General features: G+C 41.6%; 3 protein-coding genes across 11 annotated transcripts; 2 read left to right on the forward strand and 1 right to left on the reverse strand.

Annotated features, from left to right (window-relative positions):
• Positions 1-10,549: 10,549 nt before the first annotated feature.
• VAMP3 (vesicle associated membrane protein 3) lies at positions 10,550-21,707 on the forward strand. Of its 2 annotated transcripts, XM_064281184.1 has the most exons (6): positions 10,850-12,377; positions 13,306-13,387; positions 14,812-14,970; positions 16,952-17,012; positions 17,909-17,960; positions 18,952-21,707. In XM_064281184.1, exons 3-6 carry the CDS (start codon positions 14,824-14,826, stop codon positions 18,980-18,982), a joined length of 291 nt encoding a protein of 96 aa, XP_064137254.1. In that variant the 5' UTR covers positions 10,850-12,377; positions 13,306-13,387; positions 14,812-14,823; the 3' UTR covers positions 18,983-21,707. The 2 variants fall into 2 exon arrangements, with proteins under 2 accessions (XP_010591443.1, XP_064137254.1); XM_010593141.3 differs by lacking the exons at positions 10,850-12,377; positions 16,952-17,012 and adding an exon at positions 10,550-10,645 and having other exon boundaries at positions 18,952-21,705.
• A 6,401-nt stretch (positions 21,708-28,108) lies between these two features.
• PER3 (period circadian regulator 3) lies at positions 28,109-95,843 on the forward strand. 8 transcript variants are annotated; one of them, XM_064281185.1, is made up of 22 exons: positions 28,109-28,799; positions 29,448-29,593; positions 30,535-30,650; positions 32,129-32,330; positions 40,910-40,961; positions 42,343-42,485; positions 44,384-44,462; positions 46,337-46,443; positions 46,698-46,854; positions 51,153-51,258; positions 52,238-52,366; positions 52,957-53,083; positions 56,328-56,460; positions 56,860-56,984; positions 57,387-57,557; positions 80,541-80,786; positions 81,594-82,288; positions 84,944-85,055; positions 90,174-90,200; positions 91,123-91,306; positions 91,903-92,053; positions 93,476-95,843. In XM_064281185.1, the coding sequence occupies exons 1-22, from the start codon at positions 28,624-28,626 to the stop codon at positions 93,557-93,559; spliced, it is 3,468 nt and encodes a 1,155-aa protein (XP_064137255.1). In that variant the 5' UTR covers positions 28,109-28,623; the 3' UTR covers positions 93,560-95,843. The 8 variants fall into 8 exon arrangements, with proteins under 8 accessions (XP_064137255.1, XP_064137256.1, XP_064137257.1 ...); XM_064281186.1 differs by having other exon boundaries at positions 80,544-80,786; XM_064281187.1 differs by having other exon boundaries at positions 40,913-40,961.
• A 2,481-nt stretch (positions 95,844-98,324) lies between these two features.
• UTS2 (urotensin 2) lies at positions 98,325-104,407 on the reverse strand. The gene is made up of 4 exons (XM_064279924.1): positions 103,985-104,407; positions 100,901-101,108; positions 100,126-100,169; positions 98,325-98,467 (listed from the first exon to the last, which is right to left on the reverse strand). The coding sequence occupies exons 1-4, from the start codon at positions 104,085-104,087 to the stop codon at positions 98,325-98,327; spliced, it is 498 nt and encodes a 165-aa protein (XP_064135994.1). The 5' UTR covers positions 104,088-104,407.
• Positions 104,408-144,179: the final 39,772 nt, after the last annotated feature.

Consider the following 144,179-nt stretch of genomic DNA (forward strand, 5'->3'; position numbering starts at 1 on the left):
ATGCCTGGAAGTGTACTGTTTAATTGACAAGAGTAAACAGTTCCCCAGGTCAATGACTGTGATATCAACGCTCATTTAAATTTGGCATGTATTTTCCAAGTTGCCCCATGAGGAGTAAGAAATGGACGTGGGATGTGTCATCATCGATGTGATTTAAAATCTCCAAAGTAATTTTCTCTCACTTGCCTCTTTTAGGAAATGGATATTTTTGGAACACAGTGGTGTGTGTTAAGTTGCAGACAACAGGCTCTGTGTCATTCTTATTGGGCCTCTCTGTTTTTTTTGTTTTGCAATCCAAATGAGATTTCTGGAAAATGGCAAGATCTCTCTTTGCCTAAATTCCCCACAAGCTATTGCAGCTCTCAGAGCAACAGGTAACTAATCAGAAAGCCTTCTCTGGCTGCCCTGTATATTTCTGACGTCCAGCATTGCGAGAATATGCCTGCTGAAATCCACTGACTCATAACACATTTCTCTGGCTGAGTAGATGTAATGAAGCAGCTTTGCGTTATGCTTTACCCATGGAGCCATTGTTTGCTACAAGTCTCTGAAGCAGGCCTACTTCATTTATTCATTAAGATACCATTGGACGTCTGACAGAAATAAACCCTGTGGGCTTTTGCTGGCTTTCAGTGCTGTTGCTTACTCTCTCACTTCACTACATTAAGATGCAACTCTTTTTTTTTTTTTTTTTGTTGAGACTGCAACAGTATCCCAAGGTGGTGATTACTTTTAGCCTAGAATGCTTGGGGAAATCTGGGGATTGTCTATAATTTTAATAGTTGAATGGTCACAGATCAAAGTCTTATCTTAGCATCCTAATTACCTCAACTCCAAGCTAGTAATATAAGTACTATTTTTATTGCAAGGCCAAATAGTTATGAACTTTAGTCTTTCTTACCCTATTCAGTTGTCTTTTACTCACTGAAGAATAATATTTTCTGGTTACTGATGTGAGGTTCAGAAATGTGGTTCACACAGCTCTCTAGAGTAGCAGCAGCCTAGTACCTATAAAAAAAAAAAAAAAGTACCTATAGAGATGGTAATTTCCATCCTGTGCTAATTGCCTTGATGATCTTATAGAAGACTGCTTTGCCTGTCTTCTGTGTAATGGAATTCAGAAGTAAGTGCAATAATAGTGTTTTGTTTTATAGATAATCTAGGCATTTGTCATGTTATGTCTTTTTTTAGGTTCAGTTCCTTCTTAGCCCTTAATTAGTCTAAGCATTGTTATTCCTTAAGAGGACCAAAAACTCAGTATCCCTTAGCTGAGTTTCTGTAACATAACTCAACAAGGTTTATTAACCTGTGTGTTAAGTTTATAGATATGGTGAACATAGGTACTGGATTTTCAGGTACAATTCTAATGTCAGAAATTCTGGTCTGTATTTAACTAAGTTTGCATACTGACAAATATGCTTACAACACAGGTTATGTCAATGAAACCAGTTTAGTCAATTGATTCTGTTTTTGGTCAGCCAGCTTAATTTTTTTTTTACTCCATTGAATTTTTCATTTGTTTTTCTGTCATGTGAACACAGCATTTGTAAGATATAGCAGTAGTAACAGACGGATAGAAAAACATAAGCTTTTTTTTTTTTTAAAGTTATTTTAAAGAATGACAAGCAGGCATAATTTTTATTACAAATGAAGCGCACATACTCATTGTAGCAAATTTTGTAAATACAAAAAAGCAAGGAGAATCATCCAGAGATAATTAATAACTTAAATTTTTGTCGTGTATTCTTTTTGGTAAAGATGTATTTTTATTCTTTTTGGTAAAGATTTATTTTTAGTTAACATATGCCTTTTTAGTGATTGCTCACATCCTTGACTAACAAGACAGCAAAAAAACTTCTGTAGCTATTTGAGACACTCTGATGTGAAACATCAATTTCTTGGAATTTGTTCAACAAAAATTCCAGTATCAGGTGTTGTTTTTAAATCACTTAAGCAATTTCTGTTTCTGTTTCTGTTTTCTGTTTCTTTGTAGAAACAGAGAATATTAAAATATCATTTTATCCAGTTGACATTTGATTAAAACAGCAATAACAACTTCAGCACCCCGTCTATCTCCTCCTAATAATCTGCCCTCAAGTAACATAAAACTCCATTTATGATTTCAGTAACAGTAAAATTTTCTCAACCTCATGTAAACTTTGAGAGGTAAGTCAATATCAACATGGTTTGCAAATTGGAGAATGAGGCAAAAAATCTTCCATTTCCTTGATTCTTTGACATCTTCTTTTCACATGTTTTAGGTTTCTAAATTTAATTGTGTCTTAAAATTGATAAGTATGTTTTACGTGGAGGTATTTTTTCCTCTAAAATATAGTAATCAAATCAACATAGTGTCTTATAAAGCATAATATCTTAAAATTAAGAAAATAAAATTGTCATCGGTTTTCAAAAACAGAAGCAGTCAGCTCATACTATGGAAATTTTCTAAGTGCATGTTTTCTCTAAAGTGTATTAGAAAAGCCAAGTAAGTAAGAATCTTTTTTTTAATTGTAATCCCGATAGATACGCTTAGAGGCAGTGGAATGACTGGCGAAACTACAGGCTTTGAAGTCAGACAAACCTGGGTTCAAATCCCTGCTTTGCCGTTTACTGTGTAATTTGAGGCAGGTTGCTTCACCTGTATATCTCAGTTTCTGTATTTACAAATGGAGAGAATGGTAACATTGTGAGGACTAAATAAGGTAATAAATATTAGGTGACCTGGTACAGCTATGGAAACATTCAGTATTTTCTTCCATTTTTCTAAGCCCTCCTTTAACTGCTTTCTGTAAAAATGTCTCCTATGCCATTTCAGTCATTTTGACGTCATTTACATGGCTAGTGTATCGTGGTAACTTCGTCATGAAACTAAGAACTAGATTCTCCATTTTAGCTCAGGAATTATGAAAGCCTAGGAAATGCATTTGAAAATTGGAACGTTTCCATTTTCCCAGTGTAGACAACCGTAATCATCTCTTTGTGTGGACATGTGTCTCCCCTTAGTGGCATGTGAGGCCATCACTAATTGTACAGCAGAGTATTTATATGGTCACCTTAACACCTTAGGAAAACCTAGTTCACTTTTAATTCGTTCTCAAAGGAACAGCAAAAGACTACACCATTTGAACTGAAACAAAAATATTTTAAGTTATACCTACCCTGACCAGCTGATTACAGATTCCTTGGTATGAAACTGCAGAAAACATGGCTGGTGTATAATTCACTCCTTTTTAGCTCATCACCATGATGAAGTAGAAAAATTGTGAATATCTTTATGCTATCAGATTTTGAGTTCAGCATTCTTCAAACTGTAGAAATCTCATCAGTGATGGAGTCACTGTTGCATATTTGTGAATGAGTTCTGTACTAGTGCAGAAATAAGATGTCGTACTTGAAGTAGCATGCACATTTTGCGGTGATTCAGCAAACAGGTCTGCACAAGTACAGATATTGCATGTTCAGAGGTAAAGTTGGCATCAGTGCATGCCTTGCATTTTTCCAGCCAGAGGGCTGTTAGTATAGATGCTGCATGTTTAAAAACTGAACACAGAATACAGCATGTTTCAATTTTCAAAACGCCATTTATCAAGTATGCATGTCCAAAATCAGGGACCTATAATGATGCACAGTTCTATACCATAATATGACCCAACTTACCCTAAAGTTTAATGATCCATGGTATATTTAATTATAAGATTAAAAACTAAATAAAACCTACATCCAATTAAGAACATAGCAGTGCCTCCTCAATGTACTCACTAAGAAAAAAGGATGGGACAGTTTTGGAAATATACTGGTTGTCACTGTCATTTGTAAATACATGGCTAGGAGCAAGCAGGGCTTTGGTGTATTGAGTAAATAAATCAGACAAATAAGCAAGTTTTCAAATGTTACAATTCTTTTCAGTATTAAAGACGATAAAGCTTTTCTCCTGAAAAGAGAGCATCTTCTTTTTGAAGAGCTTATATCAACTTTGCAGACTACTCAGAAATGATTCTGCTTGGAGGTGGTAAATACAGTGTTTTCTTACATCACTCTTACAGTGTACATGCGTTCATTGCATCCCAGGATACGTAAAACAGCAGTAACTCATTCCTGGTTTTTCAAGATGTTTTCTTCCTGCCCCAGTATTATCAAGAATCTATTTAGAAAGTAAACAAGCATCTGTTTTTAAAAAAAAAAAAAAAAAAAAACTGTGATTTACTGGTATCATGTAACAGGAGAGACCTTGCTTTTAGAGAATTAGAATGCTGTACTGAGGAGTTACTGACCTCTGTAGAGGCCCAGGTTAGAAAAAGAAATCAGGTGTCCTGAGAAACTCCCACTTCTTATTTGGCAAAAATCATCCTCACATCTGTTTTTGGGAAACAAATGTCGTTATATAGTGTGCAGTACTACAGACTGGAGCTTCTACAGCATGCAGTGACTACAGAAGTTAGGCCCTAAAGTCACACCTGAATGTGATCATTCAGCTACCAAGGCAGGCTCTTCATCAGTAGAGAGAAATATTCTTACAGTTTACAGCCCCTTTCCTGGCACCCCGCCTATGTCAGACAGCCATATTAAAAAACCGAGGTGATAATGTGCTGACATTAACGCCCTGTGTCTCTACAGCAATGTCATTTAAGGCTTTTTTTTTTTTTTTTCCTTTTACTACAGCAAACTTGATAAATAGAACAAAGTACCTAACCAGTATTGTACGCTGTTGCTGCCCATCTGGGAGCACAGGGATGTAACCTGAACATTTTTGAAGTTACAGTGAAATGAGAGAAAATGAGGGATTGTGAAAATCAAAAAGACCCCACCATACATCAGTGAAATCTCAGAGCTGTGCAGATCTATGACCAGGTTCAAGCTATCTAAAAATCTTAAGTCTGTGAAAATAAAGCAATAGTTTGGCCCCTGTTGTTGTCGTTAGGTGCCATCAAGTCAGTTCTGACTCATGGGGACCCCGTGCATGACAGAAGGAAACACTGCCCAGTCCTGTGCCGTCCTGACAATCATTGCTATGTTTGAGCCCATTGTTGCAGCCACTATGCCAGTCCACCTTTTTGAGGGTCTTCCTGTTTTTCGCTGACTCTCTGCATTACCAAGTTCAACCCGTAGGTGTATTAAAAACAAAATGTGTGTGCAGTTTCCCTAGTTTGCATCATATGAGATTGTAGAGCATTATGGTGGCCCACCAGGCTAAAGAGAGTTTTTTAAACAGTTAAATCTTTCTAGGACGAGCATGTTATTTTTACGCTTGATTTAATTTTTGATTTAATACAGGAGTGTAGACTTGGATTTTGCTCTGTTCTTAGAGAACTTGATACAGAGCAGTTTTAATTTTTTTTTTTAATCACTTTCTGAAGGGCCATGTCTTCCTCTTTGAATATTTTTCTCAACAACTTAACAGGAGTTTCTTTTGCCATCCATCCTCAAAAGGGCTTTTGTCTTGGTTTTTCATTTCAGAGGGAATGGTAATACCCCTTTGCTTTATTTGGTCACAGTTTCACTATATAGTTATTGCCTGGTGTTTTGTTTTGTTTCTCTTTCAGAGTGAAAGAATTGAAAAAGGCCAAGGAACTTGAAGACATACAGCAGCATCCCTTAGCAATGTGACATTGCTTTTCAGACTGTTTTCATTTCTGTTTTTAGCAGAGACATGCAACAACACACACACATACACACACACACACAATCCCTCTGCAGTTTTGGGCAGATCAGCTGCAGGATTTTAACAGTAATGTTTTGGTCATTGCATTTGCACTTTCATGGACAACTTTTAATTTGATCAGCAAGACATCTTGGAACTCAATCTTCTGTTGGATCATGGGAAAACAAGACACCAGGAGGAATGTGAAAGAGGCTTCCTTTTCTTAGGAGGAAGCCGTTTTCCTTCTCATATAGGGCTGTATTCAAACATCGTGTGGAACTGTACAAATATTTATACCAAAAATACAGATAAGAAAAGGTGGGGCTGCGTTAGCAACAACCACGAATGCTGTTCCTGCACCTATCAGTTACTTCCAAGAAGCTGAACCTTTGGGACTGAATCTCAGTGGAGGGCTTAGATCATATAAATCTTTATTGGGTCCGTGTGTTCTCATTTCCTTCACTGTTACCTATTTTTGTTTGTGTTTTGTTTTAATCTCTACAGCACACTTAATGCAACTTTTAAAATCTGCAGGTTTTTGATACGGAAATTTGCAGAGGGGTGGGTATGTGGTAAACGGGTAATACATGGGAACTGATGAGAAACAGCTTACAGAGTTTCAACTTCTTCTCTTATCCCCACCACCTCCCGAGAACCTGCAAGTGTAGTATCATCTTGTCCCTTTTCTCATGTTCAGCACTTTAATTTTTTGCCTTACTTTCATGTGCAATGAGAATTAGAGAATTGGTAAAGCATGTAGCTTTTTTTAGTAACCTTGGAAACTAGTTATTCTAAGGAATCATAAACCTTGCCTGGACATTTGCCACCTAAAAAAGATCAGTGTGGTGCTGCGTTCAGGCCAGTAAATTCCATATTTTTGGCTATCTCTCATCAAAACTGAGCAGTTTCTGTGTATATATAGAAGGTAGAAATGGAAAGTGAGAAAATATTTGAAAGGGATTATATTAATTGCTAAATATTTTATTCACAAAGGTCAATAACATGGCAAGATAAAATTATTTGTATAGTTTTGTCTGAATGAAGCGAGAAAAACGTGGATGTATTGTTTGTATATATTGTATATATTAAAACAAAAGAGATATGTGCATGAAACAAAGAAAAAAGAAATGAGCAAAAGCAAAGCATTAGTGGCTATGGTCTGTAAAATGAAACAAACAAACAAAAAAACTTTATTTCACTATAAGAGTACTTTATTTTAAGTGTTCTTTAGAAGAACATTTTGCTAAAGCATGACTAAACTGCAAAAAAAAAAAAAAAAGAGCTACTGTATTTAGACTTAGGACAAAAGGCAGAGTAACATTACTTAAAAAAAAATGTTTACATTTAATTTTGGCTACCAGGAGTTTATTTTATTTTATTTAAAATTTCTTTGCCAACGGTGCCAAGTAATGTGAATGCTAATATTGCTTAAGAAAATTAAGTTACTTTTGCAAAACAGAGAATCATAAGATGAATCAGTATATGGCTTAACTCCATCCACTCACTACCACAAAGAATACTCAGAATGATCAAAACCTGATGAAAGAAACAGAATGAAAAGCAGAAAAGTGTCTCACGTTTTCATATCTCCTGCTGGAAATCAGAAAATGTAATAAAAGTTGCACAAAAGATTAAAAAAACTATAAAAAGATGCGAACTGGTCTTGTAGGGATTGTCATGGTATATTACTATTTCCACGTAATGAGGAGCCAAAGAAATCTGATGCTTTTAAAAATTAAACTACTAATGTGAAATTGAGAGGATAAAGTTAGTATTTGCTGATGCCAGTTTAAAATTCCCAGGTTACGTTTGAGGATCAGTTGAGAGAATAGTTTTTTCTTGGTTCTGGCTACCAACTGTAAGTTAAAACTCAAGGCTTGTTGTGAAGCCTAAAAATATTCACAAATAAGCTCTTAAACTGGTGTCTCCAGAAGGAAGGTAGATACAAAAAGATTGTGGTAAAAACTGGGGTCAGTGCTCTTGGTGCCTTTTCTATAATTGTACTTGTTTTTTAATTACTTCCTTTCACTGCCAACCTCAAATTACAGTATACGTCTTACTGCTTGTGATCAGCTTTGACAACAGTGACAGCCCCACAACTAGTAGCCACCTGTACATTTGTAAACTGACCTGACTCAATTTTGTTTTTAAATGTGTGGGTTATGTTGCAGCTGTTGCAGTCCCCCAAGTACCTATTATTTCACCCAGCTTGACCTATAGGAAGACACTGAGTAATTTACAAACACACAATTGCATTCATAAATGGGAAGAGAATATGAAGGGATAGAATGGGAAAGCCAGCTCTTTCAGAATATCCTCTGTTGAAACTGAACTTAGGTGTGTTTATTCCATTTATTACGGTAAAACTAACTGGTCTTTTGACAAGAGTAATGACCTCAGTGGATTTGCTTTAACCCTCACATTAATTTTTTTTAAATGTTTCACATGTTACATTATTAGCTGGGTAAGTTAGAAGATTCTGGAAGATAGAGACTTAGATAGAATTAGGAGAGTTCTTATAGAGGGGACAGGAAGTAGGTTCATAACCTACCTGTGTAACCTACCAGTACAACTGTGACTCCTAGGTGAGGTGAAAATGCACTTCCACTGAAACAAAGCATTTCCAACCGCTTTTTCTTGGTTGTGAATCTTAATTTTGAATATAAGATGATAGGTAAGCGCAGCTTTCTTGGATAATCTGAATTCCCAAGTGCCAGGAGTAGGATTTCATTAAAAATTAATAGCTAATCTTATTCTGTCTCCTGAAGATTTAATTGCTATTCTTGTTACCCATTTGAAATCAGCTGTACTGTGTGAACGAAATACAGACAATAACACGAACCCCTCTCTGGCTGCACGGTCGCTTATGGCAGTTCCACACAGTAGTTGGCGCCCAATGGGGGGTCCCTGAGACTTGCATGTAAAACTAGTCTAGATGTCTTCTTTTTTGTAAGTTTTATTTTTGTAATTGTGCATGTAAAGCATCATTGAATCAATGGATCTGTTGAAGAACTCAGCTGCTGGAAACCATGCAAAATGTTTTGAATTGCCCTTAAAATATGGAAAATGTTTTCTGAATGCTTTATATTCTTTCTGCTGTAAATTAAAAAAATGAAGAAAATTTCCCCATACTAAGTGTGTGTTTTGCTTTAACTTTACCTGATACTGAAATCCAAGGTGATCAGTATGTTTCAAACCAATTGAAATAATTTCCAGTACTGTATTTCCTTTGGTCCAGGTATGTTGTGAATGAAAAAAAAAAAAAAATCTTAGGCCATTTTTCCTAGAGCACGTGCTTTTCACCTGTCTTCCCAGGCACCTCTCAACATATAATTTGTCTAGAACTTCACTAAGTTATTTAACAGGTAAAGACACCAATCTAAATTCATCCTTTCACTTAAAGTTCTGTGAAGTTTTTTAAAAATCATTTTCTAGCTGGCTACTGTTATCAGTTCTCCTTTCTGAGCATCCTCCTTTAAACATCATTGTTCCATTTTCTTTCACTGCAGAGCCTCTTTCTACCCCTAATAATTCTCCTTCCATCCAATCTATCTCCTATGCTACTGCCAGACCAAATTTTGCATCATAGGCCTCCCCACCCTGTGAGTCCTCAGTGGCTTTCCAAAGCCCACTGCATTTAAGTGACTTTTTTTTTTTTTGCTTACGTTCACAATTGATTCAATCTTATTTCCACCTGGGCCCCAACCTGCACCTTCTGGTTGGTCTGTGCTCACCATGCTCCCTCCACTATTGTCTGTTTGTATTCATCCCTTGCCTGCAAAGTTCTCCTTTTAGCTACTTAACCAACTTAAATCCCATGTCATCTGTGACACTCTTTATTCTAAAAAAAAAAAGAAATTGCAGTCAAGTTGATTCTGACTCATGGTGACCCTACAGGACAGACTAGAACTTGCTCCATAAGGTTTCCAAGGAGAAGATGGTGTATTCAAACTTATCACCTTTTGATTAGCAGCCAAGTTCTTAACCACTGTGCCACCCGGGCTCCGTTTATTCTAATATACACTAATATTTCCCTTTGCAAATTCTAGCCGTCCAAATTAGAGGTCGACGAGACAATTCAATATTTAAATATTTTATTTTTCACCTTATAACTAATGGATCCTCTAGTTGATGCATTGTAGTGTTTTTTTTTTTTTAATGTAGGACAAAGATTGTGTTTGTAGGAGTAGGTCCCGTGTCCCGTAGCAACTTAAAATACATTACAAAGTAGCTTACTGCAGACTTGTGCCTCCTTCCATTCAACCGAAAGTTTGAGGGCCTACTCTGTGCTAGGCCCTAGGAATACAGAAATAAAGACACCTGTCCCTGATGCCAAAGCTCCCATAAACCATAATATGATATGTGCAATGACAGTGTCACGTATGAATACATGAAGAGAGGGAGCCTAACCCAATCGATGCCTGTGAACAAATACCCCAAATGAACTTCCTATCTCATTCTAAACTTTCGGAAAAGGTGGCGTCCCCAAGACCACTAAGTTAATCTGGGACGATAAGCAGAGCCCATCGGCCCAGAAAAATGGTCCACGGGCTCAGAATCACATAGAGCGCCCACCCACACTTACTCCAATAACAGTCTCTTCAGTGCCTAATGCACCGCCGGCCAGACCACGTGTACTGACCACGCCGCGGACTCGGTCGTTCTCATTTTTCTCCCGTCAGCTCGGGCGGCGTGGAGAGAGGGAGCCCCGCTAACTGACATGCACGTTACGACTCAGAGCAGCTTAGTTCCCTAAGACCCAGTAACAGTTCGTCCGGCGGCCTCGCCGTGGGCGTGGAAGCCTCGCTCAGATCCCACCCCTCGGCGGCGCCCCGCCCACTTCCGGCGCGCCCTCCGCGGCCGCGCTGGCGCCACCGCGTCCCGCCTGGCCCCGCCTGGTGACGTCATCGCCTCCGCACCACCCACAGCCCCGCCCCTTTCCTCGGCTGTGGTCTCGGCTGTTTGCTGTCGCCGACCTTCGCCCACCGTCTCTACTGCCGCCGAAATGTAAGTGACGCGACGGGACGCGGAGTGGCTTCGGATCCCGCGGCGGCGGCCTGCGGCTGGGAGCCTCTCAGGGCTTGTCCCCGGTCGCGGCTCCGACGCGGGCCGAGGCCGCGAGCGCGGGGGCTCCGAGGCCTGGGATGGGCGGTGGCCCAGGGGTGCCGGCTGCGGACCGGCCGGGCCGGGCCAGCCCAGCCCCCGCGGCGCTGCCGACTGCCCGGAAGGCCCGGCGGGCGACGCGGAAGAGGCGAGAGCGGGGACCCCGGGATTTCCTGGAGAAAGACTACCTGTCCCCACCTCCCGCAAGACACCCCACCCCTTCCTGGCCTCGACCCTTGGCTTTTCGGTTCTTTCCCCTGGAAGGTCCCTAAGAGGAGTGGCGCGACTACTACCCTCCCTGAGCGCCTTCTCTCTGCCAGGCGCTGTGCTGGGCTCCGGATTTTGCACGGGAAAGGACCTCGGCCCTGTCGTGAGGCACCTACAGCCTGAGTACCAGAGCAGCTCATAAGGGCAAAAGTGCTGTTTCTTTAACTTGGAAAGATAAGAGCTGAACTTGGAAAGATAACTTGGCTATGGTTCTACCTTTTTAAGCAAAAGCACTGTCAGTTTGTGTACTGTGAGGGCTTGTGTGTTGCTGTGATGCTGGAAGCTATGCCACTGGTATTCAAATACCAGCAGGGTCACCCATGGCGGACAAGTTTCAGCTGAGCTTCCAGTCTAAGACAGACTAGGAAGAAGGACCCCGCAGCCTACTTCTGAAAAGAATTAGCTAGTGAAAACCTTATGAATAGCCGTGGAACACTGTCTGATGTAGTGCCGGAAGATGAACCTCTCAACAGTGGGCTCAAGCATAGCAACAATTGTGAGGATGGGGCAGTACCGGGCAGTGTTTCCTTCTGTTGTGCATAGGGTCGTGATGAGTCACAACTGACTGTACTGCACCTAACAATAACAACAACACTGTTGTGATAGCCCTTGAAAACACAGCATTTTCAGTGATATCATTCAGAGAATCCAAGTTGTTAGGAATCCCAGGGACCCTTGATCCCTCTCCCACCTGGCTCATTGCTCACCCACAGAGGTAAAAAGGAATTCTTCCTCCTAGGAACTGGGGACACCACTCTGTAGAATGTTCCTGCTGAGGCTGCTGTGCCAATAGATCATGGTGGTTAAGATCTAGATCTGTGGAATTATACAGGACCTGGCTTAAGCACAAGCTTCATTACAACCAGCTGTGTTGGCTTTCTAAACCTCACTCTACTCATAGAAAATAGGGGTAATAATCATATCCTCCTTAAACACTTAGGAGAATTAAGTGAGAGGGCCTATGAGGACTAGTGCCTGGTCCTTAGCTGTTATCTGCCAGACACTAAACTCTGTGAGGGCAGGGATTGGACCTGCTATATCCCTGGTCTTTGGCACATGGTGGTTGTTATTATTGTTAGGTGGCGCCGAGTCAGTTCCAACTCATAGTGACCCTGTGCACAACAGAATGAAACACTGCCTGGTCCTGCGCCATCCCCACAATTGGTGCTATGCTTGAGCCCGTTGTTGCAGCCACTGTGTCAATCCATCTCATTGAGGGTCTTCCTTTTTTTCTCTGACCCTCTACCAAGCATGACGTCCTTCTCCAGGGACTCATCCCTCCTGATAACATGTCCAAAGTATGTGAGACAAAGTCTTACCCTCCTTGCTTCTAAGGAGCATTCTGGTTGTACTTCTTCCTGGGCACATGGTAGGTATTCAAAACAGGGAGCCCTGGTGGAATGAATGGTTAAACACTTGGCTGCTAACTGAAAGGTTGATGGTTTGAACCCTCAGGAGAAAGACCTGGTGATCTGCTCCTGTAAAGATTACAGCCTTGAAAAGGTTATGGAGCAGTTCTCCTCTTTTATATGGGGTTGCTATGAGTTGAAATCAATTTGATGACATCTGACAACAACAGATATTCAGTAATTATCTGTCCAATCAATAAATCAGTGGCTACCCTATGCAAGCCACATGCTAGGTGGTGTCTTGGATTCATAGAGTAGAATACTAAGACATGGGAGCCTGCAATCTATTAGGGGAGGCAAAGCAATGCCAACCAGGTAATGGAGACGTTAAGGACTTCAGAGACAGAGCGATCAGAAAAGAGCCGCATGGATAGGAATAAAGCATTCAGTGAGAGTTTTAAAACCTGAGTATGTTTCTGAGAGAGGACCCTGTTTCTGTAAATGAATCCATTTCTTTGTATTGCGAAAGGGCATTCGTTTTATAATTGTTCCTAACTATGAGAACAGTTCTTGCCTCAGTGAAAAGATCAGAAGAGTACTAAGTACATTTAAGGCAGATGTGTGCTTTAAAACAAATAATAACAAATTAGAAAGTACACTTTAACCTATCTTGGGATCAGGTACTTCAGTGGTGCAAAGTAGATCCTATTAAAACTTGGCGTTAGACCCTGTTCACTTTTAACATGTGGGAGAATCTTGGAAGTTAGAGAGGAATTAGAAGAAATGCCTATCAAAACCTTTGTTCATTACTGCAGGAAGGACTTTTTTTTTTAACTTTAGTTCTGATGTAAGAAATTGTTAACACTGAGATCCTGGAATAAAATCTTTATACTTACAAAAATGTATTTGAAATCATAATTTATTCATGCTTGCGCCTTTATGTTTTAGGTCTACAGGTGTGCCTGCAGGTTCAAGCGCTGCCTCTGGCAGTAATCGAAGACTGCAGCAGACACAAAACCAAGTGGATGAGGTATTGCTCTGAAATACTGTAAACATGCATTTTAAACAGGCATGGGAGCACTCTGGAGATAATTCTGTTTAGAAAAAGTATCATAAAAGTATAGATGTAAAGTACATATTGACAGTATCATTTGTTGTTGGGTGACATTGAGTTCATTTTGACTCATAGTGACCCCATGTGACAGAGAAGAACTGCAGCATAGGATTTCCTAGGCTATAATCTTTACAGGGGAGCCCTGGTGGTGTAGTGGTTAAGCACTCAGCTGCTAAATGAAAGGTTTGCGATTTGAACCCACCAGCTGCTCTGCAGGAGAAAGATGTGGCAGTGTGCTTCTGTAAAGATTACAGCCTTGGAAACCCTCTAGGGCAGTTCTACTCTGTTGTATAGGGTAGCTATGAGCCGGAATCAACTGAACAGCAATGGGTTTTGATCTTTACTGAAGCAGATGATCAGGTCCTTTCTCCCTCAGAGCCATTGGATGGGTTTGAACTTCCCACCTTTCAGTTAGCAGCCAAGTGCTTAACTGTTGTGCCACCAGAGCTCCTGGTAGTATCACAAACGTAGCAAAAATTTGCCCCCCTGTAGTCTAGAAGCCCTGTTCTAAGCAGAAGTCAGATTCTTCCTAGCTTCATTCTTATTTTCCTATAACTGTAAACACATCCTAAAACAAACAGACTCCTCCCTGAGAATGTTCCCTAAGAACCACTTTGTAAAACAAGTTTATAGAATTTTATGGATTAGGTCTTCAAATTGCTCAAGACGGGACCAATCTTTCTGACTAAATTATTGATCAAAATGCTTCGTTAGGGTTTACTAGTTACCTAACCGGACCAGGCCCCTGCAGAATTCGTCCCTGACTGCTGCCCATTGACACATAGCAGGCAGATACCAACAAACTGGTGTAGCCCAACAAATCTGTATTTGTAGAATTCTTGAGCTGGAGGACCATCACGGCATCTTTTGTTACATGCTCTATGTGCGTAACCACGACAGAATATTGCTTGAGAAATTCAGACTGTTATTGTCCAACAAAGATAGCTCAGCCATTCTGCACTTTTTGTTGTTGTTAGGTGCCATTGAGTTTGTTCCGACTTACAGCAACCATGTGTACGACAGAATGTTTAGCCACCTTAAAAAGCAAAGCTAAAGCTGTGCTAGATACTCATTAAATCATATAGTAATGTTTTGATTTGATTGTTTCTTTTATAAATTTCATATTTTCAAGCTAAAAAACCCAATCTAATTCTGTCCTTCCTGAAACTTTTATTTTTCTACAAAATCAAATTTCCCCTTCCCCCTTCTCCCCCCATTTAATGAAAGTTTGGCCCAAGGTCATAACGTGCTGACCTGAAAAAAAACTGTTGGTGGATTTTATTGGAAATTTTTTTTCCCCATTTCTTTCTGTGTAATGTAGTGTGAACATCTCCATGTAGGTGGTGGACATCATGCGTGTCAACGTGGACAAGGTATTGGAAAGAGATCAAAAGCTTTCTGAGCTAGACGATCGTGCAGACGCGCTGCAGGCAGGAGCATCCCAGTTTGAAACAAGTGCTGCCAAGTTGAAGAGGAAATATTGGTGGAAGAATTGCAAGGTAATCCTCTTTACACTGTGTCACCCTCTCATTCTCAGGGCTAGACAAAGGCTACTGTACAAAACGGCGTGGGGATGGTGTCTGACCTCTTCCGACTTCACACTTGGGAAGGAGAATCAAGATAACAGCCTAAGGCTGATTCCTGTGAGGGAGAGGTCAGATATGCCTCCTCTGTCTGCCATCTTCACCAATTCTGACGCCAACTGTTCCTCCCATAGCACTTTCTACTTCTCTTCTGGGTTTAATAATTCACTGCAATGGCCACACAGAACTCACAGACCATACTCAGGGTTATAGGGCTTATTAGGGAAGTGTTGTTGTTGTTAGATGTCATTGAGTCAGTCCCAACTCATATTGACCCTATGTACAACAGAACAAAACACAGCCTGGTCCTGCACCATCCTCACAATTGTTGTTATGCTTAAGCCCATCGTTGCAGCCAATATGTCTGTCCATCTCATTGAGGATCTTCCTTTTTTTTTGCTGACACTCTACCAAGCATGACGCCCTTCTCCAGGGACTGATCCTTCCTGACAACATGTCCAAAGTATGTAAGACGCAGTCTTGCCATCCTTGCTTCTAAGGAGCATCCTGGTTGTACTTCTTCCAAGAGAGATTTGTTCGTTCTTTTGGCAATCCATGGTATATTCAGTATTCTTCTCCAACACCACAATTTAAGGGAGTCAGTTCTTCGGTCTTCCTTATTCATTTTCCAGCTTTCAGGTGCATAGGAGGTGATTGAAAACACCATGGCTTGTGTCAGGTGCACCTTAGTCTTCAAGGTGACATCTTTCCTTTTGAACACTTTTTTAAAGAGGTCTTTTGCAGCAGATTTGCCCAACGCAGTATGTCTTTTGATTTCTTGCCTGCTGCGTACATGGGTGTTGATTGTGGCTCTGAATAAAATGAAATCCGTGACAACTTCAATCTCTTCTCCGTTTATCATGATATTGCTTATTGGTCCAGTTGTAAGGATTTTTGTTTTCTTTATGTTGAGATGTAATCCATACTGAAGGCTGTGGTCTTTGATTTTCATCAGTAAGTGCTTCAAGTCCTCTTCACTTTCAGCAAGCAAGGTTATGTCATCTGCGTAAGGCAGGTTGTTAATGAGTCTTCCTTCAATCCTGATGCCCTGTTTTTCTTCATATAGTCCAGCTTCTGGGATTATTTGCTCAGCATACATATTGAATAAGTATGGTGACAGGATACAGCCCTGATGCACAGCTTTCCTGACTTTAAACTACACAGTATCGCTTTGTTCTGTCCAAACAACTGCCTCTTGATCTATGTACAGGTTCCTCACGAGCACCATTAAGTGTTCTGGAATTCCTTTTCTGCACAATGCTATCCGTAATTTGTTATGATCCACACAGTGGAATGCCTTTGCATAGTTAATAAAACACAGGTAAACATCTTTCTGGAATTCTCTGCTTTTAGCCAGGATCCATCTGACATCAGCAGTGACAGCCCTGGCTCCGCGTCCTCTTCTGAATCCGGCCTGAATTTCTGGCAGCTCCCTGTCAATATACTTCTGCAGATGCTTTTGAATGATCTTCAGCAAAATTTTACTTGTGTGTGATATTAATGATATTACTTGATAATTTCCACATTTGGTGGGATCACCTTTCTTAGGAATAGGTGTACATAGGGATCTCTGCCAGCCATTTGGCCAGGTAGCTCTCTTCCAAATTTCTTGCCATAGATGAGTGAGTACTTCCAGAAGTAACAGGTTACAATTCAGGGTCAGGAATACTCAAGGATACAGTTCCTCCATCAGGACGGCCTCTTCCCAGCTGTGCTCTCAGCATGTCTCTCCCCGGCCCTAGGTCCCTGCCCAAAGGTTGTCAGCTTTCTCTCTGGGTGGGCCAGGAAGCCCACTGTGCCATCTCCGGCTGCTGTGTCTCTCCTACTGAGTCTCCTGTCGCTTCTCACTGCCATTAGTGTTAACAGTTCTCTCTTTCTCTCTGTCTCCTGATTCTAGGAGTTTCTCAGCACAGGGATCCCCGATCCAAAGACATGCTGGCTCTTCTTCCTTGGTGATGGTGGGTTCTTCTTTTTTCCACCTCTAGGGTGGCTCATTTCATGCCCAGCAGGATGGCAAAACTGACCAAGCCCCTCAGTGGACCACAATTACCCTATCACACAGTCCTGCCTAATCACTTGGGTGGAAGTTATATGATCATGGCTAGAAAGGCCATGCAAAAGTGATCTGTGGCACCACAGCTACAGATATTGGACTTCCATGAATCTGAGAGGTGGGTTCGGCACATGGAAACTTGACTCTGAGTCCAAAACATTGACTGCATACCATTTCACTATCCTCCCAACTAGGAATTCTCACTGTTTTGTGGCTGACCTTGGGAACATGTCCCCAAAACAGGAATGTTCAAAATCAGTCACAGACATCAGCCCCTTCCGACCTCCGTCACCAGCAGAGCCTGGGACACAGATTGACAGGACACAGCTGGAATTACTGGTCTGTTTGCCTGTGGTGCTGTGAATGGTCCTAGGGCCCAGGGAAGGAGCTTCTAGAAAGCCACAGTGTGCAGGACCAGGAGAGTGGAAAGCAGCCACACAAGGGGCATGGCCTAAGCAGCTTTTATGTAGTCACCAAAGACATGTGCTGTCCCTTCCTCATTTAGAAGTAATGCCTGTAGACACATGGAACAAGTTTAGTAGCCCTTCTTTAGATGGAAAACTTGTATACACAAACAAATGCCTATCTCAGGACCACAGATCACTTGAATACCTTACAAAAAGCAAATAAGTACCCTACAAGCCCTAATTGAAAACATTAAATTTAGGCTTTAGAAATGATGAATTATTTCAGATTGTAGTACACCTTAATATCTTTCAGTGACTACAATAATATGTTGTTCTTTGATACTCTTCAAGAAGCACACTTTTGAAATGTGAATGGAAATCTGTTTTGTTACAGATGTGGGCAATTGGGATTACCATTGTGGTTATCTTCATCATCATCATCATCGGTGAGTCACTGTAATAGTCTTCTCTATGGGTTTCATGAACAAATAAAAGGTTCCCACGAATGTTAGTTTATTCCAAGAAATTTCTATTTCTTTAGCAAATTTTTACACAGCTTCAGTTGGGATGAGATCCCCCCCCCCGAAATTTTTGATGTAGATATTAATCCTTTGAAGAAAGAGAAATGTATTCATTTCCACTGATTTATCAGTTTTTCTCTTTGAAGAGATTTTCATCTTGTTTCTTTTTATGAGAAGTGGTACAGTGTAGTGATTGTAGTGTGGCTTAGGGCGTGTAATTTAATATCTCTGAACCTCAGCTTCCTCATTCGTAAAATGGGGATAATGATAATACCTACCTCCTATGCTTGTTATGAGTACCAAATTAATAATATATAAAAAGTCCTGAGGATGATACCTGGCATATGATAATAATAATAAATGTATAACCAAAACCAAACCAGTGGCTATCAAGATGATTCTGACTCATGGTGACCCCATGTGTGTCAGAGTATAACTGTGCCACATAGGGTTTTCTGTGGCTGATTTTTCAGATTGCCAGGCCTTTCTTCTGAGGCACTTTATGGTGGACTCAAACCACCAGCCTTGGTTAGTAGTGAGTACATTAAATGCTTACACCACCCAGGGACTCCAATATAGAACATGCTATTATTATGACTACTGAAACAATCCATTGCCATTTTTAGCTCAGTATATGGGAACTGTTTAGAGAAACATGTCTTCCTTTCACTGATAGATTGATGTTAGTGGAAGTTTCCTTTTATCAAGGATGTACCGTTACTTGAATCCTCCCTTTTGATAGTCTCCTATAGAATGTAGAGAAGTTGTTAGGAGGAAATGGGCCAAGTTAAATTTCTGTCATCTGTGGTTGGAAACCTATTTGTTTAGACTTTAGCATTTGATGTTCATTCTGGATTTGCACCAAAAGTCTGAACTGCTTTTTTCCCCTGATTTTCCCCACCTCCCTGCTCATTAGTGTGGAGTCTTTCTCCATGAATATCCCGTGAAACTCAAGTCTGCTGTCCAAGAAGCCTCTCTAAGACTTTTGACTTACAACCTGCTATGTTATCAAGCTTATCTACTGTTATTTCTAAAATGATTATTTTTTGGTTAGTTAATGTAAAGTTTGATTTCTATGAAATGTGCCTCTGTTTTTTTAATATGCACTCGAAACTAGAACTGTGGTCGGTCCAGCCCACATTTTGTACAGTGTCCTTACAAATTTACATACGGGCTGATGAAGAGGACTTCTAAAGTTGCAAAGTGTTATAATCTACAAGAAACGTTGTCACTGATTAATTCCTGTTGATTCCAGTTAAGGGAGTGTGTTCCAAGTTAGCTGCCCTCTTCAGATGATATTGTCTTCAGAGCCACATCTTAAACCTTTGTGTAATCAGATTTCCGACTTGTGCCTTCCTGAAAGAACACTACTACCTAGCCTAAATCTGGGAAAGGAACAGGCCGTGCCTTATTTTGATATTTTTCTGAGTCCCTCTAAAAGAACCCACTACTGTTTATAAGCATTACTGGTGTTTTTGTTGAATTTAAAATAAGATGCTGGTAAAGGACTTTTGCTCTTATATTAGATATGAAGATGTTTATCTTATTATTCTGTATGACTTGCTAAAAAATAGTATTTTAGTCAGAAATAATAACCCCTTTAAAAGCACTGTTTCTACAGAACTATGGCTATGACCAAAGTTTCTATTTTGCCAAAAAGTTAAATCCCAGTAAATGTCCTGTAAGTCTGTTCCTGACAGATAAATGCAGAAAAGTGCCAAATGGAACTCAGGGTGCCCTTCAAAATTAAAACTGTAATATTGTGCTGAAGCCTCTACGTCTTGGCAGGCCATCCTTGCCTTTGAGATGCTGTAGATGATGTGACTGCCCTTCCAATTCAGCGTTTTCCCAGGAGCTGGAGGAGGTTTGTGCCAGATTCTGTGCGTCTCATACCATAGATAGGCAGTGTTATCCAGCAGTTTGCAGATTATTGGCTGTGGACTCCAAGAATTATGTGAGAAACAACTCTGTAGCTTCAAGTAAGACCCTCTATGCATTTGATCCCTATCTGGCCCAATCCTCTTAGACAGTTGCTTTTTGGAGTTTGTTTCCTATTTTTACTCCATATTCCACTTCCCAAATCAGTCTTCTAAATTATGCTTTCAATTCAGCATCGGTCGGGAGTGGATGGTTTTTACAGAGGATAGCTAACCAGAGACCCTGATGTGATAAACTGTTTGCACAGGGTGCTGCTGCTTGGTAATAGCTGCTGCTATTTGAGAGCCTTTGTTGTGTACCGTGAGACTTCCAACCTCAGGGCATGCAGCTTAAAGACCGGAGTGCAGGTATGAAGGAAAACAGGCAAGGGGGCACAAGGGAGCCACACAGAGGTTCACCACTCTGTGGCCTATTGTTACTGGAATGTTCTAAAATTCTTATTCATAAGCTATTATGTGACTTAAAAGCAAGAACAGCTGAGGTGTCCCAGGACACTGCTTCCATTTCTTTAATACCTGTCCCCTAACATCACTAAAATGATGTAATGTTGAAGACTTGCCTTACAGTGAGAGCAGGGAGCAGCTGTCAGTGTTGGGACATTAGCTGTCGTCAGCACAGGGTCTCTGGCCAGGTCTGACTCTGAACTGTGGTGCTCTCTCGGTGGCCTCAATGTTGAGTCCCATGTAACCCACTGGCTCCTGCGTTAACCTAGGATACCTCGCTTGTACCTGTGCACTTAGCTGGGAACTTTCCCGTTATAATGGACTGAATAAAGTGTTTATAAACATAATTCTGCCTCCTGTGTTCCTTGTAGAGGGGTAGTTAGAATAGCTGCCCCTGGACCAAGTCATACAAATGGTGTTCCTTGCTGCTTTCCCCACCTCTCCCTTATAAACACCCAGATTACACTGTCTCTTCTCCACTCTCACGAGTCCACTTCCCAGGTGCCATTTCCTCCTATCCTGTGTTGTAGGACAAAATGTCTTCTCTTACTCAAGTGAGTAGAAATAAACCACTCCCTGGTGAAAAGTGCTTTTCAGGCTACTAGATGAGTGGGGATTGGTTTCCACATGATTACCAAAATTTCGAGGATTTGACTATTGAATTACCTAGACATATGGTCTTTCAAAAGCGATGTGCAGTCAGGCCTGTGGATGGTAGACTAGATAGCCGCCTGCCTGGGCTGTGGATGGTGAATGGCAGCTCCAAAAACAGGTCTCTCATTTTGATTCTGTCTTCTTTCCCCTTGAACATACTTGCATTCAATCTGCCACCCCTAGGGAACAACCTGTCATGGATTGAATTATGTCCCCCCAAAATGTGTGTACTCGTTTGCCTGGGCCATGATTCCCAGTATTATGTGGTTATCCTTCATTTTGTGATTGTAATTTTATGTTAAAGAGGATTAGGGTGGGATTGTAACACCCTCACCAGGACACATCCCTGATCCAATGTAAAGGGAGTTTCCCTGGGGTATGGCCTGTACCACCTTTTGTCTCCCAAGAGATAAAAGGAAAGGGAACTAGCAGAGAATGGGGACCTCAAATCACCAAGAAAGCAGCTGCAGGGAGCAGAGTGCATTCTTTGGACCTGAAGTTCCTATGCTGAGATGCTCCCAGACCAAGGGAAGACTGGTGACAAGGACCTTCCTCCAGAGCCAACAGAGAAAGCCTCCCCCTGGAGCTGAAGCCCTGAATTCGAACTTTTAGCCTACTGGACTTTGAGAGAATAAACTTGTCTTTGTTAAAGTCATCCACCTGTGGTATTTCTGTTGTAGCAGCATTAGATGACTAAGACACAGCCTTAATGTAAGAAGGGTGAAAGTAGACTTTGGCCTATGATTACAATGAAATGCCAGTTTCCCCTCAGATCCTACTGGGAGATTTCTGGTATAGCCAATCAACTTCTCCAGCCTCAGATAGATGGTCACTGCTTTCCTTGTCTGAAATACTACTGTGTTCTGGAAAAGAACTAACTGTGGAATTGTTCCTTCTATTCATGGCCTATATATAATGAAATCTGTATGAACTTCTGGTGCCAATTTTAAGATTTTGAAGGAAAATATTTCTTTGCAGTAATCAGGCTTCTCTTTCTTTGCCCCTCCCTTAAACGTTAGGGCTCCTCAGGGCAGGGTCTTCTCTTCCCACTGGACTTACTTTTCCAGGGCAAGCTTATGTATTCTCATAATTAATTGTTAATGTACTGTTAACTCCTGGCCTCTCCAACTCACCATACCCAAAACGGAATCAATCATTCCCCTGCCTTACACTCCTCTTCCTATCATTGATAATAGTCTGTCTCAGAGAGTGGCACCATCATCCACCCAGTGTCTGAGCTAGGTACGTCCACTGGACTGGGTAATATTTTCGATCACCGTATCACCCAGGATAAGTTGGGGGCATGCTGTACAACCAACCTCCCTCAAATCTCAATGACTTGAAAGTTTTTTCATTGCTCTTACTGCTTGTCCAATGCCAGTCAGCAGGGATGCTGTACTCATCAGAGCCACTCAGGGAGGGACTTCTGTAAAATCTGTTTCAGGGTTATCACTGCAGTAGGACAGGACTTTGATGAATTGTGTCCTGGCTTTTAAAACTTCTGCCTGGAAGTAGCACAAGCAGCTCTGCTCTCATGTCATTAGCCAGAACAAGCCACATGACCATGTCAAACCTCAGAGGAAGGAGCCCTGATGGTGCAATGGTTAAGCAATCTGCTAACTGAAAGGTTGGTGGTTTGAACCCACCAAGTGGCACCATGGAAGAAAGATTGATGATCTGCTCCCGTAAGGATTGTTGTTGTTAGGTGCTGTCGAGTTGCTTCCGACTCATAGTGACCCTGGGTACAACAGAATGAAACACTGCCCGGTCCTGCACCATCTTCACAACTGTTGCTATGTTTGAGCCCATTGTTGCAGCCACTGTGTCAATCCATCTTGTTGAGGGTCTTTCTCTTTTTTGCTGACCCTCTACCTTACCAAGCATGATGTCCTCCAGGGACTGGTCCCTTCTGATAACGTGTCCAAAGTATGTGAGACTAAGTCTTGTCATCATCGCTTCCAAGGAGCACTCTGGATGTACTTCTTTCAAGACAGACTTACTTGTTCTTCTGGCAGTCCATAGCATATTCATTATTCTTTGCACACACTGTAATTCAAATGCATCAGTTCTTCGGTCTTCCTTATGCGTTGTCCAGCTTTCACATGCATATGAGGCAACTGAAAATATCGTGGCTTGGGTCAGGCACTATGAGTTGGAAACGACTCAGTGGCAGCGGGTTTTGGGTCAGGTGCACCTTAGTCCTCAAAGTGACATCTTTGCTTTTCAAAACTTTAAAGAGGTCTTTTGCAGAACTGCCCAGTGCAATATGTTGATTTCTTGACGTTGATTATGGATCCAAGTAAAACAACGAATACCAGAAAGATGTTTACCCGTGTTTCATTGACTATGCAACAGCACTGCACTCTGTGAGTCATAACAAACTATGGATACCATTGAAAAGGAATAATTTTTAAAGGTAAACAAGGCTCCAGGAATTGACAGAATACCAATTGCGATGTTTTCAGTAAATGGATGCAGCACTAGAAGAGATCCACATTTATGCCTGTTCCAACTGAATGTGGAAATTATCAAACAATATCATTATCAGACATAAGTAAAATTTTGCTAAAGATCATTCAAAAGCAGTTGCAGCAGTACATTGACAGGGAAATGCCAGAAATTCAAGGCGATTCAAAAGAGGACGTGGAACCAGGGATATCATTGCTGATGTCAGATGGATCCTGGCTGAAAGCAGAGAATTCCAGAAAGATGTTTACCTGTGTTTTATTAACTATGCAAAGGCATTCGACTGTGTGGGTCATAATAAATTATGGATAACATTGCAAGGAATGGGAATTCCAGAGCACTTACTTGTTCTTGTAAGGAACCTGTAAATAGATCGAGGCAGTTGTTCGAACGGAACAAGGGAATACTGCATGGTTTAAAGTCAGGGAAGGCGCGGGTCCGGGTTGTGTCCTTTCACCACACTTATTCAATCTGTATGCTGAGCAAATAATCCCAGAGGTTGGACTGTATGCAGAACTTGGCATCAGTATTGGAGGAAGACTCATTAACAACCTGCCTTATGCAGATGACACAACCTTGCTTGCTGAAAATGAAGAGGACTTGAAGCACTTACTGATGAAGATCAAAGACCACAGCCTTCAGTATGGATTACACCTCAACATAAAAAAACAAAAATCCTCCCAACTGGACCAATGAGCAACATGATAAACAGAGAAAAGATTGAAGTTGTCAAGGATTTCATTTTACTTGGATCCACAGTCAACAGTCATGGAAGCAGCAGTCAAGAAATCAAATGACACACTGCATTGGGCAAATCTGCTGCAAAAGACCTCTTTAAAGTGTTAAAAAGCAAAGATATCACCTTGAAGACTAAGGTGCGCCTAACCCAAGCCATGGTGTTCTCAGTCGCCTCATATGCATGTGAAAGCTGGACAATGAATAAGAAAAACCAAGGAAGAATTGATGCCTTTGAATTGTGGTGCTGGAGAAGAATACTGAATATACCATGAATATACCATGGACTGCCAAAAGAACAAACAAATCTCTCTTGGAAGAAGTACACCCAGACTGTTGCTTAGAGGCGAGGATGGTGAGACTACATTCACATACTTTGGACATGTTCTCAGGAGGGATCAGCCACTGGAGAAGGACATCATGCTTGGTAGAGGGTCAGCAGAAAAGAGGAAGATCCTCAAGGAGATGGATGGACACAGTGTCTGCAACAATGGGCTCAAGCATAACAGCGATTGTGGGGATGGTGCCAGACCGGGCAGTGTTTCTTTCTGTTGTGCGTAGGGTCGCTATGAGTCGGAACTGACTTGACAGCACCTAACAACAAGCATACTAATTTATAACTGAGCCAGTTTTCATACTAGAAGCTTCAATTTACTAAATAAACCAACTATTGCGTAATTATCTGTTAGGAGATAATTTTTCTGACTCTTTAAATAACAAACTAAGAGAGTTTAAAAAATCTTATTATCTTCATACCACCAAGGTCAAGGCTAATCCTCTATATTCTGCCTTCACACCTGTGAACAGAAACCCTGCTTCTAGCCAGTGCTCTGCTCCTAGCCAGCGCTCTGATCCCAACCCCTAATGGAGGACTTCTCTCCAGTAGTTCTCTCTTCCCTCTCCTACATCATTCATTTTTCCCTCTCTATTGGCTTATCCCATCAAATGGGTCTTAATAGTGATCCTCTTTTAAGATCCTTCCCTGGACCCCCACACCCCTCTCTCCAGCAGACAAATGCTTTACATTCCTTGCAGCAAAGGTCCTCCATAGTGTTGTTTATACTCACTATCCCACTTCTTGACTTCCCACTTTTTCCTCAGTCCGCATCACTGAAACATCTTTAACCAAGGTCATCAAAGACCACCATCTTGGTGAAACTCAACAGTAAAATTCTCTTCTTAAGCTGTTTCTCACCGGCATTTGACACAGTTGCCAACTTTTTCCTTGAAATACCTTCTTCTCTAGGTTTCCATGAACCAGCACTCTCCTGGTTTTCTTTCAACCTTACCTCCTGCTCCTCCTCATTCTCCTTTGTTTGGATCTCTGCTTGACCTGAGTCCCACTCTCCTGGTTTTCTTTCAACCTTACCTCCTGCTCCTCCTCATTCTCCTTTGTTTGGATCTCTGCTTGACCTGAGTCCCCATGTGCCCAAAGTCTTGGCTTTTCTCCCTTTTCTATCTGCCCTTTCTAGGTGATATCATCCACTCTGTTGCTTTAAATTCCATGTACACGCAGATGACTCCCAAATGTAATCTCTATGCTTGGCTTCTCCCCTAAGTTCCAATCTTGGAAATCCAATTACCCACTGACATCCCCACTTGGATGTGGAATGCACATCTCAAATAGAACATGTGGAATACAACTCTTGATTTCTCCCTTCATCAAAACTTACTGTCCCCAGACTTACCCATCTTAGCTTATGCCCTATCATATGCAACTTTGCTTAAACCAAAGATCCAGGAGTCATCCTTGATTGCTGTCTTGTCCTCGTAACATGTAATTCATCAGCAAGGCTCTGCGTCCTCAAATAGATCTCAAATCCCATCACTCTCTCACACCACCTTTACTAGCACCACTCACCCTAGCTATCTTATCGGCACTCCTCTTGTAATTAACAGCCTCCTAACTAAAAATTCTGTGTTATATGCAGCAGCCTGACTGAGCTTATGAAAGTGTAAATCAAAACACAGATCTTGCCTAAAACCCACCATTGGCTTTCCACTGTGATTAGGAAAAATCCAAGTCCCTTTCCCTGATTACAAGGTCCAGCAGGATCTGGTCCTTCTTAACTGGCAGACATACCACTCTCCCATGCCACACTCTCTTCAGGTAGTACAGCCTTTGAGTTTCTCAACAAACTTGCCCACTTCAGGGCCTCTGCAGGGCCATTCCCTCTGTAGGGGACACTTTACATACCCATGGCTGGCTCCTCCCCACTCCTGCTCCCATTCCACCTTCTCAGAGAGGCCTCCTTTACCTCCACCCTTCACCTTCACCTGCATCCCAGTGACACTACCCATTACCTGGTCCTGTTTTCTACATAGTGCTTTCCACTTTCTGAACTTACTTATGGAATTGTTCATATGTCTTATCTATTCCTCAGTAAGATGCACACTCCCCAAGTGGCAGGGACTTCATCTTGCCCACCACTCTGTCCCCAGGGCCTGCAGCCAGCCCTACCCAGATGTGTGCTTCATAAATATTTGTGGAATGAATGCAGCTTGACAGAACAGAGCTTCAAGAAGAGGAAGATCCAATCTAGGGTATCAGTTGGAAAAACAAGGTGATTTATCCAATACATCATTTGAGAAACTTTTTTTCCCTCTTTTACATAAAATTCCTCTCATTTATGTAATAAATATTGAACATTTCTGATGTACCAAGCACTGGAACGCAGGGCATCTGCACTGATTATTTCAGGTAGTCAAGATATAATCTAAGTATAATCTAAGAAGGGCTTCCACACTGGTAAAAAAAAAAGAGGGGGAGGCTTCCCTGCACCTTTTTTTTCTGAAACGGAGTGTCTTTTACATACACTTGTCTTTCTCCACTTGCCAAATGAATCTGTAACTTGAGGAAGACCAGGAAAATGTTAAAGTACTGCTGTCAAAATTAAGTTTCTTAAAATCTGGTTGACCTTTCTTTTTAGTCAGTGGTGGTTGGTAGTTGCCTCCAGTCCATCCCAACTCATGGCGATCCCATGTGTGCAAAGTAGAACTGCTCCATAGGGTTTTTAAGGCTGTAACATTTAGGTAACGTCCTCAGGCCTGTCTTCCAAGATGCCTGGGGGTGGGGTCGAAGTGCCAACCTTTGGTTGGTAGTTGAGTGCTGCTTGCACCTCCCAGGAACTCCTTTCAGTCATAGTGGGCTTATAAATTCTTAAAATTACCAGGGCTGTGATATTGCCTGGTCCTTCCAAGCCCACTAACCTAGGGAGTTGGCTGGAGGGAGAGCGAGAAGGTTAACAGGAGGAAAATAATGGCAACCAAAGAAAACGCAGAGAAATCACTGGGATTTCCCGTTCCTTCTTCCGGCTGCTCCAATAGGCTCCTAGTTCCAACAGCCGCCCCTGCCCAGGGTTCACCCTGCTTCCCTCTGGGGCAGCAAAAACCGCGCGCGAACCTCAGGTGCGTAACTCAGTCCTTACGTCCCCACCCCAGAAGTGCCCGGCGGCCTGACCGTTCCTCCCAGCTTTAGTCTCACGTGGAAGCCGCGACGGACCCGCCCACATTACTGGCAGCTCCAGTGCCCTGTCACTACCACTGCCCGAGCCTCCTCAAGGCCACCCCGCCCCCTACTTACGCGCCGGCCTGCGGCGATTGGCCGAGAGCGGTCCTCAGCCTACTCCCGTGCGTTATGTAACGTGTTCTGAGGCCTTCGCCCCCGCCCCACTCGCCCGAGTTTATGTAACCCGGGCGCCCTAGCGTCGGACACCGCTCCTAGGCCAATGAGGGCCAGCGCAGCTGGCAGTGGTGGCCAATCCCGCGGCCCGGGGGCGGGGCGCCGTCACGTGGCGCCGGGGGGCGCGGGCGCCGGCACGCGGCGGGCCTCGGGACCCCCGCTCGCCGGCAGGGGCGGTTGAGCACTCGGCTGGTGGCCTCTGCGCGAGCGTGCCGTGCGCGTCAGCTGTGGGAGCCGCAGCCCCCGAACTGTGTTCCTTCCCGGGACCCCCTTTCTCCGGCCCAGTGCCTGACGCGCGCCGACTTTTCAGAACTGAGGGAAGTTGTGTGAATCTTCAGTGCAGCGACAAGGGGCGAAGGACCCGTCCCCGGGGCTCGCAAGTCCTAGCGGACCCCGTCTCCGGCACTGGTCGTATGTTTTACTGGACACCTGTCACCTTTGGCCCCCCAGGCCAGACCCGCTGCGGTGCAAACACCCAGGAAGGTTTTATGGAAACCCTGGGAGAAAAGTGTTTCCAGGTGACCACAGATCGTTAGTTCCCGGTGTACGATGGCAGCTCACTTTCCCTAACGCTATGTATGGCAGGGTCCAAAATGGGGAATAAACTTCGGTCCGGGGCTCCAAAATAAACAAAAAGCAGGCGACAGACGTGAGGGACACCGAGCACGGGATGGAGCTCTGCGAAGGTGTGGACCTGCCCCGCAGTGAGGCGCACGATTCCAGGGAAAAGGAGCCCGATGAGCTTGAAGGACCCCTGCCCCGCGGGCAGGAGCACCTTGGAGCAGAACCCGATGCGGCGTGGAGCCAGAACTACCAACTGCCCAGGAAATACGGGGAGAGCAACAGGTGACACTTTTGTTTTTATTTCACAGCCTGATTTGTTTGTTGTTCTTCCCGGGAGTAGTAAAATGGAAAGCAGGGCTGCAGTACTTTTATTCTTTTGTTTTTAAGCCTGGGCGAAAGTTTGGGGGCGGGGGGGGGGCATAGAGAAATCAGAATGAGAAGATTTGGGAAAATGGAGAAAATTGCCAAAGAGTACCAGAAGTACATAAAAAGTGGTTAAAGAATTTCCCGGAGTTGAGGTTGAAGTGGGAATGAGAATGGAATATATGTAACATTTACCCATTTTTTTGCCTCCATTTCCCCAGCTGTAATTTTTTTTTTTTTTTTACCCTATTGATGTGGAGTTGTCTCTGGCTCATGGCAGCCCCATGTGTGTCATAGTAAAACTGTGCCATGTGATTTTCAATGGCTGAGTTTTCAGACGTCAATAGCCAGGCCTTTCTTTCAAGACACTTCTGGGTGAATTTGAACCTCCAGCCTTTTGGTTAGCAGCCAAGCACATCAGTTGTTGGCACCATCCTGAGACTAATAAACTTGTGAACTAAATGAGTTGAAGCACTAACAAAATGGCCTGGAGTGTAGTATGCGTGCAGTAAATGTTGGCTGGTATTATTGTTGAATATGTGACTTTATTATTTTTTATCTTAACAGTAAACAGCAGGATCGAATCAGAGTTTCTGAAGAAGTTACAATGGTAGTCCAGGAAATGAAAAAGTACTTCCCATCCGAGAGGCACAGTAAACCCAGCACTCTAGAAGCCCTCAACTATGCTCTTCACTGTGTACACAGTGTCCAAGGTAAACTAGCTGAAGGAAAGAACCAGTAGTACAAATACACCCAGAGAATTTGTCAATGTGGTTTTATTCATAGAATTTTTTTGAGCTTTTTATGACACTTTTTGCAAGATGAGCAGAGCTACAGTGATTTCATTAGTATCTTAATTTTTCAAACTAAGAAGACCAGGAGAACCTTACTTGCAGAATAGTTTAGTAAATATGCAGTCTTTTGCTGGCTTATTGCAAGAGCTTAGTGTTTAGCGTAAGCACATTTTGAAGATTCACTTTTTAAAGGAGCGTTGTCTTCTGTGGGTGTTAGGAAAAAACACACTTGACTAAATACAATGTACATGTCCCAGTCATACACATACTTTTAAAATACGATCATAATACATCAGAAATTTACCAAGTTAAAAATGAGCAATGTAAACAATTTTTTATTTTTCTCTCTGATTTTTCTTCTTGGGAAATTTCATGAAGTGCATATTCTCTTTAGCACAAACCTCTGTGGCTTCAAATATACTGAATATTCGGGTGATGTTTCTGTCATAAAAAATTATTTGTGTGTGTGCACAAGTATGTATATTTGGAATTTTGGGTTTTGACAGCTTGTTTTAATAGGTTAAATGTATCTTAATCCTTGTGATCCAGAAAATGCTAAATTCATAAGGAACTTTTTTTTCCCCCCCTGAGGAAATTTAAAATCTTTAATTTGCACTTCTAGGTGCTCCTTGGAAACTCTATGGGGCAGTTCTACTGTCTTATAGGGTCGCTATGAGTTGGAATCGACTCGACGGCACTTGGTTTGGTTTTTTTTGTTTTTGTTTTTATCCATATTTTAAGTGAAAGAAGAAAATGAGGTGTGCTTTCCTAAATAGTAAGCCAGTTTAAGAATGATAAAAGTGATTTCCTAAAGATACTGTTGCCACTGGACTACCTGTTTATTTTTCTGTGTTTCTTAGCAAACAGTGAGTTTTTCCAGATTCTCAGTCAAAATGGAGCACCTCCAACAGATGTGACCATGTACAGTCTTGAGAAGCTGTCCACTATCGCCTCAGAACACACTTCCAAAAACACAGTAAGAGTCACATTTTGCCGTACCAACCTGGGTGACTTTCCTAAAGACCTTCTGTAGATGCAGATTTTTTTAACAATACTGTAAGTTTCAATAACCACAGTTGGAGGTAAACAAAAGGAGAAAATTGCTAAGGAGGCATTGTGTAGTTTTTCCTACTCTTGACAGAGAACATGCCCAAATGCAGGAAGCAGCATGTCAGGTAGTTGATTTGCTTTGATTCTGAGGTGATTCTGTCTCTTTACCATACCTGAGTTCTCTCAAATTAAGAAACAAACAAATAACACTGCAGAGGAATTTCTTGCATTTTATCCTAATCTTAGAATTGTTCATTTCTATTTATATCATTTTTAGTTCCAATACCTACTACTTCAAGTTGTAACAACCAGATTTTATAGAGCAGGTGAGTTGAGAGGCTGCCATTCTTTATGAAATTTTGGAAGAGATGTTTGGTATATCTTTATTGACTCTCTTCATGTTGACAGAACAATTAAGCCTTGTGTTTTGCTGAATAACAGTGGAGATTGCTCAATTTTATATTTAGATCTCAACATGAAGGTAAGTTAAAGATGCTATCATTTGGTAACATAAGCTATATCTAGGATTATAATAGTGCGCATTCACTAACTGGTGTGTGCATAGTACTGTACAAGGTGCTACGGAGATTTAAGAAAACATTTGCCCGTCCTTCAAGATCTTTAAAATAAAGCTAGAGAGGAAACATATGCTAATGCTAGTGGATACACACAGTGGCTGATTATAAGTATATTATATTTATGTCCAATAGAACAAATTAGAGAAGTGGTTCTTACTAAATGAGGTTTGTCAAGGACAGCTTCTTGAAGGAGGTGAATCTTGAGCTTGATCTTGAAGCCCAGAATACACACTTGATTGATAGAAGACAGTCCCTCCAGGTGTGTAAGGCACAGCCTGGAAAGCAGGAATTGGGAGTTTATATAACATACATATGGCCTTATTTGGACATGTTGTCAGGAGGGGTCAGTCCCTGGAGAAGGACGTCATGTTTGGCTGAGTACAGGGTCAGCAGAAAAGAGGAAGACCCTCAACGAGGTGGACTGACACAGTGGCTGCAACAATGAGCTCAAGCATAACAACGATTATGAGGATGGCTCAGGACCAGGCAGTGTTTCGTTCTGTTGTGCGTAGGGTCGCTATGAGTCAGAACTGACTCGGCGGCACCTAACGACAAAAACACGGCCTTATAGGATGTAGAATAAGCTAGTAGGTATATATATTTTTAGCATGGAAATTAAACATTCAGAAGGTAAAACTCAAGTTTTATGATAACATTTAAGAAGTGTGTTAGAAAAAATGGTTTTGGGAGGTTTGTTGCTGTTACGGGATGTGTGTGTGTGTTTTAAGGTATTAATCATAGTAGAATTCTATAAGAAATTTATCTTCCAGTGCATATTGCTAGCAAGTACTTCAATATTTGCATTTATTTTAAATGTTTTTCATAGGACACCTTTATGGCAGTTGTTTCATTTCTGTCTGGAAGGTTAGTGCACATTTCTGAACAGGCTACTTCAATCCTGAATTATGAAAAAGATTTCTTGGAGTCTTTCCATTTTGTTGAACTACTTGCCCCTCAGGATGTGAGGGTGTTCTACGCACACACCGCCCACGCCCAGCTTCCCTTCTGGAACAACTGGACCCAAAGAGGTAACTACACCAATACGTTCATCTTGCCTCATAGACATCAGTTTTGTTCTTCCAGAAATAACACGGAAATTAATGCACTATTTAGAACATGTGAACTCTGTGATTTTTCTTACTGCTTGAAAAAAAAAAGGCCAAAGTATAGTGAAAAGCTTTGTAATTGCTTGTAATAACATAAATAAAGATCCAGTAAATGTGCTTTGATGTTAGATTAATTGCACAGGTTATCTGAAACCAAACCCATTGTCATCGAGTCAGCTCTGACTCATAGCAACCCTATAGGACAGGGTAGAACTGCCCCATAGAGCTTTCTAGGCTGTAATGCTTATGGAAGCAGATTGGCACATCTTTCTCCTGAAGAGCAGCTGATGGTTTCCAAACCACCGACTTTTCGCATTAAACGCAGCCAAGTGTTTAATCATTGCACCACATGTCATAAATGTGGTGTGGTCACCAGCATGTTGCATAGGAGTATAATCAATGTCAAGGCTCAGTTTCCTTTTTTTAAAAAAAAAAAAACACCCAGTTGCTGTTGAGTCAATTCTGACTCATGGGGATCGCATCACATGTATGTTAGAGTAGAACTATACTCCATAGGGTTTGCAATGACTGATTTTTTGGAAGGAGATCTCCAGGCACTTCTTATGCAGCACTTCTGGGTAGGTTTGAACCTTCAGCCTTTTTGGTTAGCATCTGAGTGTATTAATAACCATTTGCACCACCCAGGGACTCTTGTTTCCTTCAAGTTAGTAAAATTAAATGTTTTCCCTTCTATACTGACTTCACTATTCCTTTGTATGATAGATTTTACTTTGCAGATAAAATCGTAATGGTTAGCTCACTTTCCCGGTTTTTCTTGCTCATAAAAGTTCATCAGTCTCATTGCTTTTTTTTTCTTCTGAAAGATAACGCGTATTTCAGTACCAGAGATGCCTATTCAGAGTTTTCTTTGTGACGTTCAGTCTAGTCTTCGTGATCCTTAAGTAATTAATTATTTTTGTTTTAAGTTCTCCTTTACCACTTAGTTCGTATTCTTTGTGATCTGTCTCTTAAAGAGCTTAATGTATATCGGCCTTTCCTTTGATTCCTGCTTCTCAAATTTTTTAATCTGTTGCTTGATCCGGTGAAGAGCAGTCTTGCCTCCTTCTTTTTCCAATTATAGAGCTTTGCCTGACCTTTTTTGTATTTTATTATATAAACTTTAGAAAACGTACCTATGGTGTCCTTGTCTTCTAGCTTCCTCATCTCCCTTTTTCCCATCATTCAGGAATAATTGATTTCATTTCTCTTCCTCTTGCCTAAACATGTTTTCTCATTCTTTTAACTGTCCGCGTTTGTTCTTCCACTTCCATTTAGTCACTTACTCCATAAACAGCTCTTCAGTAATCTCTATGGACCAGGAACTATTCTAGATGCTGAGATACTGCTCTGAACAGGACAGACACCTGATATGACTGTTTGCCAGCTCTTTCACATTCACCCCAGGTATTTTTCCTTCAGTATTGCCTATGTATTCTCTATGTTGTCTTTGCAAGCTTTTTGTCTTTGCTAATTACTGATTATTTTCCTTCTCCTACAGAAACTTAACATGCCGTGAAATTATTGCCTGTTGTACCTCAAAATTTACTTACTGCATAAGACCGTGGAACCCAGTTAATCTTTGTATCGTACTTTTGTCTGTAAATCTCAAGGATTCAGACTCGCATTGAGGGCAGTTGCGTAGCTCTATGCCGTTTCTAAGCTGTGCCCTTGTTACCTCTTCCTGTCCCTTCTCTCCACCACCTATCAGTTTGTCATACCGTGGTGGCTTATGTGTTGCTATGATGCCGGAAGCAATGCCACTGGTATTTCAAATACCAGCAGGATCACCCATGGTGGACAGGTTCAGGTGGAGCTTCCAAACAAAGACAAACTAGGAAGAAAGGCCTGACGATCTACTTCCAAAAGCTAGCCAATGAAAGCCCTATAGATTATAAGAATATTGTCCAGTGTAGTGCTGGAGAAGAGCCCCATAGGTTGGAAGACACTCAAAATACACAGTGGCCCCAACAGTGGATTTAAGCATAGCAATGATTGTGAAGATGGTGCAGGACCAGGCAACCTTTCCTTCTCTTGTACAGTGGGGTCACCATGAGTTGGAGGTGACTCGACAGCAACTAACAACAACAACAACGACCCTTCCTTTGAGCTCATAGAACATAAAGGACATGGGCAGCTATGTGATCAGCTATGGCCAGCCTTTGACCCTGTATTAAAACATGTTTCAATATCAGCTTGTAGTGTGAACCTCTCAGAAGGATCTGACCACTATTTAGAATACACTTCCAAAAACAGAATTTACATACAGCCTTGCTGTTGAAGGAAACCCTGGTGGCGTAGTGGTTAAGTGCCATGGCTGCTAATCAAAAGGTCTTCAGTTTGAATCCACAGGCACTCCCTGGAAATTCTATGGGGCAGTTCTACTCTGTTCTATGGGTCATTATGAGTGGGCATCAGTTTTGCTGTTGAAATGCTCATGGGCTCACATTGGCTGTGTGAGATCACATGACTTTTTTTTTTTTTTTTTTTGCTTAAAGGACAGAAATTTGTTTTCTCGCAGTTCAGGAGGCTAGAAGTCCAAATTCAAGGTTCTGGTTCTGGGGGAAGATTCTTCTTTCTGCTTCTGTTCCTCTCTCTCCCTCTCTTTTTTTTTTTTGCTTGTGAGAACAGAAATTTATCGTCTCACAGTTCTGGATGCTAGTAGTCCAAACTCAGGGCGTAACCGGGGCCACGTTCTCTCTCTCTGGAGGCTCTAGGGGAAGATTCTCGCTCAGCTTCTGGTAGCCTCACATGTTCTTGACTTGCATCAGCAGCATAGCTCCATCCTCATATGGCATTCTTCCTCATTCTCTCTGTATCTCTTTTACAAGGGCATCATTCAGATAGGATTAGGACCCTTCCTACTCATATATGACCTCACAGTAACTGATAACCATCTTCAGAGACCCTACTTCCAAATTAGATCAAGTTCACAGGTTACAGCGGTTAGGACTTCAGCATTAAATTTGAGGGGGCACAATTCAATCCATAACAGTATCGTTAGCCTTTTTAAATTTAGTCATTCTACCGGGTGTGAAGTGGTTTCTCTTTTTGGTTTTAATTTGTATTTATTGGTTGTTTACATATCTTTTCTGTTGTGCTTTAGGTCAAAGTTTACAGAGCAGATTAGTTTCTCATTGAAAAATTCACACACACATTGTTTCGTGACATTGATTGCAATCCCTGCAATGTGTCAGTACTCTCCCCCTTTCCACCATGGATTTCCTGTTCTCATTTGTCCAGTTTTCGTGTCCTTTCCTGCCTTCTCATCTTTGCTGTTGAGCAGATGTTACCCACTTGGTCTCATATACTTGATTGATCTATGAAGCATGTGTTTATTGTTTGTTTTATAGCCCTATCTAATCTTTGGCTGAGAGATGAACTTCAGGAATGATTTTAGTTCTGAGATAGAAGAGTGTCTGGGGGCCATAGTCTCAAGGATTCCTCCAGTCTCTATCAGACCAGTAAGTCTGGTCTTTTTTTGTATGCAGGAATTTTTTCCTATGTTTTCCTCCCACTCTGTCCAGAAGCCTCTTATTGTGATCACTGTCAGTGGTCAGTGATGGTAGTCGGGCACCATCCAGTTCTTCTGGGCGCAGGCACGTGGAGTCTGAGGTCATGTTGGCTTGCTCCCTGTGTTGCAAGATTCCTAGAGAAGACAGTTGAAATTGAGGTACTTGATATGATATGTAAATGGTATATGCAAGTTTATATCACAGTACAGTTACAGTATTTTCTGTGCACAAAGAATTTTAAACTAGGAATTTGAAGGTCTGAGTTTTAAATTGAGTTCTGTCCCTTCATTAACTTTGGGAATCACTTGGTTTCTCTTCATAAAATAAGAATGATAGCTTCTGACCAGCCTACAGACACAGGGTTGCCGTGAAACTCAAACAAGCCCATGCTGGGAAAGCACATTGGATAGTTGGAGTTCTCTGTGAACCTAAAGGAGTGCCTAGGTGGTGCAAACAGTTAACGTGCTCGACTGCTAACTGGAAAGTTGGAGGTTTCGGTTCGCCCACAGGTGCCTCGGAAGAAAGCTGTAGAGATCTGCTTCTGAAAAATTAGCTGTTCAAAACCCTGCTGAGCACAGTTCTTCCTGCTATACATGGGGTTGCCGTGAGTTGAAATTGACTCAACAGCAACTGGTTTAGTTTTGGTTTATAAACTAAAAGGATAATGTTAGTATTATCTTTCGAGTTGTTACTGTTTGCCAGGGACTGTTGTTAATGTTTCATATGCACTAAATAGTTTAATTTTCACAGTAACTTTGTGGGGTGTAGGTACTGTTATTACCCCCGTTTCACAGATAAGGTAACTGTGTTAGCTTGGGTCCACCAGGAAGCAAATGCCAAATTGGGATTAGATGTGCAAGAGATGCATTGAAGGAGGGAGTAGGAGAGGTGGGAAGTGTCTTCAGACCATAATGCAGATCTGACACCCTGAAAAGAGGGGGTGGTGGGGACAGGGGAGGAAGGACACCCTGGAAGGCAAGAGAAGGAAGGGGGCAGTGAGGAAGGACACCCTGGAAGGCAAGAGAAGGAAGGGGGCAGTGAGGAAGGACACCCTGGAAGGCAAGAGAAGGAAGGGGGCAGTGAGGAAGGACACCCTGGAAGGCAAGAGAAGGAAGGGGGCAGTGAGGAAGGACACCCTGGAAGGCAAGAGAAGGAAGGGGGCAGTGAGGAAGGACACCCTGGAAGGAAAGAGAAGGAAGGGGGCAGTGAGGAAGGACACCCTGGAAGGAAAGAGAAGGAAGAGGGCAGGGCAAAAGGACACCCTGGAAGGATAGAGAAGGGAGGAGGACAGAGAGGAAGGACACACTGAAAGGATAGAGAAGGGAAGGGGACAGACAGGAAAGACAACCCAGAAGAAGAGAGAAGGGGACAGAGAGGAAGGACACTCCGGAAGAAGGGAAAAGGAAGGAATATAGGAAAGGAAGTATCTTGACTTCAGCCGAGTTTAAAGAACAGCTAGGCTTGGAAGCCTAAGGGAAATCTAGGAGCCAGAGTCATGCATTGGAGACATCCAGCCTCTCCACAGAATGGTCCTGCCTTCGTGCGCCTGTGCACGGGCACTGGCTGGGAGCTGCCGCAGGAAGGAAGTGTGGCGTGACCGGTGGCAGATGAAGCAGGGCTGCAGCTGTAGATTCTAGCCAGTGGTGCCCCTGGAAGCCGGAGCTGCCACAGTCATTGAGGCACAGAGTTGAGTGACTCACCTGAGGTCACACTGCTGAGGAGACAGGGAGCTGGGATTCACCTTGGCAGTCAGAATCCAGAGCCCTGCTCTTAGGCACTACCCAGAAAGTAGGGAAGTCTCCTGGCTGCATGACTGTGTGCGACTCTAGCTTTAAAATTTTTTTTAAAAAGAGTTGACATAGAGTAGATTCTGACTCTCGGCAGCCCCATGTGTGTCAGAGTAGAACTGTGCTCCATAAGGGTTTCAAGGCTGTGATGTTTCAGAAATAGATCGCCAGGCCTTTCTTCAAAAGCACCTCTGGATGGACTCAAACCTCCAGCCTTTTGGTTAGCAGCTAAGTGCATTAACTGTTTGTATCACCCAGGGACTCCAGCTTTACGATAGGGAAGCCATGATCAAATGAAGGAATATGTTTGCAAGTTTGAAAGGCGTGCCAGTGAATATTTTGAAGGAACATATAGTTCCCTTCCCTGAAATCATCTGAGAAAATTAAGAATGTTTTTGAAAAGTCCTTTTCTTGCATTAATTCCTCCATGAGTTTATTTAAGCCTTTACTGACACTGTTTCTGTGTTAAAACTGTAGCATCCCTTAAAGTAATTAATTTCTTAAGCTCACTCATAAAGTTGTTCTTCCGTTTATTTTTCACAGATGCACTGTAAGAACTATCTTCTGGCTCCAGAGTTGTGAGACTGTCACTCTCATACTTTTATGAACTGTGCTGCTTTGATCACTGGTTCCTTTACTTTTAAACAGAGTATCTTTTAGAATCGTGTACGTTTTCCTCAGCCATTCAAAAGGCCTTTTTCTGAGCCTTCCCACAGTCTTTTCTCTAGAAGTACACAGACCTGGGCTGTATCTGGTATCTCAGCTCTTCAGAATTCTTGTTGTTTACACTGCCTTCAGTGTATGTTTGTTAAACATCTTACAGTTTTCCTTGCTTCCCGTAACTGAGGACCTTCATCTCCAGTGAACCAGTGCCCAGAAGATAGCTTCAGAGAGCTCTAACCAAAGGCCATATAGGTAGCCCACAAGCTCTTGGGAAAAGGTTCCGCCCCTGTCTTTAAAGGCAAGTTTAAACAGTTCTGAATTGCCATCTTACACCAAAAAAAAATAAATAAATAAATAAACACCAAACTCGTTGCCATCGAGTCAATTACAAGTCCTAGCAACCGTATAGGACAGAGTAGAACTTCCCCATAGGGTTTCTAAGGCAGTAAATCTTCGTGGAAGCAGACTGCCATGTCTTTCTTCCACAGAGCAACTGGTAGGTTCGCACTGCTGACCTTTCAGTTGGCAGGCGACTGCTTTAACCACTGTGCCACCAAGGCTCCTCACTTCACACCAGAGCTAGCAAAAATCAATAAAATCGATGCAAACCAATGGCATCAGGGTTGTGAGAAAACATTAATATAATAATGACAGTGCAGGTGGGTACAGTGTTCTGGAGATTAATTTGTCAATACATGATGAGAGTCACAAAAGATCATATCTTTTAACCTAGGGACACAGTTTTATCCAGAGTTCATCCAAAGGAAGAATTTAAAGGGGAAGGAAAAAAAATTATGTATCATAGCTAAAATCTAAAAGTAATCTAAATTCCCAATTGTTGAAAAGTTAATGTATTACTGTTTAAGAGTTGTGCTGAAGGATTATCATATTGGTGTTTGAGATAACAAATATGAGCAGTTGTAGAAATATGGAGGAGCGTTAGTGACGCAATGGTTAAGTGCTAGGCTGCTAACTGAAAGGTCTACAGTTGGAACCCACCAGCGGCTCCGCAGGGAAGAAGACCTGGTGATCTGATCTCATAAAGATTACAGCTGTGACAACCCTATGGGGCAGTTCTGCTCTGCTCTGTAGGGTTGCTGTGAATTGAATGCACTCGATAGCACACAGCAATAACAGAAAGATGGGAAGGATTATAGGGAAAGCTATAAATCAGAAACTTCAGTGTTTTGTGTTTTTTTTTTCCCTGAAGGTTACTGTATAATACGAAAGCTCTTGGAAATACGGAATGCAAAGCCGTAAAAGTGAGGGAGAAGAGTTCTGTTTTAATCAAGAGTACTGTTGTCTTAAAAAGATAGTTTCTCCCTTTGGTAACCCATGGGACATATGGTATCCCAACAAATTTTTATGCCTCTGGGGTTCTTTGGGAAAGAGGTAGCCTGATATGAATGCATTTAGCCTCAAGGTGGGAGCCTTTTGAAATGCATGAAACTCAAGAACGCTGATTTGGAGTCTCATTTTTGTGTAGATTGAACATTGTCCTAGGTGATGCCTCCTGAATATGTGAATTTTCTAAACTTTTGACAGGTTTGCCTCTGTTTTGGTGAAATAAGCCTCTTCACTATGTTTCCCAGTTACTGTATTCTCATGAGAATGTACTTATGGAGAGAATATGCCAGTCCCCCTCTTCATTCACTCATGGTGGCCATTTTCTCTTAGACACCATCCATTGTTTCCAGGTGTTAACTGGCTCCCTGGTTTTCTAGCTTCTTAACGGTGAATAATGCCATTATAATAAGGAATACTGCATTGCAGTGATACTTTTCAAGAGACTGGAACTTCTAGAAGTTATTCTTACCCTGCATTATATCCTAGGACCCAGTCATTGCTTCCACATGCAGCAGGTAGAATGCACCTCTGTGAGCAGTTCTGCAGTATTCCAGGGCAGCCGTCACTGTTTTTTAGCTGTTAGTACTGCTTTTGTTACAACTAAGGGTGGTAATTCCTTTTTTTTTAATTCAAATTCCTTTTTTTAAATTTATTTGACTTGTAAGTACTGCTTTTGCAGTAATGAAGAATGCATTGTCCTGGTAATTTTCCTGACACAAAACATCCCTTGAATTTATTTATTTGGCCTGTAAGTACTGCTTTTGCATTAAGGAACGTTGTACCATGTTTTGAAAAGTTGCATGAAAAATAATAAAAAGGCCCAGAAGAGTGGAATAAAATGTATGTGCAGTCATTTCCAGGTGCCTTCATCTTTACCTGATGTTTTGCAAATTTTAAAGAAGTAAGAAAGACAATTTTATCATTAACTTATATCAGCAGGAGTCAGGCTGTCCAGGGTCCACTGGGGCATATGGGATCCCAGATAATGGGCATCAGAATCCATAATTCATAACAAAATTCTGAATTGGTCATTTAATCAGCATGCCTTGCATTAGTGAAAATGGAAGGTAGCAACAGAAAATTCAAAGCAGAAAATAATTGGGTCACCAAAGGGTTGTTCTTTGGTAACAGTGCAACTGCTCCACCTTCCCTCTCTGGGAATGGGTGATTGACGGTTTGTCTCTGTCCCCAGCAGCCTCACAGTACGAATTTGCTCCTGTGAAATCCTTTTTCTGCAGGATTCGGTAAGTATTGGGATTTGTGGCAGCCAAAAAAGTGGATTATTCTCTAATTTTACTTAACAGTTATTTCAACTTTTTTGTTTTCGACTAAGTTCAGGTGTGGATACAGAAGATAAGACTGAGGTCTTGACACAAAGAGTTTGTATTTCATGGAAGAGAAGATACATGTACTTGGGAGAAAATTAGATGATAAAGCAATAGGAGAAAAGACCAGAAAGACAATTCTTAACATGGGGGCATATGAGAATTCACCCCACCAACCCAGTGCAAGAATTACTGGGTGTTAAATGCACTTTAAAATGACCATGGTTTTGGGCTCTTCTGTTTTTGTTTGCTTTTTGTTTTTCGGTCACAGTTTAAATTAATTAAAAAATTTTTTATATTTATGAAGATTTAAACAGTTCAGAAACAGTGAACTAGAAGAAAAAGGACCAAAACCTTAATACCCATTGCTTTAGAATAGGATTACTAGTGATTTTTTTCTCTTCTGAATTTACTGTTTTAGTCTTGCTTTCAAAATAAAAGGAAAAAATATTTTTTTAACGACAATATGATTGCCAACATCGGCATTGAAGTTACTAACTGCTTTAGATATTTAGAGAAGAGAAGAATTCTTGTCCTGTATTAGAGACTCCATGGAATTTGTTGAAAATCCCCCTTAGCAGCTGGAGCAATAAAGCCAGGTGAGGAGCTTTATAGTGAGCAATCAGGGTGCGCCTTCCTGGGGATCCTCTGTGAGAGTTAGAAGGTGGCATTCTCTCTGTTTTCATGGCCCAGCTTGGTGGGCTGCAGTGTAGCCCCTACTTTCCTCATAGTGGGCTGGAGTGTACCCCTCTACCTCTCCTCAGACAGTGCATTTATGGAGTGCTGAACCATGTGCAGGGCCTCTGCCAGGCAAGGCTGTAGCTGAAGCCGAGACTTAGTTTCTGGAAAGGAGAGCCTAGAGAGGGACAGCTGAGAAGTGGCTAGTAGAGTGGTCCATCAGGGGCTGTGAGGGGCAAGGATCCAGTTTTTGGTCTTATGGCACTTGATTTAGACATTGCAAATAAGACAGATGGTTCTGCCTGACCTGCTTTTGCAAGTGGAAGAGTCTTAGTAGTAGTTGAGGTCAGGAAAAAAGTCACAGAATGACTAGTTCCATCTTCACACTCGCAGTCATCCAAATAGGACCTTTTCTGTATTGAATAATCAAGGAATAATTGCCCTTGGGTACTGGGGACATTTAAAGCAACATTTTCTTTCTTTTAAAAGGAAACATGTTTAAACATTTTAGATTTGGATACATCTTTCTTGAAAATTGCTAATAAAACATTTCCCCAGCCTTGCTGTACATTGGGCCAGTGGAGTGCCTTGGGACCAGACCTAACATTTTTAATTTCTTCAGTGGTGGTGAAGGTGGAGAGCAAGAGAAGAACTACCGCCCATTCCGGGTTATCTCCTATTTGATTCACGTGCGTAGCCCCACCCAGCCAGGAGCTGAGCCTTGCTGTCTCATGCTGGTTGAAAAGATTCACTCTGGTTATGAAGGTGAGTCTGTCTGGCATCTCTGCTTTCTGATAAAGATGTAGAAACGCCAGCACAGCAGATAGGAACCTGGGAAAGCCTGTTTAGTGCAGTCACAGAAACAGAAGACAGCTTGAGCCTTCACCTTGTCCCCTGAATGCGTTAGGATTTTTTTTTTTTTTTTTTACTGGTTTTTAACATGCTGGGCTGCTAACCAAGAGGTTGGAGGTTCGAGTCCACCTTGAGGGGCCTCAGAAGAAAGGCCTGGCGATCTTCTGAAAACTCAGCCATTAAACACCCTGTGGAGCACAGTTCTTCTTTGACACACGTGGGGTTGTCATGAGTCGAAACCGACTAAACGGCAAATGGTAGTTCTGTTTATATACCTTGACACTCTGCACAGCCAGCAGTCACCTCATTTAAGGACAGCATGGCCTAGTGGTCTGAGCGTGGGACTGGGTGACAGATAAGCAGTCCTCCAGCTCCTTCTGCCCTGGTTATCTGTTGTGTGGCCTTTTGCTTCTGTCGTATGTGAAACAAGAGGTATTGAAAGTGTTTCACAGAGGTCACGAGAGTGAATTTATGTTTTTAAAGTATTTTGAAATCCCCTGAGTAAAGAGTATAGATCATATATCTTCTAATGCCAGAACAGCATTTCTGAATTCATATATCAGTACATTAGCAGCTTGCATTCATGATTTGAAATTACAGTCCTAAAAATCACTGCCCTGTGCAGAAATCACACAGTGAAAAACCACGGGACTTATGTGACAAATGGGTTTAGAGGCACAACACTCAAAAACTTCGTCAGTGACACATTAAGAAAAAAGGATTAGGTTCAACAATTACTTTAAGACAAAGATGAAATGTAAGGGAGCAGAGAACCTAAATGAAGGGAAACAGAACAATCAGAATGGAAATGAGACTGTTCACGCGTTGTGAAGAATGTAACCAATGCCGCTGAACAACTCGTGAAGAAATTGTTGAATGGGAACCTAAACTGTATAAACCTTTACGGAAGACACAGTGAAATACTATTTAAAAAATAAATCCTAGAAATAAAAAAGGGTAGGAATCTAATAAAAGTAGTAGCACAGTTTTACACATGTTGAATGTTTAAGAAATACACAAAAACCACAATAACTATGTTACTCTGCCTTGAAAAAGACTTGAAGTTTGTGGAAGTGGGTGCCGGGAGGGTTGCAGCTTCTGTGTTACTGTGAGTAGTGGAAGGAGGCTATCTGAAATCAGGCAGAAATTTCCATCCCCAGATTCAGATGGGTGTGGCTCATCGCACCTGTGAACTGAGGTCGTGGGTAGATGTTTGAAATGTGTGTGTGCTTTGTGTACTCCTAAGTGGTTCTGTTTGGTTGGGTTCTGTTTTCTGCCTGCACCTAGCGTTTCTTACAGCTGTGCATAAGCAAATGTGAAATTGGTATTATGCTCAACTTGGTCCCTAATATATCCCTTATCTTGGAGCAGATTTGCATTTTCAAAACAAGCGTTATAGCAGAACTGACTGTATCAGTTTTATCACAGAAATTAATAATGTCCATAGAGTACTAAGTGACATCTTAAATGCTTTTTTGTGTTTAGTGGACAACCAAGCAATTGTTAGTCCTGAACTTTAATCTACTTCAGCCTTGACCTTGTAATGAGAAGACTAGCTCTTCAGTGTGCACAGGTGTTTCTCTCTCTGTTTAAAGTTAACTTCACCAGACATCCCATTCTGACCTAATTCAAAGGTAGTTAGTAATGAAAACATGGTCAGCTGCAGTCTTGGCTTCTCTAAGGCCAGTCCCCTAAGTGAAATTTCTGCTATTTGACGTAGAGGTTTTGTTCCCTTTTTTAAATGTTAACGTGGGTAGTAAGTGGAAGATTGATTAGATGTTTGCCTTTAAATGGGTCTGTGTTTTTCTTAGCTCCTCGAATCCCAGTGGATAAAAGAATTTTTACCACAATGCATACCCCAGGGTGTGTTTTTCTTGAAGTAGATGAAAGGTAAGTACTTCTTCAAGTTTAAAGAAAATTTGCTTCTGGAAATAAATAAAAAATAGAAAAAAGTTTACATCATGTTTATATATCTCTATAGTATATGAGGAGACCTGGTGGCACAGTGGTTAAAGCACTTGGCTGCTAACTGAAGAGTCAGCGGTTAGAACCCACCAGCTGCTCTGTGGGAGAAAGATGTGGTGGTGTGCGCCCTTAAAGATTACAGCCTTGGAAACTCTATGGGGCAGTTCTACTCTGTCCTGTAGGGTCGGTATAAGTCAGAATCGATTCTGTGGCAACGGGTTTGGTTTTATAGTATATAGCTGACATCTACCCATTTGCCTATTTGGTTTTTGTTAGTGACATTGAAATGTGTTGTATAAATTTTGGATATATGTGAGATCTTGCACGTTCAAGTTCTAGGAGTGATTTACAAGTTCTCATAGTTGATTTCACAGCAGTCTGCTCCTGTAGGGTCAGAAGGAGAAGGCAAGGAACCTGGGCCAATTTGCTGAGAGTTCACATAGTATGTAATTTCACTCAAGCTGGGGAGAAGACGCTGGTCTCCTGGCACCTACTCCAGTGTCATTTCCGCTAGATCAGTGGTTCCTAAACCAATTTATGATGAAATTTTTATCATTGTGAAGTGAGAGGTAGAGGGGAAGCAAGGAAGGAGAAAAATGAAAGAAAAATAAGGGGGCAGTTTTTTTTTTTTAAAGCTGAATTAATTTAAAGGATTGTCCTTTCTTTTGAACTTCCTACTTTTTTTCTGGCATTAAAGTAGTCTTTCTCATTTAAAAGATAGTGATATTGGTCAGTAGTTGTTGCTTATTATTGTCCTTTTAGTATGTTTGGGAAAGTAAAACACTGGTATCCCTACATTGGTATACTCCGGTTTTTCTCTACATTTATATTAAAATTCTACTTATTGATGAAATCTGAAAATCTGCGGACCAGTGCACTGTACCACATACAAATATAAACGAACAATGTATAAGAAACCTCGAAGTTAGGATTGTTAGGTATTCATTTTCATTTAAAAGAATCTTAACATTTGAAAATAGGTTTATTTAATAATAGTTACCCTGAGACTGAGCAGCACTCAGTGAGGCACTTTGTATAATACAGTCTATATAAAGTAAGCAATTTTAACTAAATGTAAAACTCTGAAAATTGGTTAAACCCAGTGCATTAGAAAATACTTGTGGATTTTAATGCACAGAACATTTTATGGAGTTTTTTGTGAATTTTTTTTAGTGTCTTTTTCTTGGAGGTTTCCTGCGAACTTTTATCCTGAAAATGTCTTCGTGTACTAGTTGTCTGTTTGCTATTACCTTTTGGGGGATAATTTGTTTTTATCATTTTAATCACTGTATAAATAGCCTGTGTTACTTATTTAACAGCCTAAGAATTTTTCTGTGATGTGATGTGATCTTTGTAGATTTTTGAAATGGCAGAGGGATGTCCCACTAAGTGGACCAGTGGTTCCTAACTTGGCTGGGTGTCAGAGTTCTCTGAAGAACTTGTTAAAAATGCAGATTCCCAGCCCTGCTCCCAGGGGTTCTGATTTAGTAAGCTTGCAGAGCCTCTGAATCTGTTTTTTATAAGTTCCCTAGGTGATTGTGATGTAGCATGTCAGACGACCACCATTTCCCCACATAGAAGCATTTTGGATGGTTTGTAACTTTTTGCTTTTGTAAATGCTGTAATAAATATCTTTTCCATGAAGATTTTTCATATTTGGAATTAAGTAAAAAAAAAGTATACATTTCAAAAATTACTCGATGAGTTTAACATGCTTCTGCTAGTAAGAAGACTCCAGAAGGTCTATAAAGATCTCTTGCATCTTTGATTTGTGATGATGTGTTGTGTCTGTATCGCAGAGCAGTGCCTTTGCTGGGTTACCTACCTCAGGATCTGATTGGAACATCGATCTTAATGTATTTGCACCCAGAAGATCGTTCCCTAATGGTTGCCATACACCAAAAAGGTAAGGACCTACTTCTTTATTGGCAGAAAACCTTTTATCATTGTTCTGTTCTGATTTTCCATTCAATTTCTGATGATACTAATCATTAGAACTTCACCTTTAACTGAGTAAGCAATGTATTGAAATTGCCAAAACAGTTTATTTTTCCATTTTGACATACGAAAAAATTTACAAACAAATGAGTAAGACAAGACATTTTTGTAATCAGTTTCTCTGTTAAATAAATTCTGTTTTTGTCTTGTTATTTTATATAGTCTTGAAGTACGCAGGCCAGCCCCCCTTTGAACATTTACCCATTAGATTTTGTACTCAAAATGGAGATTACATCATACTGGATTCCAGTTGGTCTAGCTTTGTGAACCCTTGGAGCCGGAAGGTTTCTTTCATCATCGGTCGGCATAAAGTTCGAACGTAAGTCAATCACTGTTCAGATTTTCAAAAGATTCTTTTTTACCAAATAATACTTCTTAGCCATTGGCTCCCCCTTGAATCAGTTGATACGTGAAATAAATAAAATGCAGGTTTTTTTCAGTGCTTTTAGGAGATAGTTCGGTAGTGTGTATCAAGAGTCTTAAATACAGAAAATCTTTGTAAGAAAAGACTTGGCAATATGTAATCATCACTACAGATTTAAAATAGCTAAGTTGTCCATTTTAACCATCATTAGGTAAACTCTGGAATCTTTTTTGAAATATGATTATACTGGCGAATAAAATTTTGTACAGAGATTATATAACATGGAAAAATGTTTGAGTCATTAGATGTAAAAAGTATACAGGATTATTTATACCCTGTGATTATAATTGTGTTTAAAATATACACACATGCAAACACAAACTGTGAAATAGACCAAAAAATGATTGGAAGGAAATTAATCAAAATATAAATTTTGGTTATACATAAGTTATGGAACTATGAAGGAGGTGTTTTTTTTTTTTTGCCTTTTTTGTATATTAAAATTTAATGAGCATGTGCAACTTTTTATATCAGGCTTCTGCTATCAAATGCCCCTTATATGTGTCTATTTTATTAAATCCTCATTTTTTTTTAATTAGATTCTTTAAGATTTCTTTTCCTGCTATCCGGGCCGTTTCATTGCTCTTGCCTATCCATATAGCAGAATCACGTGAAATGAATCTGAACAACCCAGCTCACCAATCTTGTAGCCTGAAATACTTGTGGTCAGTTCAACACCTTGAGTTTTTGGTCCATTTTTAATTGATCTATAGATTTGTAGATGTGACTGTAGGTTTCCCTTTGATATCTTTTTTTTTTAAAGCTTGAGAATTGTACTTAACTCTTCAGTATCGTGCTGAGATTGAGCAGCTTCTTGTATTTTGTTATGCAGTAATGTATACATAAGCATCAAACTAAGAACAGTGACTCTACCAGTGTTTTTGTTGTTCAGTGCCATGGAGTCAATTCCAACTCCTAGCGACCCCATGCGACAGTGTAGAACTGCCCCACAGGGTTTTTGAGGCTGTAATCTTTTCTGGAGCAGACCGCCAGGTCTTTCTCCCGCAGAGCTGCGGAGTGGGTTACAAATGCCAACCTTTTGGTTAGCAGCTGAGTGCTTAACCATTGTGCCAACAAGTCTACCATTAGGACTCATCTGATCACACATCTTGATTTTATGATAATGTGTGCCCGTGGTCAGCACAGGCCTCAAGGTTGTTCTTACCTCTTTGTGCCCCAGGGTTTGGCCTCTCAGCTGAGCAGGTCTGGAACCTTATGGAGGAAACGAGCATCATGTCACCCTAACTCTTGAGCATGTCACCCTAACTCTTGAGACTGACTTGTGCTAGAAAAGTAATAATTAAGAAGTACGATTACCGAGTAAGTTGGTCAGAAAGGACTTTTTTTGCCCCCAGAAGGGAAATTAAAATAAAATCAGGAGGTTGCTTAGTGTGAATTTAGGGACACCTGGGGCAGGTAAGATCCTTCACATGGGATGTCATCTAGGTGTTTGTTGATTGGCCTGTGTACCTTCCCACAGTCAGTGCTGGAGGTGCGTTCTGAAGTTCCAGAGTTGTCATAGATGCCCAGGATGTTTCCAGTGTTTTAAAAATTATACCAGCATTTACATCTCAAGACCCAAAATCGTGTGAGGGAAGAGTTTAGATTAGTCTAGTGGATATTAGTCTTTCTTGTAAAATAATAATTGTCCATCATACTTATAAAATTATTTTAATGCATTTATTCCTCCAAATAAGGATTACGGAGTGTCTACTCTGTGTCAGGCATGTGCGAGACAGCGAGAACAAGAGGGTGAGACAGGCCTCCTCTTCACTGTCTCGGAACCCACAGTATAGTGAGAGAAACAGCAAATAAAAATGGCATGGGTACATCAGGCGAAGCTTTGGGAAACGTAACAACTGAAATGCAAAGGGGCTAGGAGTGTGGCCAGCAAGGGGACATGATCAGATGATGCCTTTGGATCCTTGCCAACAGCTCCGTAGGCGTGTTAGGTACTGTTTTCTCTCATCTGACAGATAAATCCCGTAGTCAGTGAAGAAGGTACCTTGGCCAGGGGTCACACAGGGAGGAAGTTGCAAAGTAGAGACTAGGGTCAGGCTTGCTTTCTTGCTCCTAGCCCAGTCCCTTTACACACAGCACTGCCCTAACACTTCACGGCATGTTTGCCACTGTTGGGTGAAGGTTGTGTCTGTCACCAACAAATTAATCAATTTGGATTTTATAAACCGTAGCTGTTAACTCTGGCTCATAGTGACCACATGTGTGTCAGAGTAGAACTGTGCTCATAGGGCTCTCAGTGGCTGATTTTTCAGAAGTAGATTACCAGGCCTTTCTTCTGAGGTGCCTCTGGGTAGACTTGAACCCTCAGCCTTTTGGTTGGCGGCTGAGGGCATTAACTGCACCACCCAGAGACTCCTTAAGTTACACAGTTACTGATTAAAAATGCAGCTTAGTTTTGTAGACAATTTCACAGTGAGGAATATGTAAATCTTCTCATATAAAAGCAGTCCATTCTTTTTCCATTTCAGAATTTCACTCAGAAAACAAAACCCAAACACCTCTAAAAGATAATTAGACTTACAGTGCATAGGATGTATTTATAGATTAATCAAGGGTACTTTTAGTTCAGGTTGAGCATTCATTTCCATACTCATTCTTTTAGCAAATGCCTAGCGGGTGCCTGCTATGAGCCAGGCAGTGTTCTAGGAACTAGAGAATCAGGAGGAAACGGAAGAGACAACAGGGCTTATTAATAGTACCTATTTTATTGAGGTGCCGTGAGGCTGGAAAGCCTGGTGGTGTGACGTGTGGGCTCTGAATCTGGACGTCTGGGTTCCTTCTTGACTCTCTACTAGCCATCTACTAGCCAGGTGATGCCGAGCAAGTTTTTAGCTCAATTAAATGAGTAGTGTTTGTAAAGCATTTGGAACAGTGCCTGGCGCATCGTAAGTGTTTAGAAAACGCTAGTTGCTACTGTATATTGTAAAACAAACTAGTATAGTTCCTGTCACACAGAAGGTCCTAAGTAAATGTTAGTTTCTTCTTTCTTTTCTTTTTGTGGGTTCATATGCCATTGCCTGTCATCAGGCAAAACCAGTTGTTGTAGAGTCAGTGCCAACTCATGGTGACCCCATGTATATCGGAGTCGAAACGTGCTCCACAGGGTTTTCAGTGGCTGATTTTTTGAAAGTAGATCACCAGGCCTTTCTTCTGAGGAGCCTTCGGGTACACTTGAACTTCCAACCTTATAGTTAGCAGCCAGCCATGTTAACCGTTTGCACCATGCAGGGACTAGTAGATTTAAAATGCTGCTGTAGAATTTGAGTATAAAGAAGCCTGAAGATATCGTGACATTCACATTTTCACCACTCAATTGGGTTGCAGAATCATCTTTGTTAGATAGGTCACATGACTAGGGTCATTAAACATTATGTTGTTTGGTAAACTTAGGATCTTAAAATTCCTACAGTAGGTGACTCAGTTAATGTTAAGTTTTGAAACCAGTCGTTGTTGAAGATATTTTAGCACATAAGCAAGTTATTTAGCCACTGATTTTATTTATGTTGATAGAGTGCTGAAACAGTTACAGAAAGACTACGTTGTTGTTGTGTGCCGTCCTCGTCAATTCTGACTTGTAGTGACTCTGTATAACAGAGCAGAACTGCCCCATGAGGTTTCCTAGTCTGTAATCTTTATGGGAGCAGATTGCCAGGTGTTACCTCCCCCAGAGTCACTGGTGGGTTCAAACCACTGACCTTTCGGTTAGCAGCCAAGTGCTTAGCCATTGCACCACTCAGGACTCATTAGAAAGACGGTACCTGTAGAGAAACTAAACCAAAACCGATTGCCGTCAAGTCAGTTCTGACTCAGCAACCCTGTAAGACAGAGTAGGACTGCCCCACAGGGTGTCCGAGGCTGTGATCTTTAGGGAAGCAGACTGCCACATCTTCTCCCGCAGAGCAGCTGGTGGGTTCAAACCACCAACCTTTTGTTTCTCAGCCAAGCGCTTAACCACTGTGCCACTGAAGAAACCTGTTAATGTCTCATTTGTTTCTCAGTATTTTTTACCTTCACGAATAGAATTTTAACTTCACATTTTCTATAGTTGGAGTTTAAAGAGTTGCTTTGTAAGAACACATTTATCCTTTGAGTATGCTATTAAGAATCACTTTAGACTTGATGTAAATGAATTTCAAATTGCTTACCTCAGTCTGTCACTTGACGTTTTGTAGGAGTCCGCTAAATGAGGATGTTTTTGCTACCAGAGTGAAAAAGGTGAACAGTAATGACAAGGATATCACAGAATTGCAGGAACAAATTCACAAACTTCTCTTGCAGGTAAAGTGAGAGATTTTAAAAAACACAAAAACCTCATAATCATGTTTTATTGTGTTCTATATTAACATTCAGTCTTAGTAAAATCACTTTACAAGAATAAACTGTGGGAGAGAGAAATCTTACCCTCTCCAGAAAATTTACTTTTTTTAAAAAAACTGTAGTAAAGATACCTGTAATAACAATTCTCTTTTTGTTTCTAAACTAAATTTTTTTCTGAAATTTTTGGTCCCTTTTTGTGTTAAATACACATAACATGTTTCGTGAGAACTCATTTTCAGGCAGCAAACAGTTACAGTGAGCAGTAGGAGGAGAGAGCTCTCTCCAAGTGGGAGCACTGCTAGTGTTTGAAGCTTCTGGGCTTTGATTTCAGTATGTTTTTTAAATAATTTCTTTTAAAATGGGGATGGGATGGGGATGGCAGATCTCAGTATCGCTAGTTATTATAAGGTAAAAATAGGAAAAATTAACTGTTGGAAAGAAATACTGAAGATGGTTTCTATTAGGGGTTCAGTAAGCTAGTGAAGTATTAAACAAAAACTTGGAATGTTCAAAAGAATTAACTGAGCCCAGTAGTTTTCAAGATGTCTTTTGTAGAATCTCGAGGGTTTAGGAAGTATCTGTGAAGCCCTTTAAAAAATTACAGTGTATATTTTATTTTTTCTGGGTATCCTATACTCAGCATGAAAAGACTGGAGTTTTTATGTGGAGCTCATATGGATTTTTAAAAATCTGTTATTCTAGAAATGCCCGCTTAGACTAGAAAGCCAGACTTAGCCTATGAGAATCACTGAAATGACAGGGGACTGTCTTTCCCATCAGCCCCAGGGCCAAAAGCATTAACCTTCACACAGCTAATTTAGGAGTTAGGAATTTAAATCTTAATTTTCTGATTGTTTCAGATAAGCTCTGAGGTAGGTAATGCTGTATCTCTCCTCTGCCCACCACATAACCAGCAACTCCAAAATTGGTCTTCTTTTAGCCGGTTCACGTGGGTGATTCCAGTGGCTATGGAAGCCTCGAAAGCAGTGGCTCCCAGGAACATTATGTCAGCATCGAATCTTCTAGTGAGTCCAGTGGGCACTGTGTGGAGGAAATACAAAAGGAGCCAGTAAGTCAGCAAGCTTTGTCTTTTTGTACAGGTGTCATTTCCTTAGTCGTCTTACCTAGACTGCGTCAGTGCTAGTTCTGCCCCTCAGCGTATGGTGGCTTCTCAGTATATGTTCTTGACCTGAAGACCTTATCTGATAATGTTGTTGTATGCCCTTGAGCCAGTTCTGACTCATAGTGACTGCCATATCTGTTCTTCCATGGAGCCACTGGTGGGTTCGAACTGCCAACCTTTTGGCTAGCAGTGGAGCATTTAAAACCATTGCAACACCAAGGCACCTTTATCTGATAGAAGATATTTTAATTGGTTTCGGTTCGGGAAAATATTTATACAAAGAAAATAGCAACTTTGGAAAGTGGTTCGTGAGTTAATGGTGTATTTTCTAAAAAAAAATTAGCATCTTGTGAACAGACTTGTTTGAAGTTTTGATTTTATCTCTGTACCCTGGCACAGTGGGGAACAGGATTGGAGTTACTACTGGGCTTTTAGTTATGATGTCTTCAGAGAACTAGAAGCTGTCTTTTGTTCATATATTTTTAATGTACATTTTTATCATTTTTGAAGCGTATTTTATCATTCTTTTTTCTAAGATGACTTTACAGCAGGTCTATGCCAGTGTAAACAAGATTAAGAATCGGGGTCAGCAGCTCTACATTGAGTCAATGACGAAATCGCCAAACAAGCCAGCAGCGGGGAAGTGCACAGAGCCATTGGGTGGTAAGTTAGCAGGGTAGCCCTGGGGTTTTTCTCCCAGGCCATGTTCTTACCTGCACACACATGAAGCATGGAGGCTGTGAGCACAAGGCTGTGACCTGTGGTGCTTCCTTTCATATTTCTATTATTTGCCTGCACGATAATGATAATAGTAGTAAAAATAAGAAGAGCAAATACTATTACAAAAGTTAAGAAGCATTAGAAGGTAGCTATAGTACACTTTTACTAAAGAATTAACTTTTCTCATAATACCAGCAAGTTCGTAGATACTTTATGCCCTATATGAGCTATTTAAGGAGCACTGGTGGTGCAGCCCTGGTGGCATAGTAGTTAAAAGCTTGGCTCCTAACCAAAAGGTTAGCAGTTTGAATCCACCAGCTGCTCCTTGAAAATTCTGTGGGGCATTCTGCTCTGTCCTGTAGGGTCGCTATGAGTCAGCATCGGCTGGATGGCAACTGGTTTGGTTTGGTTTTTTGATGGTACAGCAGATGGTTAAGGTTGTTGGTTCGAACCCACCTAGTGACTCCTCAGGAGAAAGACCTGGTGATTTGCTCCGGTAAAAATTACTGCCTAGGAAACCTTATGGGCAGTTCTACTCTGTCATAGTGTCACTATGAATGGAAAGTGAACTCGATGGCACTTAACAACAACCACAACATATGAGCTGTTTATGATTCAGAAGACTCAGTTGTTAGAATGCATTTCAGATAATAAAGTATATTAAAATAATAATCCCTTCCTATCATTTCAAACAAATGGAAACTATGACTTAAGTTGGAAGGAAAACTGGCCATTTTCTTGATACTATTTACTTTTCTGAAATGTGAGGTAAGAAGCGCTCGAAACCAGTTGGATCATTCCTAATAATTGGCATTATTTTGAAAAGTTAAACTACTTGCAGAGGAAACTTTTATAATATAGAGATCAAATGTAAGGACTTTTTCACTTAGCTCACTTTCCCTTCATTTTCCTCCTTTAACGTGAATATAATGGGAGCCGTGATGGATTTTGGCTGCTTGAAAGAGATCATGATGGTCAAAATGGGAACACTTTGAGCAACAAAATAAATAATGATAGTACTGGATTATAACCCAAGGGATAAAATAATATCCATGAGTCCATAATGGGAAATAAATGATTGAATAAATAAAAAGAAGAGAGGCACTTTGTTACAGAAGAAATGTGACGAATTTAGAAAGAATGAGGAAAACAGAAAATCGCCATTGGAATTCCACAATAATTGTTGCAGGCAAGGTCTTCCAGTAAATGTTAAAACTAGTAGGTGAAAGCTTAAGAGAAACAGGATATTTGCATGATCTCCAGTATTCCTCCAGAACATTTGTTGTTTACATTATTTATTACATTGCAAAACAGTACCTTTACAATGAAGAGACCTGGTGGATACCACCTTAGCCAAGTGATCACGTAATAAATGATACTCCAGTAATAAAACGTACCAGCATCACATACCCCTGGTGTGGTACACTAAGAAGGGCACAGCACCTTGGTGATATTCTTCCCCAAATGGATAACCTCAATCATCAGACATTATCATAGGAAAACATCAGGGAAACTTAAATTGAGGGATACCTACAAAGTCCCTGGCCAGTACTCTTCAAAGTGTCAAGATCGTGAAAGACAAGAACTGACTGAAGCACTGTCACAGATTGGAGGAGTCTAAGGAGACGTGACAACTGTGCAGTATGAGATCCTAGACTGGATCCTGGAACAGCAAAAGGACACAAGTGGAGAAATCTGTGAAACCCAAATAAAGCCGGAAGCTCAGTCAACAGCATTTTACCACTGTTAATTTCATGGTTTTGTTCACTGTGCTTGGTTATATAAGATGTTAATGTTAGGGAAAGCTGAGTAAAGGGTTTATGGGAACCTCTGTTATTTTTGCAACGCTTCTTTAAGTCAAATGATTTCAAAATTCAAAGTTAAAAAAAGTTATCATGAGTGAAAGCTAATACAAGCAACAGAGAACCCTCTTCCACACCAGCTCAGTGACTTTTATTAAAAATAACAACTCCAGCAGCTGACATTTCTAACTCGGTGTCTCAACGTTATGTGACACAGTCCTTCCTTGAAATAGTTTCCAATTTTGGCTCCCGTGCAGCATACTTGCCAGTATCTTCCCTTATTTTTCTTGCTCCTGTTTTCCGGTCTCCTTTATTGGCTCTATTCTCCTCTTCAGGAAGTTTAAGTTCTTCAGTGTTTAAGTCTGAAGGCCTTTTTTCTTCTCTCAAGTTAAACATTTGTTTACTGGAGGATTGGCAGTTAGAACCCACCCAGAGGCACCTCTGAAGAAAGGCCTGTCTATGTGCTTCTGAAAATCTATAGAGCACAGTTTACCCTGACACACATTAGGTCACCATGAGTCAATCAACTCAATGGCAACTGGTTTTTTTGGTTTGGTATACTTGTGGTGTTAAATATAGCCACTAACTAATGATCTACCCCCAAAAAATCAGCCACTGAAAACCATATCAAACATAGTTCTTCTTTGACACACATGGGGTCACCATGAGTTGGAATGAACTCGACAGCAACTTTTTTTTTAACCACATCTGGCAATTTAAATTTACGTCAATTACAATGAAATAAAATTAAACACTCGGTTCCTTAGTCGCTCTAGCCACATTGCAAGTGCTTAATGGCTACATGTGTCTGTCGGTGACTGCGTCAAGCAGTATAGATAGAGGACATTTCTGTCACTACAGAAGGTTCTCTTGGACACAGGTTTAACAGGTAATGTGGTGTACTTTATTTACATTGCAACACATAAAAAACACATTGGTTGTCCTATTCCCAGTGACGCTAAGATTGATCAGTGGGAGTAGGGAACGTCAGCCTGGTTCCTCTATTGTAAAGTTGCCAGTTGGCCTTTCACCTCATCGTATCGTTTGTTGATAATCTTTGCCTGAAACATTTATTTCACTCCTAATTTTTTAAAATATGTATGTCATCTATCATGTTATCATTCTATATGTAACGTGCTCTGCATCTTATTTTTTTCACATTATTACGTATCTTCTACATCAGTGCGTTTGGATTTGCGCCCACTTGTGATTTTTTTTTTTTTTTTTTGTGATAGCTGCCTAACATTCATTTGAATGCGTGCATCATGAAGTACCATGATTTGATTTGGCTGACAGCTACCAGGCCACATTTAGCATATAGTTAAGAACATGTCCTTAACTATATGCTAAATGTTTTACTTTCACATAATTTTGTTCCCTTTCAGATGAACAGAAGGCCTTTTCTTCCTTCCAGACATCGAAAAACCACAGCACACACACTGCGTCTTCTAAGGATTTGAGAAAAGATGGGCACAGCCCATCCTACCAGCAAATCAACTCTATCGATAGTGTTCTCAGGTATGAGACACATGTTTCCATAAAATGTTAGTTTTTCCAAAAGCATGTGGTTACCGTGGAGCCTTCATACAATGTTTAACAGCTATTCTGTCTAGAATTTTCGCTATAAAATCAGTCGATAATTAAGCAGTTCCTATTAAATATATAGTGTAATATATTGAACATTATAGGGGATGTGAAAAATGAGAAGAGCTTGTAGTACAGTAGGAAGACAAGACTTAAACATCAGTTCAAGACCCTAGGTAAGGCGATGTCAGAATCCAGTGATTCAGGCTGGAATGGGCAGGGAAAACTTCATCAAAGAAGATACAAAGTATCCCAAACAGAAGCGGCAAAGAGATGGGAAATGGCACAGTAGGAGGACAGGTGAGAATGTGTGGCCTGATCATGTTGTTGCAGATATCTGAAGAGCTGCAGCTTTCCAGATTTGAAAAGAAAGTGTGTATCCTGTACGAATACAAATTCGTCGTCGTCAGAAGACGGCAGACAAATCCATAAGGCAGATGGTGTCCACGCGTCGCAAGGTAACAGGAATGCCCTTCAGAGTTAAAGAACGGTTACAAGCCTGTCTTATCCTTTCTTTCTGTTTCTCTGTAATCTCCTGTTTTTAAACACTTCATTGAAATCACAAATAAAGGAGCCCTAATGGCACAAGGCTCAGCTGCTAACTGAAAGTTTGGTTGTTCGAACCCATTCAGCAGCTCCATGGGAGAGAGACCTGGTGATCTGCTTCTGTACAGATTACAGCCTAGAAAACTCTGTGGGGCACTTCTGCTCTGTCATGTGGGATTGCTATGAGTTGATATTGACGCGACGGCACCTAACAACAATCACAAATAATCTTAGTTTCATATTACCTCTTTATGGCATGTGGGTTTTAATTTGTCAGCTATAAACTTCTGGGTGATTTTTCTTTTCACTATCAGTTTCTCAGATCCCAGTCATAGCTAAATCAGAAATGACGACAGCTGGCCAGTCCACAGATGCTGAGGAAGGGGTTCTACAGACCCCGTCTGCAAAGGCCCTGAGCCTGGTGTCCGGCATGAGCCAGTGCAGTTACAGCAGCACCATCGTTCACGTCCCACCACCTGAGCCAGGTACGGCAGCACCCTCCACTTCCAAAGTATATTTAACTTTAAATACGATAACTTTAGAAAACAAATGTCGTTAATACCATTTATTTGGTTGTACCTGCTAAATCTTACTTACTTTTTCTTTTCTTTAGTTCATTTAGGGTTTTTGGAACTCTATTTATCTTGGTTACATGTTTTGGACTATTTTTCAGTCAAATCAGTTGATACGTGTAAAGTGCTTTGGAGAACGTTGGTACACAATAACAATTAGTGTTAGCCGTTAATGCAATTTTTTATTGTGTTGAAAATACACATTTAAAAAATGCCATCTCTAACAATTTCTACATTTTACAATTGAGCAGAAGAGCCCTGGTAGCACAGTGGTTAAGCACTCAGCTGCTAATTGAAAGGGTGGCAGTTGGAACCCACCCAGCAGCACCATGGAAGAAACCTGACAGTCTGCTCCCATAAAGATCATGTTCTAGAAGATCCTATGGGGCAAATCTACTCTGTCACATGTGGTCACTGTAAGTCAAAATCGACAACACCTAACAACAAGAACACAATTCAGTGACGCTGATTACATTCTTCAAGTTGTGCAACCATTATCATCAGCCTTTTCCAAATCATTCCACTACCGTTAACATAAACTCAACGCCCCTTAAGCAAAAAGTCTTCCTTTTTTCCTCCTTCCCACCTCTGGGAACAAGTAATAATCTTTGGTTTCTATATATTTGCTCATTTCATGTAAGTGAGTTGTCGTTAGGTGCCGTCAAGTTGGTTCCAACTCATAGCCACGCTGTGTACAACAGAGTGAAGCACTGCCCCATCCTGGGCCATCCTTAGGATTGTTGCTATGTTTTGAGCCCACTGCTGCAGCCACTGTGTCAGTCCATCTCATTTAGGATTTTCCTCTTTTTTGCTAACCCTCTACTTTACCAACCATGATGTCTTTCTCCAGGGACTGGTCCCTCCTGATAACATGTCCAAAGTATGTGCGATGAAGTCTCGCCATCCTCGTTTCTAAGGAGTATTCTGGCTGTATTTCTTCCAAGACAGATTTGTTTGTTCTTCTGCCAGTCCATGGTATATCCAGTATTTCTCACCAACAGCATAATTCAGATGCATCAGTTCTTCTTTGGTCTTCCTTATTCATTGTCCAGCTTTCACATGCATATGAGGCAATCGAAAATACCATGGCTTGGATCAGGTGCACCTTAGTCCTCAAGTGACATCTTTGCTTTTTAATACTTCAGAGAGATCTCTTGCAGGAGATTTGCCTAGTGCAATACGTCACCTGATTTCTTGACTGCTGCTTCCATGGGCATTGATTGTGGATCCAAGTAAAATGAAATCTTTGACAACATCACTATTTTTTCTTTTTATCGTGATGTTGCTTATTTGTCTAGTTGTGAGGCTTTTTGTTTATGTTGAAGTGTCGTCCATACTGAAGGCTGTGATCTTTGATCTTTGATCTTCATCTGTAAGTGCTTCAAGTCCTCTTCACTTTCAGCAAGGCAAAGTTGTGTCATCTGCATATCCCAGGTTGTTAATGAGTCCTGATGTTGCATTCTTCATATAGTTCAGCTTCTTGGATTATTTACTCAGCATACAGATTCAATAAATATGATGAGAGGATACAACTGTGACACATAACTTTCCTGATTTTAAACCATGCAGTATCTGCCTCTTGGTCTATGTACAGGTTCCTCATGAGCACAATTAAGTGTTCTGGAATTCCCATTCTTTGCAATGTTATCCATAGTTTGTTATGATCCACACAGTGGAATGCTTGTGCATAGTCAGTAAAACAGGTAAACATCCTCCTGGTATTCTCCGCTTTCAGCCAGGGTCCATCTGACATTAGCAGTGATATCCCTTGTTCCATGTCCTCTTCTGAGTCCAGCTTAAATTTCTGCCAGTTCCTGTTGATGTATTGCTGCAACCATTTTTGGATGATCTTCCGTAAAGTTTTACTTGCCTGTGATACTAGTAAAGTTTTACTTGCCTGTGATATTAATGATATTGTTTGATAATTTTTGCATTCTGTTGCATCACCCTTCTTTGGAATGGGCACAAACATAGATCTCTTCCAGTCAGTGGCCTGGTAGCTGCCTTCCAAATTTCTTGGCAGAGACAAGTGAGCACTTTCAGCGTTGCATCTGTTTATTGAAATAGCTCAGCTGGTATTGTGTCAGTTCCTTGTTTTTTTACCAGTGTCTTCAGTGAAGCTTGACTTCTTCCTTCAATACCACAATACTGTATAAGTGAGGTCATATAGTACTTGCCCGTTTGCGACTGACTGATTTCACTCAGCGTGATGCTTTCAAGGTTCATCCATGTTGTGGCATGCATTTCTCTTTATGGCTGAGTAGTATTCCATTGTGTGTATGTACTACATTCATCTGTTGATGGAAATTTCAGTTTTTTCCACCTTTTAGCTTTTGTGAACAGCGCTGCGATGAACGTTGGTATACAGATTTTTGGTTGTGTTCCTGACCGTCTTATGAGTATCTCGGATTGGTATTGCTGAGTCATACAGTAGTTCCGTCTTCAACTTTTTGAGGACCTGCCAAACTTTTCCACAATGGATGTACCATTTTACATTCACAATAGCAGTAGATGAGGGTTCTAGTTTCTCCAAAATCTCACCATTTATCTTTTGCTTTTTTGATCATTGCCATTCTAATGGGGGTGAAGTGCTATCTCATTGTCGTTTCAATTTGCATCTCCCTAATGGCTAATGAAGGTTCCTGTAGTTGTTGGGTGCCATCGAGTTGATTCCAACATATAGTGACTATATAACAGAGTAGAATGGTCCTATAGGGTTTCTAGGCTGTAATCAACCATTTAAGAAGGTAGCATATGATCAGGAACCGATGGTACTGAAGGAAGAAGTCCAAGCTGCACTAAAGGCATTGGCCAAAAACAAAACTTCCAGGAACTGGCAGAGTACCAATTGAGACGTTTCAGCAAATGGAGCCAGCACTGGAAATGCTCACTCATCCGTGCCAAGAAATTTGGAAGACAGCTACCTGGCCAACCAACTGGAAGAGATCCATATTTATGCTTATTCCCAAGAAGGGTGATCCCACCAAATGTGGAAATAACGATATCGTTAGTATCACATGCAAGTCAGAGTTTGCTGAAGATCATTCAAAAGCAACTGCAGCAGTATATCAACAGGGAACTGCCAGAAACTCAAGCCAGGTTCAGAAGAGGAGATTGAACCAGGGATATCATTGCTGACGTCAAAGGGATCCTGGCTGAAAGCAGAGAATGCCAGAAAGATGTTTACCTGTGTTTTATTGACTGTGCAAAGGTGTTCAATTGTGTGGATCATAATAAATTATGGATAACATTGTGAAGAATGGGAATTCCAGAACACTTAATTGTGCTCATGAGGAACCTCTACATAGATCAAGAGGTTTAAAGTATGGAGAGGTGTGGTTGGTTCAGTGTTGTATCCTTTCACCATACCTGTTCAGTCTGTATGCTAAGCAAATAATCTGAGAAGCTGGACTATATGAAGAACAATACGGCATCAGGATTGGAGGAAGACTCGTTACCAACTGCAATATGCAGATGACACAGCTTTGCTCACTGAAAGTGAAGAGGACTTGAAGCAATTACAGATGAAGATAAAGACCACAGCCTTCCGTATAGATTACACCTCAACATAAAGAAAACAAAAATCCATACAACTGAACCAGTAAGTGACTTCATGATAAACAAAGAAAAGACTGAAGTTGTCAAAGATTTCATTTTACTTGGATCCACAATCAACAGCCATGGAAGCAGCAGTCAAGAAATCTAAAGACCCGTTGCATTAGGCAAATCTGCTGCAAAAGACCTCTTTAAAGCGCTGAAAAGCAAAGATGTCACCTTGAAGACTAAGGTGGGCCTGACCCAAGCCGTGAAGTTTTCAATCGCCTCATATGCATGTGAAAGCTGAGTGATAAATAGGGAAGACCAAAGAAGAATTGATGCCTTTGAATTGTGGTGTTAGAGAAGAATAGTGAATATACCGTGGACTGCCAAAAGAATGAACAAATCTGTCTTGGAAGAAAGACAACCAGAATGTTCCTTAGAAGCAAGATTGGTGAGACTGTCGCACATACTTTGGACATGTTATCGGAAAGGATCAGTCCTTGGAGAAGGACATCATACTTGGTAAAGTAGAGGGCCACCAAAAAAGAGAAAGACCCTCAACAAGATGGATTGATGCAGTGGCTACAACAGTGGGCTCAAGCATAACAACGATTTTGAGGATGGCACAGGACTGGGCAGTGTTTCGTTCTGTTGTGCATAGGGTCACTATGAGTCAGAACCCACTCGATGGCACCTGACAACAACAACAACAACAACAATCATACAGGAGCAGATTGCTAGATTTTTTCTCTCAGAGTAGTCAGCGGATTTGAACCGCTGACCTTTTTTTTTTTTTTTTTGAAGTCTTCAGTCTGCATTTATTGGAAAGAGTACAAAAGAGCAAAGTTAGCATGTTGCTGCTGGCTGTCAGGTAACATTCTTGTAATGATCCACTTGGTTGTTTTTGTATGTATCTATTCTTTTTTTTTTTTTTTTTAATAACTTTTATTGAGCTTCAAGTGAACGTTTACAAATCCAATCAGTCTGTCACATATAAGTTTACATACATCTCACTCCCTACTCCCACTTGCTCTCCCCCTCTTGAGTCAGCCCTTTCAGTCTCTCCTTTCTTGACAATTTTGCCGGCTTCCCTCTCTCTCTATCCTCCCATCCCCCCTCCAGACAAGAATTGCCAACACAATCTCAAGTGTCCACCTGATATAATTAGCTCACTCTTCATCAGCGTCTCTCTCCCACCCGCTGACCAGTCCCTTTCATGTCTGATGAGTTGTCTTCGGGGATGGTTCCTGTCCTGTGCCAACAGAAGGTCTGGGGAGCATGGCCGCCGGGATTCCTCTAGTCTCAGTCAGACCATTAAGTTTGGTCTTTTTATGAGAATTTGGGGTCTGTAGCCCACTTATCTCCTGCTCCCTCAGGGGTCCTCTGCTGTGCTCCCTGTCAGGGCAGTCATTGATTGTGGCCGGGCACCAACTAGTTCTTCTGGTCTCAGGATGATGTAGGTCTCTGGTTCATGTGGCCCTTTCTGTCTCTTGGGCTCTTAGTTGTCGTGTGGCCTTGGTGTTCTTCATTTTCCTTTGCTCCAGGTGGGTTGAGACCAATTGATGCATCTTAGATGGCCACTTGTTAGCATTTAAGACCCCAGACGCCACATTTCAAAGTGGGATGCAGAATGATTTCATAATAGAATTATTTTGCCAATTGACTTAGAAGTCCCCGCAAACCATGTTCCCCAGACCCCCACCCTTGCTCCGCTGACCTATGAAGCATTCATTTTATCCCGGAAACTTCTTTGCTTTTGGTCCAGTCCAATTGAGCTGACCTTCCATGTATTGAGTGTTGTCTTTCCCTTCACCTAAAGCAGTTCTTATCTACTGATTAATCAATAAAAAACCCTCTCCCACCCTCCCTCCCTCCCTCCCCCCTTCATAACCACAAAAGTATGTGTTCTTCTCAGGTTTACTATTTCTCAAGATCTTATAATAGTGGTCTTATACAATATTTGTCCTTTTGCCTCTGACTAATTTTGCTCAGCATAATGCCTTCCAGGTTCCTCCATGTTATGAAATGTTTCACAGATTCGTCACTGTTCTTTATCGATGCGTAGTATTCCATTGTATGAATATACCACAATTTATTTACCCATTCATCCGTTGATGGACACCTTGGTTGCTTCCAACTTTTTGCTATTGTAAATAGAGCTGCAATAAACATGGGTATGCATATATCTGTTTGTATGAAGGCTCTTGTATCTCTAGGGTATATTCCGAGGAGTGGGATTTCTGGGTTGTATGGTAGTTCTATTTCTAACTGTTTAAGATAACGCCAGATAGATTTCCAAAGTGGTTGTACCATTTTACATTCCCACCAGCAGTGTATGAGAGTTCCAGTCTCTCCGCAGCCTCTCCAACATTTATTATTTTGTGTTTTTTGGATTAATGCCAGCCTTGCTGGTATGAGATGAAATCTCATCGTAGTTTTAATTTGCATTTCTCTAATGGCTAATGATCGAGAGCATTTTCTCATGTATCTGTTGGCTGCCTGAATATCTCCTTTAGTGAAGTGTGTGTTCATATCCTTTGCCCACTTCTTGATTGGGTTGTTTGTCTTTTTGTGGTTGAGTTTTGACAGAATCATGTAGATTTTAGAGATCAGGTGCTGGTTGGAGATGTCATAGCTGAAAATTCTTTCCCAGTCTATAGGTGGTCTTTTTACTCTTTTGGAGAAGTCTTTAGATGAGCATAGGTGTTTGATTTTTAGGAGCTCCCAGTTATCGGGTTTCTCTTCATCATTTTTGGTAAGGTTTTGTATTCTGTTTATGCCTTGTATTAGGGCTCCTAGGGTTGTCCCTATTTTTTCTTCCATGATCTTTATTGTTTTAGTCTTTATGTACCGCTGACCTTTTGGTTAGTAGCCAAGCACTTACCCATTGCACCACCAGGGCTACGTAGTGTAAACGGTTAATGCTTGACTGCTCACCTAAAAGTTGGTGGTTCGATGCCGCCCAGCAGTCCTGCAGAAGGACAGGCCTGATGATGTGGTGCTGTTAAACACAGCCAAGAAAATCCTGTGGAGCAGTTCTACTCTGTAACACAGGAGGTTGCCATGAGGTGGAGTCAACTTAGTGGAAACTAACAGCAACAATGACTAATGATATTGAGCATCTTTTCAGGTGCTTGCTGACCATGTGCATATGCTTTTTAGTGAAATATCTGTTCAAGCCCTCTGCTTATCTTTAGGTTGGTTTATCCTGTTGTTGAAGTATAGAAATTTTATGTATATGATATTAGACCCTTATTCAGTATATGATTCCTGAAAATTTTCTCTCAATCTCTAGGTTGTCTTTTCATTTTGTTGATGAAGTCCTTTGAAGAACTGAAGTATTTAATTTCATAAGGTCCTATTTATCTGTTCCATATTTTACTGCTCATGCTTTTGTTGTCATGCTTGATAGTCCATCGTTAAAAACTAGGTCCCACAGCCTCACCCTTACATTTTCTTCTAAGAATTTTATGATTTTAGTTTTTACATAGGTTCGTGATCCATTTTGAATTGGTTTTTGTGTGTGGTGTGAGGCATGGATCCTGATTCATTTTTCTGCGTATGGAAATCCAATGTTGCTGGCACCATTTCTTGAGGAGACCCTGCCTTCCCCTTTGGAAATCAGTTTATCACAGATGTATGGATTTATTTTTGGACTTTGAATTCCGTTCCATTGGACTACATGTCTATTATTATACCAGTACCAGGCTGTTTTAATTACTGTAGCTTTGTAGTATGTTTTGAAATCAAGTGTAGTCTTCCCACTTTACCCTTCTTATTCACCATTGCTTTAGCTGTTTGGGGTCCCTTGTTCTTCCATATAAAATCGAGGACTACCTTTGAGATTTCTGCAAAGAAGGCTGTTGTAATTTTGGTGAGTATCGCATTGAATTTATAGATTTCTTTGGGTAGTATTGACATCTTAACCATATTAAGCCATCGAATCCATGAGCACTGAATGTCTTTCCATTTCTTTAGATCTTTTTTTAATGTTTTATAGTTGTCTGTGTACAGGTTTTTCACCTTCCTGATTAAATTTATTCCTAGGTACTTTATTCTTTTAGATGCTATTGTAAATAGTAATGCTTCCTTAATTTTCTTCTCCACTTGCTCCTCGCTGGTGTGTGTTGACCTTGTACCCAGCCACTTTGCTGAATTCATTTATTAGTTCTAATAGCTCTCTGTGGATGCTTTGGTGTTTTCTTTGTATAGGATGATGTCATCTGAGAAAAGGGATAGTTTTACTTCCTCCTTCCCAGTTTAGATACTGTTTATTTTTTTTGACTTGGGCTAATTGCTGTGGCTTGGACTTCCGGAACAATGTTGAATAGCAGTGGTGAGAGTGGGCATCTCTGTCTTGTTCGAGATCTTACTGAGAACACTTTCAGCCTCTCTCGGCCTTTCTTTGTGGAGTGTGTTGTTGGTTGTGGGTTTTTCATAAATGCCCTTTATTGTATTGAGGAATGTTTCTTCTCTTTCTATCTTGTTGAGTGTTTTTATCATGAAGGGGTGCTGAATTTTATCAAATGCCTTTTCTGCGTCGATCGAGATGGTTGTGTGGTTCTCTTCTTTGTTAATGTGGTGGATTCCATTGCTGAACCACCCTTGTATTCCTGGGGTGATAAATCCCACTTGATCATGGTGTATACTCCTAATACATTTTTTGGTCAGTTTGCTAGTATTTTTTTTTTTTTTTGAGTATTTTTTGCATCTGTATTTTTTAGAACTATTGATCTGTAGTTTTCTTGTGGTGTCTTTGTCAGACTTTGGTATCAGGTCATGTTTGCCTCATAGAACAAGTAATGTAATGTAGCATTCCCTCTGCTGTTTTTTTTATTTTTATTCTTTAAATCATACTTTTAGATGAAGGTATACAGAGCAAATTAGTTTCTCGTTAACTGGTTAACACACATATTGTTTTGTAACTTGAGTTGCCAATCCCACAACATGTCACCACTCTCCCTTTCTCAACCTTGGGTTGGTTCCCTGTTACCAGCCTTCCAGTCCACTCCTGCCTTCTCATCCTTACCCCTGGGCTGGTGTGCCCATTTAGTCTTGTTTCATTTTATGGCCCTTGCTGCTTTTTAGGAAAGTTTAAGTAGGGTTGGAGTCTTAATGCAATTATTGATGGGCTGAACTAGGCCACTTTGTTGCTGGCCTTTAAAGAAGGTGTCTGTTTCAAACCATGACTCTAGTTGTGGCTTGACAGATCATATGTACTTACAAATTTTTGTATTGGTCTGATAACTAGTAGAGTATGTTTGAATTCTTGCTTTAACAACATAATTATTTGGTAAGTTATGCTAATCTAATGTTTTCTTTTTGTTCCTTTTTAGTTCCCCCTATCATTTTGACTTTTCAGTTACTCATAATAATTTAGTAAATGAAGAAATGGTGACAAATGTGTTAACTCAGGCTTTTGAATTATCTTTATCTTTACTGGTCTTCAGCAAAAGAGCCCTCGTGACACAATGGTTAAGCCCTTGGCTGTTAACTGAAAGGTCGGCAGTTGGAACCCACCAGCAGTTCTATGGGAGAAAAGCCCTGGCGATCTGCTCTATAAAGATTATAGTCCAGGAAACCATATGGGGATAGTTCTACTCTGTGACATGGGGTAGCTATGAGTTCGAATCAGCTGGACAGCACCCAGCAACAACAACAGTCTTCAGTGGCATATTAGCTAACATTGTATGGAGCTTTTGGAGCCTGGTAGTGCAGTGACTAAGAGCTCAGCTGCTAAGCACAAGGTCAGCAGTTCAAATCCACCAGGCCACTCCTTGGAAACCCTGTGGGGGCAGTTCTGTTCTGTCCTATAGGGTCGCTATGAGTTGGAATTGACTCGATTGCAGGAAGTTTTGTTTGTTTGTTTTAATGGAGCTGTTGCTGTGTGCCTAGTTCTTCACAGGCATTAAATCATTTAATGCTTATAACTACCCTTATGAGGTGGACAGTGCAGTATTGACAGGCAGGGTGTGGATTGGCAGGAAAAGACCAGACACACAGCTATTGTGAGATTCGATTACATTTCCAATTTAATTAGACAAAGATGCAGAATTTTATTGGACTTGAGTGAGCCCCTCGGGATAGGAGCAGGTGCACTTATTTTAGTGCTCCTTTTCTTGATACTTTGGGTTCCTAATGGGGTGTTTAACTGCCAGTGACAGAGCCAGGCAAGGTAGGGCTTTCCGCCCCCTAATATGGAAAGTTCTTTTTTTTTGTTTTGTTTTGCCTAAACCACCATGTTTTTTATACTGTGGTCTTGTATTACCATTTTGAAAGAATTTATACTGCAATCTGTATGCTTTCCTTTGAGATAGTATTTACTTATAATGGTTTCCGTTGATACTTAAAACCAATCTCAGTATCTGTTAGACCACATCTTTATTCCAAGGAGAGAAAGCAGATTCAGAGCTCACATGGCCTTAAGCTGTCTAACATCTCTATGTCTTTTGCTTTGTGGAAAGCCTGTATCCTCACAGTTTATACCTAAGAATGAGTTGGGTCTAGGGACCATGATCACAAATGCCCTTCACCAGATTCTACCTGGGGCTTCCCTTCCTCAGGGATTACGCTCCTTTATTACCTCATGCTTAGTGTCTTGAAACCTGTTGTTTTCATATGTTTTGTCCATTGTTCAGTTGTTTGAGTCATGAAGGCAAATTCGGTCCCTGTTACTCCATCTTGGCCAGAAGTAGAAGTCTGCTGTCTACTGTATTGATAAAGAGTAGTGGGGACCCTTCTAGAAATAGAGTGGGGCAGAACCCACCCAAACCACCTGGATACTACACAGGAAGCGAGAGATAGAATGGATGTCAGGGAGGCCCACCACAGTGTCCATCATAGGATCTTTTTTGTTTGGCAGAACGCATGTAAGTATTAAGGAGTAAATTAAATGGGAAAAAACAGTTACGTACACTCTGATAAATCAAATAGATGATTTTTTTCTTGTTTTTTTTTAAATTGTGCTTTAAGTGAAAATTTACAAATCAAGTCAGTCTCTTATATAAAAACTTACATACACCTTGTTATGTACTCCTAGTTGCTCTCCCCCTAATGAGATAACACACTCCTCCTCTCCACCCTGTATTCCTCTTGTCCATTCAACCAGTTCCTGCCCCCCTCTGCCTTCTCATTGAAGCTGTCAACTAGTAGGTTCTGGTCAAGCAGACTAGCGAATTGAAGTCAGCCAGACACAGGGTTGGAAGAACAGAAAGGCTTATTCACAGTTCGCAAACTGGGAAACAGGCAGGGTCTCATGACCGAAGGCTGCCAGCTCCCTGAATCAGGGCAGATTTGTTCCTTTAATAGGGAGTGACATGCATATGCATGAACAGTGAGGGGAGGATCTTAAGTCTTGTGATGAGTGCTAATTTTAGTGAATGGGTTTTTGGGCACAGCTCTAAAAATACTTTGCACAGCCCTGAAAAAATGGCAATGGCTCACTACTGCCACCCCAGGAAGGTCATATAGCGGGTGGATTTGGAGTCAGTGTGCCTGTGCCTCTGCCTCCTGCCAGAAGACAAAAAACCTGAGGATTTGACCCATCATGGTAAAGTGCTGTAAAAGTTGTAACAAAAATGTAGGAAGAGTAGACTTTACTGAAAAACAACTATGGATGGCTAATAACCCTTAATCCACGTGTCTGTCAGTTTGTCGTACTGTGGGGGTTTGCGTGTTGTGCTGATGCTGGAGGCTATGCAACCAGTATTCAGATACCAGTAGGGTTGCCCATGGAGGACAGGTTTCAGCTGGGTTTCCAGACTAAGACAGACTAGGAAGGAGGACCTGGCAGTCTACTTCTGAAAAGCATTAGCCAGTGAAAACCTTATGAATAGCAGTGGAACATTGTCTGATATAGTGCTGGAAGATGAGCCCCCCTCCCCAGGTTGGAAGGTACCCAAGAGATGACTGGGGAAGAGCTGTCTCCTCAAAGTAGAAAACTCCTCTGCCATCGAGTTGATTCCGACTCATAATGACCCTATAGGATGGAGTAGAACTGCCCCATAGAGTTTCCAGGGAGCATCTGGTGGATTCGAACTGCTGACCTTTTCGTTAGCAGCCGTAGCGCTTAACCACTATGCCACCAGGGTTTCCCCTCAAAGTAGAGTCGACCTTAGTGACGTGGATGGTGTGAAGCTTTTGGGACCTTCATTTGCTGATGTGGCACGACTCAAAATGAGAAGAAATAGCTGCAAATATCCTTTAATAATTGGAACCTGGAATGTACAAAAGTATGAATCTAGGAAAATTGGAAATCGTCAAAAATGAAATGGAACGCATAAACATCGATATCCTAGGCATTAGTGAGCTGAAATGGACTGGCATTGGCCATTTTGAAGTGGACAATCATATGGTCTACTATCCTGGGAATGACAGCTTGAAGAGGAATGGTGTTGCATTCATTGTCAAAAAGAACATTTAAAGATCTATCCTGAAGTACAATGCTGTCAGTGATAGGATAATATCCATACACTTAAAAGGAAGACCGGTTAATACGACTGTTATTCAAATTTATGCACCAACCACTAGGGCCAAAGATGAAGAAATAGAAGATTTTTATCAGCTGTTGCAGTCTGAAATGGATTGAACATGCAGTCAAGATGCATTGATAATTACTAGTGATCAGAATGGGAAAGCTGGAAACAAGGAGGATCAGCAGTTGGAAAATATGGCCTTGGTGATAGAAACAATGCTGGAGATCAAATGATAGAATTTTGCAAGACCAACGGCTTCTTCATCGCAAATACCTTTTTTTACCAACATAAACAGCAACTACACACATGGACCTCGCCAGATGGCACACACAGAAATCAAATTGACTACATCTGTGGAAAGAGACGGTAGAAAAGCTCAATATCATCAGTCAGAACAAGGCTGGGGCCAACCGTGGAACAGACCATCAATTGCTCATATGCAAGTTCAAGCTGAAACTGAAGAAAATCAGAGCAAGTCCACGAGAACCAAAATATGACCTTGAGTATATCCCACCTGAATTTAGAGACCACCTGAAGAATAGATTAGACGCACTGAACGCTAGTGACAGAAGACCAGACAAGTTGTGGGATGACGTCAAGGACATCATCCATGAAGAAAGCAAGAGGTCGTTGAAAAGACAGGAAAGAAAGAAAAAACCAAGATGGATGTCAGAGGAGACTCTGAAACTTGCTCTCGAACGTCAAGCAGTTAAAATGAAAGGAAGAATTGATGAAGTAAAAGAACTGAACAGAAGATTTCAAAGGGCAGCTCTAGAAGACAAAGTAAAGTATTATAATGACATGTGCAGAGAGCTGGAGATGGAAAACCCAAACGGAAGAACACGCTCAGCATTTCTCAAGGTGAAAGAACTGAAGAAAAAATTCAAGCCTCAAGTTGCAATAGTGAAGGATTCTATGGGGAAAATATTAAAGGACGCAGGAAGCATCAAAAGAAGATGTAAGGAATACATAGAGTCATTATACCAGAAAGAATTAGTCGATATTCAACCATTTCAAGAGGTGGCATATGATCAGGGACCGATGGTCCAGAAAGAAGTCCAAGCTGCCCTGAAGGCATTGGCGAAAAACAAGGCTACAGGAATTGATGGAATATCGATTGAGATGTTTCAACAAACAGATGCAGCGCTGGAGGTGCTCACTTGTCTATGCTGCGAAATATGGAAGACAGCTTCCTGGCCAACTGACTGGAAGAGATCCATATTTATGTCTATTCCCAAGACGGGTGATCCAACTGAATGTGGAAATTATCAAACAATATCATTAATATCACATGCAAGCAAAATTTTGCTGAAGATCATTCAGAAATGGCTGTGGCAGTGTATCAACAGGGAACTGCCAGAAATCCAGGCTGGTTTCAGAAGAGGACACGGAACCAGGGATATCACTGCTGATGTCTGATAGATTCTGGCCAAAAATAGAGAATACCAGAAGGATATTTACTTGTGTTTTATTGACTATGCCAAGGCATTCGACTGTGTGGATCATAACAAGTATGGATAACGTTGCAAAGAATGGGAATTCCAGAACACTTAATTGTGCTCATGAGGAACCTTTACATAGATCAAGAGGCAGTTGTTCAGATGGAACAAGGGGATACTGGTTGGTTTCAAGTCACCATACCTCTTCAGTCTGTATGCTGAGCAAATAATCAGAGAAGCTGGACTATATGAAGAAGAACGGGGCATCAAGATTGGAGCAAGATTCATTAACAACCTGCAGATGACACAACCTCGCTTACTGAAAGTAAAAAGGGCTTGAAGCACTTACTAATGAAGATCAAAGACCACAGCCTTCAGTATGGATTACACCTCAACATAAAGAAAACAAAAATCCTCACAACTGGACCAATGAGCAGCATGACAAACGGAGAAAAGATTGAAGTTGTCAAGGATTTCATTTTACTTGGATCCACAATCAACAGCTGCGGAAGCAGCAGTCAAGAATCAAAAGATGCATTGCATTGGGTAAATCTGCTGCAAAGGACTTCTTTGATGTGTTGAAGAGCAAAGATGTCACCTTGAAGACTAAGGTGCACCTGACCCCAACCATGGTATTGTCAGTCACGTCATATGCATGTGAAAGCTGGACAATGAATAAGGAAGACCGAAGAATTGACGCCTTTGAATTGTGGTATTGGCGAAGAATATTGAATGTACCACGGGCTGCCAAAAGAATGAACAAATTTGTCTTAGAAGAAGAACAACCAGAATTCTCCTTAGTAGCAAGGGTGGCAAGACTGCGTCTTACATGCTTTGGACATGTTGTCAGGAGGCATCAGTCCCTGGAGAAGGACATCATGCTTGACAAAGTACAGGGCCAGCGGAAAAGAGGAGGACCCTCAGCGAGATGGATTGACACAGTGACTGCAACAATGAGCTCAAGCATAACAATGATCGTAAGGATGGCGCAGGACCGGGCAGTGTTTCGTTCTGTTGTGCATAGGGTCACTGTGAGTCAGAACTGACTCCACGGTTCTAACAACAACAAGAACAGCAATAACCCTTAATAACCCTTTCATGACTGCCTGCTTCATTCCCTCCTCTAATATGGGTCCCTTTCATCTTAAAGGGAATAGGGGCAAAGGTCTTACTTTTATCATTTTTTTCAGGCTGTCAAGACGCACTGGCTTGTTTCACTGAGTAAAAATATCTGTCTGCCTGTTTTAAAGACCTGTAAGGGCAGGCGGCCTCACTAGCAGGAATGGGCTGGAGACCCTGCATCATCTTGGAGTTGTTGTAACCTTTTTTTTTTTTTTTTTAGTGGATACCAACTTTATCAGAAGCTTGAGGAGACGAGGTTCAAAAATCAGAATTAGAAGGATAGCAGCTAGAGGGCCGGGAAAGAGTGCCTCCTGCACTGCCCACCAGATATCTTGGCCTCCCCCTCTTTTGTTTCTCAGTCTCATGCTGTTCCTTTTTTTACATTCTCTGTGTCTCTGTCTCTCTTTTCTTATGAGCTCTCTCTTTTTCTCACACCCTCACTTTTTAGAACTCTGCCCAGCCTCACCGTCCCTCTCTCTCTTTCACTGATCTTTTTTTTTCTTTGTCTCTCTCTCTCTCACTCATTTTCTTTTCCTCTAGCCCCCTGTATCACTTTTTTATCCAGTCTTTTTGTTTCTGTTGCTTTCAGTCTCACTTTTTTTCTTCACTAACCTTCCTGGGGGCCATAGGGTGTGGGCTGCATGGGGTATGAACCCAGAAAACCCGGTGCTGTTGAGTCGATTCCGACTCATGAAGGGGCGCCAATATCCTAGGAGCCTGACAAATGCCTGTGGTTGCTTTATAATTTCTGGGCGGGGGTAGGCTTGGACCTTATCACTGCTTCAGGCATCACTCGCGTCTTACCCTACCAGATAACACCCAAGTACTTGACTGACAAGCCAGGCCCCTGTATTTTTTCTAGTCCACTGCCCATCCCTGCAACTGGAGATGTGTGACTATCTTACCAGCTGCAGCCTGGAAAGAAGCAAATGAGTCACAGGTCAGCATGACATCATCAACGTAGTGGAATATGGCCACCTCATAGGGGGAGTCTATCGCATGAGCAACCATGCTATGGCATGTGGTGGGGCTGTGCAGGTACACTTATGGGAGCACGGTGAAGGCCCACTCTCTAGCCTCTCAACTGAAAGCAAACTGGTCTTGGCTGTCTGGGTGTACAGGGATGTTAGAGAAAGCATTAGCCAAGTCGAGTACAAAATGATAAGTGTCTGACGCTTCTCTTATTTGTTCCATGGCACTTGAGGTGAGCGTTGTCTGGGTATAGCCACCCAGGCTCTCTGTCCTAGTCTTCAGGCAGTGACCTCTGTGGGAACTCAGATCTTTTGTCAGGAACAATTGTATATCAAAGAAATACGTTTTATAGAAAAGACAGATCAAACATACAGCACAAGTAAGAAATGTCATTGTAGGGAATTGCTGCTAACCAAAAGGTTGGCAGTTCGAATCCATCGGGTGCTCCTTGGAAACTCTATGGGGCAGTTCTCCTCTGTCCTACAGGGTTGCTGTGATTCATAATCAACTCAATGGCAGTGGGTTTGGTTTGGTTTTGGCTTTGCTGCATTGAGACGCCAGACTGCTTGCCTGAGATGCATGGTCTAGGGTGGAGTTGTCTTGTCCCCTCTCATCAGCCATTTAAACCTGTCTGTTGAAGTGCTCAATTGTCCCTATGGTTTGGGGCGATAAAGAATGTGAAGAGTTTATTGAAGATCCAGTGGAAGCCTCTGTGTAGGGTAAAAGGCCCCGATAATGATTTACCCACCTGGAACGCCCTGGCCTGTTGGCTCCGGAATCGGTCCCTGGGCAGGTTTTAGCCTTGGCCAGCGTCTTGTAGGCAGGTCAGCCTTTTTTGTGTTGTCTGGTGCTTCTGACAGTGGCAGTCCATGCATCTAGGCCCAGTCTCGGATGGTGTGTGAATCTTTACGGACTGTCCTCTCTTAAGTCCAGGAGGTAGTCAGTTGCACATCTCTTTGTTCTGGAGTAGAAAATCTTTCAGCTTCTGTGGTCGGCTGGTAAGACCAGTCTGCTCATTGGTTGTTCTTCACTGTCAGCACAGGGGCTTTTTTGATGACTATCTACACAAGTAACAAAAGCTTTTCAGGGGCAGAAATGATTTTGGTTCTTTTGTTTGTTTGTTTTGGTTTTTTTTGTCTAGATGTCTCATTTCCATAGGGGCTTGTTTTATATGTCAGTCAGGGTTGTCAGTGTCCAGATTGGATGACCAGGCTATTAGTTACAGCCCACATTACTGTTTCCATGTGTCCCTCTACAAATGGCCCTAACTGTAGCAATTCGTCAGGACTTGGAGGCAAAAGTCTACAAAGGTGTGTCTTAGTACATCAACTTCATCAGTACATACAATAAGGATTTGTAGGGGCCCCAAAGAGACTCATCCATACTCTGGCTGGGGTAAGTGTCTCAATGATAGTGACCTCAGACCCCAAAGTTCACCTCATTCAACTTTAATTGTAACATAAGGCCTTTGGCCCTCTCTGGTGACAGAGGGACCTGGGCTTAATCTTTAGTCTTAATCATTCTGAAAGAAGATCTGGGAAGAGTTGGCAGAGCCCTCCGTCATTTGTTGGGGCCACGCCTCCACCACACTGAGCGGAAACATGGGTCCAGCCCAGCTGCCTGGTAACATGGAGGTGGGCCCTCCTATTTTAGCTTTTCCTGTAGTATTGCTGCTGCAGCTATGTTGCTGCTTGGTTATCTTGGCAGGGGCAGCTAGCAAAGAATTCCAGAGAGGGCCTCTGAGGTCTCTTCAAGGTCACTCAACACAAGCTATCTTGAAGGGCTTTTTACCCTTTTTTTTTTTTTTTCTTTTTTCCCTGCTGTTTCAACTGTTGCTTTGTGCTGGGTCATCTGCTGGCAATGGCCGGGTGTGGGCCCAATGCTCCAGTGCTGTCCCTGTGCAGGAAAGTCCAGTTGCTTGGAGAAGTATCCTACGGGTTTCTGATGACGCCCCAGACCGTGGGTAAGGACTTTCAGGGTCGTCCCTTTGCGTTCATGGGTGTAGAGATGGAAAGGCTTTTCCAGGTCAGGGAGGCCTAAAGCGGGGGCCTTTAATAATGCAGCCTTTATCTTTTTTGAAGGCCTGTTGAAAGCTAGGAAACAAAATGAATGGGTCTCTATCCCCCACCTTCATAGCTTCGTAAAGGGGTTTTGCTATCAACTGGGTCAAAGTTTGGAATCCAGAGTTTGCAAAACCCAGCCATACCTAAAAATCTCTTAAGTTTCTGTCTGATGGATGGTTTTCGGGTAGCACAAACAACATCTTCACATGCGGGTGACAAGGTTCAAGTTCTTGTGATATGAGGAATCCCACATATTGGACTTGTAGCTGGGATATCTGGGCTTTTTCTTTCAAGCCTTCATGTTTTAATCAGGCCAGGAGATTCGAAGTCTTAACAGTATCTTGGTTGGAGGCTTTACGCCTTTTACTGGCGATGAGAAGATCGTCAACATATTGGAGCAGGACGCCCTCCTCTAATTTGAGGCCCTGGAGATCCTGAGTGCTTTCCCAAAGGTGGTTGGCATGTTTTTAAATCCCTGGCGGGGAGGTGGGGGCGCTACAGTCTAAGTTAATTGAGACTTGTGTCCTGCGTTGTAGTCTTTCCACTAAAAGGCAAACAGTGCCTGAGATTTGGGGGCAATGGGGATGCAGAAAAACACATCTTTTAAATCAAGCGCAGAGTAGTAGTTACAGTCTCTAGGTATTATAGCTAGCAAGGTAGTGGGGTTTGAGACAACTGGGTGGATATCACTTATGATTTGGTTGATAGCTCTCAGGTCCTGTACTATCCTGTATTCTCCATTGGGTTTCTTTACTGGCAGGATGGGTGTCTTGTACTCTGACTGGCATGGTTGGAGCAGTCCCATTTTCAAGAATCAGGTTACCAGTTTCTGAAGTCCCTCTCGAGCCTCTCTTCTCATGGGGTACTGCTTTAGATTGGGAGTCTCGGCCCCTTCCTTTAGTTTGATTACCACCGGGGCTGTGGATATTGCTCTCCCAGACTCTCTACTAGCCCATACAATGAGGCCTACTGCTTGTAGGATATGTTCCAGTATTTGGAAGGAGTCTTCTATCCTCTGGGACAGGAGAACTGCTTTTAACTGCCAGCCCTCTTCGGCTGAAACCTTGATTTGGATAACTGGGTTTTCAGTTTCATAAAAGGAGATACTGGCCCCTAATTTGGAGAGAGAAATTTCGTCCCAGTAAGGGGGTCAGGCATTCTGGTATGTACAGGAATTGATGAGTGAGAGTGGAGCTCCCAGTCGTGTATATAGCCGGCTTTAAAAAGTTCTTAAAATACATACTGACAGTTGGAGTTTTTTTGGCTGTCAGGGGTGAGGTAAGGGGATCATTTAAAACCAAGTGAGTGGCCCCAGTGGTAAGAGGAATTGTATTGGCCTTTCCTCTATTGTTAGGTTAACCTGGGGCTCTTCTGGGTAGATGGTGACAGTCTCTCCCACTGGAGGCAATCTGTGGGAAGCCCCGGGCTCCTTCATGGTTGGGGGTCTCGCCGACCTCATTCGGGTCATTTTTTCCAGTGTCCCTCTTTCTGACAGCAGGCGCATTGGTCCCTTTTCAGGGGGCCAAAGTTCTGCTGGCAGGGTTTTTTCCACTCTCGATTCTGGTTGATGTTGTGAGGGGAATGATTTCTCAGTTAAGGCTGCTGCAAGCAGGGTAGCCTGTTGTCTTGTTTGGTGGGTTTCTTTTTGTTGTTGTTCCTGGTCTCTATTATTAAAAATTTTAAAGGCTATTTCAACTAATTGAGAGATAGGCATACCTGGTCTTGCATCCAATTTCTGGTGTTTTTTGCAGATATCTGTAGAGCTTTGTCTTATGAGGACGATACTAACCATTCGTTGATTTTCATTAGCTTCAGGATCTCCAGAAGGCCTGAAAAATTCTTTCAAGAAACTCAGAGGGGTTTTCTTCAGGTCCCTGAATTACTTCATAAATTTTTGAGAGGTTTTTCTGTTTTTGTACCCCAGTTTTAAGGCCTTCAAGTAAGCAGTTTCTCTAATGTCTCAGCCAGCTGATGGCCCTCCTTCAAATAGTAGTCCCACTCTGGATCAACTCTAGGGACTGCATTCTTGGCTGGCAGTTCGTCAGGATTTTGGGGGTCTTCATTATGTTACTTATCAGCAAATTGTCTAGCTGTTTCCAAGACCATTCTCCTCTCTTCGGAACAGAGAAGAGCTTCCACCAGGGACTGGCATTCTGTCCAGGTGGGCTGATGGATGTTAAAGATGGCTGAAAACATGTCGTGCATCTTTTGAGGATCCTGATGGTATGTCGGGAGATTATTTTTCCAGTTAAACAAATCTGAAGTGGTGAAGAGGACATGCACCAAAATGTTCTTAATTCTCCTATCCGCTCCTGTTGAGGTCAGTGCCTCTCTTAAAAGGAATTGGCCCACTTCTGGCTCACCTTCCGTGTCAGTACTCTGGCTAGTTGGGGAAATGGACTGTCTCTGGCCAAATGTAGCACCACTGCGGGTGTGAGGTGGGGAGACCATTCTCATTCCTGAGGTCCCAGGATCGGCAGGGGCCGCTCCTGAGGCCCTGGGGCCAGGGTCAGCAGGAACCACTTGGGGAATCTGAGGGTAAACAGCATTATATGGGGGTGGCAGTCCCACCACAACCTCGGACTCTTCTGCCTTGAGAACTTGTTTAGACTTCTGATTAACCTGAACCATTAATTTGTATTGCTGTTGTAATCCCTGAATATGATACAGAGCAATGAACATTTGAACATAAAGCACTTCATCCCACTCGTGGGTTTTCTTACAAAACCAATCTAATTGTAAAATGGTATTATAATTCAGACTTTTCTCAGCCAGCCACTTTTCCTGATCTTTTAAGTTATATTGAGGCCAAGCTGTGCCACAGAGGAACCTCACGTGCTTCTTCCTGGTGTCACCAGTTTAAAAAAAAATGCCAGTGGGTCAAGATGTACTCTAACAGAAATGGTTTAGGGGTGGACTGACCAGCACCCAACTTGTTTATAGATCTTATTGCTTCTAATTAGTTGGCCAGGGGAAGGATGTATTCAGGAGGCCCTGGCTGTACAGAGGTACAGAGCTTGGTTACCTTGATAAATAATCTCAGGTGGTGCAGTTCAAGTAGCACACCTTTCAAAGCCAGTGTTTGTAAAGAGTGTATTTTCTCCAGCTAAGTTAGTGTCTTATGTAAGATGTAGTATCTAAAATTAGAAAGAATGTTTCAGTACACTCCTAAGAAGTGAAAGAGTGAGAGAGAAAACTGTCCCGTGCAGGGGAGGGTCCTGGACTTGAGCCAGGCGGGTCTTCCTAGCTAACACACGAGACAGACCAGGGCCCAAGACACAAAGACAATTAACCAGATCCCATAACCAGATCCCAACCAAAAAAACATGCAGCCATCAAGACAGAAGACCAGATGGAGACCTGTTCCCTCATGCACGTGGGGGGTCAGCCCCAGGATACAGCGAGATCACCACAAGGCTCAATAACACCCGTTACCAAAGACATAATCCACCACCTAGTAGCTACTCCAAAATGAAACTTAAAATAGGTACCTGTTTCACAGTGCTGTTAGAACATTTCTGTTCTCCAAGAGGGGACTCATGGGTTGTCTGGTCCGGGGTTGATACCACCCGGAAAGTCCTCCCGACCCAATGGAGAGCCGAGGGCACCCTTCGGAGATTTCAGGACCTAACTTACCCTGAGCTGGAGTCTCTGCTGTGTCCCATCTGGGGTGCCAAATGAAGCTGTCAACTAATAGGTTTTTGTCAAGCAGACTAGTGAATCGAAGTCAGCCAGACACAGGGTTGGAAGAACAGAAAGGTTTATTCGCACTTTGCAAACTGGGAGACAGGCAGGGTCTTGTGACTTAAGGCTGCCAGCTCCCTGAACCGAGGCAGGTTTGCTCCTTTTATAGGGAGTGATGTACATATGCATGAACAGTGAGGGGAGGATCTTCAGTCTTGTGATGCATGCTCAGTCCGCATAATTTTAGTGAATGAGTTTTTGCGCACGGCTCTAAAAATACTGCACACAGCCCTGAAAAAATGGCAGTGGCTCGCTACTGCCACCCCAGGAAGGTCATATAGCAGGTAGATTTGGAGTCAGGGTTCCTGTGCCTCGGCCCCCTGCCAAGAGAAGACAAGAAACCTGGGGATTCGACCAGTCATGGTGAAGTGCTGTAAAAGTTGTAATAAGAATATAGCAAGAGTAGACTTTTCTGAAAAACAACTATTATGGGATGGTTAATAACCCATAATAACCCTTTCATGATTTCCTGCTTCATTATCTCGCCTCCAGACAGGAGCTGCCCACATAATCTCGTGTGTCTACTTGAGCCAAGAAACTCACTCCTCACCAGTATAATTTTCTGTCATGTAGTCCAATCCTTATCTGGAGAGTTGGCTTTGGGAATGGTTCCTGTCTTGGGCTAACAGAAGGCAGACCATGGTCCCCGGGGTCCTTCTTGTCTTAGACCATTAAGTCTGGTCTTTTTATGAGAATTTGTGGTCTGTATCCCACTGTTCCAAAATTGGTATTTTTTATTAAAAGTATTTATGAAACATTTATTGTAGCAGTGCTTATAATACTGAAAGGCACTGTTAAACCACGTCTCACCTGCTTACTTTGATAAATTATGGCATGTACATAAAATGGAATCATCTGCAGTGTAGAAAAGCCTGCGACAGTTGTCTGTGTACTGATCAAGTTCTCCAAGGGGTGTTGTTAAATGAAAAGTACAAGGTGCAGACTAGTGTACATATAGTATATCTCTGGGATGAAACGGCAGAGGGAGAAGAACCTATGTCCATGCTTGTTTATGTAGGCAGAGAAATTAGAAGGCGTATAAGCAAATAAAAGTAATAGATTTCTGTAGGGGGAGCGAATGAGAACTAGGTAGCTGATAGACGAGGATGGGGCAAATTTAATAAATACCTACTTAATACTTGTTGGTTTTTTAACCATGTGAACATGTTACCTATTAGAAATTAAACTCAAAGACGAAACAAAAATTTTGAAGAGTTTAGGGAGATAGAAAAGTGTCTGTAACAAAAGCAAGATTTAATTAAATATATGTGTAGAAAAGTGTCTGTAACAAAAGCAAGATTTAATTAAATATATGTGTACCGATTATTATAACTCTGTAAAGCGTATACACATGTACAACAAGTATAGAGAAAGGCAGAAAAATAAAATGAATGTAAATGCTAAGCTAATGACATTTTTTATATTCCAGTTGCCATCATGATGTTTGTTAAATTCATTGAAAGGCATTTAAACTGTCAAAAATAGGTAAGTACAAGGATTTGGTAAAAAAACTAAAATTAAAGCCTTCTTCTTCCACCTCAGCAGAATTGACTGCAGCAGAGGAAGCGACTCTGGCATTCGAGCCCTGGACCCTGAACCCACAGGCAGCTTCACTGACCTCAGAAGGATTTAAACACGTGGGGCTCACAAAGGCTGTCTTATCAGCCCACACGCAAAAGGAAGAACAGAATTATGTCGATAAATTCCGTGAAAAGATCCTGTCCTCACCCTACAGCTCTTACCTTCAGCAAGAAAGCACAAGCAAAGCAAAATGCTCACATGTTCAAGGTAGTTACCCACATTTTTAAAATGTTTCGTTATCTGCCTGTCAGTTTTACAAATCTCAAATGCACTGGGAGATGAGCAGCCAAGAATGGGAGTTTCGCTTGTAAGAAACTGGTTGAGACGTGCTGAAGTAAGTGTACTTTATAGCAACAGCTTTTATCCAGGGTCTTGGTCCTTGTTTTAGGGCTTCTTTTTCACCATCCCTGTAGCAGACATAGGTACTCTTCGCAAATCGTTTATCCCTTTGTGATCTATTTATGTTGTTGTTACTAGGTGGCGGCAAGTCAGTTCCGACTCACTGCAACCCTGTGTACAACAGAATGAAACACTGGCTGGTCCTGTGCCATCCTCACAGTCATTGTTATGTTTGAGCCCATTGTTGCAACCACTGTGTCAACCCATCTTGTTGAGGGTCTTCCTCTTCTTTGGTGACCCTCTACTTCACCAAGCGTGATGTCCTTCTCCAGGGACTGGTCCCTCCTGGTAACATGTCCACAGTATGTGAGACAAAGTTACTGTTGCATCGCCTCCAACTTACGGCAGCCTCATGTATATCAGAATAGAACTGTGTTCCCTAGGATTTACAATGACTGTTTTTCTGGAAGTGGATCACCAGGCCTTTCTTCTGGGGCACCTCTGGGCAGACTTGAACCACCAGCCTTTCAGTTAGCAGCTGAGTGTTTTAACTGTTTGTACCACCCAGAGACCTAATCTGTTTATAGTTACCTGTACATGGCATTCTTCTCTTTTTTTTGAAGGGGGATGGGGAGTTTAGTTTTCCATAATATGCCTGCATCTTTATCCTTTCAGGAGATTCTACTTCCAGGCAGACCAAATCAGCTAGGTGGAAGAAAGGGAAACACAAACGGAAGAAGCTGCCTGTGCCCTCAGACAGCAACCGCTGTGCTGACATCTGTCCTCACTTCAGAGAAGGGGTGCAGGACGCACAGCCCTGGTGGCCTCCTAGGGACTTCCTGCCACACAGCCCTGGCCTGTCGTTCCCGTCCACAGTGGTGATGCCCAGCCAGGCCCCTTACCTCACGTCAGCGTGTCCCCTCCCAGCCCTGACCTCTCTGCGGGAAGCATGTGCAGCCTCAGGACCTGCACTGCCATGTTTCCCCAGGCCTCCTCCACCCGGCAGCCTGATGTCTGTCCCAGCCTTCCCTGCTCCTTACTTGGACACGTTCATGACTGTTTTTCTGCATGCGCCCCCTGCCTGTCCCCTGTTACCGCCGTCATTCTCTCCTTACCCGCTCCTGGGAGCAGCAGGCTCTCCTGAAATACCACCCTCCTCGTCACCGGAGGCCCCAGGCCTGGAACCACCATCTTCAGTCACCAACCAAAGGAGGGTGGCGGAAAGATGGGAGACACATGGTGAAGAACATCCTTTTATTTCTTCCCGGAGCAGCTCACCACTGCAGTTGGACTTACTTCAGGAGGAAATGCCTGGGTCTTCTCAATCTCCAGATCAGATGAAAAGGGATGTTTGCTCAGAAGCTGAGTGTGTAAGTGATGCTGACTTTCAGCGCATATGTGAGAAAGTAAACACGGGTCCTTTAGTTACAACTGAGGCTCTCCCGTTGGGCAGAACGGTGCGTCTCAGGAAAATCTGCGCTGTGACTGTCTGATTGGGGCCGTAAGCCTTGTTGAAGATGAGCGTGGGAAACGGCTACCTAACTACATTTCAGAAGCAAGCATGAGAGAATCTGTTACGTCCTGGTCTCTTAGATATACAACCTTAGTTTCCTAGTGCTACTGTAACAGAAATTCAACAGGTATCTTTAAAGAACGGAAATTTGTTTTCTCACAGTTTAGGAGGCTACGAGTCTGAGTTCAGGTCACCTACTATAAGGGTTTTGCTGTCTTTGTTGATTCTGGGGGGAGATCCTTGTCTCTTTCAGCTTCTGTAGTCCCAGCTTTCCTCAGTTCCTTGGCAATCTTCACGTGCATCTGTCTTGCCCCATTTTTGCTTCTCCTTGTGTCTAATCTGCTCATTTTATAACTCAGAAGTGATTAGTATTAGGACACACCCTAGACTGATGTGACCTCATTAGCATAACAAAGAAAACCCTCTTCCCAAATGGGATCACATCCAGAGGTATAGGGGTTGGGATTCTAACACATACTTCAATCCATAACAGATACCTGTCTTTCAGGTTTTCTGTGTGAACTGGCCTTTTTTTTTTTTTTCCTTTAACATTTCATATCCAGGTATTAACGTGTTTATTTCCTATGGCGTGTATTTACTTACTTACAACTGCGGTTATGGTCTGGAAAGATGAGAAGAACCCATATCGATTAAACAGGAGTTTAGAGATTTTAATTTCTTCAGCCATAGCTATAAGACCCACTGAGGCTCAGTGTTCTGCCACAGTGGGCGAGCCTCTATTGTCCTAACAGGGAAGAGGCAGGATATCCTCTCTGTGTGACTTATCAAAAAAGTAGGCTGTTTATAGTTTCACAGTTAACGTGTCATTGCCAAAAATGAAAATTTTTTGGTCAGGTTCCTTTAGCTTTTCATCCCTTTACTTAAAAAGACATACTCAGATTTATTTACCAGGTTAAACTTTGGAATATGAACTCCTTATATTTAATTACAGGGTCCAAGAGGTATGTGAATATTTACACAGAGCTCTTCTTCTGTCTTTCCCTTGAGGTTTAACACCCCCCTTTAACAGATGTCCAGACTCTGATGATATACATCAAAAAAGTATGCTCTGCTTTGAAAGCCTGGTATTAGTACGGTTGTTAAAAATCTAATGCCACACAGTGATTGGAGTGAGGAAGCAGGGCTGTGGACTAGGATACTGGATTTAAATCCCAGCTCTGCCACTTATTAGGGGGGCCGGCTTAGACAAGTTATTGAACCTTTCTTTGCCTTTGTTTCCTTATTTGAAAAATGAGAAGATTAATGCTGCATGGTTTATAAAATGGGGTTAAATGAAGGAATATATTATACCTCTCCCCACTGCAATATAAACTTCAGGATCACTAGAACTTTGTTTTGTTCACTATTGTATCCCTCACGTTTGGAACAACACTTAGAACATAGAAAATATTCAATATATATTTGCTTAATGAATGACAAAACAAAACCAAAAAAAGCCCACATCTGTATGGTGTCTGGCATGTGTGGTGTTGTTAGGTGCTGTTGAGTCGGTTCCGGCTCATAGCGACCCTGTGTACCACAGAACGAAGCACTGCCCGGTCCTGCGCCACTCTTACAATCGTTATGCTTGAGCCCATTGTTGCAGCCACTGTGTCAGTCCATCTTGTTGAGGCTCTTCCTCTATTTCGCTGACCCTCTACTTTACCAAGCATGATGTCCTGCTCCAGGGACTGGTCCTTCCTTATAACATGCCCAAAGTATGTGGGATGTAGTCTCGCCATCCTGGCTTCTAAGGAGCATTCTGGCTCTGTACCTCTTCCAAGACAGATTTGGTGGTTCTTTTGGCAATGCATGGTATATTCAATATTCTTTGCTAACACCATAATTTAAAGGCATCAGTTCTTCAGTCATTGCCCACCTTTTGCATGCGTATGAGGAGGTTGAAAACACCATGGCTTGGGTGAGGCACACCTTAGTCCTTAAAGTGACCTCTTTGCTTTTTAACACTTTAAAGAGGTCTTTTGCAGCAGATTTACCCAATGCAGTGCATCATTTGATTTCTTGACTGCTGCTTCCATGGGTATTGATTGTGGATCCAAGTAAAATGAAATCCTTGACCGCTTCAACCTTTTTTCCATTTATCACGATGTTGCTTCTTGGTCCAGTTGTGAAGATTTTTGTTTTCTTTATACTGAGGTGTTATCCATACTTACGCTTCCAGACTAAGACAGACTAGGAAGAAGTTCCTGGGGGTCTTTAGCCAGTGAGAAATTAGCCAGTGAAAACCTTATTAAATAACAGGGAAACATTGTCTGACATAGCGCTGGAAGATGACATGTGTAGGTGCTCAAAAAACAGGAGTGCCTTTACCGTTAGATACAAAGGAAGCTTGAGAACATTCCTGGGGACAGGCTGAAAATTTTACCTCTTAGTTTTATATGTAAATTTTATTCTGTTTAACGTGAACATTTTGATCTGCAAAGTTATTTTGTAATATGATGCTTGAGATGTTAAGATTTAAACTGTCTTCTCTTCTGTCCTTACTTTGTAGCAACATGTTCTAGGCAACAGTGGGAATAACAACAACTGTTGCCCAGCCAGTGAACTGTCCACTGTGTTACTTCGCCAGAATTCTCCCTCTGGAACCCATTCTGCAGCATCAGGTAATGGATGGGTACAGCGAGTTCTTCAAACTCTGTTGCCAGGGGGTCACTATAAAATGGACTTGGACTCTCTGGTTTGGCACTGGTGTGGGAGTAAAGTATTTTTCTTCTCTTTTAGCAAGCTCTATTGAGGTATAATTTTAAAAATAATAATAATAATAATTTATGTACAATAAAATTCACCAATTTTAGGTGTACAAAACAAACATATACATTCACGTAACCACCACCACAATGACGTTATGGGACATCACTGCCGTCTCAAAAAGTCTCCTTGTGACCCTTGTAGTCAGTCCCCTGCCCTGGAAGACATTCATTTGCTTTCTGTCACTTCAGTTTTGCTTCTTCTGTAATTTCATACAGATTGAATCATACAGTATGTAGTCTTCTGGGTCTGAATTCTTTCAGTTAGCCGAGATTTCATGGTTATTGCTGTGCACGTTAGTAGTTTATTCCTTTTTATTGCTGAGCATTACATATAATGGCTGTCCACTCACCACTTGATGGGTATTGGGCTTGTGTCCAATTTGGTCCTATTACCAATAATGCTGCTGTGCACATTTGAGTAGGAGTCTTTTTGTAGACTTACGTTCGCATTTCTCTCAGGTGAATAATAATGAAATTGCTAAGTCGTATGTTAAGTGTATGTCTAACTTTATAAGAAATTGCTGAACTCAAAGTGACTGTACCATTTTTCATTTATATTAGCAACATAGGACAGGACCAGCTTAAAGCCTATTTCAGCCAATACAGATATTGTCCGCTATTTTAATTTTAGCCATACAGTGGGCATGTAGTGATATCTCATTGTGGTTTTTTTAATTTGCATTTGCATGTTCACTAATGGAAACCCCGGCGGTGTAGTGGTTAAGTGCTACAGCTGTTAACCAAAAGGTCCGCAGTTTGAATCCTCCAGGCATTCCTTGGAAACTCTATAGGGCAGTTGTAGTCTGTCCTATGGGGTCACTATGAGTGGGTTTTTTATTCACTAATGATGTTGATTATCTTTTCATGTACTTATTTGCCATCCATATGTCTTCTTTGGTGGAGTACCTGTTCAAATTTCTTGCCTGTTTAAAAAAAAAATTGTTATTGAGTAGTAAGAGTTCTGTATATGTTCTGGATACAAGTTCTTTATCTGGATACAAATCTTTTATCAAATACTTGTTTAATAGTGCCTTTTGAAGAGTAAAAGTTCTAAATTTTAATGAAATTCAATTTATCAATTGTTTTTCTTTTATAGATTGTGGCTTTTATGTCCTATGTAAGAAATCTTTGCCTAACCCAAAGTCACTAAGATGGTCTCCTGTGCTTTCTCATGGAAGTTTTATAGTTTTAGCTTTTATATCTAGGTCTGTGATCCATTTTGAGTTAATTTTTGCATATTATGTGTGGTAAGGTCAAGATACTTTTTTTTTTTTTTTTGCATATAGATAGCCACTTGTTCTAGCACCATTTGTGGAAAAGATTAATCTTTTCCTGTTGAATTACCTTGGCACCTTTTTGGAATATAAATATATGGGTTCTGTTTCTGAACTCTCTTATGTTCCATTGACAGATATGGCTAGCTCAGGCTCCTACTACACTCTCTTCTGTACTGTGGCTCTCAAGTAAGCCTTGAAGTCTGGTAGGGCAAGTCCTCCAACTTCAATACTTTTTTTTTTTTTCCCAAAATGATTTTGGATATTCTAGATCCTTTGTCCATATAAATTATAGAATCAGTTTGTCAATTTCTACAAAAAAGCCTGTTGGAATTTTGATTATTTGACTCTATACATCAATTTGGAGAAAATAATTATCTTAAAAATACTGAGTGTTTTAATCCATGAGCATGGTACTTTTCTGTATTTATGTAGGTCTTTGGTTCTTCTCAGCAATGTTTTATAGTTTTTAGTGTACAGATCTTACACACATTTTGTTAAATTTATTCCTAAAATTGCATACTTTTTCATGGTATGGCAAATGGCATTTTAAAATTTCAGTTTCCAATTTTTTGTTGTTAACATATAGAAATACAGTAGAAGTTTATATTTTGAGCTTATATTATGCAGGATTGCCAAACGTATTTATTAGTTCTAATAGCTCTTTTGTAGATTCTGTAGAGCTTTGTTACATAGACAATCTTGTTGTCTGCAAATACACTCTTACTTTTTCTTTTCCAATCTGTGCGCCTTTATTTTTCTTGCCTTGTGAACTGACTTGAACCCCTAGTACATTGTTGAGTAAAAGTGGTAAAACAGACGTTCTTGCCTTATTCACAGTCTTAAGGGGAAGCATTCATTATTTCACCATTAATTAGGAAATCAAGTGTAGATTTTCCTTAAATGCTTTTTGTCAGATTGAGGATGGTGTTTCTATTCCTAGTTTACTAAGATGCGTTTTTAAGCATCTGTTGAAATGATCATATATAGTTTTTCTCCCTTATTCTTTAACAGAGAATTAATTAATTAATTTTCAAATACTAATTTGGCACTTGGCCGTGCTATTTTATCCTTTTTGTACATTGCTTAATTTTATTCCCTAGTGTTTTATTAAGGATTATTGTGCCTGTTATGAGTAATATTGGTCCATAGTTTTCTTTTCTTGTAATATTTTTGTGTGGTTTTGTTATCAGGATAATGCTGGCTTCAAAAAATGAGTTGGGAGTTGTTCCTTCCTCTTCTGTTTGCTGGAAGAGTTTGTATTGAATTGGTATTATTTCTTCCTTAAATGTTTGATAGAATTCACCAGTAAAACCATCTGGGCCTGGAGTTTTCTTTATGGGAAGGTTTTTAACAGCAACTTTAATTTCTTTAATGGATAGAGGTCTGCTCAGGTTTTCTATTTCTTTTTGAGTAATCTCTGGTAATTTGTATCTTTCAAGGAGCTCATGCATTTCATCTGTAATCAATATATTGGCATAAAGTTGTTTTTAATAGTCCCTTACACTTTTTTTCCATTATGCTTTTAATGTGCGTAAAATCTATCATAAGATTCCCCTCTCTTATCCTGGATATTAGTAATATTTCCTGATTAATCTAGCTGTATGTTTATCATTAATTTTATTCTCAAAGAGCCTGCTTTTGGTTTTATTGATTTTTTTCCTTTTGCTTTCTGTTTTATTTATTTATGCTGTAATCTTTGTTGTGATTTTTCTTTTGCTTACTTTGGGTTGTATTTACTGTTCTTTTTCTTATTTCTTAAGATGGAAGCTTAGATTATTGATATGAGATCTTTTTTCTTCTCTAATATAAACATTTCCCCATGCATCTGTTAGTTTGTCATACTGTGATGGCTTCTGTGTTGCTGTTATGCTGAAAGCTATGCCTCCAGTATTTCAAATACCAGCAGGGTCACCCATGGTGGACAGTTTTCAGCTGAGCTTCCAGGATAAGACAGACTAGGAAGAAGGACCCGGCAGTCTACTTCTGAAAAAGTTAGCCAGTGAAAACCTTACGAATAACAGTGGAACATTGTGCAGCAGAACAAAGTGAAGACAACTTGAAGCACTGACTGATGAAGATCAAAGACTGCGGCGTTCAGTATGGATTACATCTCAACATAAAGAAAACAAAACTCCTGACAACTGGACCAATAAGCAACATCAAGATAAACGGAGAAAAGATTGAAGTTGTCAAGGATTTCATTTTAACTTGGATCTGCAATCAACACTCATGAAAGCAGTAATCAAGAAATCTAACAGTGCATTGCATTGGACAGTCTGCTGCAAAAGATCTCTTTAAAGTGTTAAAAAGCAAAGATGTCACTTTAAGGACTAAGGTACACTTGACCCAAGGCATGGTGTTTTCAGCTGCCTCATATGCATGAAAAAGCTGGACAATGAATAGGGAAGACCAAAGAAGAATTGATGCCTTTGAATTATGGTGTTGACGAAGAATATTGACTATACCATGGACTGCCAGAAGAAGGAACGAATCTGTCTTGGAAGAAATACAGCCGGAATACTCCTTAGAAGCAAGGATGGCAAGACTTTGTCTAACATACTTTGGACATGCTGTCAGGAGGGACCAGTCTCTGGAGAAGGACATGATGCTTAGTAAAATAGAGGGTCAGGGAAAGAGAGGAAGACCCTCAACAAGTTGGGTTGACACAGTGGCTGCAACAGTGGGCTCAAGCATAACAAAAGTTGTGAAGATGGCACAGGACCAGGCAGTGTTTCATTCTGTTGTATCTGGGGTCGCTATGAGTTGGAACCGACTCAATGGCACCTAACAACGACAGTATAAACATTTAATGCTATTAATTTCTAAGTACTGCTTTACCTGCACTCCTTATTTTTTAACATAACTGTGTTTTCATTCAGGTCAAAACATTTTCTAATTTCCCTTTTGCTTTCTTCTTTGACCCATAGGTTATATAGACATGTGTTGTTTAATTTCCTAATATTTGGAGACTTTTCTAGATATATTTCTTAATTTCTAGTTAAATCCCATTGTAGCTAGAGAATATTCTTTGAGTGTTTTAATTTATTGAGACTCATTTAATGGCTCATAATTTGGTCTATCTTGGTGAATTTTTCGTGGGCACTTGAAAAGAGGTGTGTTCTGTTGTTGAATAGAATGTACTGGAAATGTAAAATTAGATCACGTTGGTTGATGTCTGATAGTGCTGCTGTAACAGAACCACAGGCAAGTGGTTCTAAGGAACAGATTATTTATTTTCTCTGTTTTAATTTTTTTTAAGAGCTTAGAAGTCTGAATTCAGGGCACCAGCTGTAGGAGAAGGCTCTCTGTCGACTCTGCTAGAAGATCCTTGTCTCTTTCGGCTTCTGTAGACCCAGTGTTCCTTGGTTCTGTGATGATCTTCACATGGCATCTCTTTTACCCCCTTCTGTGCTTACTTCTGTGTCTAACCTGCTTTTTTGATATGTTTAGAACACATCCTACAGAGATAGGGCCTCAATAACATAACAAAGAATATTCTGTTTCCAAATAGGATTACACCTAGAGGTATAGGGGGACACAGTTTAATCTGTAATATTTGATAATGTTGACCTGCTTTAACTTATATCTTAACTGGTTTTCTGTCCGCTTGACTGTCTTGTGGATAAAAAAGCAATACTAACTATAGTGAAATATGTGAGAGCCGGAACTTGATGGGATTGCCTTGTTTTTCCAGGTCTTGCAAGCTTTCCGCCTTTGACGGGTATGTTCTTACCTCCTTTCTGTCACTTGTTTTATGGAAAATATTTTAGTTTTCCTTCTCTGGCAGGTTTTACTGTACATGCTGGTTATAAGAGACTTAACTTGAAATATAAAGACACAGATAAGTTAAAAGAAGGGGGAAAATATACCATGCAAACAATAAAACAAAGCTGGAGTAGCTACACTGATACCAGACAAAGTTGATTTTAAAGGAAGGTGTACATTTCATAATAAAGGGATCGATTCATTATGAGGAAAGAAGAATCCTAAATGTGTAAGCACTAATAAACAAGCTTCACAATTATAGTTGGACATTTTAACAGCCCTCTCTTAATAGCTGATAAGACAGGGGACGGCCCTTTTGGGGTTGGTGGCAATGAATTTGTAGTGGAACCATCTACCCTGTTAGGTGTGGCTTTCTCTAGCATGCCTTTTGCTGCTTGGGTTTAGGTAAGAACCAAGTCCATAACTGGCTTTTTCAGAGTTGACATTTTGGTAGTTGGGAAAAGTCAGAGGGAAAAAGAAGTCTAAGGTATTGCAAAGAGCGTTATCAAGAGGAAGCAATGTGGACTCTTAAGTTGAAAGATGAGGGAGGTAAAGAAAGGATAAGGCCCTGGGAGTCTGAGATTTGTAGTGGGAAAAGTGAACAAGCAAAGAAGCAAGTGAGGCTGGGATGCTAGTGATTGAGCAGTGGTGCTAGTGGTGGAGCAGTTGTGGGTGGTGATAAGGAACAAGTTGTGGCCTTCAGAGGAGAGCCACTTGGGTAGAAAAGGAGATACTGGGAAGATCAAGGACTAAAAGGCTCTCCTTGGGAGGCTTAGTGGTGAGAAAGTCCAGCAGCTGGCTTTTGTGCTTGGGCCAGCTTTGCAAACGAGTGCCTGACAGGTGTCTTCTAATCGGTTGTTGTTGATGATTCTTCGTAGGAAGCAGTGACAGCAGTATATACTTTGCTAGTAGTGATTACTCTTCTGAAATCTCCCAAAATGGGCACATAACCCAGGATGCACAGAAAAAAGAGACAGCTCCCAATTCCGTCCAGGAGTCCATCTGGAGAATGATAGAACAGACACCTGAGCGCATTCTAATGACGTATCAGGTGCCCGAGAGGTAAGGAAGCACTTTAGAAGGCTCACCTTTACTTGAAGTTCTTTATGGGTTCTTATGTGATTTATAATGCAAAATGGGTTTAAAATATTTTTATACATGCACGGAGAAAATGCATTGTAAAATTCATTCATTTGAAGTCAAGTGAAGGATGATTTTTTATAAGGGTTATGGCGATGGTACCACATATGTTAAGACTGAGACTAAACAAGCATGTTGCATGTCATGAGACAAGAAAACAAAAGCATTGCTCTGCAAGATGGCACACAAGCAAAAGAATGTTTCTTTTTAGACTCTGGGTTTTTGTTTTCTTTCCTTTTTTCAGTCTAAAGGAATAGAAGAGCTAAGGGAAATCTCATTCTTCTGTATGCCTCATTAAAACACTATTCAGTTGTTTTTACCAAGAAAAAAAGATCAAGCTTAACCAACTTGACAAAGAAGCAATTCAGCTATTTTTCAGTGTGTGTCATAACAAGAGATACGAGGTATCTCATCATTAGAAAAAAAAAAAGACATGTGCTATTCTTAGATGACAGCATAAGAACCCTGTACCTTATCCCAGGCTATTAAGGTTTGTTTGTTGGCTGGTTTGTTTGCAGGGTTAAAGAAGTTGTACTAAAAGAAGACCTAGAAAAGCTGGAGAGCATGAGGCAGGGACAGCCCCAGTTTTCCCGAGAACAGAGGGAGGAGCTGGCCAAGGTGCATTCTTGGATTCAGAGCCAGACCGTCCCTCAAGAAATAGACATGCAAGTAAGCACCTCAGTGACAGCTTCTATATAGTGATGTCCTTTGTGCCAGGTACCATGCATTGCACGACCCCTTGAAAATGTGAATCCTTGTGGTTACTTTGGTGGCAGGTGGTATTATCTCTCATTTACAGATAAGCAACAAAGTAAGGTGTCCAGATATTCAGCAATTTGTATAAGGTCACACAGTTCACTGGGCTTTGAATACAGGTCTTTTTGACTTTTTCTTCCACCGGTTGGAGTGCATATTTGAAAGGACTTAGAACACAAGATGTAAGATTTACACCAGAGCAGTGCTTCAATATAGCAGGGACTGCCACAGGACCCAGTGGTCTTTTGCTGTTACGAGGCCGTCTCAGGGAGATCATCTGTGAGTGCGCCTGAACAGTGACACTTTGATGGACCAGGATCAAGACAGATGGTGGTGGCAGCAGCTGTGATGATGGCAGCAATGGCTGTACTAGTGATGAGGTCTTTATTCCCATACACGCCAAGATGGAGGATGAGGAGTGATGTTAACAATTAGAAAAGAATAAAGTTAGAAGTTCAAAAAAGTGCGATGCCAAGGTTTACAAAGTAAACAAGTCATTGGAGTCCACTCACTCCCATTTTTAAAGAAAAGGAGTTCCTGCCATTTAGGAATGGTGAGATGTGGTCTTGTCAAAAAGTAGGAGCTGGGCTGATCACTATTAAGTGTCTTCATTTTTAAAATGTCACTTTGCTGGTTTTTGAGTAGAAGAGTTGTCTTAGTCATCTAGTGCTGGTATAACAGAAATATCACAGGTGAATGGCTTTAACAAAGAGAAATTTATTTACAATAAAATAGGCTAAAAGTCCAAATTCAGGGTGTCAACTCCTTCTCATCAATCTTCCTCCAGACTAGAAGCTTCTCTGTGCAAGGACCCTGAGTCCAAGGGACGCACTGTGCTCCTGGCACTTATTTCTTGGTGCTGTGACATCCCCTGTCTCTCTGCTTGCTTTTTTCTTTTATCTAAAGAGATTGCCTCAAGACACAATCCAACCTAGTAGACTGAGTCCTGCCTCACTAACATAACTGCTGCCCGTCCTCCCTCATTAACATCGTAGAAGCAGGATTTACAACATATAGGATAATCACACAATACCGGGAATTATGGCCCAGCAAAATTGATACACACATTCTTGGGGGGATGTAATTCAATCCATGACAAGAGTATATGGACAATGAGCCCCCCACCCCGCCCCCTAAAAAAGGAAGCGTTTAAACAGTTGCTGTCATTTACCTTCCAGTAGTAAATAGTGAACTGTGATGGGTGTGCTTAGCTCTGAACTGAATCAGTCGTGGAAACTGAAGTATGTTCCTTGGTCAGTATTTTACTGAAGGTTTTAAAAGGCTTCGGATGACATTAGCATCAAACAACGCATCTGCTCTTGTTCTGTTCTGAAGGGCTGTGTCACCTGCGAAAACAAAGACTCAGTTGGTGAAGCTGCAGAATACTCCAACCATGGTCCGGCCGAGGACAGCAGTTGAGTGACTACGAATAGGCACCTTCACACCCTTCCCAGGACATGCTGGACACTTAGACTTCTGTGTGTCGCTTTAAACGCTTGACTTGTAAACGACCATGAAGTTATCATTGAATGTTAAGGTTTTTCCTTCTCTGTTTTTTTAATAGACATTATTTTTCTGAAGTGGACATTGCATCTAGAATCTTTTACTTTTCTTTGTTCCTGATGCATTAAAACTGTCCATTAGACTCTCTTTCTAGTTTACCTGTCTTCTAAAGAGATTGGATGGCCTCAAACCAGGTATGTGCATGGCAGAACTTTATTTCAGGTGTCACCCAAACTAAATCATGATTAGAAGTTTAGCTAAAACGAGCCCAAAACCTTAGCATCATTTATTTTGTGTTCTGTTGTTAACATAAACCATCTTCCCCATGAGAGCCCTTAAAGAAATCCCCGCCATGGGCCATACGGTTACCATAGTGGTTTCCATAAATTTACTTCATTCATCTAGACTTTGTACAGTTTGGTGCTTCCCCTAAAAATTAAGACAACACTCCAGTTTTCTTTTCCTACATGACACAAGTCACTTTAGTATTTACCAGTACTCAACTATATTGCCCATTGGTATAGCTGGAATACTGAGATTTTAGGGTTGAATTTTGACCTTCATTCCTGTAGATGTCTTACCCTTTCTACCTTCTACCCTTTCTACCTTCTGCTGAATTTCTGAAAGTCTTATCTTAAAAACTGAAAAGCTTACAATTGACTTATCCTTTTAAGAGCTGAAATTAATATTTGTGTGTCTAATGTTGAACCAAAAGAACTTTCTCAACAAATGATAATTTTCCTTTTTAATGTTTTTGTAAAATAATGATTGTAAAAAATTTCAAGTTATGTAAAAGTTGATATTGTTCTTATGTGTCTTCTTGTTTAAATGCTCAGTCTCACCGGAACTAAGGGTTAGCTTTCTTCCCAACCGATTGACGCACAAGAAGTGTCTGTGTCTGAGGCAGCCTCTCTTGGCCTGTCACTGGCCAGCAAGCAGGGCTAAATGTCGTCGAGGGCCTGCGCAGTGACAGAGGCGTCCAGGGCGCTCTGTAACCCGAGCCTGGGAGGCTGCAAAGTCTTCCATGGTCAGTGCTTTCTAGGCCATTTTTAATTGTCTTTTAAGAAGTGAGTGTGATGTTTACTTGATAAGTCAGCTCTTTACTGGTGCTCTTTAGAGAAGTCAAGCGTTCCTTCCCAAACTTAGCAATGCACACCTGGGCAGATCAGAAAAAGAAAACAGAAGGAAATGAAGATTACAGTAACCTTTTACCTTTTATATAATATGTGAGAGACTAATTTTTTTTCTTTTCTTTTTTTTATTTCATTATTATTTTTTTTTTAGGAAAACACTTCTTTCTCCTTTGAAGTTTTATAGCTTTTTGTAAGTGCATCCTGAGAAGGATTGGGAGAATCGACTGTTGTATCCAGGAGGACTGCTGGACCCTGACCCCAGACCCCTGGAATTGCAGCCCTCCTTTCTAAGTAGCATTTTCCTGGATGGTAATTTTACCTTCAAGTGTCAGACTATTTTCAAACGCTGCCTTTTGACATTTTTTGGAATTCTCTAATATTAAGTATTAAGTAATATTAAGTAGTCCTGTGCAAATACCCCTGTCGTCTGATGCGAGAACGCTCCCATTCTATGACCTCGTGATGGGTAAATGACTCCTGAAGCACTGTTGTGTTGTCAGGTCATGTGGGGTTTTTTTATTCTTGGTGAAAACTCAAATTTTAAAACTTTAACCAGCCTGGATAATGCCCATTGAGGTAGCCATTGTGACCTTTTTATGCTAATGAAGTTTTTATGCCTATGAGTCAGAAATGGCACCTGCAACTGTCAGAGGGCCGTCTGCACTCCTGTGTGCGCATTTATACCTCTGCTCTCCAGTCATGCCAATCCCTCTTGTCCATTGTCTTGGGAGACTTGTTTCATCTAAACCTGCTTATTTCTTTGCCTTAGCACACATTTTAGGGAGTGTATATCACCCTGGGCTTGACCTGAAACCGGTGCTTGTTGTAGGCAGAGCTGTAAAAGCATTTACACACTCTCACTTTTCAATAAGCAGGTTAGAGCTGGGATCCCTGCGGTGTTAGGGCTGCTGCACAGGAAGGTAGGGAGGGGAGGGCAGCAGGACGGCTCCGCCCCCCACGGGGGCCCCACCCAGGCTCCACTTTGTCGGTCACCTCAATTAACTTTTTATATCTATGACTATAAAAAAAAAAAAAGAAACTGGTAATAAAAAATGTACATTAGAGGCTTCAGTGTGTCCAGAAATGTTACCCAGAAAGCTGTTGTTTCTTGGGTAAGTGGTCAGGATTTATGAAAAACCAATTGCCCTGTGAATTGGGGTAGTTTGGCAATGAACTGAAACTTCAGTATAGTTCACAAGGTAAATGTAATCCAAATTGAAATTTTGTTCCACCAAATTTCTAATTAACTGTGTGAATTTACTTGTTTTTAATGGTTGTTAATCTTTTAATTGGGTACTTTTTTTTAAGTAAAAACAATAAACTGTATATGTAAAGCTTGTTCCTTCACCTTGTCAACAAACCTTGGCCCTGCGTATGTAAATTATAACATTGGGAAATATCTATTCTGATATGAAAGGAGGCTTGGTGGCACAGACAGTTCAGCACTCAGCTTCTAACCAAAAGGTTGGTGGTTTGAAGCCACGCAGCGGCTCCCCAGGAGAAAGAGAAAGACCTGGAGATCTGCTCCCGTAAAGATTGCAGCCCAGAAAATGCTGCGAGGCAGTTCTGCTCTGTCACGTGGGGTCCCTGTGAGCTGGAATCAACTCACGTGGGGTCCCTGTGAGCTGGAGTCAACTCGATGGCACCTAATGACAACATTAAGATATTAAAAGGTCCTCCTGTTCGATTGCTATCGGTCGTTTCAGCAATACTCCATTGTCAGGTGTGTCTAAGCACCTGCTGTGTGTAAGACTCGGGCATCGTCACCTAATCCTTACTTGAGCACTGTGGAGAATGTATGTGGCTCCTGAATACAGGTACATATTTTAATGCTTATCAATTTTAATACCACATTTATAAAATTGAGTTGGCAAAATTACTCCTGCAGATTGTGTGGGGTGAAACCTGTGTTTCACAAAAAGTCTGACTATAGATGGTGGCATCAGGATCTAGAAATTAAAATTTGGAACAAGACCCTGAAGCCAACGGGGCTTTTAAAACTTAACATGTTTCAAGGCATTTGCACCTTTCTGTAACAAAACAACAATAACAAAGGCAGGAAGAAAAAGGGAGGAAAAAAAAACTGGTTGCCTTCAAGTTGATTGTGAGTCATAGCCACCCCCTGGGACAGAGTGGAAGTGCCCCCAGGTCAGTATTTACAGAGTGTGTACTGCTCTGGCAGGTGCTGTTCTAACTGCTTTATCCCGGCTAATGCTCACAGCCACACAGTGAAATCCGCATTGTTGTTATCCTCATTTTACAGAGAAGGAAACAGAGGCCAAGAGAGCTGAGTCACTTGGTCTGGGACTCAACAGCTGGTGTGTGTTGGGAGTAGGGATGCGAGCCTTGTGATCTGACTCCAGAGCCCCCACCCTTAAGAAAAACTGCCTAATATTACTGTGACATGTGAGGGGTTTTGGACTTAAACTGTAATGGAATCCCACTTTTCAGTTCTTTCTGGCATCATAAATATAAAATAGCCTTGTGGCACCAGAGTTCTGTTTTAGAGAGCTAGTACTAGTTTAATTTCTACACGGAGATTCCACAGCACTGGCATAAAAAAAAAAAAAAAAGCTATACTTAATGTCAGCATGTTCAAGATTACACATCTGTTTCTTAGCGTGAACCATTTTTCCCTATAAATTTCTTCTTGGTGTCTTAAATAAGGAAAAGTGGAAGATTGATCAGGCTTGTTCTTCGTAAGAGGTTTGTGGTGCTTGTTGACAAGACCAGTACAAACGTGACATTGCGCTGACAGAGCCCATTCAGAGGCTCAGGTTTCTCTATCATTAAAAGATTTAGCACCACTGTATGCGTGGTTCTGTGCTGGGAGCCACACACAGCTCTGAGGAACTCAGAGTATGTATACATATACAAACCACTTATGTAGATGTGCTAATAGAATATAAATTAATACTGGGCAGCAAACCCAAAAACCAAACCCACTGCCGTCGAGTGAATTCGAACTCCTAGCGATCGTATAGAACAGGGTAGAACTGCCCCATAGGGTTTCCAAGGAGCAGCTGATGGGTTCCAACCGCCCACCTTTAGATTGGCAGCGGAGCACTTTTACCATTGCGCCACCTGGGCTCCTTTATGTTTGGTCTTTTTTTAATTGATAAACTGGTCTATTTCTTCCATTCCACAGCCTTTAATCCCCCCTCAAATTTTCTTCTCTCTCTCCTTTTCATCTTTGTATTCTCTCTCAAAAAGTTAAAGGGATTTTTCTCTAGTATAAATGGCTGTGATTAAACAACTTTAAGTGTTAAAAGATTAAAATTTCCCAGTGTCCAACGCTTTAATCAACTAAGAGGGAATCTGAGCACATGAACTTCCATCAGTAGTATTTGCTTCTCTTCATTTATTAGCCCCACTTTTAAGTTTTCAAAGGATTTTTTTTAAACTGAGGGATTGATCGAAGGAAAGTCAAATTGTAATTCTTCAGGATATGTTTATAAGGAAAATAGCCACTCATACGGTTTTTGCAAACAGGATTTATTTTCCAGATAGTAATGAACAGAGTAGTGCTGTTTTTAAAGCAAGCATTTTTAATTTCTAAGATGATTGTAGTTAACCAGCAGACATGCATTTCGCATCACACAGTATTTCCAGAAGCATTCAGAGGGAGCCTCATGTTTCTTACGCTCTTTCCTGGTTCTGGCCAAAAGATGACTCAATAAAACCTTAGCGTCTTGTTCGGACCAAAACAGTCCGAACAAAAACTAGATAGGTCAATGAATTAGGAGTCCTACATGAGAAAGGAATCTGTAGTCGAGGCATAACCAGTTGCTGTCCAGTTGACCCCTACTCATGGCCATCCCACGTGTGTCAGAGTAGAACTGTGCTCCATAGGGTTTTCAGGGGCTGACTGTTCGAAAGTAGATCAGGCCTTCTGAGGTGCCTCTGGATGGACTGGAATGGCTTGTAAGACTGCACACAAAACCCTTTAGGAACTGGTAATTTTGATTTTTCTGAAGGTTGGTAACAGTCAAATACAGATTTTCTTTAAGCATTTAAAGTCCTCTATTAATTTTTTATTAATTGTACAAGGAGCCCTGGTGGCTCAGTGGTTAAACGCTCAGGTGCTAACTGAAAGGTCGGCGTTTTGAACCCACCAGCCACTTCAAGGGAGAAAGATGTGGCAGTCTGCTTCTGTAAAGAGTTACAGCCTAGGAAACTCAATGGGGCAGTTCTGTCTTATTGAGTCGGAATTGACTTGGAAAACGAATTATTGTATAGGAATTCCCACATACTGCAAATGGTTAATACACTCACTGCTTACTGAAAGGTTGGAGATTCAGGTCCACCCAGAGGTACCTCGAAAGAAAGGCCTGGTGATCTACTTCAGAAAAACCAGCCATTAAAACACTACAGAGCCCATGAACACATAAACTCCCATCAGTAGTATTTCCTTGTCGACATTTATTAGCCCCACTTTTTAAGTATTCCGACACATTTGGAATTGCCATGAGTCGGAGCCTGACAGCAATTGTTTTGATTTTGGGGTTTTGTTTTGCTTTTTGTTTTTATTAATTGTACACTATTTCTAACCATTTGATTTCATCATTCCCCATTAGAGTTTTTCCACTACATCCCAAGTAACTTTCTTGATATTCTGCCCTCCACTGCGTATATTCCAGCCAAAGCCAAACCAAACCCGCTGCTGTCAAGTCGATTCAGACTCATAGCAATCCTATAGGACAGAGTAGAACTGCCCCGTAGGGTTTCCAAGGAGCACCTGGTGGATTTGAACCGCCAACCTTTTGGTTAGCAGCCATAGCTCCTAACCGCTACGTCACCAGGGTTTCCGCATATATGCTTTCTCAGTGTTTTCAGCATGCTGTCCTTGCGTTTGTTACATTGCAGTGCTTTTCTGACTTTAACACGCATGTGAACCACCTGGAGATCTTGTTAAAATGCAGCTTTTGACTCAGAAGGTCTTAGGTGAGTCTGAGACTCTGCAAGCTTCCCTGTGATACCCTTCTGCTGGTCCCTGGACACGTGTTGAAATAATGAGACCGCACAAATGGGCTACAGACTTCAAAGCAGGGGTCTTATCTATCTTTTATTCTCTTCCAACTTGTTACGACAATTTACACAAAAGAGACACTGGATAACTACTACTTGCATTAAGATTTTACATGAACCAAAATTTGGAAAAATTAATGCTTTAAGATAACACCGATTGGCCCATTATTTCAAGGTATGATTTCCATCAAGAACATTCTAGTTCACACCAAGAATGCTCCTGCCAAGAACACTCTTCAGTTCGTGAATTATGAATCTTGTCAAATTGGGTATAGAATGTTCAACTTTTCCACCCTCATTTTCATAAATGAAGTCACTTACCTTTCTCATACTTCCTCTTGGGTTGAAAGTGTTGGTAGTAGGATCTGGAAAACAGTATTTTAAAAAATTGATCCATCATCCCATTATTTCTATTTTGTGTTTGTTTTATTTAACATACACAAAGTAGAATATTACTAAACTATGTCTAGTGTCTGGTCTTCCTTTTTTTCACACTCTAGCTGTATTTATTTTCATGCAGGCAAGCACCTTAGTTCTTATCTATGGAATTCACAAAAGGTGCAGGATTTTCCTCGTTCGGATAGCACTTCAGTAGTTTACCCAAAATACTGTATAACAGATGAATGCTTTTCTATTAAACAATGTCAATTAAAAGGCTCCATTTCATGTTCAAAAGCCCCTGAGCATTTGTATCAGTGCTTGGAAGAATACAGTCATGGAGAAAATAGTAACAGCTGACACTTTATTCATTATTTTCTGTGTGACCGTGCTCAGCATCTCTTCACAATAACCCCGTGAGGTGGATGCTTTTTATCGTTCCTGTTTACTGATTTAAGAAACTGGGGTATAGAAAGATTAGTTGGCTTAAGATGTTAGTCAGAAACCAGTATTTAAAACTGTACTCTTTAGAAACGGTGATAATACCACACAAAAAATAAATATCCATAGAGGGAAAAAAAAAAAAAGTGCTGAGGCACCAAGTAGAGCATGACGTTGGCAAAGAATTGCTGAGAAAAAGACAAAAGGCAACTGCAGAGGAGCCTTTAAGCCAGGAGGGGAGAGAGTTGGAGAATTAATTCACACAGTTCATACTTACCTTCCAAGATAGGGTTTCACCTCATCTAGTAGGTGGGTATAAAAGGTAAATTCAAGAGCAATAAAACCAGACGACCTGCAAAACACAAGAATCGTTTTACCTGCTTTCTCAAGACCACCGTCTCTCTTTGCGCTCAGTATCTCTGGCAATATCTGCAGAAGGGAAGCTCTCTCCAGCTCATCCAAAGTTAATCTTGCATCGTCATCAGCTGCGACACAGACTAACAACATTAGCAATTCAGTTCATTCTTCAATTTGTTATTTCTGTGCCCTGTTGTCTTTAGGGGTGGGATACCAAGAACAGGGTGGGAGTACTAGAAAACCTTCAAATGCTAAACTGATGACTTGTCAGTGGTGTGTTTCAGCAGAGAGATGGGAATGTGACAGTCCGGTGTAGGACCCGTCAGAATAGGAAGTTGCGAGAATGGAGCTGATGCTGACTCTTCATCGAGCCGCTTAACCTCCTTGACTACAGGGGCAGCCTGCTCCACAGCATCTCTAAAAGCCGTTTCAAGAGCTCTCTGCCTGCCTCGGGCATTCTGCACCATGGAGTTTGGGGCACCTGGCAAGCATCCCAGCCCTTATCTCCTGAGAGAGTATTAGCCAACATGGACATACAGCTGCCAAGTCTAACATCCCAGCTCAAATTAGAGCCCCATCACTTGCCGCCAAGAGGCCCTACTCAGGGGCTGACCTTGCAGTCTCTGAGAGGCAACCCTTGGCTATATTGGTCAGGTCCAACTCTCAATGCCTCTAAAAACAAAGCGTGACACTTCAACTCCTGAGAAAATGAAGAAGTGGTGTTACAGCCAGTAGTGAGCTCTCCTCTTCCACGTGTCAGAACCTCGAATTAGGGACCCTTCAATAGATTTGGATTATCAACCCCCTCTACTCACTAGCCTAAAAATCCTTGGCTATCCCAGTGGTATTTCTTACTGTTGTACAGACACAATGAGGGCAGAGAGAGAGGCCAAAGACTGGGCAGGGTTGCACCTGTACTTCCAGGGTGGGAAATGATGAACAGTAGTTTTACTTTACAAAACAGTCCTATGTAAATTGGGATTAAAGATAGTTTTGTTGGAAGAAAAAAAAAAAACTTTCAGCTCATAAAGTCTGATTCTTCGTCGTTCTGCCTACCAACTGCTGCCTATTGCCTTTTGCTCTTAGATATTTGGGTGGTGAAATTGGAGTGAAAGGAAGCGTGAAGCAGTGGTTTTCTAAAAGATAGTATTGTTCATGTTCTTCCTGAAGGACAAATAAGTTGGTGTCATCTCTTACTGAACTTCAAGATTTAGATACAAATATTATTATACTTAGAAGACCCTCAACGAGATGGACTGATACGGTGGCTGCAACAATGGGCTCAAGCATAACAACAATGGTGAGGATGGCGCAGGACTGGGCAGTGTTTCGTTCTGTTGTATATAGGGTCGCTGTGAGTCAGAAACAACTCCATGGCACCTAAAAACAACTTAGAAAAGAATGTGCTTTAAAATAATCTTTCATGGACTTAATATTTCAATGTGAAATTTGGTAGGCTAAGTGGCATATAAAGTGTACGGTAAACGTGGGTAAGGTATAAGCTTTTGTAAGATTTTTTATAAATGTGTAAGGTGTATGATAAGTACATGTGAAGTATATTAAGTGCATGTAAGGTACATGGCAAGTGTGTGAAGTATAAGTAAATGTAAGGTATATAGTAAGTGCAGACTTAGCACCAGGATAGGTCCCTTGGCCAATGCTACTATGTTAGGGTTGGAAGCCTTGGGAGTCAGGGTGGGAGACCACATATAATACTAGCATGTGACAGGCTTATAAATACTAAGTTACAACCTTGATTGGAAGACAGTGAACAAACCATCATAAAGGCATCTGAGTACACTCACAGTATTTCTAAAGAACGTTCATCAAAATCTATAAAATTTGACCATATAGGAGTGTTTATGTCACGAAGGATTATTGACGGAGAAATAAGTAACTGAGAGAAGAATCCTGGCAAAAGTTCTAAGGTCAGCTAGCTGCCACCTGTGTTAGAATTTGAGTGAGATGCTACGCTTAGTTCATCTAAGTTTCTTTTATTTAATCAAAACAATGATATGTGAGTTTTTAAAGATGACAGTAATATCTGAATATTCACCCTTGATTTCATCTTGTACTTTTCACTGTTCCTTTTCAAATAGCAAAGATTCAGTAAAGTTAATGCCTCTTTTTGACCATTAATTTGGCTGCAATTAGGAGCTCAGTGACCCTAGAAGTCTATTGATAGTGCAGGAATGACAAAGTGCTTGAAATTACCAGAAAGCCTGCCTGGGAGATGTTATTTATTAAAGACTAGAAATGGTAAAATCAATGGCTTAGAAGAGTTTTTTTTTCTCTTTATTTTAAAAAGAAGACTAAAATTAAGGGTAAGATAAAGTCCAGTTAATTTTTTCATGAAACCTGATGCCCAAATATCAACTTGTTCATTTCTTGCACTAAAATGAGAGATAATAGCAAAATAAGTATCTACCTGGCTGATAGATTTTTTGAAAAATCCAGCTTAGACTTGGATTGAATGAAACATAAATCAAAAAGAAAAGATGAATGTACCTGAGAATCTGTGACACCCTAGCTCCAGCTTTTAACTTTTCTTTTTAAATAAACATTTTTGTTTCATATATCAGCTGGTTACTCTTTATCTTAAAATTTATATATTATTAATCTACAATAGGCACAACCAGTCTTACACTTGATCAGTTCATTTAAAATAAAAACTAAAAATGGTATTTCAAATTTAGTGCAATTAAAAAAATTTTTTAAGTTGACCAAAACAAAAATTTGAATTATAGAGATGACATGAAATAACCAATTACCCTCCTACTTTTACATTTTAGTGGGGGAAAAAAAATACTGCATCTGTTACTGGATCTAAAATGTACAGTGAGGATCTTGTAATAATTCTTTCCATAGCTGGAATGATAAATACACCAAGACTCTATTAAGCAAGAATTCCCGTTCATTTTTGTTGTGATGGTGGTTGCAAAAGTATACGTAAGACAACACTTGTCAATTAAGAATCCCCTTGAAGGAAAAAAATTCAACTTACCTGAGAGCTGAGGGGACATCTCCCTGGAGTCAGTGACAGGAAAAGATAGGAAAGGATTTAAGAGACCTATGAAAAGCAAGCAGAGCGAGGCTAGCTTATACATGACTGGAGCAAGATGTAAGTCTTCCTCCTTGGCTTCTGTTGTCCAGAGCTTCCAACTTGCTCCTTTTCAGTCTGAGATCACCCGTTATATATTATTCTGTGACCTCACAAATATCATTGCTCTCAAAAAAATAAATAAATTTATTGGCTATAGAGGCTAAAAGGCAATCACTTTGCATTGATGTAATTTTTTCAAGGTAACAATTCATAGACAATAAATTTACTGTCTTGCTTGGTGTACAAAGCCGGTATTACTTAAAGAAAGACCAGTTTATAAATCTGGCGTAAAAAGTAACTTTCAGCCATAAATCATAAATCAGGACATTAGCTGAAGTGGCCAAAGCAGTGAGATGTCAATTTATGAGGCTTCGCAGAACTGAAGCAGACCGTGATGTGAAATGTGTTGGGTTTTCTTTTTTTAAGTCTATCGTGAGGAGAATGGCTGAGTTGGCATGTTGTGTTTGGGGCTGCCATACCAGAATAATTACAATCTGGGGATCAAAATTTAAAACCCGTAATTTATTTTAAAACAGTGAAGAATACTTTATAATAATGAAGTTACTATGCGTAGCACACATTCAAGCAAGTTCTGTGCACACACTTGACCTCAGGTATCACATGAATCTTCTGAGAAAACCAGTGTTGTTAGCTGCCATCAAGACAGCCCCTGACTCATGGTGACCCCACACACAATGGAACAAAATGCTGCCTCGTCCTACACCATCACCATGATTGGTTGCAGATCAGACCATTGTGATCCATAGGGCTTTTCATTGGCAACTTTTCAGAAGTAGATCACTAGGCCTTTTCTCCTAGTCCATCTTAGCTTGGAAGCTCTGCTGAAACCCATCCAACATCATAGCAACATGCAAGCCTCCAATTACAGACAGGTGCTGGTGGCACACGAGGTATATTGGCCTGCATAGAAGGTGAGAATTCCGCTACTGAACCACCATGCCTCTTGAGAAAAGCAATAGCTTACCTTAAAGTTTGATATTATTCATCAAGGAGGGATGGAGAACATTCCCTGGAAACCTTGCTGTTAAATATTTCCAGAATTTGACCACTCTTCACCACCTCCACTCTACCCAGCCTGGCCAAGCCTGGATTATTGCAGTTGTCTCCTAAGGAGTGTCCTTGAGTCCAGATTTTGTTCCACTGTAGTCTAGTCTCAACACAGCAAAGTGATGCTTTTAGAACATAAGTCAGATCATGTCAGTTCTTTGCTCAAAATCCTGAACTGATCTAAACATATGTAAGATTACTAAGAAAAAAAAACACACACACAACTAGGCCTCTCAATCATTGGGTAGGAATATAAAATGTACAATCTCTGTGGTAAACAATTTGAAACTTTCTTATAAAGCTCAGCATACACTTACCGTGCAACCCAGAAATCCCACTCCTAGGTGTATACTCAAGGGAAATGAAAACATGTCCACACAAAGACTTGTTCACAGAGGTTCATAACAGATTTATTCATAATAGTGGAAAACTGGAAACAGCCTAACAGGTGAATGAATGGATAAATCAATTGTGGTATATCATACTCAGAATGAAAAGGAACAAACTACTGACACACATGTAAAAATGGCAGAGGCATCTGACCTCCTAACTTCACCAGGGAGGAGGAGAATCAGCATCAACAGCCCAAAGTTGATTGCTATGAGGTGGAGGTCAGACATACCTCCACTCTCCATCCTTTTTACCTGACACCAGCCGTCCGTCTCACGACACTCTCTTTCTTTGCTGGGTTTGATAATTCATGGCAGTGGCCACACAGAACTCTCAGACCATACTCACAGTTATGGGGTTCATTAGGGAAGTAACAGGGATATAACTCAGAATCAGAAATGACTCAGGATACAGTTCTTCGATCAGGACAGCGTCTTCTCAGGAGTGCCCACAGGCAGGACTCTCTCTGGCCTCTCGGCCTCACCTCTGCCCTGCTAGGGCAAGCGTCATAAAGCTAGCTCCCTAGGTTGGCAAGCCCCACTGCAGACGTCTCGTGCCAATCTCCTGTTTCCTGCCATCTCGAGCTGCTATCACTGTTGCTACTGCTGTACCACCGTTTCATGCTGACTTCTGTGTTACAGCTGCTCTCTCTCCCCGTGTCTCCCTGTAAGCCTAGCACGATGGCAAAACTGACCAATCCCCTTGTTAAGGTTTTATACACCTTAATTGCATGGTCCCACCCCCACAACAGTTCCATGCATTTTATTTACATTAACAGAAAGCCATCAAGTTTCCTTGGTGGTCCACAAGCACTTGTTTGCATTGTTGTTGTTGTTAGGTGCCATTGAGTCGGTTCCAACTCATAGCAACCCTGTGTACAACAGAACAAAACACTGTCTAGTCCTGTGCCATCCTCGCAATCATTGTTATGCTTGAACCCATTGTTGCAGCCACTGTGTCAGTCCATTCATTGAGGGTCTTCCTCTTTTTTGCTGACCCTCTACCAAGCATGGTGTCCTTCTCCAGCGACTGATCCCTCCTGATAACCTGTCCGAAGTATGTGGGACATAATCTTCCCATCATTGCTTCTAAGGAGCCTTCTGGTTTTTCTTCTTCCAAGACAGGTTTGTTCGTTCTTTTGGCAGTCCATGGTATAGTCAATATTCTTTGCCAACACCACAATTCAAAGACATCAATTCTTCTTAAAAAAAAAAAAAAAAACTTAGGTCTTCCTTATTCATTGTCCAGCTTTTACATGCATATGAGGCTATTGAAAGCACCATGGCTTGGGTCAGGCGCACCTTAGTCTTCAAGGTGACATCTTTGCTTTTAACACTTTAAAGGGGTCTTTGCAACAGATTTGCCCAATGCAATGCGTCTTTTGATTTCTTGACTACTGCTTCTATGGGTGTTGATTGTGGATCTAAGTAAGATGAAATCCTTGACAACTTCAATCTTTTCTCCGTTTATCATGATGTTGCTTATTGGCCCAGTTGTGAGGATTTTTGTTTTCTTTATGTTGAGGTGTAATCTATACTGAAGGCTGTGGTCTTTGATCTTCGTCAGTAAGTGCTTCAAGTCCTCTTCACTTTCAGCAAGTAAGGTTGTGTCATTTGCATATCGCAGATTGTTAATGAGTCTTCCTCCAATCCTGATGCCCCGTTCTTCTTCATATAGTCCACCTTTTTGAGTTATTTTCTCAGCACACAGATTGAATAAGTGTGGTGAAAGGATACAGCCCTGATGCACACCTTTCTTGACTTTAAAACAAGCAGTGTCCCCTTGTTCTGTTGAATGCCTCTTCACCCATGTACAGGTTCTTCATGAGCACAATGAAGTGTTCTGAAACTCCCATTCTTCACAATGTTATCCATAATTTGTTATGATCCACACAGTCAAATGCCTTTGCAGAGTCAATAAAACACAGATAAACATCCTTCTGGTATTCTCTGCTTTCAGCCATGATCCATCTGACATCAGCAATGATAGCCCTTGCTCCACGCCCTCTTCTGAATCCAGGTTGAATTTCTGGCAGTTCCCTGTCTATATATTGCTGTAGCTGCTTTTGAATGGTTTTCTGCAAAATTTGACGTAAGTGTGATATTAATGATATTGTTCTGTAATTTCTGCATTCATTAAGATCACCTTTCTTGGGAAGAGGCGTAAATATGGATCTCTTCCAGGCAGTTGACCACATAGCTCTCTTCCAAATTTTTTGGCAGAGACAAGTGAGCACTTCCAGCACTGAATCCCTTTGTTGAAATATTTGAACTGGTAGTCTGTCAATTCCTGGAACATCGTGTTTCACCAATGTTTTCAGGGCAGCTTGGACTTCTTCCTTCAGTACCACCGGTTCCTGATCACATACTACTTCCCGAAATGGCTGAACATCAACCAATTCTTTTTGGTACAGTGACTTTGTGTATTCTTTACATTTACTTTTGACGCTTCCTGCATCTTTAATATTTTCCCCAAAGAATCCTTTAATGTTGCAACTCGAATTTTTTCTTGAATTTTTGCTCGAGTTTTTTCTTCTTTCAGCTTAAGAAATGCCAAGCGTGTTCTTCCCTTTTGGTTTTCTATCTCCAGGTCTTTGCACATGTCATTATAATACTTTACTTTGTCTTCTCGAGCCACCCTTTGAAATCTTCTGTTCATCTCTTTTTACTTCATCATTTCTTCTTTTTGCTTTGGCTGTTTGATGTTCAAGAGCAAGTTTGAGTCTCTTCTGACATCCATTTTGGTCTTTTCTTTTTTTCCTGTCTTTTTAATGACTTTTTGCTTTCTTCATGTATGATGTCCTTGATGTCATTCCACAGCTCATCTTGTCTTAGGTCATTAGCATCAAGGTGTCAAATCTATTCTTGAGATGGTCTCTAAATTCAGGTGGAATATACTCAAGGTTGTACTTTGGCTCTGGTGGACTTGCTCTAATTTTCCTCAGCTTCAACTTAAACCTGCATATGAGCAATTGATGGTCTGACCCACAGTTGGCCCCTGGCCTTGTTCTGACTGATGATATTAAGCTTTTTTATTGTCTCTTTCCACTGATGTAGCCGATTTGATTCTTGTGTATGCCATCTGGTGAGGTCCACATATATAGTTGCCTTTTTTGTTGTTGAAAAAGGTATTTGCAATGAAGAACTCATTGATCTTGCAAAATTCTGTCATGCAATCTCCAACATCATGTCTATCACCAAGGCCATATTTTCCAACTACTGATCCTTCTTCTTCATTTCCAACTTTCACATTCCAATTACCAGTAATATTAATGCATCCTGATTGCATGTTTAATCAATTTCAGACTGCAGAACTTAGTAAAATCTTCAATTTCTTCATCTTTGGCCTTAGTGGTTGGTGTGTAAATTTGAATAATAGTTGTATTAACTGGTCTTCCTTGTAGGTGCTTGGATATTATCCTATCACTGACAGTATTATACTTCAAGATAGCTCTTGAAATGTTCTTTTTGACGATGAATGCAATGCCATTCCTCTTCAAGTTGTCATTCCCAACATAGTAGACCATGTGATTGTCTGATTCAAAATGGTCAATACCAGTCCATTTCGGCTCACTAACACCTAGGATATCAATGTTTATGCATTCCATTTCCTCTTTGGTGATTTCCAATTTTCCTTGTTTCACACTTCATACATTCCAGATCCCAATTATTAATGGATATTTGAGGCTGTTTCTTCTCATTTGGAGTCGTGCCACATCAGCAAACAAGGTCCTGAAAGTTTGACTCTATCCATGTCAGCGTTATTTGCATAAGCCCACCCAGTCATTGTGTGGGAGTCACAAAGACTGTGGCTAGAAAGTCCACGTTAAGTAATTTACTGCACCGTACACACAACAGGGGTGAATCTCAGAGACTTCGTGTTGAGCAATGTAAGCCGCGCCCAGAAGGGTAAGTACTGCATGATTCCATTTTAAGTGGAATTCTAGAACAGGCAAAATGAATTTATTGCCACCAAAAACAGTTCTGCGGTTTGCCTAGGGCCCTGGGATGGGAGGTGGAGGGAGCTTTTGCAGGCAGTAGGAATGCTCTACATTTGATGGAGGCAGTGGGTACATGGATATGTACGTTGGTCAAAATTCATCAAGGCGTACACTTAAAACGGGTACATTTTATTGCATGTAAATTATATCTGACTAAAGTTAATTTTAAAAAGCTCCATTGGCTCATTTCCTTTTTGACCTCTCCTGATTCTACTCTCCCCCTTGCACACTCCGCTCCGTTCATTCTGAACCCCTTGCTGCTTCACGAACATATCCCTGTCTCAAGGCCTTTGCATTTGGCTGATATCTCTGCCTGGAATGTTCTTTCCCCAGATATCTGTATGGCACTCTCTCTCACCTCCTCAAGTGTTTACTGAAATATTTCCTTTTCCATAGGCCTTCCCTGACTATGCTATTTAAAAACCCCAGGGTTACGAAACACTCTTATATCGCTCAACTTTTTTCCATAGCACTTACCACCTTCTAAAACATATTATACTTTCTGTATTTATCACACATAATAGGCACTCAATAAACAGTTGTTGAAACAATGAATGGGATACCAACCATATGCCAGGGGAGAGAGCAGTGAACAAAAGAAAAGAACTCACTGCTTTCATGGAACTTTCTAACTAGAGGAGACAGACAATATATGGCAGGTGACAAGTGCTATGAGGAGAAATCACAGTAAGAAGATAGCGCAGTGGGAAGCTTGGTGAGGGAAGTGTTATTCCTGATAGGGCCATCAGGGGATGCCCCTCGAAAGGTGACATTTGAGACCCTCATTAAGTGGGGGAGTAATAGGTTCATTTGGAGGTCAGTGAAATGGAGGACTTGTGGTCTGTGAAGCAGGAGGAGAACTAAAAGAAGAGTCCCCTAGAGGCCAAAGGAAGAAGTGAAGACAGAGAGCAACTTGGCTGGGTCACATCTGCTGACAGAGGGAGAAAATGTCCGAGACTGGACCGCTGGAATCGGGAGCGTGGACCTTGTTAGTGACCTTGATAAGGCACAGTCACATGCATGGTGGTAGTGTAAGGGGGTCATCTTATTCAAGCCTCATTAACTCTTTCAACATGTACTTTTCAGCACCTCTTCTGTGCCAGCAAAAGGTCGCTGAGTGGCACAAAGATATTGTGCTCTGCTACTAAGTGAAAAGTTGGTGGTTCAAATATACCCAGTGGCACCCGGGAAGAAAGTCCTGGCAACCCACTGCCACAGCCACTGAAAACCCTGTGCTCATTCTACTCCATACATAGTGTCGCCGTGAGGCAGAACCAACTGGACGACAGCAGGTTTTTTGGTTTTCTATGCCAGCACTGCTAGGGGGACAGAAATCTGGCCCTCAAGAGCATGATGTTCAAATGGGGGCTACAGAAACCCACCTCCATCCAGCTTAAAGGAAAAAGCGTATTGGAAAGACACTGGATAGCTTCCAGAGCCCGAGTAAATTCAGACTAGCAGAACCAGAATCCCACTGGGAACTCTGTCTCTCAGTTTCATGGTTTCTTGCCTTACTACCTCCTTATCCACATAAAACCTGTTGCCATTGAGTTGATTCGGACTTATAGCATCCCTATATGACAGAGTAGAACTGCCCCATAGAGTTTCCACGGCTGTAAACTTTATGGAAGCAGACTACCACACCATTCTCCTGCAGAGTAGCTGCTGGATTCGAACCGCTGGCCTTTTCGTTAGCAACTGAGCGCTTAACCATTGCACCACCAAGGATCCTTTCTGTCCATACGTATTTTATTTTTCTCTTGGCAAAAACTGGTTTTCTTTTGTTTTCCACATGCATTTGGCCAAATATGCCCCCCATAGCCAAAATTTAATTTCCGCAGTTTAAGCAATCAGCTCAGAAATGTTACATCTTTGAATTCTATCTAAAGTCCTAGAAGGAAGGGACTGATTGGCCCAGCTCAGTGGGGAGTTTACTGTCCACCTCTGTGTGGGAGGAGGGGGAGTACATAGGGCAACATTTGCAAAAAAAGAAGGTTGTGGCCCTCAAAGACATCCCAAATGGAACACAATTTGGCAAGACCCCAAGTATACGTACCTGGGAAGCCTGATTTCAGAAATAGACCTGAAGGAAACAATACAACAGAAACAAAAAATTATCTGATGGTATTATCTGCAGTCTTATCTATAGTGACTAAGTCAAGGGTTGCAGACTCATTGCATCTAGGAACCAGGGAGATGTTAATATGAATGAATGAAGCAATAGAGAGACAATAGAGAGAGGTGGGGACAGTGGAAAAGTACAGAGCATATGCTCTCTCTAAAGGTAGACTGCAGCCACTTGTTGCCACATTAGAATGTGAGAAATCTGGATTTTAAGGGCTATCTCATGTTTTTCCTTGGCAACTAATTCAAACAAAACAAAACAAAACTAGATATTGAGCTATTCCTGTGTGTATCAAACAAAGTACATTCTGCAGGTCGTAATTTGGCCGGCAGGCAACCAGTTTCTGACCTTTGGCCTAAATATCCACAATAAAGACATAAATTAGTAGATTACTGAGCATATCAATTTGTAATTTTAGCAATCATTAAAATAGTAATTAAAAGATTATAGAAACTTGGAAAATATAATATTAAGGAATTAGAACATAAAGTGTTTGCCACTGTTTAAAAAAAAACTGGTATGTGAATAAGAACTAGCATGTACTATTAAAAACATGAAAATAGTCGTGTTAGGGTAAAGGAATTATGGATGATTTTTTTCTTTTCTTAGTACGTGATTTAATAGTGTTACGCACACACGCTTCACACTATATATATAAAGCATTTATGAAATGAAGTCTCACTGAGAGGTGGAGAAGGAAGTAGGCTGAGAATTTGAGGGTCTTTTTTACTTTACCTTTTTATTTCTGTAAAAAGATAGACAACACAACATTTGCCAATTTAACATTTTTCATTAATACAATCCAGTGAGATCAATTACACCAATCACGTTACACTACCATCGCCAATATCCTCTGCCAAATTTTCCATCCCCACAAAAAAAGACTCGATGCTTCTTAAACAGTAACTCACCTTGGGGTCTTTGATGACCTTTGAGGACAGCTTCAGAGTGAGCCAGGAGGAGAACTTCAGCTCACTCTGTACCAAGTGGAAGAGGCCTTTGCCACGCTTTGTCATTCTCTGGTGACTCGGGGGTACTTCTGACAGTTATTAGTGATGCTTTTACAGCATGGCCCAATTAAGTTAATACTAAAGGCTTAAACTTAAAAAGAAAATTAGCTTCTTTCCATCAATAGACCATCAATGACAGTGCCACCTTGTCCCAGAAATGCACTGAGCACATCGTTCTACCCAGTATGGCTTCACGTTCATGTCAGTGCACTTAGCGCAATGACCACCTTTTACAAAAGGTGGGTACCCTTAACCAGTGGCAATTATGTTTTTAAAACAGAGGGGTATTTTTTGTGTCATAAGGAAGCAAACAGTTCATATGATATCCTTTGGGTGACTTTTGCCAACGGAGCACCAGTATCTATATTGGATAAGTACAAAAACCAACAACCTCTTTTCAGTCTTTTGTTTGAAATTGGCCTAAGTCCACCCTCTCTGCTGCCATTTTACCCTTTTGCAACACGATCAAAATTTTCAAACATAGTATTTGAATTGAGTGTCCTTGTTTATGGATGCTCCATGCAGAGAAATTGATAGGAAGTGGCTTTGTCAAGTGTTTAAAGCCTATTTGGTACTTTCATCTTGGGGATGAATGACTGTCATGGTTGGGGTGGTCTATGAGGAATGATAGGATCCAGGGAGGTGATAATGTAAATGAGTGAGGCAGATTTGGGTGAATTGCAATAGAGAGTGGTGAGGACTGTGGCAAAATGGAGAACACACAGGGATGGAGGAACTGTTGCAAACCACACTTAGCAAACCAGCCCTTATCCCTTCGCCAACGTATAAGAAAGACCACCCACTTCTAGACCCTTTTCACTGCCCAACGTAGACAAGAAGGCAGACGTGGCTAGAGTTTGGAAGTGCTTCCATTCAACACCAGCAGATTGAGTTTTTCATCAGAGGAATCAGTGGCAGGATGGGTGGTTGTGAGATTAGCATGGATTTTCCCATAGTGCAAAACTTGTTTCACCATGAAAGACAACAAAATGGAAATATGATATCAGTATTCTCATGGGACAGGGCCTTCAGGAAAAAGTCCGGACCCTTCAGCACTAAGCTCCAGTCTTCCCATAATCTGACTTCACACCGTCTTTCCTAGCACCTCCAGCGGCTCCTGACCATATGCCCTGGGCTCCAACCTTGGGAGGGTGAGCCTCTAGCTGGAAACCTGTCCCTCTACAGTCTCTTCTTTGCCATGATGCTCCCTCTTTGTCTTAAAGAAATCTATCTCATCTTTAAGACCCAGCTGAAGGCACCTCTGAGCTCTCTCCCTTCCCCCTCCTCAGGGAGCCTGGAGGGAGAAAAGCACTTACAATGCTGTGTTGGAGAGAGTCCTGAGCCCACCTTTCTCCTCCATCTGGGGCAAAACACCCTGGAGGGCACGAGAAGCCCACACCAGGTACCATGCTAGGTGCTATCACACAGGATCCCATTTCATTCCCCAAGCATCTTCATTCCCTAGTGCCAACCACATCACCCAGCACAGAACTGGGGCTTTTATAAAAGGTTATCAAATTGTGTAAGTTTAAAATACATTATCAATTTCAGTTGCAAAAAAGTAGGGGGGAGAGATTCCCCCCAAATGAAGAACCTAACATAATAAAATGTTGGCTGGTTGCATGAAAGAATGCATTAAATCAGATCCCCCAGAAAAATTTAGACAAGAATTAGCACAAAATAACGCAAAGTTCAAAGCTTCGCTCTTTCTCCCTACACGGTGGCTTCCACAAACTGAAAACAAATTCATAGTTCTGCTAATCAGTCTCTAAAAAAAGTCTTTTTCTGCTATTCTGTGCTCTGGCAGTTTTATTAATGAAGGTATCTTTCAGAGTTTGCATTTTCCTAAAGTTTCTCACATACTTTGAACATGTTGCCAGGAAGGATCAGTCCCTGAAGGACATAATGCTTGGTAAAGCAGAGGGTCAGTGAAAAAGAAGAAGAGCCTCAACAAGATGGATTGACACAGTGGCTGCAACAATGGGCTCAAGCATAACAACGATTGTGAGGATGGCGCAGGACCAGGCAGTGTTTCATTCTGTCGTATGCAGGGTCACTATGAGTCAGAACTGTCTCAATGACACCTAATAACAACAACAACAAAGTGTGTTCATCTTCACTTTGACAGAGTCAGTATGTTAATGCTTCCCACTGATTTATTGCAAATGAGGCAGGTGGCTTTCTCCCAGACATGGGTTTGATCACCACCAGGAGTGAAGTCCCATTTCAATGTAAGAGGATAATCTTGGATCTTAGCCTTCTAATTTTCAATTCAGACTCAGAGGAGGCAATTTTATAGTCATTCCACCAACATCTCCACCACCTGCCAAACTGTCTGTTAGTCTTACTGTGGTGTCTTGCATGTTGCTATGATGCTGGAAGCTATGCCACCAGTATTTCAAAGACCAGCAGGGTCACCCATGGTGGACAGACTTCAGCAGAGCTTTCAGACTAAGACAGGCCAGGAAGAAAGGCATGTTAATCTACTTCCAAAAATCAGCCAACAAAAACCTTAAGGATCACAATGGTCCGATTCACAGTTGATCAATCGTGCGTGGGGTCGCCATGAGCCAGTCCCACCCCATGGCAGCTAATGATAACAAAGTCAAAGAAGCCAGTCTGAAAAAGCTACATTCTGGATTATTCCAACTATATGACATTCTAGATCAATAAGCAACATCATGATAAATGGAGAAAAGATTGCAGTTGTCCATTTTACTTGGATCCACAACCAGCGTCCGTGGAAGCAGTAGTCAAGAAATCAAACGACATACTGCATTGAGCAAATCTGCTGCAAAAGACCTCTTTAAAGTGTTAAAGAGCAAAGATGTCACCTTGAAGACTAAGGCGTGCCTGACCCAAGCCTTGGTGTTTTCAATCACCTCATATACATGTGAAAGCTAGACAATGAATAAGTAAGACCAAAGAAGAATTGACATCTTGGAATTATAGTGTTGGCGAAGAATATTGAATGTATCATGGACTGCCAAAAGAACAAACAAATCTGTTTTGGAAGAAGTACAACCAGAATAGCCCTTAGAAGCAAGAATGGCAAGACTGTCTCACATACTTTAGACATGTTATCAGGAGGGACCAGTCCCTGGAGAAGGACATCATGCTGGGTAAAGTAGAGGGTCAACTAAAAAGAGGAAGACCCTCAATGAGATGGATTGAGACAGTGGCTGCAAGAATGGGCTCAAGCATAACAACAATTGTGAGGATGGTGCAGGACCAGGCAGTGTTTCACTCTGTTGTACATAGGGTTGTTATGAGTCGGAACTGACTCAATGGCACCTAACAACAACATGACATTCTACAGAAGGCAAAAATATAGATCAGTGATTGGAAGGTGGCCAGGGGGTAGGGGGAAGGATGAATAGGTGGAGCACAGGGCATTTTCACAACTACACAACACAAAGAATGGGCCCTAATGTAAGCTACGGGCTTTAGTTAATAACAGTGTATCAACATTGGTCCATCGACTGTAACAAATATGCCACACCAATGCAAAATGTTAATAATAGGAAAGAGGGCTCTATGGAAACTTTCTGTACTTTCCGCACCATGTCCGTAAAGCTAAAACTGCTGTAAAAAATAAAGGCGAGTTTTTAAAAAAGCACCTTGAAAAACATGTCCATATATTTGCCTTGAAAAGTCCCATTTCTATGGGACACTGTGGGCAGCCACAGGTAGGCTGGTACTTAGGTTGGTACTTCCAGGCCTCATTTTTCCAGCAGAGACATTCATTTTCATCTTTGTGACTTAGAAGGCCACTTTACAAAGAAGGATGAGCTGCCAAAGAAAGGACATTCTAGGTCTGGGTTTAATCCACCAGGGGATGCGTCACCATGGTGAGTGACAGGCAGTGGGAGAGGCAGGGTGAAGTATAAATATCTGCTCTATTTATTGATTCCATTCACCCAATTAACTAGGAGGCTCGTTAAGGATAGGATAGAGGGAATGACTCAAATGTCACCTGAATGATGCACGCAGGCTTCAGACAGCATTTTTGTCATACTCCTGACATCGCTACTGAGAACTGGGTGGAAAGTTAAACAAGATGGAAAAATTCCAACATGGCCGTGCCATAGTGATGACTCTGCTGGGCCGAGCTGAGCCAGCTTGGTGATTTTATTTGTTATCAGATTTATTTCCTTTACTAATGAATATATAGGGGAAGGTAGGCTATGTCCTTCATGCTTCTACTCCATTTCCATCATCAGTAAAAAGTTCTGCATCTGGCATCGGAGTAGCTGCTTCATGAGCACGTTTGATTTTTCAGGGGAGAAAACCCTCTTGGCCCCAAGAACAGTAACTGTTATGTATTGAATTGTGTCCCCCCAAAATATACGTTGAAGTCCTAACCCCTGGTACCTGTGAACCTAACCTTGTTTGGAAATCGGGTCTTTGAAGATGTTATCATGTAGTGAACATGAGGTCACACTGGAGTAGGGTGGGTCTTAATCCTATATGAGGAGTGTCCTTATAAAGAGAAGAGACACAGGAAAATGGTCATGTGAAAACAGAGATTGGAGTGATGCACAGACAAATCAAGCAACACCAAGGATTGCTGGCAACCACCAGAAGCTAAGAGAGAGGTAGGAAGAATCCTCCCTAGAGCTTTCAGAAAAAACATGGCTCTGCTGACACCTTGAATTTGAACCTCTAGCCTACAGATCTGTAAGACAATAAATTTCTGTTGTTTTAAGCCATCCACTTTGTGTTTTGTTCAGGCGGCCACAGGAAGCTAGTAGTGGTCAAGCTGTGATTTCCAAAGTTCTCCCTAGGTTTCTTGTAGGCCTTTTCTAAGGAGCCCTGGTGGCACAGTGGTTAAGTGCTCAGCTGCTAACTGAAAGGCTAACAGTTTAAACCCACCCTGCCTCCATGGGATCTGCTCCCGTAAAGATTACAGCCTAGAAAACCCTATGAGGCAGTTCTACACTGTCACATGGGTTGCTATAAGTTGAATTGACTCATTGGCACCTGTCTTAGTTATCTGGCGCTGCTATAACAGAGATACCATAAGTGAATGGCTTCAACAAACAAGTTTATTCTCTCGCAGTCTAGTTGACTAGAAGTCCAAATTCAATCCACGTCCAGCTCCAGGGGAAGGCTTTCTGTGCATTTATGTTTCTCTTTCTGTCAGCTCTGGGGGAAGGTCCTTGTCATCAATCTTCTCCAGTCTAGTAGCTTCTCAGCACAGGGACCAAGATCCAAGGATGTACTATTGTCCTGGCTCTTGTTTCTTGGTGATATGTTGTCCCCCTGCCTCTCTGCTCGATTCTCTTTTTTATATTTCAAAAGACATTGACTTAAGACAATCTAATTTTGTAAATTGAGTCTTGCTCCATTAATATAACTGCCACTAATCCCACCTCATTAATATCATAAACCACCAAAAACCCACTGCCATCGAGTCAATTCCACACATAGAAAAACCACATCAGATGAAAAATGGTGGACAATCACACAATACTGGGAACTATGGACTAGCCAAATTCATACACATTATTTTTGGGGAACACAATTCAATCCATAACAGCACCCAACAACAAGATGCCTTTCTAGGACCAAAACCGAGTCCTCCAATTTCAAGACAGAGGTAAAGAACCTCTCCTAAAGTCTCTAAAAATATGGAATATTGAACTACTGTTTCTGCTTAAATCATTTGATTTTACCACTTCCCCATTGTTGACATCCTCTAGCCAAAACCTACGAGGAACACATTTGTAGCTGAACAAGTTAAGGCTTTTTTGACTCATTTTATAAACCTGTATACCTTCAGGAGCTGTGGGGTGTCTCATTAAGAGGGTATTGAAAAGGACTTGTTATAGGATTTGTGTTTGTGTTAGGTGATTTGGGGAGGGTCCAAGGAAGCAGGGCTTAGCTCTGGATTGGATGCTTCTGGAAGCAGGGGTAATTCTATGTCTGGATAGCTTAATAGTTATTATCTGGAAGGCAGGGTAAACCATGTGAGGCAAAAGTTATAATTGCTAAAGTAGCAGCAGTCACTTGTCTCAGCCAGGCTAGGGGAAGCTAGATCACTTATGTGGTTTAGACAATGTTCTTGTTTTTGTCTGAGTTCAGATGTGATTACAGAAGGGTTTTGCCTTTGTCTTGATCCGTCATGGTCATGGTCATGGTCATGGTCATGGGACGGTCTTGTCTGAGGCTGGTGTTCTGTGACATTGTTGATTTTCAAATAAATAGAGCTCACTAAAACCCAGCTTTGAGGGTCAGCTCCCTCTGTCAGGGTCACTTTCTCTTCCCATTCATTTGTGCCTTTATGTCCTCTCTGTGACAGGCACTATTCGCGATCATTTGCAAGCAAGATCTCATTTAGTCAAGTGCTGCGTTATCCCTGCGCTCCCTTCTTCTCCATGTCATCCATCCATCCATCCATCCATCCATCCATCCATCCATCCATCCACCCACCCACCCATCCACCCATCCACCCACCGCTTTTATTGGGTTGTATGTAATCCTCATTCGGAAAGCGAACATCTTCTGAAGGCTTTCCCAAGCTACCTTTTCTTTTCTTCCTTCTTGCCTGTCCGTATGTGATCTGCGCATCCTTGGCCCTCAGTGTGCGTCGATAGGGCTTCGCTAACACCTGGGCCATGTCCGTGGGTCTGAGAGGTGAACACCAGCAGCTGGACGAGAACGAGATCCCGGCGCCCTGGAAGGGCAAGAGAAGCCTAGGTATAGGGTGACCTCGAAGCCAGGGTGGGGAGGGGCGACTCAGGGTTCTCACTAGGGCGCTGCCTCCTTCTGGGCTAGAACCTGCCTCCTGGGCTGCTTCCTCGGGCTCATTCGGTCTCCGGGGTGGGGCCAGGGATGGGTGTGGTGGCCGTGCTGGGGCGGGTCCGAGCTGGGGTGGCGGGGGGGACAGGCTGTCATTAGTTGCCGGGGAGTCGGTTCGCTGCACACCAGAACAAAACACTGGACAAGGCTGGGCGGGGCCAAAACTTGGCGGGGGCGGGCTGGATGGGCAAGGAGGGGCGTTGCCAAGGCTGGATTGGGCGGGGGCGGGGCGAGAGGGTGGGGCGGAGCCCAGGGAGTCGGGGCAACCGGGGGGGCGGGGTTGGGCATGTAGGGTGGGGCGGGCGGGGCGCGGGCGGGCAGAGGTGGAGGGCGTGGGAACCCAAGATCCAACCAGGTGTGGTCTGGGGCGGCCATTTCTTGCTCCAGTCCCAGAATCAGGAAATCTTGTCTCTCGGGCCAATCAGAAATCGCCTGCACCGCACGTGGGGTTTCCAGGTATCAGCCTCCGAGGGGATCTCCGCCCTCCCCTCGTATCTCAGATGTGGACAGGGGGAAGAACTGACAAAAAGAGCTTCCTGCTCACGCAGTCTCCACACTTCCGAGGCTTTCAAGTCTATGGCTTTCCTTCTGCCAGGATTGCTCGCTCCAAGTCCATCTTGGCTCAGGCTGAGGGAACAGAGGACAGTTTTACCTTCTCAAGGGACATAAAATTATTAATATTTATCAAATTGGAGCTAAGAAACTATTTTACAATTTATGGTTTGTGCTGAACTGTTAATCCAAAGGTTGCTGGTTGGAACCCACCCAGCAGCCCTGTGGAAGAAAAGCCTGGCAATCTGCTTCTGTTAAGGTGATTGTTGTTATGCAAGACCAAGTGGGCAACACCTGCCCAAAAGCAAAGATGAGAGGGCAGGAAGGGACAGGAAAACTGGAAATATGGAACCGAGAACCCAAGGTGGAAAAGGAAAGGTGGAGAGTGCTGACACATTGTAAGGATTACAACCAATGTCACAAAACAATTTGTGTGTAAATTTTTGAGTGAAAAACTAATTTGTGCTGTAAACTTTCACCTAAAACATAGTAATTTTTTTCTTTCTAAGAAATTGTTAGGTGCTGTCAAGTTGGTTCCAACTGATACTAATCCTATGTATAGCAGAATAAAACACCATTTGATGCGCAGGGCCAAGGATGCGGAGATCACATACGGACAGGCAAGAAGGAAGAAAAGAAAAGGTAGCTTGGGAAAGCCTTCAGAAGATGTTCGCTTTCCTGTGCCATCCTTGCAGTAAGAGGCATGTTTGAGCCCATTGTTGCAGCAGCTGTGCCAACCCATCTCATTGAGAGTCTCCCTCTTTTTTGCTGACCCTCTACTTTACCAAGCATGATGTCCTTCGCCAGGGATTGATCCCTTCAGATAAAATGTCCATAGTAAGCGAAATGAAGTCTCACCATTCTTGTTTCTAAGGAGCCTGCTGGCTGTACTTGTCCCGAGACAGATTTGTTCGTTCCTCTGGCAGTCGGTGGTATAGTCAATATTCTTCGCCAACACCATAATTCAAAGGCATCAATTCTTCTGTCTTCCTTATTCATTGCCCACCTTTTGCATGCATGTGAGGCAATTGAAAACACCATGGCTTGGGTCAGGCACATCTTAGTCCTTAAAGTGACATCTTTGCTTTTTAACGCTTTAAAGAGGTCTTTTGGAGCAGATTTGCCCAATGCAATGTGTCGTTTGATTTCCTAACTGCTGCTTCCATGGGTGCTGATTGTGAGTCAGAGAAAAATAAAGTCCTTGGAAACTTCAATCTTTTCTTCGTTTATCAAGATGTTGCTTACCGGTCCAGTTGTGAGGAGTTTTATTTTCTTTATGTTGAGGTGTAATCCATACTTAGGCTTCCTAAAAATGACTAGGAAGAAGGACCTGGAGGGCTACTTCTGGTCATACACAAGCAGTCTCAGCAGCTACTCTTCTTTTTGTCATTGTTGTAAATATATCTATCACACAACTTTTGCCAATTCAACTCTTCACTGGTGTAGGACTTATTGACATCAATTACTATAGTTGGCTGTGCAGCCATACCCTTAATCCCTGCTTTCCCCCTCCCTCCTGCCTCTGGTAACCACAAATAAACTTTGGTCTCTATACATTTGTCTTTTCTTGTCTTTTTATATAAGTGAGGTCATACAATATTTGTCCTTTCGTTATTAAATTATTTCATTAAGCATAATGTCTTCAAGCTCCATCCATACTGTAGCATGTATCAAGACTTTTATTTCTTCTACTGGTTGAGTAGTATTCCAGTATATACCACATTTTGTCCATTCATCTGTTGATGGACATTTAGATTGTTTCTACATTTTGGCTATTGTGAATAGTGCTGCCATGAACATTGGTGTACAAGTCTCTGCTTTTAAGTCTTTTGGGTGTATACCTAGCAGTGGAATTGCTGGGTCAAATGGTAATTCTGTATGTGAAAGCTGGGCAGTGAATAAGGAAGACTGAAGAAAAATTGAGCTCTTTGAATTGTGGTGTTGGCGAAGAATATTGAATGCACCACGGACTACCAAAAGAATGAACAAATCTATCTTGGAGGAAGTACAACCAGAATGCTCCTTAGAAGCAAGGATGGCTAGATTGCGTCTTACATACTTTGGACGTGTTGTCAGGAGGGACCAGTCCATGGAGAGTGACATCATGCTTGGTAAAGTAGAGGGTCAGAGGAAAAGAGGAAGACTCTCAACGAGATGGATTGATGCAGTGGCTACAACAATGGGCTCAAGCATAACAACAATTGTAAGGATGGCACAGGACCAGGCAGTGTTTCATTCTGTGGTACATAGGGTTGCTATGAGTCAGAATCAACTTCACAGCACCTAACAACAACAACGTTGTAATTCTATTTTTAGTTTTTTGAGGAACCACCATACTGTTTTCCACAATGGCTATAGCATTTTGCATTCCTGCCAGCAGCAGATAAGTGTTCCAATTTCCCCACATCCTTGCCAACATTTGTTTTTTGTTTTTTAAATCGTAGGCATTCTAGTGGGAGTGAAATGGTATCTCATTGTATTGTGGTTTTAATTTGCATCTCTCTGATGGGTAATGATGTCTAGCGTCTTTTCATGTGTTTGGTGGCCGTTTGAGTGTCCTCTTTAGTGAAATGTCTATTCAAGTCCTTTGCCCATTTTATGATTGGGCTATATGTCTTTGTGTTGTTGTCGAAGTTTTATATATATTTTGGTTATTAGATTCTTATCAGATATATGGTTTCAAAGATATTCTCCCAGTCGGTAGCTTGTCTTTTCACTTTTTTGGTTAAATCTTTTGATGAATGGAAGTTTTTAATTTTTATGAGATCCCATTCATTTGTTTATTTTTGCTGTTTGTGCTTTTTTTATAATGTTAAATAATCTATTGTTAAAAGCTAGGCCTGAGAGTGTTGCCCTTGCATTTTCTTTTAGGAATTCCATGGTTTTAGTTTACACATTTAGGTGCTTAATCCATATAGAATTTGTTTTTGTGTGTGCTGTGGAGCATGGATCCTATTTCATTTTTTGCTTGTGGAAATCCGGTTTCCCAACATTAAAAAAGAAAGACCCTTCTTTCCCCCGTTGAACGGACTTAACACCCTTGTTAAAAATCAGTTGACCACGGACATGTAGGTTTATTTCTGGACTCTCGATTCTATTCCATTGGTTTGTGTGTCTATTGTTATACTAGCAGGAGGCTGTTTTGATTACTGTAGTTGTATAACATATTTTAAAATCAAAGTGTGAGTCTTTTAACATCACTTTAGCTATTTGGAGTCTCTTGGCATTCCACATAAAGTTGAGGATTTTTTTTCCATATCTGTAAAGAACGTGGTTGGAATTTTGACTGGGATTGTTTTGAACCTGTAGGCCACTTTGGGTGGTATTGACATCTCAACAATATTAAGTCTTCCAACCCCAAAACACAGAACATCTTTCCATCTATTTAAGTCTTCTTTAATCTCTTCCAAAAGTGTTTTACAGTTTTCATTTTATCAGTCCTTCAAGTCCCTGGTTAGATTTATTCCTAGGTACTTTATTCTTTAGATGCACAATAAATGGAATTTTTTCTCTGATTTCATTTCAGATTTCTCATTGCTAGTGTATAGAAGCCCACCCGATTTTTGTTTGTGGACCTCATACCCTACAACTTTGCTAATTCCTCTATTAGCTCTAGAAGTTTTCTTGCAGACTCTTCAGGATTATCTATATATAGGACCATATCTTCTGTGAATAGAGATAATTTTACTTCTTTTTCTATCTGAATACTTTTCATTTCATTTTTTATTTTTTTGTCTTATTGCTCTGGCTAGGACTTCTAATACAATATTGAAGAGACATGGTGAGAGTCGACACCCTTGTCTTGTTCCTGATTTCAAGGGGAAAACTCCCAGTCTTTCTCCATTAAGTGTAATGTTGGCTGTTGACGTTTCGTATATGCCCTGAATCATATTGAGGAATTTCCCTTCTATTCCAATCTTCTTTAGGGTTTTCATCAAAAAACGGTGCTGGATTTTATCAAATGCTTTTTGTGCACCCGTAGAAATGATCATGTGGTTCTTTTCCTTGTTCTGTTTATGTGCTGTGTTACACTGATTTTCTAATGTTGAACCATCCCTGCATTCCTGGAATAAATCCCACTTGGTCATGGTGTATGACTCTTCTAATACGCTGTTGGATTCTGTTTGCTAATTATTTTGTTGACAATTTTTGCATCTATATTCATACAATATATCAGCCTGTAATTTTCTTTTGTCGTGGTGTCTTTGGTTTTGGTATCAGGTTTATGTTTGCTTCGTAGAATGAATTAGGGAGTAGTCCTTTCTTCTCTATCTTTTGGAAGAGCTTAAACAGTATTGGTGTTAATTCTTCTCTAAATGTTTGATAGAATTCCCCACTGAAGCCATCTGGTCCAGGGTTTTTTGTTGTCGTTGGGAGGTTTTTGATCACTGATTTGATCTCTTCACTTGTTATAGGTCTGTTGAGACTTTTCATTTCCTCTTGAGCCAGTGTGGGTAGGTTGTGTGCTTCTAAGAACTTATTCATTTCATCAAGGTTTTTAAGTCTGTTGCCATTCAGTTGTTCATAATATTCTGTCATAGTTTCTCTTTTTTTCTATTGGGTTAGTTGTATTGTGCCCCTTTCATTTTTTATTTTATTTATATCTTTTCTCTTTTTTACCTGATCTTTTCTTTGTCTGATCTTTTCAGAGAACCAACTCCTGGTTTTATTGATTCTCTCTGCTGTTTTTCTGTTGTCAATTTTATTTATTTTTGCTCTGATCTTTGTATTTGCTTTCTTCTGTTAAGTTTAGGCTTAGTTTGTTCTTCTCTTTCTAGTTCCTGGAGTTGTTGAGCTAGGCTGTTGATTTGAGATCTTTCTTCTTTTCTCATGTAGCCATTCATTGCTATAAGTTTCCCTCAGAGTACTGCCTTCACTGCATCTCATAAGTTTTGGTATATTGTGCTTTTATTTTCAATTGACTGTAGGAAATTTATGATTTCTTCCTTGACCCACTGATAGTTCAATAGTGTGTTGTTTAATTTTCCATATGTTTGTGTATTTTCCAGGGTTTTTTTTTTTTTTTTTTTTCCTGCTGTTGCTTTCTAGCTTCATCCCATTGTGGTCAGAGAAAATACTTTGTATGATTTAAATATTTTTAAATTTATCAAGATGTGCTTTGTGACCTAACATGCGGTCTATCCTGGAGAATGACCCACGTGCGCTAGAGTAGTATGTATATTGTGCTGTTGTTGGGTAGAGTGTTCTATATATGTCTGTTAAGTCTAGTTGGTTTATAGTGTTATTCAAGTCCTCTGTTTCCCTGTTGACCTTCTTTCTAGATTGTTCTGTCCAATATTGAAAGTGATGTGTTGAAGTCTCCAAATGTGATTGTAATGCTATTTCTCCCTTCAATTCTATCAGTGTTTGCTGTATATATTTATGTGCTCCAATACTGGGTACATATATATTTATGATTGTTAAATCTTCTTGATTGATTGACCTTTTACCACTATATAGTGTCTAGCTTTATCTCTTCTGCCAGATTTTGCCTTAAGGTCTACTTTGTCTGATAATTAAGATTGCCACCCCAGCTCTCTTTTGGTTATTATTTACATGGACTATTTCTTTCAATCCATTTGTGTTCTTGGGTCTAAGGTGTGCCTCTTCTAAACAGCGTATAGTTGGATCATGTTTTTTTCTCCATTCTGCCACTCTCTGCCTTTTGATTGGAGCATTTAGTCCATTTACATCCAGTGTAATTACAGTAAGAAGTAATTACTTCTGCCATTTTGTTATTTGTTTTTGTGTGTGTCTTAAGATTTTTTTGTTGTTGTCCTTTACTAATGCTTGCTTTTCTGTTTTGTTGCTTTATTTTAGTGAGCCATTTTGGTTTCCTTCTCCTTTCCTTTTTTGCATATTTTCTTAGATATTTTCTTAGTGGTTATCAATATTACATTTAACAGCATGTACTTTTTACTTATAACATCCTAGGATAAGTTGGTACCAGCTTAACTTCAAGAACATGCAAGAAATTATATACCTATAGGCTTTCAATGCCCCTTCCCCCCTTTTGGTGTTGTTAGCACAAATTACATCTTTATATTCATGTGCCCTATTACATAATTTTATCCCTGCTTTGTATACATTTGTCATTAAAAAGTGTGAAGGGCAAAACAATTAGCATTGTCAAGCATGAATACCTTATTACTAGCCATTATACTTGTCCATGCAATTCCCTTTATTAGGGATCTTTCTTTTTCCGTATGTCTTTGAATTACTTTCTAGTGTCTTTTCCCTTCTATCTACGGAACTTTCCGTAGTATTTTTTGGAGGGCTGGTCTGGTGGATATGTACTATCCTAGCTTCTGTTTGTCTGAGAATGTTTTAATTTCACCCTTATTCTTGAAGGACAGTTATGCTGAGTATTGTATTCTTGTTTGACAGTTTTTTCTTTCACCATTAAATATTTCATTCCACTGCTTTCTGACCTCCAATGTTTCTGAGGAGAAATGGCTTTTGATCTTATTAAACCAAAACCAAACTCAGTGCCGTCGAGTTGATTCCGACTCATAGTGACCCTATAGGACACAGTAGAACTGCCCCATAGAGTTTCCAAGGAGCACCTGGCAGACTCAAACTGCCGACTCTTTGGTTAGCAGCCATAGCACTTAACCACTACGCCACCAGGGTTTCCTTGATCTTATTGGGTATCCTTATATATGCGGCTGTTTGCTTCTCTCTCACTGCTTTCAGGATTCTCTCTTTATCTTTATTTTTTGAGAGACAAATTATGATGTGTCTTGGTGTAGATCTCTTTGGGTTCGTCCTGCTTGAAGTTATTTGTGATTCTTGGATTTGTAGATACATGTCTTTTGTTATAGTGGGGAAATTTCTTGTCATTATTTCTTCAAATATTCTTTCTGTCCCCTTTTCTCTCTATTATCTCCTCCTGGAATTCTCATGATGTGTATATTAGGTCTTTTGCTGTTGTTCCGTAATTCCATTAAACTGTGCTCAGCCTTCTTGAGCCTCTGTTCTTTGTTGCTCTTTAGCGTCTATAATTTTAACTATCTTATCCTCTAATTCGCTGATCGCACACACACCTGTCAGTTTGTCATACTGTGAGGGCTTCCATGTTGCTGTGATGCTGGAAGCTATGCCACCAGTATTCAAATACCAACAAGGTCACCCATGGTGGACAGGTTTCAGATGAGCGTCCAGACTAAGACAAACTAGGAAGAAGGACCCAGCAGTCTACTTCTAAAAAGAATTAGCCAGTGAAAACCTTATGAATAGCAGCAGAACACTGATATAGTGCTGGAAGATGTGCCCCTCAGGTTGGAAGGTATTCAAAATACAACTAGGGAAGAGCTGCCTCCTCAAAATAGAGTTGACCTTAAAGATGTGGATGGAATCAAGCTTTCAGGACCTTCATTTGCTGATGTAGCATGACTCAAAATGAGAAGAAACAGCCGCAAACATCCATTAATAATTGGAACCTGGAATGTACAAAGTATAAATCTAGGAGAATTGGAAATCATCAAAAATGAAATGGAACACATAAACATCGATATTCTAGGCATTAGTGAGCTGATATGGACTGGTGTTGGCCATTTTGAATCGAACAATCATATGGTCTGCTATGCTGGGAATGACTTCTATCTGAAGCACAGTGATACGATAATATCCATACTCCTACAAAGAAGATCAGTTAATATGACTATTAATCAAATTTATGCACCAACCGCTAAGGCCAAAAATGAAGAAACTGAAGTTTTTACCAACTTCTGCAGTCTGAAATTGATTGAACATGCAATCAGGATGCCTTGATGATTACAGGTGATTGGAATACGAAAGTTGGAAACAAAGAAGAAGGACCAGTGGTTGGAAAGTATGGCCTTGGTGATAGAAACAGTGCCGGAGATGACAAAAGAGAATTTTGCAAGACCAAGGACTTCTTCACTGCAAATATCTTTTTTCACCAACATAAACAGCGACTATACATGTGGACCTCGTCAATGGAATACACAGGAACCAAATCAACTACATCTGTGGAAAGAGAAAATCTCAATATCAGCAGTCAGAACAAGGCCGGGGGTAACTCTGGAACAGACCATCAATTGTTCACATGCAAGTTCAAGTTGAAACTGAAGAAAATTAGAACAAGTCCACAAGAGCCAAAGTACGTCCTTGAGTATATATCTCACCTGAATTTGGAGACCATCTCAAGAATAGATTCGGCACATTGAACACTAATACCTCATCTCACATACCTTGGACATGTGATCGGGACGGACTAGTCCCTGGAGAAGGACATCATGCTGGGTAAAGTAGAGGATCAGCAAAAAAGAGGAAGACCCTCAATAAGATGGATTGGTACAGTGGCTGCAACAATGGGCTCAAGCATAGCAAGGATTGTGAGAATGGTGCAGGACTGGGCACTGTTTCATTCTGTTGTACATGGGGTCGAGGGCACCTAACAACAACAATTCACTGATTCTGTCTTCTGCCTGATTAAGTCTGTTAGTAAATCCTTCTTTGTGTTTCTCACTTCATTTATTTTTCCTTCCAGTTGCAATATCTCTTTTTTTAGATCCTCGTTTTGCTCTTGTATTGTTTTTCTTATTTGAGATCTTTGTCTATGTTTTCCCTTAACTGTTTGATTATGTTTAATGCTGCTGCGTTAGAGTCTTCCCTTTTTTTCCTCCGTTATTTGGTCATTCCTAGGTGTACTTTCACCACTTTGTCATGTTCATTTCTCTGTTCTTTGTGTGTCTTGTGATTTTTTTTTTGTTGTTGAGACATTGGAATTTTTGAAGGTGTTAACTTTCTCAGTTCCCCCCAGTATTTAGTGTTTTTCTTCTGCACTAATTTCTGCAAAAAACTCTTAGGCAGGCTGAGCCTCCAGCCTTTGCTTACATTTCCTATCTTTCTCTGTCTCTTTCTCCCTTCCTGGTTGATTAGGATCCAAAAGTTCCAGATCTCAGTTTTCAACTTTCTGTGTCTCCCAAGCACACAGGGGAGCACACTTTGGTCAATCTGTCCACCAGGGGCACCTGCACTCAGGGGAGATATCATACACTAATCGATCTGTCCACCAGGGGGTGCAGTCCTCCCTCTCTGGTGATTTCTCCCTTCTCTTATCATTTCTGCAAACATGTTTTTAGTCAGAAAACCCACACCCAGCAGCCCAGTTCTGGGCTGGGTATTGACCTTCAGTTTTGCCTGAGGCTTCCTTCCCTGGTCTATAAGGGCTGCTTGTATCTGAGGTGCCATTCATGGGAAGCACAGGCGGACTTTCCTCTATTTCAGGAGGAGAAGGGGCTGGCACTCCCCAGAAGGACCTCTGAAAGATCTGTCTTGTTGGTTTCAGAGCCCCAGTGGTCCTGTAATGGTGGAGGGAGCAGTCTCCAATTAGGTCACCCTCCTTCTGGCTCCACTGTAGCAAACCTTCTGTAGGAGTTGTATCAGTCCAGCATCCAGCAGTTACCACATGAAAAAGGGGTAGTCACACTCCGAAAGGACCCCCAGGGAGGTCTGCCTTGTTGCTATCAGAGCCCGGTCCTAGTATGCTGGCTGTGGGAGCAGCCTCCACACAAGATGCCTACTTCCTAGCATACAGCAGCCTTAGTCAGCAATCTTCAGTACTGACCAGAAGAGGGATCAGACAGACCCAAATTGTCCCCCAGAGAGGTCTTTCCTGTTGGTTTCAGAAGCCTGAGCTACGGGGTGAACAGGGAGGAAGATAGAGTATTGGCTATGGGAACAGACTCCAACCGTGGGGGCCCTCTGTAGCAGTTCCTGCAACCATGTTTTCGGTGGAAAACCCACACCCAGCAGCCCCCTTCTGGGCTGGGTATTGCCCTTTAAGTTCACTCGAGGCTTCCTGGCAATCAACAGTTACTAGTTGGGGGTGTGGGGGTGGGGGGATGTCACGCTCTGGTCAGATGCTCACAAGGTTTCCTTATTGCTATCAGAGCCCTCCTCTCCCCACCTGGGTAGATTGTTGGCTGTGAGTGCAGCCTCCATTCAAGACACCTGCTTCCTAGCACACAGCAGCCTCTGTCAGCAGTCCTCAGTGCTAACCAGAGGTGGGGATGTGGGGACAGACTAACCCAAATTAACCCCCAGGGAAGTTTGGCCCATTGGTTTCAGAGGCGTGAGCTATGTGGTGCACAGGGAGGCAGGTAGAGTGCTGACTGTGACAGCAGACTCCACTGCAGAAGCCTTCCGTAGCAATTCACAGCAGGCTTGCAGGTGACAGTGTCTGTGTAGGGGAGGAGTTTTCACACTCCGAATGGACCCACGGACTGCTTTGTTTCTATCAGAGGCCCCACTGTAGTATGTTGGCTGTGGGTGTAGCCTCCACTTAAGATGCCTGCTTCCTAGAACACTGCAGCCTCAGTCAACAGTCCTCAGCACCAACCGAAACGGGGAGAAGACAGACACAAACTGGCTCCCCGGGACATCTGCCCCGTTGGTTTCAGATGCCTAAGCTATGGGGTGTGCAGGGAGGCAGGTAGTGTGTTGACTCTGAGAGCAGAGTCCACTGCAAGGTAATCTGTAGCAATTCAAGGTAGGCTTGCAGGGTGCGGGAGGTATTGGCACTCTCCAACAGGCCCCCAGGAAGATCTCCCTTGTTGATTTTAAAGCAGAAGCTTGGGGTCTTGTTTCTTTGTATAGGCAGGGGGTGTGGTGGTTAGGGAAACTTCTCTTTTGTTAGGGCCACTTCCCCAGGTCACAACAGCAAGAGGCCCACGAGGCTGGGGGAGAGGCAGGGACGGTGGAAGAAGCAATTTTCCTACCATATGGGAGTCATTGTTGATTCATTGATTCTTGCCTGTCTGCAATTCCTCGCTGCTTTCCTCTACTCCCCAGTGCAGAGTTCCTCAAAGCTGAGCACCATTTCCTTGTGGTATTTTTTGTTGTATTTCTGGAGGAGGAATTAGAACACTGGCCAGTTTATGCCACCATCTTTCCAGAATCCCTGATAGTGCCTTATTGAGGTCATCAATCTTTGTCCTCTAATTAAAAAAAAAAAAAAATCCATTAACAGTTGTTGGAGATATATATATATTTAAATAACGTGATTGGAGCTGTCTTTGGGTCAAAGCCAGGACAGAAAAGGAAAAGCAACTGGAAACTCATTCCTCTTGCCCCTCCCCTGGTCCAAGGTTTCTTCTTCAGGTTTGACTCCCTTCCCAGTCCACCTACTATTGTTTACTTTTCAGAGTTCTCCGGTAGTTGTTTTATACTTCAATTTCTTCCCCTGAAGATGGGCTGTCTGGAGTTGAAACCCTACCTAAACGAAACTGTTACGCTAAAAACTGATCTTTTCCTTCATGGATGTCTCAGTGTTCCATTGAAGGGCGGCATATGAAAGAATTTGTGGGGATACTTTAAAACCACTGCACCCTATGACTTGTTGTTAATATAATGTAGGAAAATGACACTGTAATTTTCAAGATTAATCCATAAAAGGGGCTGTAGCTTCTTCATCGTTCATTGGGAGACTCTCCTGTGGAAAGCTGAAGCCACCCACCAAGTTGTGAGGAAGCCCAGGCTTCGTGGAGAGGCCTTGAGTAAGTGCTCTGGCTGACAGCCCCAGGTGAGGTCCCAGCCAGCATTGACTGCCAGGTATGTGAGTGAAGTAGCTTCCAGACGATCCATCCCCAAGCTATGATGTCACTTCCAGCCATGGAATCTTCCCAATTAAAGGCCCAGACTGTGGAGCAGAGACAAGTCATCCTAGTCTGAATTCCTGACCCACAGATTCTGTGAGTGTGAGGTAAAGAATTAATTTTACCTAAAGAATTTGGCCTTTGTCCCCAGTTCCTGGGTGGTGACCTCTAAACCTTTGGAATTTCCTGAGTAATTGGAGTGTCTTTGCTATTCATGGAGGGCACTCCAGACCACATCTGACAGTTTATGCTAATGAAGAGACTCATGGTGGGGGCTGGCCATGCCAGAAAGACCCACCATGTGATATCAGTCAGACCTTTAAGGGCGAGAGAGTGGAGCCTGGAGATTGAGTTTCATCACCTAACTGATGATTCAATTTATCATGCCTATTTAATGTGTTAAAAATACAAGCTGTCCCCGATTTATGATGGGGTTCTGTTCTGATGACTCCACTGTCAGTCAGTTCTGAGGTACGTAAATCAAATACCTCTTTTGTTTTTTTAGTTTTCATTATTATTGCCTTTTATTATCAGTATCTTTATGAATCCAATCTTTGAACATCTGCTAATGAAAATCGGAGAATAACATCGGCAAATTAAGGGCTGCAACATTGTACGTAGTACATATTACTAACAAGAAGATGTACAAAATACCCAAAAGAACAGACGGTTGTAAGGGCAGATCTTTGTAATGCAAATAATTCATAACTCAAAGACATTGAAATGTAAAGTTTATTCTGAGCAGTTATTTGAGCAGTTATTCTATATGCATATAGGGAGACCATGCTGACCTAAAAAAAAAAAAAAAATGACTCTAAGTAGGCTATAAGCAATGAGGCTTATAAAGAGAAGAGGCGGGAGAATAGATAAACCATTGGCTGAATCTTATCATGATTGCTTGAACCCTGCCTCAACCCACCCCCTTTTTACTGAGATCAACTGGTCACAAGAATGGTTTCTGGCCTGGCAGCTAAAAATTTGATTTTATGGGTAAGAAATAAAACCTTAAAATCAAAGTAAGATGTCTGTTATTAATTTTCTCTTTGACAAATGAAACCCCAATAAAACTCTGGGCATCTAAGCTTGAGTGATCTCCCCTGATTAATAACACATTAATGTGCTCAGAGGATGACCCATCCTGACTCCATGGAGAAAGGATGTGAAGCTTCACATTTAGGACCCTCCCAGATGCATTTCTTCTTTATAATGAAACTATAATTGTGAGTATAGCACTTTCCTGAGTTCTGTGGGTTGATGTAGAGAATTATCAAACCTGAGGAGTTAATGGGAACCTCCAAATTGGTAGCCAGTTGATCAAAAGTGGGGTGTCCTGGGGACTCCTGAGCTTGTGGCTGATGTCCCGAGGAGGTAGTAAAACCAAAACAAACCCATGGCCGTTGAGTCGATTCCAACTTACAGCAACCCTATAGGACAGAGTAGAACTGCCCCATAGGTTTCCAAGGCTGTAATCTTTATGGGAGCAGACTGCCACATCTTTCTCCTGCAGGTAAGCTGGTGGGTTCAAACCAATGACTTTTTGATTAGCAGTCTAGCCCTTAACTACTATGCTACCAGGGCTCCTTGAGGCAGTAGTAGGCACCCCCAAATTTGTAGCCAGTTGATCAGAAATGCAAGTGGCCTGAGAACCCCCGAGCTAGTGGCTGGTGTCTGAAGTGAGGGCAGTCTTGTGGTGGTGTGTACCCTTAACCTGTGAAATCTGACCTAACACTGGTAGTTAGGGTCAGATGAAAAAGCTATTTTTGAGTGAGCATATTAACATGTTTGTTTTCGTGACTGAGTGTTACGTTGCTTTGTTACACAGCACCAGTAACAGGAACGTGGATCAGTCTTCAGTCCACAGAGCCAGCCTCCATGAGTGTCCAGAGGTATTTTTCCCATAGTTTCTCTCCGTCTCTGTGATCTGCTCCTCTGTCACTTTACTCCATACATTTGAATATTCCTTGGAGAGCAGTTACCTTAAAAGTAATGACTGCTATAGTGTCTCTAACCCATAAAAAAGGCAAGTTCATAATAGCTAAGGTTGATGTTCTGCCTATAGCAAGCTCTGAATGAATACTGCTGACAGACTCACCTTTTATTAGATCTGGGAGTTGTTAAAGCGATTCAATCAGAATAGTTTTCCTTCCTTTCCATTTTCCCATTTTTTTTTTTTATTGCGGTGGAAATATATACAACAAAATATTTTGCAGTTCATTGTTTTTTTACATGTACAATTCAGTGACATTGGTTACATTCATCATGTTGTTTAACCATTGCCACTATCCATTTCCAAATTATTCCACCACCATTAGCAGAAACCCAGTGCCCTCTAAGCAATAACTCCCCAATTTCCCCCTCCTCCCAGGCCCGGGTAACCTATCTGTCAGCAATATTCCTTCAGAGCCTGCTATATGCAGAACACCAAACTTAGCTATTGGGCAATAAGCTTTGATCTCTATAGATTTGCCTATTCTAGATATTTCATGTAAGTGGGATCATACAATATTTTCTGTCTGACTTATTTACCCAACATAATGTTTTCAAGTTTCATCCATGTTGCAGCATGTATCAAAACTTCATTTCTCTTTACGGCTGAGTAATATTCCATTGTATGGGTGGATCATGTTTGGTTTATCCATTCATCTGTTAATGGACATTTGGGTTGCTGCCACCTTTTGGCTACTGTGTATAGTGCTGCAATGAGCACAGATGTACAAGTATTTGTTTGTGTTCCTTCTTTCAATTTTGGGGGGCATATACCTAGCTGGGAAACCCTGGTGGTGTAGTGGTTAAGTGCTGCAGCTGCTAACAGAAAGGTTGACAGTTCAAATCTACCAGGCGCTCCTTGGAAACTCTATGGGGCAGGTCCACTCCGTCCTATAGTGTCGCTATGAGTTGGAATCGATTCGATGGCAGTGGGGTTTTATACCTGGGTGTGGAATTGCAGGGTCATATGGTAATTCTATGTTAACCTGTTTGAGGACCAATCAAAGTGTGTTCCATAGCGGCTGTCCATTCTCACATTTTTTAACAAACCTACACCATCTCTAGGAGTCCCAAAGCCCGTGTATAACTGTCACAGAGGTGATGGCATGACAGTTGTGCTGAGGAAGCCCAGTGTCAGCCACAGCTGCCATGAACAAGTACTCAAGTGGTTGTTGATGTCCTCCCGTCAAAGAAAGAAAAGCAGTAGTATTTGCCCTCTCGAAGGTGTAGAAAAATTAGCAGCCATTGCTGAGTAGATATATATTTTAAAATAGACTTTATGAGAGCAGTTTTAGGTTTACAGAAAAATTGCACAGGACAAAGAGTTCCCGTCTCCCCACCTCTCCATGCACAGTTTCTCCTATCATTATCACCTTGCAATCCTGTGGTACATTTGTTACAATTAATAAACCCATAATGATACTTTATCATGAACTGAAGTCTGCAGTTTACATTAGGGTTCACACTTTGTGTTGTGCAGTCCCATGGGCTTTGATAAACACATACTGCCATGTGTCCCCCATTACAGTGTCATACAGAATGGGCTCACTGCCCTAAAAATGCCCGGTGCTCTACCTACTACCCCAAAAACCAAACGCACTGCTGTCAAGTCGATTCCAACTCATAGCGACCCTATAGGACAGAGTAGAACTGCCCGATAGAGTTTCCAAGGAGCACCTGGTGGATTTGAACTGCCGACCTCTTGGTTAGCAGTTGCAGCACTTAACCGCTATGCCACCAGGGTTTCCCTCTACTTACTAGAGCTACATTTTTTCATCACAAGGTAAGGATGGGCTTAGAAAAATAGGTCCTGAATCCGGGAAGAGAAACTGATGACTCACAAAGGAGCCCCTAGCAGTTCCCAATAATGAATTAAGACTTCGAGACCTTGGCGTTAACCCTGTGGCATAATTTTTCTTGCCCTTCATTCCCACTCTCATGGCTATTACACAAGTAACTCTTCTATGGCTTTTTTAGATGTCAGAAAAAACTTCTAGGGAATGTTCCAATTGGCCAGCAAAAACAAGAGAAACAACACAACAGCCAAAGCAATGGACTCAAACATACTAACAATCACGAAGATGGTGCAGGACTAGGCCGCGTTTCATACTGTTATAGGTAAGGTCATCTTGAGTCAGAGCTGACTCGATGGCAACTAATAACAATAACAACGAGAGCTTCCATTGTGGAACTCAGTTGCCGCAGTGGCACTTCATACAGGGAGCTCCCTGCAGTGTGTCTCTCCCGAAGTGAGGGTCTCAACAGGGCAGTGTGTTTGTATCCAGAGGGACTTCTACTTTACATTTGGACCTGGGCACATGACACAGAGGTTAGACCAGAATTAAGGAAGCGGAGGGTGAAATTCTTCCTGATAATTTGCTATGATACTGTATAGGGTTCAGTGGAGTTTCCAGGCTAAGATGAACTAGGAAGAAAGGCTTGGTAATCTGCTTCTGAAAAGTCAGCCAGTGAAAACCCTGTGGATCACGACGGTCTGATCTGTAACTGATCATGGGGATGGCCCAGGACTGGGTGGCATTTCAATTCATCGTGCATGGGGTTGCCACGAGTTGGGGACCAATGGGATGGCAGCTAACAACAGCAGCGATAACAATAATGAATGTAATCACACATAACATCAACTTTAAATCTTTATCTGAAGCAATAGAAGCATTATTAAAAAAGTATTCCTGCACTTTAAAATGGATTAGAAGTGAACTCAGGGTAGTCATCCACAACTGTTTCAAGAAAAAAAAAGTTAACCACTCAGAGTGATGTTTTATAAGATTGGACTTCAGTTAGGCTCAAAGTAAAAATTTATTTACAAGCAAAGCAGCAGGATCCTCTTTTCGTCTAGAAGATGTTCCAAATTCATGCCCTGGCTCTTTTCTATGTGGTCCGAGGCTTTAGGGAATCATATGAGGAAAGGGCAAAGAATATTAAATATACCAGAAGAACGAATAAATCTGTCCTAGAAGGAGTGCAGCCAGAATGCTCCTTGGAAGCAAGGATGGTGAGACCTCTGCTCACATACTTTGAACATGTTATCAGAAAGGAGCAGTCCCTGGAGAAGGACATAAGGCTTAGTGAAGCACAGGGTCAGCGAAAAAAGAGGAGGACCCTCAACGAGATGGACTGACACAATGGGCTCAAGCAGAGTAACGATTGTGAGGTTGGCAAAGGACAGGGCAGCGTTTTGTTCTGTTGTGCATAGGGTTGTTATGAGCCGGAACCGACTTGACGGCACCTAACAACAACAACAATATGAGGAAATAAGCCCGTGAAAGGGCTTCAAATGTTAGACATTGTGTATTTCCATCAGGTAAAGGGACCAAATAATCCTGTACCTTTATGTTGAGCCATACTTTAACCTTGGCCTCTATGTTTACGACTTCCACACCTGTGACTCTAATCCCTTTTCCACTTAAGCTGTGTTTCCAACCATGCATTTTTTTCTCACATAAATGGCATGTTACCCTCAAATGCAACTATTCCAAAAGAGCACTTAGCATCTTCTACCCTCCTCCTTCCTATCCCCAGTCTGGCTCTTTCTCCAAGCAATGCTCCCCCTCTTCCAAACCCATCAGGAGCAGCCATTGCCTTAGTAGTTCAGACTCAACACCTGAATTGCCGCCTGAGCCATTGTTCTTTCATAACCAGGGTTCACCCAGTCACAAGATCAAAATAGCTCTTCCCCAAAACTGTCCTGCACTCTTCTCGTCATCCCTTCCCAGTGCTCAGTGCTGTCTCCACTACAAGGTTGCCATTGTCTGCAGAAGCCAACATCAGGGTCTGGCTGTTGAAAAGCCTGTGGTCATCTCATCCAAGACATGGTATCTAAGATGAAGGAGGTTAAAGATGTGTTGAAGTCCTAACCCAGTGCCTGTGAACGTGATCTTATTTAGAAATAGGGTCTCCGAAGGTGTTATCATCGGTTAAGTTAAAATGAGGTGGTACTGGAGTAGGGTTGCTCCTAATCCAGTCTGGCTGATATCCTTATAAGAAAAGAAGAGACACAGAGCGGAAAGACATAGAGGGAAGATGGCCATGTAAAGACAGAGGCAGGGATTGGAGTGATGCTGCCCCAAGCCAATGAAAGCCTGAGGCTGCAAGAAGCTGAAAGAGATGAGAAAAGATCGTCCCCTAGAGCCTTTGGAGGAAGCATGACCTGGCCTACACATTTATTTGGACTTCAAGCCTCCATAACTGTGAGAGAACACATTTCTGTTATTTAAAACCATCTGCTTTGTGGTCATTTGTTATGGTAGCCCTGGGAGACGAATGCACCCACCATTCAGTTATTTATAATAAAATCATATTTGGTTGTAGTTCTTTATATAACCTATAAAAAATAAATATGACCCACCTATTATCCTTAACCTTGAATGAAAGAACAAAACTACACAATTATTCATCCACATCCATGCTGCAGATGGGAAGTGATCAATTTCTTTCTTGTCTAAAAATCTTAGGGTGAGTCAGAGGTAGAGTTAGAGAGAAAATTTGGGTCTGGCTGTCACACCAGTTTCTTTCAGTGAATCACAGAGCTCCTTGCCCCCTGAGCTGTTGCTTAGTCATTCCACAGCCAGATAAAATAAAAGGAGAGATTTGAACCATAGGCTGGTCTCTCAGGCCACATGAGGGGTGAATGAGCTGAATTGTGTCCCCCCAAAAAACATACATTTGAAGTCCTCACTTCTATACCTGTGATTGTGACCATGTCTGGAAATAGGATCTTTCTCTCCAGATGTTATTGGTTTGGTTAACGAAGTAGTACAGGAGCAGTGTGGGTCCTAATCTTTTCTAAATGGTGCATGTTATAAAAGGGGAGAACAGACATGAAGACCGAGCCACACAGGGAGAAGACACCCTGTGAAGATGTACCCACCAGTGGAAAAGGGATACCAAGGAGCTAGGAGAGAGGTCTGGAATAGTTTCTTTCGCAGGGCCCTCAGAAGGAATCCACACAGTCAATGCCCCGGTTTGGACTTCTGGTCTCCAGAACTGTAAGACAGTAAATTTCTGTTCTTTAAAGTCATCCACTTTGTGGTAGTTTGTACGGCAGCTCCAGGGCAGTAATATAATTGATGACTGGTAAAAGATGAAGCTGAGGTGAAAGGGAGAGATGTTCTCTTTAAAATGAATGACACAGCCCAATGCCCCACGAGAGCTGAGCAAGTGGTCTGTATTGTAGCTAGAGCTCCACTGCTCATGCTGGGGCATCTCAGCCCACATGGGGCATCATCCCTTCTCAGTCCTCAGAAACACCCACGAAAGCCACAGTAGGGCCCCTAGGAGGCAGGAGAGCTGGTCCACCACGGCTCCTCCTTCCGAGCAGCAGATGGAAAGCTGTCTGTCTTCTCCATCTTTGCTAAGGATGTCTTAGTCATCTAGTGCTACTATAACAGAAATACCACAAGCGGATGGTTTTAACAAAGAGAAATTTATTTCCTCACAGTAAGTAGGCTAAAATCCAAATTCAGGGCATCAGCTCCAGAGGAAGGCTTTTTCTCTCTGTTGGCTCTGGAGGAAGGTTCTTGTCCTCAATCTTCTCCTGGTCAAGGAGCTTCTCAGGCACAGGGACCCCAGGTCCAAAGGATGTGCTCTGCTCCTGGTGCTGCTTTCTTGGTAGTTTGAGGTCCCCCTGTCTCTCTGCTCGCTTCTCTCTTTTATACCTCAAGAGATTGCCTCAAGACACAATCCGATCTAGTAGACTGAGTCCTGCCTCACTAACACAACTGCCACCCATCCTCCCTCATTAACATCATAGAGGCAGGATTTACAACATATAGGAAAATCACAGGATATGGGGAATCATGGCCCAGCCCAATTGATACACAGATTCTTGGGGGACATAATTCAATCCATGACAGATGATGTGCCAGTTGTCTGGACAGCTGCTCCAGAAGTGGAGGGGTAGGCACCAGGGGGTACACCTTCTGTGCTCTGACAGCAGGTCGCAGGAAGGCAAGACCCTGCCCTCTCCTCTGGTCTCATGATTTACTCCCCACCCTGGGACATTTCATCTGAGACAGTAACCTCCCTGCCCTTGAATCTATGGCACAGTCGGGTTGGACTCCAGTGGTAGAGTTTGCCATAACAGACTCAAATGCTTCTCTAGGGAAACAATCTCATAGGAAGGAAACAATAATTAAATGGCTCAAGAGAATCTGTGGAGAGGTTGCAGGGAGGAGGAATTTTTCAATTCATCAAGCAACAGAGAAAAAGAAAGTATGCCACTCAAGATCTGGCAATTGTTTTTTAGCTTTTCTTTCTTTATGTATTTATTTCGGCCTCCTACTACTTCGTATATCATCATAAATGGCCATATGTTTAACTTTGATCCTTTTTCATCCACTCTGTGCATAAAGAAAAATTGTTGTCGTTAGGTGCCATTGAGTTGGTTCCGACTCATAGCGACCCTATGTACAACAGAACAATACACTGTCGGGTCCTGTGCCATCCTTATAATCGTTGCTAAGTTTGAGCCCATCGTTGCAGCCACTGTGTCAACCCATCTTCCTCTCTTTTGCTGACCATCTACTTTACCAAGCATGATGTCATTCTCCAGGAACTGATCCCTCCTGATAACATGTCCAAAGTACCTGAGATAAAGTTTCATCATCCTTGTTTTTAAGGAGCATTCTGGCTGTACTTCTTTCAAGAGAGATTTGTTCATTCTTCTGGCAGTCCATTCAATATCCTTCACCAACACCAGAATTCAAAGGCATCAACTTCTTCAGTCTTTCTTATTTCCCAGCTCTTGCACACATATGAGGTGATTGAAAACGCCATGGCTTGGGTCAGGCGCACCTTAGTCCTCAAAGTGATATCTTTGCTTTTTAATTTTGAAAGAGGTCTTTTGTAGCAGATTTGCCTGGTGCAATGAGTTTTTTGATTTCTTGACTGCTGCTTCCATGGCATTGATTGTGGATCCAAGTATTTCAAATACCAGCAGGTATAGGTAGATATTGATTTATAGATACATAGGTATAGAGAGATTTACTTCAAGGAAATGGCTCGAGCAATTGTAGGGGCTAGCAAGTGAGAAATCTGTGCGTCTGCCTCCAGGTTGAGGACCTCTGCTGCCTCAAGGGATTGTAGGGGCTGGCAAATCTAAAACCTGTAGGTCAGGTGGCAGGCCGGATACTTCTGCAGGCTTACATCACAGTACCCAAAAGTCAGGCAACAAGAAGAGTGCACAGTTGAGAGAATGCGCTTTGTCAGAAAATCAGTTTATATAATAGAGGGAGGCCGCATCCCTAAGGAAACTGCCCTTTCAACTGATTGGATGATCACATCAGATCACATCGTGAAAGGTGATTGCACTATATTACATTATAGAAGAGCACCCAGTCTGGTATCAGCCAAACCACTGAGAATCATAGCCTAGCCAAGCTGACGTATACCATTAACCATCACAGGCTGCTAATCTGTTTTCAGCTTTGGGGCGCTGGGAGGGTGCAGTGAATGTGGATGGGAGGAGCTGGTTTACCCTTGGCTTTAAAGCTGCCGTTCATTGAGGTGTTCTAAGGTCAGGAACTGCGCTACAGGCTTTATATGTATTATCTCATTAAAACCTCACACACACAAAAAAAAAAACTACGATGCGGGTATTATTGCCTTTGTTTCACAAAGGAGGGAATAAACTTGGAGAGGCTAAGTAACTACCCAGTCGTCATCGTGGAGGAGCAGAATTCAACCCAGGGCGGTCAAATCCAAAGCAAGAACTCGTGACCCGTTTGGAACATCCTGAGTTTGTGCCGTCTTCGAGGTTTCGTGCAGACTTGTCCGGCAGATAATTAAATGTACGGGTCTGAGCCTTGGGGGTTGGGTAGGTGGGGAAATCATTCCAGGCAGAAAGAACAGGAAATTCCAAATTCACTAAGGCAGGAAAGGGGTCCCTGAGGGGTGTAAATGGTTGATGAGCTCGGCTGCTAGGAAAGATTGGAGGTTCAAGTCCACCCAGAGAAACCTTGGAAGAAAGGCCTGGTTATCTACTTCCAAAAAAAAATCATCCATTGAAAGCACTGTGGAGCACAGTTCTGCTTTGACACACACGTGGTCATCGTGAGTTAGAGTCAACTTGATGGCAACTGGTTTAAGGCACAAAAAATTTAATGGGCTCAAAGAACAGAAAACAAAAAAAAGCCAGCGATGTTTGAGCAGACCGTGTGAGAAGAAGGAGGTGAGAGATGTGGTGGGGGAGAGCGGCAGAGTCACAGCTGAGAGCACCACTGGGGGGTAGGGGCACCAAGGCTGCTTAGAAGGCAGAAGTCCTCCTCCCAGTCATAACAGCATCTGGAATCAGACGGAGCATTTGAGTCTCATCCTTTCACTGTTGGCCTCCCTGTGGGGGATAAGAAGACCGGACTCCTTTATGTAGAGTTTTGTCCTTGTTGTGTTGTTTTTTGCCTGTCAAGTCAAATCCAACTCATAGCAACCCAATAGTGACTCTATAGGACAGAGTAGAACTGCCCCATGGGGTTTCCTAGGCTGTAGTCTTTATGGGAAACGAGCCCTGGTGGCTCAGTGATTAAAGCACTTGGCTGCTAACTGAAAGGTCTGTGGTTCGGACCCACCAGCAGCTCCACAGGAAAAAGATGTGTTAATTGACTTTCATAAAGGTTTATAGTCTTGAAAGCCCTATGGGGCAGTTCTACCCTGTCCTGTAGGGTCATTATGAGTTGGTAGTGACTCAACAGCAATGGGTTTGGTTTGGTTTGGTTTAATCTCTACAGGAGTAGATTGTCAGGTCTTTTTTCCTGCAAAGCTGCTTGTGGGTTCAAACCACCAGCCTTTTGGTTAGCAGCCAAGTGCTTAATCATTGCACCACCAAGGTTTCTGTTTTATCCTTATAGAAGCAATATTTGCCCTCACCCTGATGGTACTTTCCATCTGAAAGTTAGAGACACTCTGTCTTCTGGTCTCTCTGAGTTCTGGGCAGGATGCCATCTCCTGGTTCTGTAGAGCAGGGATTGTCTCTGGGGCAAACACTTGGCCTGACAATTTTACCCTTTTGGTCAATACCCCAAAAATCATTCCCATCAACACTTAGGTCATATTGTTGTTGTTAGCTGCTGCTGAGTTGGTCCCTGACTCATGGCGACCCTATGGACAACAGTCCTGCATCATCCCCATGATGGGTTGTGGATCGGACCATTGTGATCCACAGTGTTTCCACTGGCTGATTTTTGGAAGTAGATCACCATATCTTTCTTTTCAGACTATCTTAGTTTGGAAGCTCCACTGAAGCCTGTCCAGCATCATAGCAACACACAAGCCTCTACTGACAGATAGGTGGTGGCTATATATTAGGTGCATTGGCTGGGAATAGAACCTGGGTCTCCCACACGGAAGGCAAGAATTCTACCACTGGACCACCACCGCCTCTGGTGATTTATATGTCATAAATGATAAAAATGGTCTTGGTTGTTAGTGTTGCTTTTTCTATATTTTTACTTCCTGCCCCTGATCATATGTTTTCTTTCTTTTGGTGAGTTGTACATGATCATTATTAGACTCCTAAATTATTGAGGAAGGATATCTTTAATAAGGTACCTCTTGTTTCATTGCGATCATTTCTGTCTTTAATCTCGGGCGTGTTAACCTTTGAAGATAGCAGACTCTGGCAACTAGCTCCACGATTTCAGGCAAGGCACTGAACCTCTTCAGGTCTTCCTTTTCCCACCCATAAGGGGAGAGGCATGAGTTAGATCATATCTTGGTTCCTTTCCTGCCCACTGCTGTCTTCCTTTGATCCAATGCCTGGGGATTGCACACTAGTGGTAATTACTGCCCTCTTGCGGTGGAGAGTTTTTGTTGTTCTTTCCAGTTTATTGTTTGAATGCTTTTCCAAATCCCTAATGAAATGGGAAAAATCAAGGGTTGCTAGAATAAATTCCTGCTCATGTGTGTTCTTATATTTATATTTGAGTGTCATGCTTAATGATGGTGAAAGAAAGGAGGAAAGAAAGGAGGGAGAGAAGGGGGAGGAAATGAAGGAGGAATTAAGGAAGGGAGGGAGGAAGAGAAGATGGAAGAGAGGGTGGGAGGGAAGAAGAGAAGATGGAAGAGAAGGCGGGAAGGAAGATAGAATGAAGGGAGGGAGGAGCCACAGCCCTTTAGCATCTGAGCAGGTTTGCTGTGTTTTGATAGCCGTGAGCCAAAATAGCTTTATACCTGAGGTGCAGGAGTTAATCGATGCTTTGTTCCTACTTGATTAGCAGCCCAATTTGGATTCAAAAAACGAATTTCATGTTTTTTTTTTATTACCCATTTGACCTACAAATGATACAACCTTGCTTGCTGAAAGTGAAGAGGACTTGAAGCACTTACTAAGAAAGATCAAAGACCACAGCCTTCAGTATGGATTACACCTCAACATAAAGAAAACAAAACTCCTCACAACTGGACCAAAAAGCAACATCATAATAAACGGAGAAAAGATTGAAGTTGTCAAGGATTTCATTTTAATTGGATCCCCAATCAACACCCATGGAAGCAGCAGTCAAGAAATCAAAAGACTCTTTGGATT

Source organism: Loxodonta africana, chromosome 3, assembly GCF_030014295.1.
Source record: "Loxodonta africana isolate mLoxAfr1 chromosome 3, mLoxAfr1.hap2, whole genome shotgun sequence".
Lineage (NCBI taxonomy): Eukaryota > Metazoa > Chordata > Mammalia > Proboscidea > Elephantidae > Loxodonta > Loxodonta africana.

Bases quoted from the DNA above. Each gene is read 5' to 3' on its own strand.
- PER3 (XM_064281185.1), top strand. From the start codon at position 28,624: ATGGAGCTCTGCGAAGGTGTGGACCTGCCCCGCAGTGAGGCGCACGAT. The intron at 46,444-46,697 runs GTAAGGACCTAC...TATTTTATATAG, and splicing joins GGTTGCCATACACCAAAAAG to TCTTGAAGTACGCAGGCCAG. The intron at 46,855-51,152 runs GTAAGTCAATCA...GACGTTTTGTAG, and splicing joins GGTCGGCATAAAGTTCGAAC to GAGTCCGCTAAATGAGGATG.
- UTS2 (XM_064279924.1), bottom strand. From the start codon at position 104,087: ATGTATAAGCTAGCCTCGCTCTGCTTGCTTTTCATAGGTCTCTTAAAT. The intron at 101,109-103,984 runs GTAAGTTGAATT...TCTGTGTCGCAG, and splicing joins GATGTCCCCTCAGCTCTCAG to CTGATGACGATGCAAGATTA. The intron at 98,468-100,125 runs GTAAGTGACTTC...GGTCCGAACAAG, and splicing joins CAAGAGGAAGTATGAGAAAG to ACGCTAAGGTTTTATTGAGT.
- VAMP3 (XM_010593141.3), top strand. The intron at 14,971-17,908 runs GTAATCCTCTTT...GTTTTGTTACAG, and splicing joins ATTGGTGGAAGAATTGCAAG to ATGTGGGCAATTGGGATTAC. The intron at 17,961-18,951 runs GTGAGTCACTGT...CCTGCTCATTAG, and splicing joins CTTCATCATCATCATCATCG to TGTGGAGTCTTTCTCCATGA.